Genomic DNA, 144,179 nt, shown 5'->3' on the forward strand with positions numbered 1-144,179 from the left:
CCAGGACGCAACCTTACACTCGCAAACCACGACCTGCCACGGCGGTGACTGCGTCTCCGGCAGCCTCACGTTTGTCCACTTCTCCGTTAATGACACCCAGAACTGAAGAGTACTTGGAGACGTCGATCACACCAAGAACTTCTTCGTTGATGACCTCCAAAAGAACTTCCCCAGTGGCAGGACCTTCCAATTTAGTGGCAGTGGCTGCTGCTCACAAAGTACCTTCTCCCAAAATCAAAGTTCAAGAAAGATCGGGCATGTTACAAGGTTTACAGGATTTGTCCAAGCAAGAACTGGCTCGATTTAGTCCGTTACGTACACCTGCACGACGTGTCATGCCTGTCCTCAAACTAATACGACGTCAAGACAATCAGTGGCGACGCGTTCCAGTATAAAAAAGGCCTGTGACCAAGTCGGGTATCAGTGTTTTTTGGTGCTCCTGAAGACTCAAAGATGTCACCCTCCAGAAAATCCCAAGGAAAGAAAAGGAAAGGACTGCCACCACGTTTAGCCAAACATGGGGACATGTTATCTGTCCTGTCCAAAGCTTCTCCACCCCTACGAAAAAAACTCATTCAAACGGCCTCCAAAGAGGTCATCGATACCGTGTGCGAATGTTGTTTGAACGTTTTGAAAGGCACGATCCCTTTGTCCAAACACCAGAAACAATGCTTAGGCAAACATCGTCACGTTCTTCGCCAAATGGTTCAAAAGAAAATTCCCATTCGTCAAAAAAAGAAGATGTTAGTGCAACGTGGAGGTATTTTACCTCTCTTGTTAGGCCCCATGCTGAATGGAGTCTTGGGAACCATGTTGGGAGGACTGGTGGGAGCAAGATAAAAAGGCCTCGGAAGTTCCAAGATCTCAGAATCGACCCCTGACAACCCCATGGAAGGACGAAAACTAGCTTTAGTGCCTTACAAACGATGGATGGAATACCATCGGTGGCAAGAACAACACACCCCGTATTTACCTCCCAATCCCCATTTGAGCGAGATGTCCCAGTTACAACACGAATTGCAGTCCTTGATGGATTGCCAAGATTTGTCCGAAACAGAAAAATCGCAAAAGTACGGTCAACTCTTGCAACGACTGCAACTCTTTCACCAGAAAGCTTTAGACGAAACAGCTCTACCCACTCTGAAAGATTTTAAGACCTTGATGAAAAGTCCAGCACCATCACCAGTACTAGTACCAGTACCACCAGTACCAGTGACCAAGACAGATAAAGGAAAAGAAGAAGAAGAAGAAGGGTCTAAAACTTCACCAGAAAAAGTACGCAAGTTAACAACACCACCTACCTCCAGAATTGGATGGATTAAAAAGATGATGGCCACCCCTTCTTCATCACAAGAGAAAAAGAAAGTGAAGACAGAAGTGAAGACAGAAGTGAAACAAGAACCGATATCCCCCGCTCAGACATCCTCCTCCTCTTCAACACCTATTGCCGGTCGCACACGCAAAGCATTGCAATCCAAGAAAATACCCCAAGAGAAAAAGAGTAGCATCCTCCAAGAGTGGGTGCCTTATTAACACACCAACCAACACAAAAAAATGGAAAAAGTCTTAGCCAGCATTTACTACGATCCCTCCCATCCTGCAGGTTACGCAGGAGTTCAAAAATTGTATCGTGCTGCCAAAACGCAACTGAAAAGTCTCCGTTTACCTCAAGTGCAACGATGGTTACAAGAACAAGCTACCTACACTTTACACAAACCCATTCGACGCAAGTTTGCCAGAAGTCGCACCCGAGTGGAAGGCATCGATCATCAATGGCAAGCCGATTTAGCCGATGTCTCTCATTTGGCCAGCTACAATCGTGGCTACAAATATTTGTTTTGTGTCATCGACGTCTTTGCTTCGGTCGTACCCTTGACTTCCAAATCGAGCAGCGAGTTAGTGCGAGCCCTGCAACGGGTGTTGAAAGAAAGCGGTCGTCACCCTCTTCGATGGCAAACGGACAAAGGTACCGAATTTCTGAACCAAGCTTTCCAAAAAGAATTAAAGAAACGTGAGATTCATTTTTTTACCACCGAGAATCCCGAAACCAAAGCCAGCATCGTGGAACGTTTTCAACGCACTTTGAAAGAACGCATGTGGAAATATTTTACGCATCACCACACTCTGAAGTACATCGACATCTTACCGCACCTGGTGCAAGCGTACAACCAATCTTACCATCGAAGCATCGGACGTGCCCCGCAAGACGTGACTCCCGACAACGAAGTGCTGGTGTTTGAGCGTCTGTTTGGTACGTCCCCGACGAGGGCTGTCCCCAAGAAAAGTGGAGAGTTGGCCGTAGGAGATTGGGTGCGCATTGGCAAAACCAAACGCACTTTTGACAAAGGTTACTTACCTAACTGGACGACCGAACTGTTTCGCGTCACTGGACGAGTGCATGGCCGTCATCCTGCCGTCTATAAATTGGAAGACATGAACGGAGAAGTGCTCAAAGGAACGTTTTATTTGCCCGAGTTACAACGTGTCACCAAAAAAGAAGACGACGTGTACGACATCGAAAGCATTCTCGAACGCAGAACCCGTAAAGTGGGCAAACGACGTATCAAAGAAGTCAAAGTACGTTGGAAAGGATATCCGCCCAGTTTTGATTCTTGGATCGACGCTTCGCAAGTCATCGACTATAAAAGGAAGTGACCATCATGCCTTTTCACACAGACGCAGCTACGTCGACCACTCCTCCTTCACCCAGTTCTTCTGTGCAAGATTTACAAAAACAACCCTTGTGGGTGTGGTGTGGAGAACGTGTGCCTAAAACGCAAATCGTCTTTTTCTGCCAAATCTTCGTGGTATATTGTGTCATCGGGGCAGCCATCGCCAATTTGAGTTTGCAACAAAGAGACAAACAATTGTGGACCATTTTATCGAGCAGTTGCATCGGTTACCTGCTTCCTAATCCCTCCCTGAAATTCACCTCGATCGGGGACCACGGGAACCTTGTGTCCAGTGCCAGTGCCAGTCACCACTCCAACCACAACCAGAACCCCATTTTGGGCGGAGACACGCCTCTGACGTCCACTAACCCCTCGGACAGCCACAGAACTCTGGAATTATGAGTCACCAAAACCAATTTTACTTAACCTTACCCAGTGACAGTTCCATGGAGGTGTTTCCCAAGAACACGTTGTGCTGTTTCACGGCCAAATTACCTCAAGCCATCCCCTTAGATCACGAAGCCCATTGGGAAGTGGCTTTAGTAGAAATGATTCACCCGACCCAAGTCCTCAATGTCCTTCCCAATCAAAATTTTTTTGATGTGGAAGTTCATGACGAGCAAATGCAACAGTGGATGGATAGCAATGTCAAATATGACAAGAAAACCCGTACACAAAAGTACACCACCTATCACTTGTTCATTTCCCCAGGCTATTATTTTAGTGGTCAACATTTGGTCAGCACCATAGCCTCCAGGTTTAATGTCGTGTTTCTGAAAGCTTTGGAGCATGTTAACAAAGTGTCACCATGGAGTACCACAAAACAGCTCGTCGCTTCTTGATGAAATTTGAACGGAGTAAAATCCTGTCCATTTTATTTTGTCCTGAATTGTATGACATGTTGGGCGGAGACATGAACCTGAGAATGAGCATGATGAAGAAAAGCGAATTACCCATCGTTTACGACAACGAGTCTTTTAGCAAGTTATTTCGTGCCCCGGTAGAACTGAACCAAGGACTGAATTTGATGTTTGTGTACTCCGATGTGGTGGAGTATAACGTGGTGGGACACACCTCCGTACCGTTACTGCGTGTCATTCCTTTCAAAGTGGATTCTGCCACGAACACTGACGAGGAAGGTGGAAACACTTACCACGTCCACCGCGAATTTGTACATCCTCACTATTTGCCTGTCAGTAAGTCGTATTTGGACACGGTCAACATTACTATAAAAGGAGATTTGGGACAAAATATTTCATTCACCAAAGGAAAAGTTACGGTGAAACTCCATTTTCGAAAACGGTTTTCTCACGATTCGTAAGTCATGTATCCAGTGTACCGAGGGGTTGCTCGACAGCGAGGACAAGGTTTAGGAGATATGTTAAAATCGGCCTTTCGTTCGGTGGCCCCGGTGTTGAAACCGATGGTGACACGCGGATTGCACGCCTTGAAAGATGCGGCACTGACGCAAGGCAAAGAATTTCTCCAAAATGTCATCATCGACAAACAAAACCCTAAAGAAGCTTCATGAGGGCAGGCAAAAATGTCTTGCTGCAAACGGGCAAAGACATTTTGGGTCACCGAGAAACACCTATAAATGCCCTGCACGCTACCGAGTCAGGCATTCAGCAAGGACAAGGCAGAAAGAGACGACGAAGAAAACACCCTTTCACCAGACTTCAAGCGAGAAAGGCCAAGAAAAGAAGAACCGTTCGAGACTTAGACGTTTTCGATTATTGAGAAAAGAGACTTAAAAATGATGCACCGAGAATCTTGCGCTTGTTCCAAGACGGAACTGGATCTGTTTGCCATGCCCCCCACCATGATGACGATGCAAGAATCCCAGTGGGTGGAATTTCACCCCGTCTCCTCACTGACCGATTCCGCTCCCATCGAGTTTGAAATCAAAGGACAGCCCGAAGATTACATCGATCTGAATAGCAGTTACTTGTACCTGAAAGTCAAAATTCTAGATAAGACTGGAGGTGCTATAGACGATGAAGCAGTAGCTCCCGTCAACAATTTCATGCATTCCTTGTTCAGTGGAGTGGACTTGTACTTGAATAACAAACTGGTCAGTAGCAGCATGGATACTTACCCTTATCGTGCCTACCTGGAAAATCTCTTGACGTACGGAATAGATGCCAAGAACACTCATCTCAATGCCTGTGTGGTATGGGAAGCTGACGAACCTACCAAGATTGAAATATTGGAAACTGATGAAAAGAAAGACAACAATGATGGATTTCTAGAACGAAGAAAGAGAATCACGGGAGCCGACACAAGTTTAGAACTAATGGATCGTTTGCATTTGGACATGTGGTTGCAAGAAAAGTATTTGCTGAACGGGGTGGATGTCCGCCTGAGACTGAATCGTAGCAGTGCCGCTTTCCATTTGATGGCTGATAGTGACGGTTACAAAACCAAAATCCTAGAAGCCAGACTCTACGTACGCCGTGTGGAAGTGTTACCTAAAGTGGGAAACGACATCAGTCAGACGTTGAGCAGAACGACTGCCAAGTATCCCATACGACGCGTGGAAGTGAAAACCTTCACCATTCCCAAGGGACAGCGATCTATGATCGAAGATCATCTGTTCCAAGGACAGTTACCCAAACGTTTGATCGTTGGTATCGTCGAGAATACAGCCTTCAACGGAGCTGCCGAAAAAAATCCTTTCTACTTTCAACACTTTGGCGTGTCCAAAATCGAAGTCAGTCGCGATGGCAAGACCTTGTGTACCCGACCTTTCGAACCTGACTTTACCAAGAAGAATTACTTGAGATCGTACTTGTCCCTGTACGAAGCCACCGGACAGTTAGGAACCAATACCAGTCACGGTATTACGTACGAGGATTATGCAGGAGGCTACGCTTTGTGGGCTTTCGATTTCACTCCAGACCAAGGCAGCGACGAGGGACATTTCCACCCTATAAAATCCGGCCAGATTCGTGTGGAAATTCAGTTTAAAGACCGAGACCCTGATGAAACGGTGAACGTCATCCTGTATGCAGAATTCGATAATACCATAGAAATCAACAGTTTGAGAGAAGTCATCCTAGATTACTAGAAACCATGGAAGACTGTTATCCCTCTTTACCTAGTGGAGAAACTTTTAGTGTTGGATTATTGTTAAAAAATGTTAGAGTTGTTGTTGTTTAGTGTTAAGTGATTTTTGAATAAAAAATGTTGTGTTTTGAAAAAGTTGTTTGATGTTATATTGTTGGATTATTGTTAAAAATGTTAGAGTTGTTGTTTAGTGTTAAGTGATTTTTGAATAAAAAAATGTTGTGTTTTGAAAAAAATGCCTTTGTCTTTTGTTTAGCTATAAGAATGTTGGATTGATGCTCTTTCATTTCTTACTATCCCTCTCATGACACTCACTAAACGTTGCGACTCAAAAACCGTGTGGGGGATGTTTTCCTTCACGTCCGCGCTTTGACTTTAGGAACCGGGGTTGTTTCCAGTCTAACCATCCATTGTCGACTCATCCTCCTACGATGATGTGCTCCAAACTAGCTAAACTCAACGAAGCCTACGTGAATTTGCATAGGGTCAGACACAGTCTGATACCGAAGCCAGAAGAAATAGAGAATGTGAGAATGTTAAAAATCACTGAAGACCTGATAGAAGAGCTCTTCAGAGAAGAAATGAACAGGGAAAAAGAAGAATGGACAGAGAAGTACAGACTTCAGAGACAGCAGCAACAGCAGCAACAACAACAACAGCAGCAGCAACCTGAAGCTGACAGAGGCTTTGTCGATTGTCGTATCGACACCAAAGAGTTCTTCTTCTCTTTTCGAAGAAGCAGACCTATCGCCAGAAAGTCTATCCTCAGAGGACATCGCATTCTTAGAAACTAAAAAAGAATGCCATAGCAAACAAAAAAAAACAGCCCTTTTCAGGGCTACCCAATACTCTAGAAAAGAAATAACAATCCATTTGCCAATGTGTGTAGGTAGAGTAGTGTGAAAATAAACACTAACTCTTTTTTAAAAAAATGTGAGGGTATGTGATTGTGTGTTTGTGTTTGTAAGTGCTCAAGTAAGTTGGTATGGATAGTAGATTAAAATGATGTCATTTTTGGTGTTTGAGGTGTATATTTGGGGTTAGATTGGATTGCTTTGCGTATGTGGATAGTCTATTGAAGTGATTTATAAAAAAATTTAAAATAGTGATGGGTAGCATAAAAAAGTGATTGAGTGTTTCTTTTAGGTCCGAGCGTTGTTGTTTTTGGTCATGATGTAGGTAAGATCAATTTTATGTTTTTAGGGGGATGTTTTCCTTCACGTCCGCGCTTTCACTATAAATTGAAACTCGTTCGGCAGTCCAACTACCCTTGTTGATTGATCAACACCAAAAATGAACACGAGACTGGAGAAACTGTTGGAACTTCATGTGCATCTGGAATATGCCAGGCGCATATTAAATGAACTGGCCGCGGAAGCCATTGTGGAGGAGGGAAGGATAAGAGAGGAGGAGGAAAGAAGAAACAAAGAAGAGGAGGAGAGAAGATATAAAGAAGAAGAGGAAAGAAGATACAAAGAGGAGAGAAGATACAAAGAAGAGGAGGAGGAAAAGGAGAGAAGAAGAAAAAATTTCAGAATCCCAGAAACCGAAAATTGTGATTCTGAAGCCACATATCCTGCCTCTGCTCTCTCCCCCAAAAAGGTAAAAAGTAACTGGGGGACAAGATGTGTATGTGGCGCCAGGCCTGGAAGGTGCCACCATTAACGAGGTGTCCATGAAGTTAAAAAAAAACCAGCCCTTTTCAGGGCTACCCAATACTCTAGAAAAGAAATAACGATCGATTTGCCAATGTGTGTAGGTAGAGTAGTGTGATTAGAAACACTAACTCTTTTTGAAAAAAATGTGAGGGTATGTGTTTGTGTGATGGTGTTTGTAAGAGCTCAGGTATGGTTCTGTGAATAGTAGATTATGGGTTTCTTTATTGTTTATTTTGTGTGTTTGTGTTTGTGTTTGTAACTGCTCACGTAAGTCTGTGTAAATAGTAGATTATGGGTTTGTTTATTGTTTCTTAGCGTATGTGGAGAGTATAGTTTTGGTTTTATTATATGAAATGAGAAACTAGGGGATGTTTTCCTTCACGTCCGCGCGTTGTTGTTTCTTTGGTCATGATCTAGGTAAGATCAATTTTATGTTTTAGGGGGATGTTTTCCTTCACGTCCGCGCTTTCACTATAAGAACCCACAGTATTCGTCGTTCAAATCATTCTACAAAGAAGATGGCTTCTAACCAAATGGACAAAATGCAAACATTGCAAGACGTTTTAGACAACTTAGGAATGATGGAGCAGATGTTAATAAAACTCGTTGAAGACCATTATTCCTATAGTCCCCATCGTGTAAAGATGGAAATTAATAACTTAAAAAAGGTAAAGGACAAGATTAGTGGTGTCATGAAAGAGATAAAGGAGGAGAAGGAGGATGAAGAGGAAAGAATAAGAATAAGCAAATGGAACGAAAAAATTGAAAAACAAGAAGAAAATGAGAAGAGGAAGAAAGAAGAGGAGGAAGAGAAGAAGAAAGAAGAGCAGGAGAAAAAAAAAGAAAGAGAAGAAGAGAAAGAGTGTAGGAGATAAAATAAGAACTTGGTGGAGAAAAAGAAGAAATTAGAAGCAGAAGAAGAAGAAAACCCAAAGGCCCTTTTCAGGGCCAGCCATATTTCTCGAAAAGAGATAGCCTTTCCATTGCCTACCCCTTTTTTAAATTTAAATTTAAATTTAAATTTAAAAAAAAAAACAAATCCCATATTCAATTCCCCTTGTCCCTAGACAAACCCAAACTCTATTCCCCCATGTTAATTTCCCTTGTCCCTAGACAGACCCAAACTCTATGTTAAATTCCCATTGTCCCTAAAGTGACCCACGATTTTTCTCCATGTTAAATTTCCATTGTCCCTAAAGTGACCCAGGGTGTTTTTTAATGCTAAGTCCCATTGTCCCTAAAGTGACCCCATTTACTACTCACACTGTCACCGATAAAAATACAAGATATACAGAAATGGAAACATTCTCTCACATTATTAACTGTCTGCGTCTTTTGTATCGTATGGTTTGTCACCTGTGCTATTGAACGACAGTATATTTTTCCATGATACAATTTCCTTTCGAAATACTCCTTATGTTGGATCCATTACTATGGTATCTTGATCTGGGTCATAATGGGGGCATACTATGGCATTGTCATAATCGACTTAAAGCAGGTCTAAAAAGCTGTACCATGCTGATTTAAGAACAGCATAACTGATATTTACTGAATGTCATATATGTTATCAGTGTACATCTTTCACATGACTTTATACTCTGTGAAGATTGCTGACCTGTGCAAAGTGAAATCAAGAAAACTATTAATGTATTCAATTAAAGAAAATGTTTGAAATATGTTTTGATATCATTGATAATAAAGACATCGCAAGGGACAAGATTGTAGCCAATATTTGTTCATTTATTCAGTTTGCAAATTTTATAAGTCTTCGATTGTAGTAAGAAAAATAATTCAAGTGTAGCATATATAATATTGTACACATTTTTAAATGCAAGCAAATGGCTACATTTTCCTCAAGATTGATGTGTGTGTGAGTATGTGTGGTTTGGATTTGTAACGTAGCTTCTAACAATTTTTCAGACATATCGCTACGATGTCTGCAGTGTGGCAGTTTATTGTGATGTCTAGCACTGGGGCATCATGCCACAGACATGTGGCATGATGTCCTACCAAGTCACATTATCCTGACACAGGACCTACCAGTCCTAACACTAACCTCTTAATGCTGAGCGCCAAGTGAGGCAGCTGTTATTACCATTTTTAGTAAGTCTTTCGTATGACTGCCGGGGATCGAACCCACGACCTCCCGCATCCGAGGTGGACGCTCTAACCACTAGGCCACCGGAGTGGTTTCAAGGCTGATGTTTAAACTGGATACTTCAAAATACCTTTTTTAAAGCAGCTGCTTTGAGAAATGATCACGGTATGAAAAGGATTTTTTGGCGCATTGTATAAGCGATATCTATAATTCCATGGATATGGCAACAATTAAAGGATACATTGACATAATTAACAAAGATTCTGTTGCTGGAAAAGAAAGACCTATTTCCAACGGTGAAAGAAACCTGTAAAGTGAATCTTATAAATTAATACTCAAACAATACAATGAATTTACATTCCAGTGGAGATGTAATACAAGAATCTTCTACGGACTTTATGACACATGACGTATCTATGCATATTTAGGACACTCTGCTCCAGGCTTTGGTGGAAATCATTCACCCGACGCAAGTCCGCAAAATCTTTTTAAATCAAACTTTTTTACGGTCGAAGTTTATGACGAGAAAAGGCAAAAGTACTTGAATACCCATGTAGATTATAAAATGAAAACACATAACGTACAAAGTCAAAAATGGACCTATCACTTGATAATTTCCCCAGGCTATTATTTTAGTGGTCAACATTTGGTGAGCACAATGGCTTCCAGATTTAATGTCGTGTTTCTTAAAGCTTTGGAGAGTTCAGAAAAAGTGTCACCATTGAGTACCATAAAGTAGCTCGTTGCCTACTGGTGAAAATTTAGGAGGGTAAGTGTTGTCTATTTTATTTTGTCCTGAATTCTTTGATATTTTGGGTGGTGACAAGGAGATGAGGAAGAAAGGAGAGGACAAATGCGAATTAGCAGTCATTTCCGACAACGATTCTTTTACCAAGTTATTTCTTTCCCCGGTAGAAATGAACCAAGGACTGAATTTGATCTTTATGTACTCCGATGTGGTGGAGTAAAACGTGGTGGGACACACCTCCATGCCGTTACTGAGTGTCATTCCTTTCAAAGTGGATTCTGCCACGAACGCTGACGAGGAAGGTGGGAACACCTATCACGTTCACCTCGAATATGTACATCTTCACTATTTACCCGTCAGCGAGTCATATTTTGACACTGTCAACATTGCTATAAAAGGAGATCTTTGACAAAATATTCCATTCACCAAAGGGAAAGTCACGGTGAAAACGATTCTCTAACGACTCGTAAGTCGTGTATCCAGGGTACCGAGGCGTCGCTCGACAGAGAAGACGCGGTTTAGGAGATATGTTAAAATCTGCCTTTCTTCGGTGGCTCCAGTGTTGAAACCGCTGGTGACACGAGGATTGCACGCATTGACACACGATATAGCATTTCTCCAAAGTGTCATAATCTTCAAACAAAACCCTAAAGAAGCTTTGTTGAGAGTAGGCAAAAAATGTCTTGTTGCAAACGGGCAAAGACATTTTGGGCCGACGAGAAATGCCTATACATGACGTGGGCGCTGCCGAGTCAGGCATTCCCGCTTCCCTGACGCCACAGAAACGACGAAGAAAACACCCTTTCAGAAGTATTCATACCTCTAGAGCTAGAAAGACTAAGAAAAGAAGAATGGTCCGAGACTTTGACTTTTTTGATTATTAAATCATCAAAACAAGAAAGATTCACATAGATTCTTGCGACCGTTCCAAGTCGGAACTGGATCTGTTTGCCATGCCACCCACTATGATCACGATGCAAGAATCCCAATGGGTCGAATTACATCCCGTCTCCTCTTGAGTTTGACATTAAATGACAGCCCGAATGATACATCGATCTGAATAGCAGTGACTGGTCCTTGAAAGTCAATGTAATCAAAGCGGACAACTCTCCTCCATGAGCCGTTGCTAGAGTAGCTCCTGTCAACAATTTCATACTTTCCTTGTTCAATGAAGTGGATTTGTGCTTGAATATCAAACTCTTCAGAAGAAGCATGGATACTTACCCTTACCAATCGTAACTGGGAAAATCTCTTGACGTACGGAAAAGAGACCAAGAACACTCATATGGATGCTTGCGTGGTATAGACACCTGACACAGCGGATGAAAACACGTTTAACGACACAGTCATGACAGCAGATGACGATCCTCACAATGTGGGGTTTAATGACCGTCGAAAGAACATCCTGCAAGGACGTTGTTTAGAACTGTTGAATCGTTTGCATTTGGACACGTGGTTGCAAGAAAGTATTTGTTGAATGTGGTGGATATCCGCCTGAGACTGAATCGTATCAGTGTCGCTTTCCATTTGAATACAAAATAATCATCAAGAAGCCAGGCTCTACGTCGTGTGGAAGTGTTACCCAAAGTAGGAAACGACATCAGTCACACTTTGAGCAGAACGACCGCCAAGTATCCGATACGACGCGTGGAAGTAAAAACATTCCCTATTCCCGTTGGACAGCAATCCATGATCGAAGATCATCTATTGCAAGGACAATTGCTAAAACGTTAGACCATGGTTGCTTTTGCAGTGATTGTAAGTGAAAAGATGAATGATGTGTTTAAGTCCACGCGATCAATGTTTATTGGGGTAATGATATGGGCTATGTAAGTTTTGGTGACAAGAAATGTTTTCATTCACGTCCGTGCTGACTACCCATTGTCGATTAATCAACTGTAAAGAAGATGAGCAGACTAACCAAATTGCTGGAGCTTCAATGGCATCTAGAGAATGTCAGGCGTCTCCTAGACGATTTAGCTATGGAGGAGAATGAAGAAATGAAGTTGGAAGAGGAGAAAAAGAAGAAAGAAGAGAAAGAGAAGGAGAAAGATATAATCCTCCTGATGACTCCAATTTGTCATGTCAGGCCAGTAACAAGAAAGAAACCATTGCCATTATTCACAGTACCTCGTACAGAGGATTGGGATTGGGAGTTGGAGCTCCAAGCACGCTGGCCACGGGTTTAACGTATGAGAACAAGTAGGAAACACAAGTTTTAAAAAACAGCACTTTTCAGGGCTAACCATAATCTCTAGAAAAGAGACTATTCAAGTTGCCAATATTGTAAATGTGGAGTAGTGTGAAAATAAACACTCACTCTTTAACTGATGTGTGTGTGTGTGTATGTGTGTGAGCTCGTGTACGTTTGTGTGGAGAGTAGAGTGTATGTTTGCATAAGTACGCATACGTCGTTTGTGTGGATAGATTTTGTGGGTTTGTAAGCGTTCGCGTACGTTTGTGTGGATAGTAAATCTTTTGGTTTTTGATAGTGTAATTAGGGTTTGATTTTCTCCTTCTCGTATGTGGAGAGTATATTTTGGTTTGTTTTTCACCTTCTCGTGTGTGGATAGTATATTTTGGTTTGTTTTGGTTATTTACCTCTGTCTATCGTTCCAATGATAATGACGATATATAATATAGTCCCGTCTTCCATTTTTATAATTGATTGTTCATTTTGTCATTTCTTTAATTGCTTGGTGTGTAGCAACATCTTTAATCTATTATATAGCAAAATGCCTCTACGTGGGACGAATAAGTGCGTGTGTTTACCTCAGGGTAGTACGCAAAAGTGCAACAAGTCATGTATGAGACAGTACTGCGCACAGAATTATGCTCTGATCAAGCGTGGAAGTCCAGGGACGAAATCTTGCTTGGCGTGTCAGGAAGGTTTTCTGATGTCAACTCCATGTGTATACGCTCTGTGGAGGACAAAACATCAGGGCGATTCAATATTACTACGAAAAAGCAAGAACTACTCAAAACCCCAAAACCCACCTAGCGGTGTTCAAAGTGTTTCGAGGATTAATTATGACGACCTGGAAGGTGCATCCTGTGCAAGTACAATATCATTAAAATAACATATTCTTATTTCATGCTCGTGGTATATTTATTCATATATGCCTTATTATCTCTACAGATCAAGACTTTTCTACCTTTATAACAGTATTTTCAAAGAGTGAATTCCAAATATGGCGTGCAAGCATCATTCACCCACTCGGACTGACCGCCGTATCTGTGGAATATAACCCAACTGGGGAATAGTAACATTCACTCTAGAGTTATAATATCTTCCAATATTCATTTTATGCAGCAAGTTCCTTGAACACATTCTTGCACCTTTAAGTTATATTTTAGGACTAAAATATGTCATACAAGCATCGTGCAACAACGTAGAATATCCCCATGACTTTAAATATAACTCTATGGGGCAATTGTAGCAACACTTTTAAACCTCTGGTATCGCAACAATATTCTTTTCCTTCGTGATTTTTCCTACTTTGAAGATAGCCTTTGAAATGATTAATATTATTAAATGGCAAGTATGCATCATACAGCAATTTGGGAAAAACTCGTGTAACTGTTAAAAAACAAGTCTATGTGGCGGCAGTAAAAATTCACTTCGGATAATCACTAGGATGAAATCTTTTTCTTTGTGTAATTCTGTCAAACCTCAATTTTAATTTTAACGAGGTTAAAGAAGATTAATTCTTGCTACTTCGAAAGTCGATGATTACAACGTATATTTGAAACTCAAGCCATAGCCAAGAAGATTAATTCATGAAGCTTTGGTTGAACCATGTTTCTATTTGAAGAACTACAGTGAGCCATGGACAGACTATTTTAAAACTAATGAAAAGTGACTCCGAACTAATGAAAAGTGACTCCGAACTAATGAAAAGTGACTCCGAACTAATGAAAAGTGACTCCGATACTTCTTACACTAATTCCCTACTTGCAACAAAAGTAAATGAACTCCCTCGTACCAATCTTTTATGGCATCTAAACAATATCACCTATCAAAATCTGATGAAATCTAAAGACACTTTTACTATCATATCGATCAGTAGAATTCATAAAGTGCTCAATGACAAATTCATGTATAACATATCGGAAAATTCCACACATAAAATATGACCCTTGTTAGATTGAACAAAAGTCCAAAAGTTCCCTAAAAAGGTCTTTATCTAAGAGTTTACTATGGCTTTTTGCTTTAATATTCTTCAAACGAATTCTACCTAATGTTTTAATATTTTTCAAAGGAATTCTACCTATTTTTTTAAAATAAAAAATCACAACTTCCACCACTGAAGACTAATGTTTCACTGAGATTACTTTACTAATCCTTACAATAACAATCTATGAAAGTTCAGGTTTCATCCAGACAACTACCTCTTATTCCAACTGACAACATAAACACGTGATTAGGGTAATCTGGTCATATTCCTACCACTGAGGTAGTTGACATGGGATCGGTAACTTCATTATTGAAGCCGACTGCTGTGTTCCTAACTACGTTACGGGAAGCAATCAAGGAGGCTTCTTGCAACCAGTTTCCTTATTCAAAATGCATATAATTTGAGCTTTTTAACTGAAAAGTGATTTTATTATGACTATATACGCAGGGAGTAAATCTGACTATGTTGTGGCTTATTCCGATCTCTCATTTGTGTAATTCAGACCACCATATATGGACCGTACATATACAGATTTCATCTATTAAAAAAAAAAAACAAAAAAAAAAAAAAAAAAAAAAACAAAAAAAAAAAAAAACAATTTTATATCTTGACAGGTTTTAAAGCTTTAAATTGTTTTTATATTTTTTCAGATAGGAAGCGAAAGTGTTACAAAGATGATTACGGATGTTTTTATTAAGATAATTGTGGAGATAAGTAGCATTTTATTTTATTTGTTTAGATTTATACCTTTAGTTTTTATTTTATTGTTTTTAATTAAATATTTATTTCTTCAAGGTTCAATACAAACTAATTATTACTCTACATTTTCCTCAAGCTTGTGTTCTTGGTCAAAATTTCCCTCTTATGAAAAAGAACCTGGGGTAAATCCTACCAGTATCAGATTATTGTATACTCTTCTTAATTGTCATAAAACTGGTGCAATTTTTACTTTTGTTAGCGAGACATAGCATTAATTTAAAGCTATGAAAACATAATTATTATGTTATTGAAAGCTATACAAATCTTGGATGATTGATGCCGTACTAGGGTCATGAATTAAATTTTTTATGAATGCCGCTTCTGACCTCGCGCTGAAGAGAGAATGAGGCGATTACGTCATTTTGCTACGTGATCCCCACGTCGCCTGGAAACATTACTAATTTGCATACGCATGTGCAGAAATGAAAGCAATGAACACGGCAAGCAATTTACATATCATTGTTGTAAACAACCGGGCGTACATCCACGGTCGGAATTACCCTACTGGTCTGAATATGACCATGTTACCCTAACATCTTTTTGCAAATTTTGAAAGTTTAAGGGCTAATACATCCTGGAGAAAGAAAAACATATAAGTGTTAACTTCTGTGATAAAATGTCTAATCGGAGCGGAGATTTAAAAGTACACATGAGGATTCATCCTGGAGAAAAAACATTCAAGTGTGAAGTATGTGATAAAATATTTAAACAGAGTGGAAATTTAAAACTTCACATGAGGATGCATACTGGAGAAAAACCATATAAATGTGAAATTTGTAATAAAAGTTTTAGTCAGAGCGGAAATTTAAAAGTTCACACGAGGATACATACTGGAGAAAAACCATTTAAATGTGAAGTGTGTGATAGAAAATTTAGTGTAAGTACAAGTTTAGAACTTCACATGAGGATTCATACTGGAGAAAAACCATTTAAGTGTAAAATGTGTGATGCAGAATTTTGTGTAAGTGGAAGTTTAAAACTTCACACGAGGATTCATACAGGAGAAAAACCATATAAGTGTAAAGTTTGTCATAAAGTGTTTAATCATGGTAGAAATTTAAAACTTCACACGAGGATGCATACTGGAGAAAAACCATATAAGTGTGAAATATGTAATAAAATGTTTAGCCAGAGTGGACATCTAAAACTTCACGTGCGGATGCATACTGGAGAAAAACTATTTAAATGTAAAGTATGTGATATAGAATTTAGTGATAATGAAAGTTTAAAACTTCACATAAGGATTCATCCTGGAGAAAAGTCATATATGTGTGAAGTATGTGATAAAATGTTTACTCGTAATGGACCTTTTAAACGTCATATGAGGGTGCATACTGGAGAAAAACCATATAAGTGTGAAGTATGTGATAGATTATTTAATCGAAGTGAACTTTTAAAATTTCACATGAGGATGCATACTGGAGAAAAACCGTTTAAGTGTGAGGTTTGTGATAAGATGTTCAGTCGCAATCGACAGTTAAATATTCACATGAGGATTCATACTGGGGAGAAACCATTCAAGTGTGAAGTGTGTGATAGAATGTTTAATCAGAGAGGAAATTTCAGATTGCATATGAGGATACATACTGGTGAAAAACCATTCAAGTGTGAAGTGTGTGACAAATTGTTTAGTATGAATTCATATTTAAAACTGCACATGAGAATGCATACTGGAGAAAAACCATTCAAGTGTGAAGTGTGTGATAAAATGTTTAGTCAGAGTGGAGATTTAAAACTGCACAAAAGGATACATACTGGAGAAAAACCATATCAGTGTGTAGTGTGTGATAAAATATTCAGATGGAGTGGATATTTAAAACGGCACATGAGGATTCATACAGGAAAAAAAACATTTAAGTAAAATCTTTGTCAACATGTGTTTGGTAACTCATTGTGATGTGTGTTTGTGTGATTTGGATTTTTAATGTAGTTTTAACAATTTTTCAACAAAATGAGATATACAAAGATATATATCATTTTCTTTCCACATTTTTTTTTCTTCAAATTAACACATTTTAAAATAATGTTGAACATTTCCAATACGATTTGGTCTGACATGTTTTAATCTTCAATATCATTTACAACATAAATACTGTTTTTTCAAAATATTTGTTAAAAAATTTTAACATTTTTTTATTTTATTTATCATTAATAATTTTACGTTAATGTTTGTTTTGGAGACATGCATATGTCCTGTGCTACAGTTAGTGGACTTTATAATGAGGGATGTTATGATTACACATCATCTGAGCCATGCTTGTGGCCTGTGCTATATTTGATAGGGATTTATACTGTATTTATACTGTATACTATATTCATAATATAATTCATTGGAGACTTAGAAGTTGCCTGTGGCACAATTTGAGAAGTTTATAATAAGAGATAGATTGATAACACTACTCATGGGAGACATACAATAAGAGATAGATTGATAACACTACTCATGGGAGACATACAATAAGAGATAGATTGATAACACTACTCATGGGAGACATACAAGTGGCTGCAGTTATAAATGATTTTCAGACAGTTTTAGCTGCTTCATTTGAATTGTAATTAGATTTGTATTCCCTATAAAAGCATGATATTGTATGGGTAATGTAGAGAGAGAGAATACTTTACATTCTTCATGTATATTGATATATTGGTATATTGAATAAAGCACATGAATACATTAGTTTGTTAAAATATTTTAAAGCAGATTTTATTTCTTCATCTATTTCAAGTGCTGATGCACGTGATAGCAGATGTTGAAGGCATCACCCATTTGAAGGCTGAGGTCATCATCCAGATGTGTCCAGACACAGTTAGTTCTTAACCCTTTACCTCATGCAAGCTCCTTTTGACACCTCTGCTCCATTCGCATGGAAGCACCTTTTGGTGTCTCAACTCAATTCGCATGGAAACACCTTTTGACGTCTGCTACAAACATGAGCCATTTTAAGCCGGTTTTTGCAGAGCCACCTTCAGGGAAAACCCCCTATTAAATACTACATTCATTTCAGATTATGTGGTCACTATTTATGCTCTGGTCGATATCTGCTATTTAAAGTAACTGTTTTGTAATCTCCACTCTCCAAAATGGAGGTCGCAGATTTAATTAAATACTTACAAAGTTTTCATGATTAGAAATACAACTATGAAAGCTTCAATAACTTAGGTAATTGCTCTGATATTGATGAATGCAGCAATTAGTTTTTATAAATTATAAAATTTCGATGACTTAGTGATGTCGATGCAGACAAAAACTTGTAAATTCGAGTATGAGAAATGGCAGCTACGGTTGGTCATGCAGTCTCACTGACTTGACAGTGAACGAGTTCTCTCAAGATTTTAAAGCATAAAAAAAATTCTTCCGTAAAAAATAATTACACAGCTATAACAATCTGACTTCACTCTTTAATTTTTACACAGATAATAGATGTGTACCAAAATTGTAAAATGGTTCAAATTGCAGTTAAACGTAAGATACGCTACTTTGCTCAAAAGTTAACAGGTAGGCCTGTGCATATGGAGTCGAATAGGTAACAGGTGTTCTATTTATAGCGCGCTGCACTTTGTAACTATGCTCTATGAGGTAAAGGGTTAATATGAGTGTTTCATATCTTTTTATCTTTATAAAATCTGTAAATAAGAACACAAACAAACTTTGTTCTTGTTTGTAATTGTACCACACATAATAACAGCACTTTTATTTCAATGCAAAATTTCTTTTTGACCTTTCTGAGATGTATGCCTTTGTATAAGTATGTACAGTACCATACTTTTCACTAACCGTAAAAATATTATATCCCTTTACTTATATTTTGTTTGGATGAAATTTTGTAAGTACGATATCCTTAAAATAATAAATTCTTGTGTCATTCTCTTGGTATGTTTCAAAGAGTAAATTTTGAAGATGGCATCATGCAAGTACTTGGATTGACCGCCATATCTGTGAAATATGACCCTACTGGGGAATAGTAACAGTCATTCTAGAGTTGTAATATCTTCCAAAATTCATTTTATGCAAGAACTTCCTTCGACAGATTTTATGCCTTTAAGTTCCATTTTTAGGACTAAAACATGTCATACAAGCATCGTGCAACAACAGAATAACCCCAATGACTGTTAAATATAAATGTTTGGGGCAATACTAGCAACACGTTTAGACCTCTGATATCTCAAAAATATTCTTTTCCTGCAACAACTCCCTTCATGATGTTTCCTAGATTGAATATAGTCTTTCAAATGATTAATATTTTAAATGGCAAGTATGCTTCATACAGCAGCTTGGACAGACTGATGTCACTGTTAAAAAAAGTATGTGGCAGTTGTAAATTTCTCTTCAAATATTGAATCGGCTCAATTATGTCAACAGGCTGAATTATGTCAACAGGCTGAATTTCTACAGGCTGAATTATGTCAACAGGCTGAATTAGTCAACAGGCTGAATTATCAATTTCATTTTTGACTGAGGTTAAAGAAGACTGGTTCTTGCTACTTAAAAAGATGATGATGACAATGTATATTTAAAACCCAAGCCATAGCCAAGAAAATTAATTTATGAATCTTTGGTTCAGCCAAGTTTCTCTTTTAAAAACTTAAATGGTCCAAAAACTAATTAAAAATGACTAAAACCTAGTGGTTATTAAGCTGAGGAACAGTCAATATTTTGTCAAATAGTTTGTCAAAGTTTGATGAAATACTGTCACACTTGTTAAATGGTAGGAAAACCCAATCAGAAGATATATAACTCATTCAGTCCCAATCCCGCCTGTAGGCATGATGAGGATGTACCCTACTTCCGAGCTCTGCAGCATCAAGGTCATTTAAAATACACCAAAGTGGTGGTATTACAAAAGAAGCAGACAGATTTAGCTCTACAATGATACCAAATAATATGGATGTTACAGTTGCACTACAAAATACAGAGGGAAAAACCTATTTTTTTTAACTCTTTTTTTTTTTCACCCAAAATTTGCTCCTGATCGGAATCCGATTTTGTGTCCGGATTTTAGATCATTTGGCCTCAGATCTAAGGCAGAATGATCATAACTGCACACAAACAGGTGAACCTTTGCAAAAACTAGGATAAGGTGGGCATTTGGAATAAAGAGTGGTCTCCATACAAAAATATGGGTCCATTAAGAAGAAAAAAAATAAAGAATTACAACTTTTACCCTTCTGCTCATGCGGGGGCGAAATAACCAATGGAAAACGATGTTTCTAATACAACTAGGCATTAGACCAATGGAAAATCTGATGAAAGTAGATGTATTAGGATGTATTCAGAAATAGCCCCCAAAATGTCTTTCCTACTCGCATTTCAGGCGAAAACAACAAAAACCTCCAGGGCCGAACGAGTTAAGGCTCAGTTTCTACCATTTGTTGAACCACTGCAGAACAGTGGTAGACTTTGTCAGTCCCTTACCTGAGAACAAGTAAGGAAATCAATACTTGTTGACTAGAACGGGCGGCTCCATACGATTTTCAGAAGCTATTCTTTGAAGAATATTTAAAAAAAAACCATTGTAAACTCTTTGATAAAGATGTTTTATGGAAATTTTGGCTTTTTGATCGATCTGAGTTTTTATGATTGGAATTATACTCATGAATTTGGCATCCATAACATTAAGAATTTTATGCTTATTGCAATGATATTAAATGGGGATTTAGAAAGATTAGTAGTGAAGGGGGGCTGTTTACGGACATATGGAAAATACATTACAGACCACCTTGGGGCTGTTTACAAACAAGGTTTTTCAGACCCCATCGGGGCTTTTAACAGACAATGTGAATTTAACATGGGGAATATTGGGGCTGTTTATGGACAAGGGAATGTTGGGTTTAATAGGAATGGAACAGATAAGGTGATGTCACAGTACTGGACATGGCAACAACGTTGCAAGGGTCTGACTTGAATACGACCTACTCTTGGGTAAACATAGTTATAATACATACATAGACTGACGAACATCAGTCTGTCAAAACCTAAACTATAAAATCGACTAAACAAATGTTTTAGGCAAGATTTTAAGTGTTTTAGGCAAGAAAGCTAATATTTTCGAGACACATGAGCGGCCCTAAAAAGGCCGTTGTTTTTTTTATTTTTGTTTATTATTTGCTAACACCATTCTGTTAACGTAGAGGGCATCACATAGGTCTTCTCTTCCTAAAACTTCTTCTGAATTCTGGACTGTAGATGAGGACTCTCTTTAAATGGCCTTGTCTTTCCACATAGATCCTTCTTTTCCAAATGCTCGTATCGGTGATCCGGATGATTGTCCATGATCAGGGGCGGATTAAGGCTCACTGGTGCCCTAAGCACTGACAAATCTTGTTGCCCCCCTCCTTTCCACGTACACCTGGGAAGATAACCCTAGGGTGCACCATGATCAAGAAACAGAACATTATGATCAATTTGCACTACTTTTATAAAAAATTTTTACAAATCTTCATTCGTTTTTTTTTTCTTTTCACCCTTTTCTCAACTTTGTGGTGCCCCTTTTGGCCCTGGTGCCCTAAGCACGTGCTTAGTCTGCTTAATGGTTAATACGCCCCTGTCCATAATGATTTGACATACATGGGTAAGTCCGTACAGAACAGCATTAAAGATGCAAGAGTAGATGATTCAACATTAGTCCACATCTTGTGACTAGAATAGGTGAAGTGAATGAAGTGAACAGGGGTTATTTATAGTGGAAGAGCGCATCGAAATGGATTGAGTTTTTTTTTTTTTTCTCACCAATCCCAATACGTATTACAAATTAAGTCACAGTGCAGAGTCTGTATTCCAATTCGAAGAGAGATGCCTGTGACATCACATTCCCTATATAGATGCCCTAGCGTCTGTGCACAGTGACAGAGTTTTCAAACATGACAGAAAATAAGAAGATGATGAATTTGGATGCACAGGCCGTGGAGACGAAAGGTGATGGCATAGCAGTGTCTATCAAAGTCAAAACGCTCCTTCTTCCAGAAGAGACCGATTTTAATTGGGATTTAGGGGATTTTCTCCCTTCTTCAAAAGGATTAATCGTGGTACCAGCACAATTGCCACCTTCTCCTTCCTTACCACACGTCGGGGATTTTAAACAGGACAGAAAGAAGAATTGGAGAAAATTTTACAGCAGCTTAAAAAAGCAGAATAAGCTTTTCTCTTTCAACATCAACTGCGTAAAGAAGAAGAGCAAGAGGAAGGAAACCACAGGAAGAAGAAGCAGCAGAGAAGAAACAAGGTCCAGGAAAGATGAAGGATAGTGAAAGTGAAACGGAGACGGTATCCTTAGACATTTTAGCAGAGTTAAGGAGTCTGAAACAAATGTATCAGACTTCTTTATTATGGCCCAAGAGAAAAAGACCTTACTGAGCCAAACAGCCCAACCATGTTACTACACCGGATATACCATCCCTAGTGATTTCTACCAAATCATCAACAGGAATAGGTCCAGAAGTTGGCCGCGGCAAATGCTTAAGACAAATAAAACAGATTGCTTCCCGTTCATGAATTATTTTTAAATAAAAAACAAACACCCAACGGTCCTTTTCAGGGCCACCCACTTCTCTCGAAAAGAGATAGTATTCATTTTGTCAAAATCAATTAAAACTCAAAATCTCTTTTTTGTCCATGATGAATGTGTGTGAGTCCGTGAGTGCAGGTCTTGATTCTAAAAAATAAAAACCAAAAGATACTTACGTTTTCTTTCTGTTATATCGTGGTACAAATTTTACAATCCAGTTCACAACACAACACTTTAGAAAGTTCACAGACTTCTTTTGTGTCTTATAAATTTCTCTTTCTTTGTTGAAATTCTTCACTTTCACAGGTTTTTCCTCCTCTTCTTTACTTTCTCCTCGTCTTCTTTTCTTCTCTTGTTTTCTCTTTCTGGATGTGTATGGGTTCTTCCTTTTTGGGAGGGTACCTCTTCTTCCTGTTCAGAACTCCTCTCTTCCTCTTGTTCCTGTTGTTTCTTAGGGCATTCTGAAGACCAATGTCCTTTCTCTTAAAAATGATAACATGTATATTGACTTTTGTCTCTTCTGACACGTGTTTTGCTTTTTTGATGGTATGAACATTCTGTAGCCCAATGCTCTTTCCTCTTATAGATATAGCAATTATCTCGACATATATCTAGAAAGGAGAGTGAGTAGTCCGTCGGCTTGCCTGAAGAAAACTTTCGTATGACACCTAGCAAACCTCTGATCAGAAGTTCGATATGTGTTGGCTCTTCCATAGTTCTGGTAGATTTGAGAGTGATTTGAATACTGGAAGGGAAGTCAATTACCCTTTATATAGGAAAGTCACTGGTCTGACATTGATATAGGGACCCATAGCGTTTAAAATGCAGCCATTTGACATTGTGCAGTCAAGATGAAACGATCATATCATTCCATGGAGAAAGGAGAAGAAAGTAAGAGACAAAACGTGACTTATCGCCTCGCACAGTAGCTGAAGTCTTGGCTCAAATTCATGCCAGAGATTTTGAAGATGACGTGAGCCAGAATCCAGACCTAGAGAGTCTACACTCATCCAAAGTTCACCACCATTAGCAAACCCTGAAGAGGACTACCACATAAGTTTCAGATCACCGATGGAAAAGCGACACTCTTCATGGTTCATGTTTCTCTTCACCAAGGGACAGGACGCAAAATGATGTTATTGGTGGACGAACTTTGGATCTCCGAATGTGATTCGTCCGAATTAATAACCCTCAAGACAAGATGTATTTATCCCATGCCATCGTGGTGGGACGAATGTATGCCGAAAAGAACTACACGGTAGAATAGAAAAGAGCTTGGCAAACTATTAAAAATTCGAACCGAGTCAAACAACAAAAAGAAGAAGAACTCTTACTACAGCAAGCGGGGCTATCCAAAGACACATCTTATAGAATTCCTGAAATATAAAAAATACAAGATGTCCTCGCTCCATGTTTCACCTTGAAAGTGCATCCTCAAGAAGTGCGCGGACCTCTGTTGTTTCCAGGCAAAGACTTCAAAGACGGGAAAAAAATCACGTCTATCATCACACCAAATAGTTTTATGCCATTACCAGTATCGCCCCATTCCTTGGAAACAGTTATTACTGTGAGAAATGTGACTATTATTATAATTATCGAGACCAACACAAGCATAGTGAATCGAAATGTCAGGGACGTTTTTCTTCTAAACCCTATCTAGTCGAAGGACAATAACAAATGCCTTGCTCTGCTTGTCAGCAAACTTTTGTCAGCACTGCCTGTTACCAACATCTGAAGACGCGGGGTTCACAGCGGATAGGTGCTTATCAAATGCTGAGAACATGCCCTACTTGTGGACAAGTGATATGCAGAATAATGCCATGGCTCGGATATTTTCAGGAATGAAACTATGCCACATTTGTTCTATTCAAAAAGACCATTCCAAGCATCAAGAGGAAGAAGATAAGCAGAAGAAAGGCGGTTTCATCATTTTTGATTTCGAATGCATGCCAGAGACTGTCATTAACATTCCTTATTTCTGTGTGGCTCATCGAGCGTGCGAGAAGTGCATCCAAGAGCATATCTTTAGTCATTGCCCTCACTTCAGCAAGATTCCTGGCGGACGTAAAATAATCTTTCGGGAACCGAACATGCTAGCCGATTTCGCCCAATGGATCTTATAGCCCATCGAAGAGACGTGGAGCCAAGAGGACATCGAACGTTACGGAGATTGTCATCGCTATGTCACGGTAATGGCTTATAAATTATCGAGATGCGATGGACAGTTCCTTTTGAGATACTATAGTGAACAAAGTACCCAAAGTCCTAAAGTGACTTTGAACGAAGCCAAAATCATTTCCAGATGCGACAAGTGAAGTCTAAAGATTCGATGAGTTAACTTGGCCATGCCAATGAGTTGGATGCCTAAAACGTTTGGATTGGCAGAAGTCACCAAAGGTTATTGTCCGCACTTTTTCAGTACCGAAGCCAATGAACACGCCGTTCTACCCTATTTGCCTGAGGCTTACTACTACAATCCCGAAAACTTTCGTACCGAACAACGAGAAGCTTTCTACACTTGATACCTGACTCAAGATTCGGACAACTTCGATTTTCAGGAATAAATGTTAAAGTATTGTATATCGGACGTGGACATTGCCAAAGCGTGTTCCTTAATGTACCGCCAAAGATTCATGCCCCAAAAAGCCCTGGTCAAATCCCTACGCTGGCTATATTACTTGTGCGACAAGTAAGACAAATGGATCCAACACGCCTGCAACGGAGTAGACGAAAAGACTCTCGGAACGTATTTGATGGATGGCTAGAACCCCAAGATCGTGTACGAGTTTAACAGTTGCTTATTTCACTGATGTCCCATCAGCTACCGTCAACGTGAGACTAAAAATCAATTTTTACAACGGACCATGGAAGACTTGTGCCAGGCCACCTATCAGTGGCGCATGAAGTTAGAACAGCAAGGATGCCAAGTGGTGGAAATGTGGGAACACGAGTACGATCACTGTTTGAAAATCCATCCCTTGTTTAAAGGCATTGTGGAAAGTTACACTGTGGTTAACCCAATGAACCAGCTGGACAGTTTGTGCGGACGACGGACGAATGCCACCTGTTCGCTGTACCACACCGACGAAAAGAAATGAGAAGAAATCGAATACCTGGACGTGTTGTTTGTTGTATCCTTACGTGCACACATATTTGCCCTTTCTCGCAAGGCACTCTTAATTGCTGACGAAACCCATCGACCTGGACAACATTCAACAGAACGAAGGATTCATCAAATTTAAAGTCTTGCCTCCCATACATTTGTACCATCCCGTTTAACCCGACCATTGCAAAGGAAAACATTCGTGTCATTTGTGCCGTACTTGTGCAGAGACGTTCAACCAAGACCGACCTTGTAAGCACTCCCAGGATGAACGCGCCTTGACGGGAACGTGGGTTTGGGTGGAATAGTTTAAAGCTCTGGACCTCGGATACCAACTGCTAGAAGTGTACGAAATTTACTACTTTCCCAAAACAGAAAAATACCATGAGGGTGACCAAACTCAGAAAGGCATTTTCACAGACTACGTGGATATCTTTTTGAAGTTCAAACAAGAAGGAGCGGCTCTCCTTACAGGTGCCACACTCCGGAAGAAACAAAATAAATTCAAAGAGAAATACTGGGAGCAGGAAGGCATCACTTTAGACCACGTGGAGAAAAACGAGGGAAGGCGATCGTTTGCTAAAGTGATGTTAAATTGCTTGTTGGACAAAATGGCACAACGACCGTGTGTACCCAAGACGGAGATTTAACACTACCTTCCCGCTACTTCCAGATGATTCACGACAAAACTAAATATATGAAACACGCGGATATCCTTCGTGAACATTTGATCTTATCCAATTACGAAAAAGAACTCGACTTTGTAGAAGCCGACGTATTTGGAAATGTCATCATTGCGGCTTACGTGACAGCCCATGCTCGCTTAAAATTGTTGTGCGTGTCAAACCTGATGGATGCGAAAGGGATGCCACTCGTTATCGTGGACTCTTGACTGGTTTTCACGGTGGATGTCAACCTCTATGCGAGACCGTGCGTCTACCACCCTACGGATGTCTACCAACCCTGAGTAAACTCCTACGGATTGACATGTACCATCATCGAAATGAACCTGAATAAGACGAATATTTGTTCCCTGTGCGTTTGCGTGAATAATGCGTCTTTAAATGTGGTTTTTCAATGTTCCAATGAAAGTAGCCTAAAGATCTGGGAGGATCGAACCCCCGACGAATTACCCAGAGCCGGATTTTTTTTACTTGGGCGAATGGGATAAAGTCAAGTGCTTCAGTTGTGGTGTATCATTTGACGCGTGGGAGCAGAAAGGATCGGCTTACCTGGAACATGCTTGATGGTCTCCGCATTGTCACTCACTTCCTTTAGTGGAACCCTAGTCATTGCTGTGGCATATCATGCGTTTAAGAAACCAGCTTGGCTAGGAGTCAAACGTTGGGTAACACCTAAACAAGTATTTAAAGCCCATTCAAAAGTTAGTATTCAAGGATTACCAAACGAGTTGCAAGAAAAGATCTACAAGGAAGTTTGGCATGGACTTGTCAGAGCGAAATCTCAATTGATGACTGATTAACTTTTGTGTCGGGAAATTCACAAGAAGAAATTGACAAAAGTCAACAAACTCGTCAGATTTATCTGGATCAAGTCTGCATTCATCTGATTATCCACTTTAGACCGTTTACATCAGAACATTTTATTGCCATTTTTGACCGTTACCCATGAATGTCAGTGGTAAGAAATTACTCACTATGTCCATTACTTTCTCTCTATGTCCATTGCATACGTTGGTGGGCACGATTGACAGTATTTTTAACACCCAGTTTAGCAACGTCCTGGCCACACTGGAATTGGAGTACAATTTGAGGTCTCCACATAAAATGTCAAACAATTCCCGACAAAATGTAATGGGCAAGGTTTTGGCATCCTGAAATTTTCAGCAGCAGGCGACGAGCTACTTTATGGTACTTAGTCGTGATAGGTTAACCTCACTTCACTTCGCAACATTTTCAGCCTTGTCAAAAATAATTTGTTATTTGAAAATTATTTGTTTGAAAAAATGTTATATGGTTAAATAATGGTTGTTTGTTGCTTGAATAAAAACAAATGTGTTTTGAAAACGATTGTGTCTGTCGTTTGTTTTCAGTTGTTATAAATATACATTCTCTTTGACTTCACTCTATCCCTCACTCTAAAATCAACTATCATAGCGTTCCGACCCAACAGAAATCGTAGGGATGATTTCTATCGCGTCCGCGCTTGAACCATATAACGCGAAGCACTCTCCAGTCTGACTATCCACTGTTGACTCATCCTTCTATGAAGATGCCTTCTAATTTATGTAAACTAAACGAAGCATACGTTTATCTGCATTGTGTCAGGCAAAGATTGACACCCTAGCCTGAAGAGATAGAGAATGCCAGGATACTGAAAATGGCCGAAGAAATCAAGAATTAGAATGAAGAATATAAGGAGAAATACAGGCTTAAGAAACAAAGAGAGCATGGAGAAAAGCAGCAGCAGCAGCAACAGCAGGAACCATACAGAGGATGTGTTGACTGTCATGTAGACACGAAATAGTTCTCCTCTTTCCGATGAAGCAGACCCTATTCTGTGGGAAAGTCTGCCACCAGATGTGGACGCAATCTTAGACAATGAAAGATTGCCAGAACTTCTCGTCCACAAAACAGTCCTTTACATGGCTTCACCATTACTCTTGAAACGACATGCTAGTCCAATTGCCAAACAGTTGTGCATTTGTGTCTGTATGTACGTTAAAAGTACAAGTGTCTATAAGCACTTTGTTTCTTTGTTTTAAGTCAACAACTATAAGTGTCTCCGTAGCTTGTAAAATAGTCTGTGTATTTTGTAGCCAGTGATTGTAAGCATAAAGGTGAATGTTTCTCTTATGTCCATTTGTTCCAAGTTTTTTTTGTGATAGTTAGGGCCTAGTGAGTTTTCGTATATGGGGACGTTTTCCGTCACGTAAGCGCTTAACAAATATAAAGTGAAGCATTCGTCAGTCTGGCTTCCCAGCGTTCACTCGTTAACATGAGTAGAATTGAAAATGTTATCGAACTTCACATGCACTGGAGTATGTCATGTGCATTTTAGACCAGCTCGCAATGCAAGTCATAGCTGAACAAGCTATAGAGGAGGAGGAGGAAGAGGAACAAAAGAAAATAGAAGAAGAGGAAAAGAAGAGATGGATCCTGCCTCGCCACATGCTAAGACCTCTTTGTGAAGACAGGTCAGAGTTGAGGACGCCTCCACGAACAGTAGCAGTACTACAACCAGTAGCAGCACGACAGTCACTACCAGTACCACAAAAGCTTCAGCAACAACCACAACTACTACCAATACAAGTACCAGAGATAAGGAGACCTCACCATCCTCGATTAAAAACTGGGATGAGGAGGCCACTTAACCCGCCTTTGCGCTCCCAAGAACAAATGCAAATTGGGAGGACTGGATCAGAAGATGTATATGTGGTGCCCAGCCTGAGATTAAGCTGGTGCATCTGAAGTTAAACGAACAGTCCTTCTCATTGCTACCCAGATCTGAACAAAAGGGACTATTCAAGTTGCCAATTTGTGTGAATGTGGAGTAGTGTGATTGTAAACACACACTCCTTTCCTAATGTTTGTGTGCGTGTGTGTGTGTGTGTGTGTGTATGTGTGTGTGTGTGTGCTTGTATGCGTTCATGTGCGTTTGTGTGGATACTATATTTGGTGTTTGTATGCATTTACGTACGTTTGTGTGGATAGTAGATATCGTGTTTGTATGCGTTCGCGTACGTTTGTGTGGATTTAGGGTTTGTTTTTCTCCTACCCATGTGTAGATAGTATATTCGGGGGTTCGTTATTCCTCTTCTGATGTAGGGATAGTATATAATATGTGAAGTGAGTGTAAGGGATGTTTTCCTTCACGTCTGCTCTTGAAGTATATAATTCATAGCGATCGTCAGTCTGGCTACCCACGTTGACTAGTCAACACATAGGAAGATGAATTTGTTCAACGTTTTACAAGTCAGTTGGTACTTGATGGTCGATGCAGCCTATGCAGTTGAAAGGTTTTCAGATGAATGAACGTATCAGTGTAGCCTAGACTTTGTGACCAGTCTCAAAATAGCGAGAGATCTGGTGAAAGGTATGATAGAGGACGAAGTCATAAAGTTAAGAGGCTTCATTAAGTCTAGGTGTGTTAGATCAGGAACACTGATGCAGGCCTTTGATGATGTAATCAACGTGAGGTACTCTTTAGAAGAAATATTGAATTTTACAGATTGATCTTTTGTGAAGTATGGATTAGATCAATTAGTGAAAGCAGAAGAAATGGTGCAAAAGGTACCTAAAGAAGAAAAATGATAATTGGGCAAAGGGTAGAAAGTACACAGAAAACAGAAAGGAAAAGGAGGACATTGAAAGACTGAATCAAAACTGGATCAAGGTGTAGGAAAAGTTCAGATCAATGGAACATCCTGACTGGATACCAGAGAAGGAAAAGGATAAGTGAATAATAGAGAAAGTGAGGAGACGGAGGAATAAGTGGAGAAAATAGAACTCAAAGGCCCTTTTCAGGGCTACTCATATGCCTCGAAAAGATCAGCTTTCTTGCCTAAATTTGTTTTAGTCGATTTTAAAATTTATATTTTATCTTTACCTCCAAAATCATTTAATCTCTTATCTAAAAATGTTTTGTCGACTTAATATTTAGGTGTAACAGATTGATGTTCATCAATCTATGCATTGAAACTATGTTTACCTAGAGTAGCGCGTCATCAGATCAGACCCTTGCCACATTGTTGTCAATGTCCAGTGCCGTGACGTCACCTCACCTGTTCCATTCCTATTCAACCCAATTTTCCTTTACCGTAAACAGCCCCAATATTCTCCATGTTAAATTCCCATTGTCCGTAAATATCAGTTTTAATTTTTGGCCGAACAAATATTTCAAGTTCATGTGACAAGTCGCACTGATGCCTAATTGGTCAGCCGAATGGAGCTTCTTGGGCCTGACTTAGAATTTGTCGTTGACATGACTTAGGAATAAACATTCGATATCGCCAGTTTTGCCAATAGCTTCCTGAATAAAGCAGGAGATTACTGAATTAGATTTCTGTTTGGCAATCATTGATTGACTTTTGTTTCTCTGAGTAGAATAACCAGAATGAATTTAAAATAGAGGAACACTGTGATCGATACCTCTTGATTGACAAATACCAGAAACATAATTGACCTTTTTAAATGTGCTTCAAAGGAAATGATTGCATGATGAACACCATTAGCTTTATTTGCCATAGATCTAGTAACTGCAAAAGCCAGGTATGGCTTAGAAATTACAAGAACTTTTAATCTCGTTAGGATGAATTTTAGATCCAAAGAATGCTTACAATTATATTAAACACGATCTTACCTCCAGCTATGTCATTGCCAGACAAAGCGATTCTCCAGTTTCAGTTCTACAGTTCCTAAACCTTTGTCAGTATGCTTCGGCTACAAACTTATAACACTTCAGGATACATTCCACAGCTACATCATAATTATCACTTTGTTATACTGACAATGAAGCATAATAAGTATATAATGATTGAGTCCAAAGTTCTCTTGAGCGTTTCAGCTTTTTCAGCACATTTCTCAAATGAAGGAAATAATGATCTACTTCTGTGCCTCGAAAACGGGGTAGTATCAATGTATTTCTGGTAACATCAAAACCGAAACTTGAATGTAAAGTTCTAGGGTCCACTCTGCAAGCCAGTTTTATTGCTTTGAATTTAAATTGCATTTCTCTTCTTTTTCTCTTTCTTCATTTCCACCCGTTTTCATTGGCAGTTACATCTTTATATTTTACAAATACACTTGCATCTATCTCTTTCCTCTTGCTGCAATTGCATTTGTCTCTCTTTCCTCCTGCTGCAATCGCATTTGTCTCTCTCAATCCTCTTCTTGAGATTCCATTTGTCTCTCTCTCTCTTTCATCTTGCTGCAATTGCATTTGTTTCTCTCTATCCTCTTGCCGCAATTGGATTTGTCTTTCATATTTCATCTTCCTGAAGCTAAAGACATATTAATTATACTTCCGTCTGAGTTTTGTTTGTTGCTCTTTTTACTTTTAGTATTTTACTTACTTTCATTTCAGAGACTGATACAGAATAGGCAAGGTAAATGTCCCAAAACTTAAGAAACGAAATAGTTTTATGGTGAATTTACGATACAATAAAATAAACAAATCACTTTTTGAAAATAAAATCAAAGAAACTAAATTTGCATTGCTATAATTTATTCCCTATTCTTTCCTTATTCATCATGCAAAATGTATTATAGAAAAATATATCCATATATGTAGCATATACCTGCTGGAGTATGCATCCTTACTGTAGTGCGTATCGCTTATGTCAGAAAACAAAATCGAAATTGAGACGGGAATATTACCCGGTTGCTTGAAGACACATGCCATTCATGCATGATACGTTATAAGGTGCAAAATGACCAAAATTGCAACGTATCAAGGTGATATATACAAAGGTATCTGGGAAATAAATATCATTATTTGAAAATATATTCACTGTGAGTGGAAATGATGATCATTTCCCTAGCATGGGTTACAAATATATTATTCAAGCAAGTTATTGATGTGTTTACTATTTACTAGGAGCGAAATGATGTGCGTGTGTCCTGTATCGATACGATACGCGACAGACTACCTGCGATACGATACATATCGATACATGTATCAACTTAAACATGTGATTATCTCAACACATTTGAATGATCATGTGAATGTATGTGTTGAATGGTATTTTCATGTCCAGATAGGGTAAAATATGCAATGTGTCAGCAGTGAATCATAGTTAACATGTTTCTGTATACTTATAACACAGAAACATGGAATCACAATGAAATGTCACTGCTAACATTGTTGTACTGTGTGTAATCAAATACAAGAAGGACTTAGTTGTGTTTCTTTAATCTTCATTCAATAAAACGTTACATGTTTTGTGTCTTAATAACATAATGTAACACAATATCACATTAATAAATTCATGTAACACAAAATTACCACAAAACTGTAAAATTTTTGGAATTAAAGAAATCTTAATGATGTATACATTTCTACGTTGTGCATTTTCCTCTTTTTGTTCAATTAAAAAATGATCAACGTAGAAAATACAAATGATAAACTTAAGTGAAGCCAAACACTAATTACTTTCACATATATTGCCATGTGTGTAACCAATTACCATCGATGAATGCAAGAAAATTTCATAATGATTGACGATGATATCCTCATCATCTTAAAAACGTTTTCCAGAAATGAATCCATCTTTTCAAACAACCAACTCAGTCGTATAATACCAGCTGATTATTGTTATGACTCTGTAAGATGAATAAATAAACTGAAAATAATGATCTGATTAAAAGATGCACAAGACTATTACAAGTTCTGTAACTGATTCATCATGCAGTAACATACTGAAAAAACAACAACATATTAAACAGAACGTAAAACAAAAATGTAAAAGTAATTATTTACTGTCAAGCCTGAGATTTGTTATATGAATCTATGACACAAACACCCACCTGCAGTGTTAAACATAAGATCAGTTATATCAACATGTAACAGAAACAACCACCTGCAGTGTTAAACATGAGATCTGTTATATCAATCTATAACATTTAAGTACCCAACTGCAGCGTTAAACATGAGATATGTTATATGAATCTATAACACAAACACCCAACTGCAGTGCTAAACACGATATCTGTTATATCTATAACATGCAAGCACCTAACTGCAAACAGAGTCAAATGTAGCTTCAAATAAATTGTAATGGATTTAAATTAAATGACTGAATTAAAAGGATATTCATAACAACTGAAGATGATGTCCTGAGCAACTTATATGTGATTTCCAACAAATAAAAGAATATTCTTAAATCACAAACTCAGTGTTCAAAAACTAGTTGGTAATTGTTACTTCTCTATAAAATGAAATGAACAAATGCTACTAAACAGTTGCATAAGTTTGTTATACTATGATACTTCCCATAACTATCATAGTTGCATATTCTTCTAAAAAAATCAAAATGTCAACATTCTTGCCAGTTAGGGAAACTCTTTATGCAGTTACAACATCTCCAGCACTAGAAAAGACTCTTTCGGATAGCACTGATGTTACTGGAATGCTCTATAACTAATTTTAATAATGTAAAGCCAATCTGATGTAAATAAAATGTTAGAGTATGGCCAGTGACCTTTAAGTGTGTGTTTACAGTGATGTCTAGCATTGAGTCATCAAGTTGCAGACACCAGTCCGGTGTCTGCAACTTGATGACTCAATGCTAGACATCAGGGCTGGTGTCTGCAACTTGATGACTCAATGCTAGACATCACTGTAAACACACACGTAAAGGTCACTGTCCATACTATCCTCTTAATGCTTCGTGTCAGAAAGACACAGATAAACAATATCGTGAAAGATAGAGAAACATTTCTGCAGAAATGGAAAGGAGGAATGGACGGAGAAAGGAAGGTCTTTAGAGCCATAAGATGTTTATATCCTGATTTGAATGACAAGGTTTTTAAATGGTTTTGCACTGCGCGTCCTAAGACAATTTCACTCACCGTCGAATGGTCCAAGAAAAAGAAACAATTTTGTCTGCTGAAATGGGATATGACGATTTTACCTCAAGTAACGGATGGTTGCACATATTTCAAGTCCGACACAATAATTAGTGTTATGTTCTTAGTGGAGAAACAGCTGATATTAAAAATGAAATTGTCGAAGATTGGAACAAAAGACTGAACGATATATGTAGGGGATATGACAGCAAAGATAATTTTAATTGTGGTGAGACATTATTATAAAGACAATTTTAAAACTATTTCAACGGTTATTCGCAACATTCTTTTGAAAGTGATGAAACAGTTTGGTTCACACTGATTGCACAACATGCATGTCATTTTAATGAAAATATTAAATGTTTTGGAATTAAAATGACTTTCTTCATTTGTATTTACTTTTCGCATTTGTCATCCCCCTCTAGAAAAGCCACCCTCGTTATAAGGCCTCTTCCCTGCTACAATACGGGTTGTCTTATCAGAAGAGGCCTACTGTACTTCTTTGTGATGTATGGAAAGCCTGGTGTCATCTTTAAAGATCGAAAGTATTTTGGTTTTTTTTGCCAAAGAACAATTTAAAACCTTTTCAGATGTGGCTAAAAAAACTAAAGAAGGGCTTTCATGAAGCCAAAGCCCCAATCAGCTTCCTCCAAAGTCCTTTAGAAACAATTCTGTCTCCTCTGTCATTGCAGTTTTCGAGTATAACTGTTAAGAATGTCGCCGATTCAGAAATTTGATTTTCTTCTTGAAATTTATAAGAGTTTTCGTTTCTGCTCGAAACATTCCTCTTGATGAAAAGTCAAGCAGGAAAGATCTCACTGTCCTTGACAAACTTGCACGCTCATTTGCTCTGTTCAATAAAGCATCAATAATAAATTGGCCGCATTTCTGTGATAAAATGAAGCGGAAGGGCACAGACTATTATATCAACCCGAAATGAACATTTGTCACACATCAATCAGACCAGTCGATTTAAATATATTGTACTACCACAAAAGTGACTTTGCATTTCGATTTGGCCTTCCTAATTCTCACCATAACAATGCAACATATTTTTCACAGATGGGGTGGAAGCCAGTATGTCCCTTTCAAACTGTCTGGCAGATGAATGAGCATCAAGAAATGAAAACATTCTCTCACATTATTGCCTGTCTGAGTATCTTGTGTCATATGGTTTGTCATCTATGCTTTTGGACAACAGTATAATTTGCCAAGACAGAGATACAATTTCCTTTCGGACTGCCACTGATGTTGCATCCATTACTACAGTATCTTGATCTGGGACATAATGAGAACATACAATGGCACTGGGATAGTCGACGCTGGTCTGAAAAGCTTACCATGCTAATTTAAGATCAGCAAAATTGTTTTCCATGAATATCATGTCCAGCATCTGTGTACATCTGACACGGGACTGAATACACTCTGAAGATTGTTGACCTGTGCAAAGTGCAACTGAAAGCTATTATTCGTGTATTCAATAAAGGAAGAAAATTTGAAATAGATTTTGATATCATCGATAATAAAGAAAGAACAAAGGACAAGATTTTAGCCTGTAATTTTTCTTTCATCCCGTTTGCAATTTTTACAAGTCTTCATCATATCTCGGGATGGCATTGGCTGAAAAATATTATCAAATGGGTGGAGTTATTTCGGGAAATGTCTCCATAACTGGTCAGGTGACTAGCGGTCTTTCCATGACATCTGTAGACTCTGGCGCTATGTCGAACAATCCGAGACGAGTTGGAGTCAGTACTAGACTAAGCACGAGATCGACAGTGCTCTACAATTTTGGATCATTGGATCGTTCCATAAGCGTTGAGCTAGATGCAAATGGAAATTACAGTCCGATCAACGTACATACTGAGGAAGCGTTTCACGTTAGAAATACGACTCATGAACCTCGGCTGATTGTCAGTGACGATATCATCAACCTGTACATGATCACATAGATGGTAAAAACACTCTGCATGGGCTTTCCACCACATGGGCGATGACTGATGATGCTCAGGCGATCTCGTATGCTCAGTTAAAATTTCTTGGAAACACAAAGCCATCTCAAGAAGTTGGAAGTCCCACCGAAGATCTCGCCATGGGAGGATTTATTGTCAAGGGTATTCTACGACCGGTACGCCTTCCCAGTACACCTCAATCAGAAATAGCAAGTGACAGACCATGCACTGGCACGTACGGGAGTATCCAGAACAAGCGATCTCACCATGGACTACAATAAAATTTTCATGCAATCGGCACCCATTAATGGCATCGACGTTGTCAATGAAATCTACGTGCATGCTCGACGAGTGAAGAATAACGTAGGCATGATTCCTTTGCTGATCCATAATACCGGAAGCAGGACTGAAGTTGTTGTCAGTGCCTCCTGGGAATATTCGACTTACACAGGATTATTTTGCTTTTGTCAGTAGGTACATTCCTTCAGCGGTGACAGCGAGTGGATTAATATGGGCTTATACAGTAATTTATAAATGCACATCAAACCGAGATTAATGACCGACCGAGATCTCTAATTGAATTATTTTATTTTTACCGTTTGTGTTTTCGTGTCCATTTACTTTCCCAGACACTTCGCTGTTGGTCGTCGTCCTCGCTACTGCTATGTGTGTTGATTAATTAAATCTTTATTTTATCAATAAATGGAATCTCACACAGCTAAAATAGCTAGACAGCGACTAGAGGCAATAAAAAAATATATCCTCATCCGTGATTCTGTAGAACCACAACTACATGCTCGTCAGGAGTCTCAGGTGGAATTTATTGAGGGTACAGAACTGTTATTTAAACCAATTGTCGAAACAGCCAAGAAAATCATTACAGCAACTTAAGCAGCACAAAAGCTCTTGAGACATTGCCTGTTTAGATTTTGTTGACCTCTACAAGCAGCTCATCCACAACATGGGCAACCCCCTTAACCGCAACATGAACCGCCAAAAGTTCAAGATAATATACAAATTACCACCAGATGGTATTGCCGCTATCAATGACCCAAACCAAATAATTAATATTTCCGCGTTTGGATTCGTGATAGAAATAGATATGAAAAACCCGAATATGTTAAAACTCTAAAAGCTTCCGATTGGGTAATGGATATATATCGCGTCTTTGCTAACACTCCGCAGATCAGATCTGAGGAAGATGTTAATCAGTTTAACATCTTTAACCAGAGTGTATTGCACGAGCAAGGCAATGTAGGAAACAAAACGAAGAAATGAAGTAGCAACTTGAAAAAGCAAAAGCAGAAAGGAAATCAACCGCAAAAGCAGGGAAGAATAAAGCAGACCAAACCTCAAAAGGATAGCAAGAAGGAGCAACTATATGTAGTATTGTTACTCGAGGAAGTGTCCTTATTACCTCATGCCCCAATCAATTCCTTGCCGATGTTGAAAGACTGGAAGTTCTGATTGGCGGAACACGTGCCATTAATAATTCCCCAGAAATCAACAATGAAGCAATTGCTATTGGTCAGAAATTATTTACAGGCAGAATCATGGACATTAAGGTTTATCGGTCCCTCATCGATGAAATTGTTGATGAATATCGCAGTGATTAATGGTATGCAATTGGATCAGTGAAAAGAATATAAGATGATCATACATAATGCTAAACTTGGACTTGTAATGGTCAGGGTGATAAATTCACGATTACCAACATAGGAATCGATTGATATATGGAGATGGACTCTGTGATGTTGTTCAGAGTATATTTAGAAGAATAGCCCAAAAAGTAATACCGATTGCAAAGCAACTTGGAATAAAACTGTTGACGTTGATCGTGATAAAGATATTTTTGCTGTTGGTGATGTTGCCATGAAAACAGTCTCAGGAATCAAGTACATACTAGCACGATTAATACGACGAAAACAACAGCCATTAAAATTACCCAACACTGAAGTGATGCCTGCAACTGTTAGTAAAATAATAAATCAAACTGAAAATGAACGGTTGAAAGAATTATTCAGTGAAGAAGCTCAGAATACAACTGCAAATCTGTTTGCTTGTAGTGGGCTATCTCGTCGTCGCCGACTTTAAACAATGATGATACATCATTCTAGACAGCAGTAGATATCAATAATGTTCAACGGTTTATCTGATCCAGCATTTGACATGGAAGCACAGTACTCAAGGATGAGTCTGTGCGTGATTATCAATATTATTATCATGACGCACGAGAACCAACCCAACCTAGTCGTATCGAACTACAAGTTCAGGATAAAAACCGATATGTCTTGCCCGCCGAAGCATTGTTTGAAGTTCAGGGTAGACTTGTAAAAACCGATAATAATTCTAATGGTGATGCGCAGGGTAGGCTTGTTCATAACGGAATTAGGGTATTATTTAACAGTGCTCGATATATCACTGATTATCGGGAAATTGAGGTTTTGTCGTAATACTGTTGTTGTTGTCACGACGATATTAAGGCTATCCCGATATAGTGATGATTATTTACGGTCTGCTGGTCCGTCAATGATGTTTGCAAAATATGCCACTGATCGCGCTGATTGTAGACGTTATATTTTGTCTGATACCAAATACGTTTACTGCTGTGGCTGACGACGCCGATGTTGAAGGTTTACAGTTTGCAAATGCGAACTTTAATCTGGGGTTCGCAACACGTAAAAATCAAATTGATGCTCAGGCAAGATTTAGCTGTGCAATACCACTGTCAGATATCTTTGGTTTCTGCATAAATGTTAGAAAAGGTATATTCGGGGCAAAATGTACAGTTGTTCATGTTCGAACATTCACGGATGATGATGCTATCTGGCACTCCGAAGGAGTTCATCTAGCTGAAATCGCGACACTTTCGTTATGGATGCCAATAATGTCACAAACACTTGCTGAATAACAACGGCTGCTCTCTTTTATAGACAGCGGTGGCAAATCAACGCTATCATGGTTGACAATGACTACAAACTCGATCATAAGTACAATGGTTGACACATTTGCATGGCAGATTGAATCATTACAGGGACTTTTAACACCACGACGTGTATTTATAGCTATTCAAGATATCTGACGACCGGATTCTCAAATACAACATCATATGGTATTTTGACACGCTTGGTGTTACTAAGGTTTCTTTTAAGAGTAAATGGATATCAAGAAACGTCTGATGAAGTGTTCGTGGATTTAAAAAAAAAATCTAAAAGGACGTGATTATTATCGTTTGATGACATTCTTGGGCGTGATCAGAATGTGGATTCTGGTTTGCAAATATCTCAGCGGGATTTCTCGACGTTGTTTCGGATATACTTCGTCTCGCTGAAAAAAATCTAGATTTGTTTAAACAGTTAGTCGTTGACATAAATTTTCGATCTAGAGTAGGTGCACTACCAGCCGGTGTTACTGATTGCAGAGCACTGTTGTTATACTCTCAGACAAAACAATGCTACTTGAAGGTGTTGGTGGACGAATGAGAGTCACTGATACCCCAGTATAAAACATGTAATTAAATCGCTCATGATATTATAAGTTTATATCATGTTAGTGTTACTCTGACTCCTGTTCAGATTGTGAAGATTCAAACGGAATCAGCAAAGAAATGCGGAACAAAATTAAAACTAAAACTTGACTAGATCACAGGAGGTCCCAATGAACCATCACTGACTGAACGTCAACACAGGGATTTCAATGACGCTAAGAGATCAAAGACCGGCGTATGACTTAAACTTTTTGCAGGTGCCGTTATAAACGCAGTTACGATTGTAGGTATAATTCCACTTCTTGCAGCTATACCTGTTTTGAGTGCCACTGCATCGCCAGCTAATGAAAGAGTAGCTGCACTTGGTGCGGTTGTAACTCCTGCTAGGATGGCATTAAAGAAAACAAAAGGTCACGGACTATAAACTTCCAAAACAGGAAAAAATCTAAGACTGCCAGGAACCCCTCATTCATGGTACGGTCAATCCACCGGCAAAGGTCTAAGACTCCCCGGGAAACTTCGCTTATTCTTTCTATATCCACTTGTGATTTACTTGATGCTGCTACACAATTAAACATTAAAAACTTCAGAGGTGCTTTTATGAGTGACCAATTACCAAAACAATCAAACCTTGTTGAAACTGGTATCTTTAATCTTGATGGAAGTTCTGGTCCAGGTACTTATTGGGTTGCATAAGCGATTGATCCATGTGGAGTTGTTGATTTTCATTCGCATTGGTTGGCGCCATCAAAAGAATTTTTAAAACATGTCGGCGGACTTCAAAATACTCCAATATGGTATTCAACATTACAAACACAGACAATAACCGATCCGCCAATATCTGGCTGTGAAGCAATTGCTGTACTCGACTCTGTGTAAAGGTCGCTGACATCACCTCATAAAGACGAGCACGGGTATATATCGTCGTCTTAATGTAATATGCAATGATAATTATTTACAGAAGATCTACTCTGAGTAAGACTCAGGGCCAACCTCAAGGCGACTTTCCTAAGTATGCAACCCTTGACGAGGTTAAGGATGAACTCTCTAATCTTTTGAGTCTCGCAAATGTGGACCTTAAGGAAGTCGTTGTTTTTTTAGGATCGGCAAGGACGATTAACGACGAGCAATATCCCGCTGACAGATATTGATCTTAGAGTTCCAGGTGCGACCGAAGATAAATTTGTGGTGTTTGATAAAAATGGTAAAATTAAAAACTCGGATGAATCAATTTTAACACTCATGGGAGAGAATACTGGTCGTATTGAAAGAATTGGAGACATTATGTATGGCGATCTCAACATGAGCAAAATCACAATTATTAACGTGAAAGAACCAAAATTAAACGATGATATAGCAACAACAAGATACGTTGACGGCAAAAGCATCATGAACAGAACTGAGAGCGATTATTGTTTACTATCCGAGGTGATACAGTGACTTGTTCTCTCAACATGGCAAATAATAAAATTACTTGACTTGAAGATGCGGAATCAAACGATGACGCTGCAAAGAAGAAATACGTTGATGATAGCAACATTCCGATGATGAACTTGTTAATAACAATCAATGATATATTGACCACGTTTAGATCTGAATATTCTAATCATGTAACCGCGTTTACAGATTTTCGTAGAAACACAAATAGAACCATTCATGTCTTTTATTAAATCCTTCAGTCATTTACATTAAGCTCTCTGACATTAAAAATTTTACCGATGGTGCAACATACACAGTAGCATCTGGATCAGCATTATGGTCACCACTCGATAAATCCATCAAACATGGAGCTAATGTATATACGGGATCACGGTACTCGGGGTTACAACATTTAGAATCTCTGCCACACTTTCACGGCGTTATCCACTACCTATATATTCTGGATCTTTGTTGGCAATATTGGAGTAAAACGACGAGGAAATATTTGCGGTGGAACCTGAGGAAAAATGCAACCCGTGTTGTATTATTGGTGTCTTGAATTCATCTACAGTAAACCACCTATTTAGAGTGTTCCTATTACATATAATAACGAACCAAACCCCAAACGACGTTCAGCGTTTCAGATACGACCAAGCATGCGAGTGGCATACCCAACTGAAAAATATCATCGATGATTAAACAACAAAGCAAAAACAAACGTTTATCTCAGACGTATCGTTGTTACCGACATAGTTGTATATTCGGCAGGCGTAACGGTCATCAGCTCACTGTCAACGACGTGCGTGATAGCACCAGCTATAAGAATTAGTGTTTCATGTGCAACAGGAATTACTGGTATTCTTAAAATCATCGCAAAAGAAATATCCACGTGCGTGGTTGATAAATTACACGAGTATACAATAAAGTTGAACATGGTAACACGCGGATGCTCCAAATTATTTTCATTGATATCATGAGGTATCAACGATGGAATAATATCAGATCAAGAGTTCACAGAAATAATTAAGATCTACTATGAAGCACTTCTGTGACAGAATCTATGAAAAACGATATCAGACCCACGATTTAACAAATCGGGATTTAGCAACAGGGTTTTACAAATAATAATAATAATGATAATAATAATAATATTGTCAACAATGACAATGACATCGCAAGAATTGCTTCAGCAGATCGTCGCTAATACAACACCCTTGCAAACCACGATGATATCAGCATTCTCAACCAATCCTGAGCTCAGCGTTAGCTTTCCAACTGCGATTTCAGCGAAGCAAATAGAACTAGCACAATTACGAATATATGATAGTTGGTCAAATATAAGATCAAACTCATTCGGTCGGTTGCAAGCAAATAATTCACTGGTATTTGCGTATCAAAGCAAACCCGATGGAACCCCAGACTGGAATGTTGTAAGTATAGCTACAGGCAATTATCAGATCGAACAGATCAACGATGAATTCCAGCGCAGAAACAAACGTATCACTGTTCATGTATCAATATTATCAGCCTCGATAGAAATAAATTTTCTAGATTATGCCATAGATATATACCAGTCGTCTATGAGGACTGTGCTAGGATGGCCTCAAGTTCCGCCTGATTGTCAAGGACCACCAGAGCCGAAACGAGCTGATTTTAAAACAAATTGAAAAAGAATATCTCTTAGTAACTTACATAGAATATAACCCATGTAATACTGAAATATGGCTGTTTATAAGAAAGGATCCGGCGCCTATATATATATATATATATATATATATATATATATATATATATATATATATATATATATATATAAAGAGGATGGAATTTTCAATTTGACTAAATAAGCATACATATAGTTTCGATATTATTAAAGAGTTTTTAATACAATTATTTTCTTTTATAATTTGAGTAAACGTAATCTGCACGATAGTTTTTAAAATTACGTAATATAATATCCCAGTAGAGCTTTGAATTAAATGGCAGTATCTGAGGCTGATTTACCAAAATTCAAATTTTACGGAAATCTTGACAAAGTCAACGATATCCTCTATGAATACTGTCCCAAAATTTTTGCCACATGGAGAGAAAAAAATCCACTGGAAAATACCTTAAGGCACAACAATCATCCATGCGGCGGAGGTCGTCATATATCACCAGGTGTTGTCAATATTACATCAGCGATCGCAGTCATTCTTGTATGTGACGCAAATCATGGCTGCTATCAAGTAGATCTTGAAATCTCAAGTCAGGCCCAACAAGGATACATTGTATATGCCTTCACACCTCAAAAACCCTCTGGAGGTTTGATTGTTTTTGAACCGTTTAATCCTGTTTATATGCAAGTCATAAACCGTTATTATCACGGATACATTTCAAACTTGCTGAACAACGCGGATACTTACCCGCTTGATTTACGAAATGCAGTTTTAAATGTAAATCAAAGGACTATAGATCTTCAAGCTCGTGACAGAGTTAAGGAAGGCAAACAAATTCTGTTTCTGTTTTGAAGTTGGCGGTTCACAAACAAGTATTTATGTGGCATGATATCAGTATCAACACTTGAGAGTTTTTGTATACAACAATGAGGTACTTGAATGTGCCGTCAGAACGATCTTGACACTGTCCCCCAATAACTTCGTCATCGGCAATGTCAAGGCAGAAACATTTAGTGTTAATATACTTATTGATGAATACGGCGATGACAATTTTTTGTTAACGCAAGAACAGTTAAATGTACTGCATCGAGAACACATTATTACGGCAGTATGTGAAAGAGATCAAATTCTGCTTGATGCACATTCCTGTATTAAATTTGGTGAATTTAAATATGTATTCTGTTTCAGAACATACACTTCTTTTTACTAATAATCAGAAATGAATTAATCCCCGTGTTTCACACTTTCACTTTGTTTTGCTGTTACCACAGTCCGTGACTGAGTCCAAGATATAATTAGAGGCTTTGCAATCGGACATAGTCTTTTCTAATGTATTACACGAGCATTTAGAGTTTTTTTGTTTTGTATTTGGGAGACAATTTTGATCTACTTTTCTCAGTCGCGTGTAAGAGTGAAGATAACTGTTTATCTCATGCATAAAAGGGCTGTATGATTGACTGTTGGATTAATTTAATGAACGGGTACTCGGTTGGTAATGTATATTAACCCTGGTATCTTTGTTCCTGCAGTGATGCAAAATCACAAATAATCAAGTTTGCCCGATATTGACGGCAACAATCGAAGAAATATTTGATATTTTCGAAATTCATTAAAATTATTTAATTCATAAACAACTATATTCAAAATTACTATGGTAATTTACATCTACAGGCACAACCTCCACAGGTTCAGAGGATAGTTTACACATTGCACACATAACCTCCAAGTGAATCATTGGATACCCTAGATATATACTGTAAATATTTGTTGTCTTAAATCGGCACAACATACAATCTTCACAAGTCAACCCCTAAATTACACCAAAGGACATTCTAGCAGGTCCGGAGGATAATTGAAATATTTACATATATACATATGTCATACGTATATGTATTTACTTGTATATATGCACACATACAAACGGGGACCTTCTCTAAGTTCAACTGCCGTGCACACCCTCACCGGGAGTGCAGAAGAGCACCTACCACGTGGTGGCATGGTGGGAAGATGTAATTGTCTGTTGAATATGGAGCATTGGGAGTAAAAAGGGTCATATACTATATAAGCTGACCAATACTTGGAAATCCAAAAGTAGCTTACACAACGGGTATGGATTATTCGCTGTTTGTATTTTTCTTTTTTCTTAATTATTATCCCTGACAAAATGTAGAGGAAGCAAGAACCTGACAGATGTAAGAAAAAAAAAACAAGAATAATGTTTCTTAAAAAGCAATGAAAAAATTATTCATTAGTAAATAAAAAAATTATAATATACAGTCTCTACCTTTACGTGACAGAGTTTTAAACCTTGAATTAGTCATTAACTTAGTCCAGTGACGAAGACACTGACGTTTAATTTCTCTGTCTACAATAAAGTTATACTTCAGAAGTGAGTTAATTTCTTTGAAAATATCGATTCGGGTATATTATTATCGACATGATGAGAAAATTTTCCCAAAAAAACGATTCGTTTATAAGCGAATACTATTGTAAAATACAAGTGAGATAATTCTGTAATATCTTTATCTTCTACCTGAGAGAGTTATCTCCCTTCGTCGCAAGATCGCTAGAACAATATTCAAAAGCATTCTTTTTTTGGTCTCAATATTCAGAAGTCAAATATTCTGACTTTACGTAATGACCCGCAAGTTATTAAAAGAATTATCGAGTTTTATGGGGTTGATATGATCAATCAAAATGCCGATTTCGATTACTCATTGAAAACATTCATATGTACATTTATGACAGTAATACCTTTTTCCCAGCTCCAAAACATTAGATAACCAGGATAAGTGACAAAATCGACCAGTCTATTTGTCAAAAGCTCCTTCTTACACTATCACGGGATGCCTCATAATCTTTGATGATGGGATGTTTCACAAATTTGTTTTTTTCAATTTATATAATAATATTATTTGTCTAAAAAGTTATTTTGAAAATCTGGCGGGATAGCTTATTTTATTCCGATGGCTTCGTTATTGACGCTGTTGCAGGCATTATATTTTTTTATCATAATATCGTTTTTGCTCTCTAGATTTTTACTCCCACATTGCACACACAACTGCGTTTCTCATCTAACCCCAGCAACACATCGTAAACACGGTTTTGGTCCTACACGTCTCTTCGCACGCTTTGCATGTGATATCCACAGAAGTCATTTACGCAAGGAGTTGTAAAACCACTTACTTATATTCTTTGTTTGAATCATTATATATATATATATATATATATATATATATATATATATATATATATATATATATATATATATATATATATATATAATGAGGACTTTGTATAGCACCTAATCTTTAGAAGCTCTAAGCGCTTTACAACATTATACAACACCTATAAGATAAAAAAATAAAACATATAAGGATATGATTACAAACATAAACACCATGAAATTAGAAAACAGAAAAAACATGCTAAGAATATTTAAGGTAGGAAACAGTATTAGGTCTTTAGGTTTGTTCTTGCAGTCGAAATAAGTGAGTTTTGAGAGCACTCTTGAATGTGATCACTGTGTCTTTGTGTCTAAGTTCAGTGGGTAATTCATTCCACGTTGCTGGGCCCTGGTATGCAAAAGAACTCTGTCCATATGACTTTGTTTTCATTGTGGGAATAATGAGTATACAATTGTCAGAAGAGGAGCGTAAGTATCTTGCTGGTGTAAACTCATCAGTGAGGTCGGATAGGTATGTTGGACTAGAGTCCGTCAGTGAAACATAGCAAAGAGAACAAATTTTGTGTTTGATTGTGGATCAAATGGATAGCCAGTGTAGGGTACAGAGCAGCGGGGAAGTGTGCTCTGATCGTGGTACTCTAAGTATGATCCGAGCAGCTGTGTTTTGAACATGTTGAAGTTTTTGGAGTAGATATTTAGATGAACCGGACAGAATTGAGTTATGATAGTCCAGTCTTGAAAATACTAATGAACACACAAGTGTTTTAGTACCATCAACTGAAAGATATTTGTGAATTGAGCTGATACGTCTCAGCTCAAGATATGCAGCCTTGCATATGTTCATAACATGTTGGTGCAATGTGAGAGTACTGTAGAGAGAAACACCTAGGTTTCGTACAGATTGTGCAAATTTAATGTCGGTGTTGCTGATATTTATTGTTTGAGGTAAAATGATGTGAATGAAAAAGTCTTTGTGTTGTAATCAGAATGGCCTCAGCTTTATCATCATTCATCTGATTGCTTGTTACATGTCATTCATGATTTCACATCAGAAATGCACCTTTCTACACCTTGGATGGTAGCATCCACTTTAGTTGGGTGGCTAGATTTGTATATTTGGGTGTCATCAGAGTACAATTGGTGAGACACTGAATGATGACATATGACACTTGAGAGCGGCTGAGCGTATAAAATAAAGAGAACAGGTCCAAGAACAGACCCCTGTGGAACACCACAACATAGATCAACTGGGTTGGAGTGTATTCCATTTGCAACACAATTTGTGTCCTGTTGACCAAGTAGGACTTGAACTACAGTACCATGAATGCCAAATACATGCTGGAGACAGTGAGGTAATATATCATGGTCTATTGTGTAAAATGCTGCAGACAAATCAAGGAGGATGAGGACTGTGATCTTTCCGCTATCCAAAGCAGAGAGAATAGTCATTAACTACTTTTAGAAGAGTAGTTTCAGTACTGTGGCAAGGGCGATACGCAGATTGTACATTGCTAAAAGACTGTTTGAATTCAGATGAGATATAAGCTGGGATATAACAACCTTTTCTAAGATTTTTTATATGAATGGGAGATTAGAAACTGGGCGGTAGTTCTTTAAATCGTCATGGTCTAGTGTTAGTTTCTTCTGCAGCGACTTTACAATGGCAGTTTTGAAAAATGATGGGAATTCCACTGATGAGAGAGAGGTATTGATAACATCAGTTAGTGAAGGCAATACTGGATCTAAGCACTCAAGCAGCAGTGATGTTGGAATTGGATCAAGTTCACATGACTTTGGTGCACTCTTCTTCAGGACTGTACGTACGAAATCCGTAGAGACAGGTTCAAATGCTGCTAATGGTTGCAGCTCAAATTCTGTATCCCAACTGTATGGTGACTATGAGTCAATTGAAATTGTAGTGTCAATCTTATCTCTAATGGTTTGTATATATATATATATATATATATATATATATATATATATATATATATATATATATATATATATATATAATCTTCACTTTGCAAAAATATTGTTTTAATTATAATATGGATAAATTTCCGAGCATATCTAAAATCAAGGCTTATAAAGCCAGATTCGATCTTGAGAGAATGCGCCGCTAAGTTGGCAATTTAAAAAGTTAAGGCATGATACCGTATCAGACTCTGATCGATAATATCCATGAAACCAAGAAAGAATTTCGCAGCGATTGTGCAGCTCATGTGTGGTCAACATTCACAATCATGCGCGACATTGAAGGTGCTATTGATGCTATGATGAATGACCAACGAGCAGAGACGATTTTTAACTATCTTGACGAACGAAGATACAATATTGTAATAAAATGTATCGTGGAGACAGACGATACTTGGATTATTTGTGACAAACGTGGGCCTGTTCGATTACATCACGCTGAAGATATTGTAACGTTCAGTAAAATTTCTAAACCAGTGCGTTAACTGGTATTAACAAATCATATTATGAACGACCATATCTTGTGATTGCGATTGTTTATGCCATAATTATACTGAATGATAAACCTTGCGTTCAGGATCTCAAACCTATGAAAGGTTCTAGATTAAATTGTGTAGCTGAGCGAGTTACAGGAATATTCACAAACGCGATACATGGAAATGGTTTAACGGATTTACGACGTGAAAAAAATGAATAAATTAACAGAAACAGGTAAGGATACCGGAGTGTATATTAGCGACGTTGCTGAACTGGAAAGGAAACTAAAAATTTAAAATTACGGTGAAGACACTAATAGGCGAGATTTTGTTTAAAGCATTAAAATTGGAATCAAGAGGAGCTCGGATCTCGCAATCATAACGAACACTCATGGACATCGACTGTAACTTCCGCAAGATAGAACTGTTAAGTTTCGTGATCATTATATATTTTATTTTATCAGAAATATCATCAAGAATGATCCTGTATCTGTGTGGTTATTGAGTTCAAATGTCGAATCTAAAAATTACATTGAATTTGTAGTCCCTAACGGAGATATCTTCAATCTGAAAATCTTCACGAGAAAATGAAAATCTTGCAATGAGATATACCGATGATACTGAACTATTATTAAGTAATTGGTTTTTACGGTTCCGTAGGTTGCTGCCTACTTCGCCAGGGAGAAACATTCATGGAAATCGACACGATGGGAATTTAATGAAGATGTGCAGCTACGTTGCGATAAATACGGACATAAAAGATTATGGAAGACTGATTATAATTGTAAATAAGTTTTCAGCGTTGATATGATTGCATGTTATCCTGGAAGTTTTCTTGGGATGGGAGAATGTGAGTATTTTAAGCGATTTAGACATACAACACCCGAGATGACCATAGTTGCAATAAATGAACCTTTACCAGATTTTGATTTCACTGGATATGCATGTGTTAAATCGTTTTCGTTCAAGGAAGATCTACATTCGATTGGTTATATCTGGTTCGTCAAACATTTCTCTGACAAGTGCTGGGTGTTATTATGATATACGCTTGGTAATGGAATGTTAACATCGCTGGTTATAAGTGAAGCAATAATATCATATTGTCGTCAGACTAAAGTCTGGCTACCACAACCCAACGACAAAATCGTTAACGATGCCAGGGACGACGACATCTGAACGATCCTGATGAAATTATTGAATACGAAATTAAATTAGCAAAGGATCGCGGCAGAATAATAATCGGTAACTTTACTCAGGGTTGTTCCTACGATCATAAACGACAATTTTCTAGATTAATTATGAACGATGTTGATCTAGATTGTATAATTAAGGATATAACATATAAAAGAACATTTATTAGCCGGAATAACTCGTCAAACGGAACCAATTAGGTATAATTGTGGGGAAATAGAACGGAGAATCATCGCAGTTTACTCACTTAAGATCTTTGATGCTATCGTGGGTTGCGATAAATATATTGTCAGTAATAAACATATTTGCTGATACAGAGTTAGAGTCGCTACAGATGCATTTTACATTGATAGAAAATACATTGAATTACTGAAAAAGGTTACTTAGCGCCGATGAATCATGGGCTAAATGATGAATAAAACAAGAAAAGAAATAATTGATTACTCTGAATCAGCCGACGTTGAATCTGATGTATACCACAAGAATAGTCAAATGTCGTCGTTGTCATTATCAGCATTTGTATGTGATCCCGTAGCTAGACATAAAACTATTCATCTAAACGGATGTGGTATTTCTTGTAAAACAGCGCGTGCGATTGAATTATTTCTGAACAGTTGTTCTGAAATTTTGTGCTAACTACAAATCATCGACTTGGAGTTAAATCTCAAACTTATCACAGTTTATTTAGATGGAAAGGAAATGCATGGACTCCTGAACGAATGGATGAAAAAAGCATTCCCAAGATCAATATTTGGGACGAAATATGTACAGTGTTTTTAGATGTATTCAAAACGTATCTTGATTGACTATTAGCAAACCATCAGCTGTAATGATGTGTGGTGATCATGGTCAACCACCACCTTTTCCTGGATTTTCTCCGCATGGATGGTTGAAAAGGTTTGTGGATTATTATGAAGAAATAGCTGATGATCATAGATCAAGAATTACGAGAGAGTTCAAGAAATTAATCAGACTGCAGCCAGATAGGATTCATTGTTAGGTAATGCGTGAAGTATTTCCAGAGACTACGATTAGTGATTTTTGAAATACGTTGCAGCCAGATGATTTACTGATTGTAAGTACAAAGATAGTTCGCAATAAACTTCAACAACAATTATTTCTGTTACATAAAGAAAAAAATGTCAAATCTACCTTTACCATTGTGTTATCACACAAACATATTCTAATGTGAAATATCGATGTTTTAATTCCAGGATCGTCAGAGAAACCAAACCTTGTACAAAATGATTCTTTTTAGTACATGTGAGTGCTTTTGAGGGCGCATTAACGATGGACAAAACTCCATGGACTCTACGATTTCTTCTTCACAAGGATTAACTATTTCCGAAACAAATATTTGAATTGTCGATGGTCGTTTTGAATGGTCAAATCTAGTTTATCTAGCGGTGTCGGGAGTTAGAAGAATATATCAGCTACGGATAGTTATCACGGACTACCCAATGACTCAGGAAACCAATATTAGCAATTGCTATGATATAGTTGGAAACAAAATTAGCGTGTTATCAGCGATTTGATATAAAAAGTAAGCGTATGTTTAATCTTGATATTCAATTTATCATGACACTGAAGCAACAACAAAATAATCATTGCGCGAGCTGTAACAGTAATGTTGTTGCAGTATTCGAATAATATTCCAAGATAGTTTACCGTGGATAGAATTAATGGTAGTCTCGGCCAAATACGCAAAAATGTGATGTTTACATGTCTTGGGTGTAACCGACGTAGGGGTGATGGTTTCCTGCTTTAACAAAAGTGAAGGCGGTGGTAATTGTGTATCCTTAGGAATTACTTGTAATTGTTCGCGTACAAATCCACGTTGAGGAGCAGGGGAATCTAGCCTGTGGCTTGCAGGTCTACCCGTGGATTTTACCACGCTGGAAATTTTATGTGTGGTCACACTCCAAATTGGATCCGTTGCTCTTTCTTACCAGGTTCATATAAATATCTTACAGTCACATTATGTATGTACTAGTTGTTTTGAGACGAAAACGGAATATCCGCTAGAAACTAATCCGCGATGAGCTTCAAACACAAAACAATAACGGTACATCGTAGCCCTCACTCCCTGAACAAACATACAAACTATGGAGTAGCTAGTAGTGCTAAACCTCACCACATGACTTTTTTTTTCGTACGTACGCTACGTACCTCTCCCTCCACGTTAACTTGATAACTATTAAACACAAGCTGCTCTTTCAACATGGTCACGCTTAATCTTGGACCCTCGTTGAACAACGCTGAATGAGTTTTGGGTTTCTGAATAGTTCTTACTTTTTCCTATTTATATTTAATCGTTCTGATGTTTCGACCACCGCAGCGCCGATACATCTGGAGTTGACCTCGAACCCCTTCCTGACATCCTTAACAGGGTTTCATCACATGACTTCCACGCTAGATCAGAGCATCATAATAAGATAACGAGAAATCCTTACCACGCAGCAGTACCTGAAGCAACTGCGAGACAAGTGCAAATATCTCACAGGAAAACGGCTCAGCTATCCAGACTACTTCTACTTCTGCATGAGATTGTAAGTCGATCACATCGAGCTGGTATAAAAAAAACTAAGTAAAATCGATTTACAAACACTTCATCATTACACGTCTTAGCCTCCAGGACGCGTTGAAAAAGCGTACAAAGTTGCTGTCAAAGGATTTATTTATAATTATCCACATCTTCTTCAGCGTGGAGTTGACCAAGAACTTCTGCAGCGTATTCTACACACTACAGTCAAAACAGAAATACGTACACACACGGCCATCAAACGTGGAATAGCTTTCAACGTTCATCTGGACAAGGAACATAAGAACATTGACATGTGTATCACTCATCGTGTATTGCAGTGATTATTTCAGTCACATCATTGTCATTCACTCAGCGTCTATTTTCTTTTTATATGACATCTCATTTGTGTTGTACCTCAACACCTGTGCGAAATTACTAAAGGAAATCTTTAGTTTTTGTTAATTTTTATTTTAGTTCATTCTTGGCCAATAGCCCCACTAAAATGGATTTGACTATGGGGCCAAACTAGGAGGTTGTCACACTCCCACATAGCAAGCAACCTGATAGCACCTCCTGTGGCATGTTTGGCTTAAAGGTAATAATTTATTTAATAAACGAAAAGACAAGAACGACTAGAGTTTCTTCACTTTGTTCTGGACACATATTAATAATATTGCTGCATGTTCTCTCTCTCTCTCTCTCTCTCTCTCTCTCTCTCTCTATATATATATATATATATATATATATATATATATATATATATATATATGACCATTTGATCTGTGGCTTTGTAAAGATGCAGACATGTTGCACATCATTTCATTCTTCGCAGGGGCCCAATTGGCAGAGTGGCCAAAAGCGAGATAGCTGCCAGTAGCGCATTTTAAGTCAGTTCATAATGAAGATTTTCTGGATCATTCCTCTGTCAGTTATGCTGGCTGACAAAGACAGGCTATCCTTTTGCTGAGAAATGGCGTTAAACCCTTAAACAACAAAAACATCGTTCTTTGTATGGCTGCTTGAATGCTAGCACTTTTAAGAAAAGGTCTTTCTTACATTTGTTTGTAATTGTTTTCATTACCAAACCATATTTTATAGATTTATCGTAGGGTGTTTGATATCCATAGCTGTAACATTTAGATTACATGGACTATATAAATGGAGGTGAAAACACCCATTTCACACGCATCCCATTATTCATCGTCTCAAACTTAATCAAAGAAAATTGTCACGTGCCTCCTACGTTATTATTTCTAACCCCGGAGAAAGACTGCAATTTAAACGGCAGATAGCTCCGAGCCCACAATCAACAATGCCGACAGTTTAGGTGTATAAAATATGAAAAGTACAGCAATTTAATAAATATCAACGTATTCAATCATTGCATCTACGATTTCTCAAATAATGCTTTTGACAAATACAAACAGTGACCTATTCCGTTGCTAATTAATATCCTAATATGAAATTACAGTCTTAAAAGTGTATGTTTACCTTCAATATTGATTATTTTACTCATCTGTCCTCTCGTACCCTCGACTCCATGCTCTCCTTTCAATTCCGGAACTCTCTTCCACACTTCCTTCCAGTACTACGCCTCCCTTCAACTTCTTGCCTCACGATAGACCTCCCACGTGGTCTGAACGTGTTTTCCTTCTTTCCGATTATCGTGTTTCACCTCTCGCTCCCACCTGGAATATTTCCTGTGAAATTTGAAGTACGTATAATCTGGTTTTCTTGATCTAATCTCAGGAGAATTAATCACACTCTCACAGACCTTTCATCAGAATAATGGCGAATAAATTATCAGGTCAACTCACAGACTCACGTCTAAATATTACAAACACGGTTGGTTAGATTGCATGGACTATATAATTGGAATTTCGGCATCGTCCGGGATTTGAAATTGGCATAAAGAACGTCTTTACGAGCAAAGAATTATTATTAGGAGTACTATTGAAAAAATTTAAAATATAGTTTCCATTCTGTGTATTTTGTATTTTCACATGTGAATGCTTGTTAACTTTCATTTACGTACAGTAGTAGTGAAGCAAATATCGGGCCAGATATCTTACCTGAGGAAAGTCGGGTCATTGGAAACGGGTTACGTACAGTAGTTGGTAAGAATTTATAGCATATGTTAACTCTGTAGTAAGTTGAGGGAAGTTATCACTTACTGATAGTATTACTTTACAATGGCGACGGAAAGGCAGATGATAAATGATAAGGTATTGTTGCTGTTGCCCCAAGAACACAAGAAACTACAAGTTTCATGGAGAGGACTACGTCATAGCCGAAAAGGTTGGGGGTCAAACCTACCGGATACGGCTACCAGCTAAGGAGAATCTGTAGATAACTAGAGCCCACTAGCGATTTCCTTGTTGCCAAGATCGTCTCCGAGGACACCGAAGGCGACGATGTAAACGCAAACACCGTTCCCAGCATTCCGTTGAGGAAGGCTGAGACACCCCCAGACGTAGAATTTGACCCTGTGCTGCGTAGGGAGCAGCGGAAGAAGATAGAGGCGTTGATGACAGGGTATTTGGAAGTTCTTACTTATCTAAACGGGTGAACGTCACACATCGAGTTCATTTTAAAGCTAGTGGATGACCAGCCAGTTCTGCGGAAACCTTACCCTTTACCCCAAGCGAAGCAACAAGTGGTAAGGGAAGAAACTGAGAAAATAATTCCTCTGGGATTAATCGAATCCGCCGACTATTGTATAGTTCCCCAGTTGTCCTGGCACCCATCGGTTTTGCGTTGACTATATAACATTGAATCAGATGATGTAAGACCAGGTCTCTTTGAAAACTGCCCCTGGGTAATGTCTCACTTACATGTTGTACTGAACTCCTGGTCGAGACATCTCTGCCTAAGTGCAAAGCAAACATAGGCGTCCCGTAGAATTCCTTTTGAATTAAGCCGCGAGCAGGCCGTTACGTAACGGATACACAGCATATGGGCAGTTTCTTTGTCCAGAATTGGGTCTACAGTCGAAACCTTACGTGATACGTATTATCATATTCAGGCTCTCTCACCACAAAGTAACTATTAGAAATATGTGTATACATGAACCGGAACATCAGCAAATTTTCCCCTCAACGTGACAAAAATATTGGGGTAGATATTTTAACATGTCATTAGCAATAGATATTTCGTTATAACTACCCAAATAATACTTGTTTAAAAGAAAGTTGTTTACTTTAAAATTCAAATTTTGACAGAGATCGAAATGCTGTCACAGACTTGATTAAGATCGTGAGTTTCACTTGGTTGAATGTTAGTTGCGAGGTCATATTAAGATTATGTATTGCTTGATATCGATGTTTTCGTTTACTGCTTGCAGAAAAGCTCCTCAAACAGGAGGAGCTGTTCCTTCCATCACAGCGAAATGACATCTTCCGGTATCGCCAGGATATATTGAAATGTGTAATCAAGGTATGTACATTGTTACAGTAATTGATTTGCAGTTCTTTCTCTCTGTTTCTCTCTCTTGCCTGCCCCAAATCATTTGTTAGCATTTACTATGCCTTGAGCAAGCTTGACATGACAATTCCTTTGGCATCTGTTTGTGTTTCCTCCAAATTGCTAGATTAACTTTCATGTTAAAGTTTTAAATGTTAAATGTTGACGTTTAATAATTTCCTTTTAATTCTATTTTAACCCACCCTCTTAGGACTTAATAATAATAATGAAAGAACATTAAATAACTGTCATCCTAACAAGCAACCCTGAGACATGTTTTATATACTACCAATGAAATATGAAGCACTTTTGTCACATTTACAAAAGTGGAAACAATTTACTTTTCCGTTTTCTCTATTTTCATTAGACTCTCTATCAAAGAATTGTGCAAACACTGTAGATGTAAAATGCCTCCAAGTAAAGACAAGAGAGTTCAGTGGGTAAGTTGGGACATATGTTTGTGCATTTGGCATGGGGTGAGGTGATTAAAGTTTTAAAACATTTTTTAGTTACTATTTATTCTGTTTTGAAAATGAATCAGGAATTATATGCCACTACATATAATTAAATTTAAACAATTAAGAAACAGAATATTAAAAGTCTTGAATCTTTACTCTTATGTTTCAAAATATTGGCAACATTTGGCCAGCAAGTTCCTGATTTTGTGTATGAGATTAGCCTTTATATAGTTTATTTGCTTTTGTTTTGTACCAAAAATGTTCATTGGTTCACTTAAAGATTTCACTGCCTTTCTGGTACTGTTATTGTGGTCATGCAAGCATGATCAATCCATCGTTGATACCGTCAGTTTCAAAATCTTTACATTGTACTTAAATTCCCAAGCTTCAAACATGACTGCTGAACACGTGGGCTGATTCAGATCGATATTTTTTTAAACCAGATTTCAGCGTTTTGCATCAACAAATGGGCAGTGTTTAATCGACATTTTAAAGTTTGAGGATTTATTGGAAACTTAAGCATGATATAATATCCCAGTATGGGACAATGAAATGTTCAAGTTGCAATAGCTTTGTGCTTACAGAATACATGATGTATATTGATAATTTGCCAGATCGATAAACTTATATTGATATCAACCAATTATCATGTTTTTACATTACTGTTAAAATAGTGTTTAATACACATTTGCTATTTCCTTTATTACACTGATATTTTTTCAAATGATAAAAGATTTTAAGATGTTTTCGATTATTTAAAGACGGAATGCTATCAATGCTATCAATCTTAATGTATACGAGTTAGTTGTTATTTGATCTCAATTTGTACATCGTTTTAGAGGGATTGTGATCAATGTGCATGAGAACCAATGGATCTTATAGGCTGTTTCTAAACACATATGTTTGTGTATTTTGTCAGATCAAATTTAACAGACTTAAATGTTTAATAGTGTTGTTTTTTTGTTGTTGAGTGTATTGAGATATAAACAGTCAGTAGCAGCATCACACATCAACTAATGTCCAAATGGCATTGAATAAGCCGTGTAATTTGGCAGCTGCAATGCCTTTTTAGACCGCCAGCTTTCATTTCACTGTGTGCAAGACAATTGTTCAAATTATTCATGATAGTTGTTGAACCAGCTACATGTTGAGCTTTACTTATGAAAACTGTGTGACTAATGTTGTTTCTATAAAAAGCAAGACATCATAATAAGAAGCCTTAATTTTTCTAATATGCACTGCTTGTCGATGATTGCCATTGGTTGCTTGTAAACCAGTTGTCACTGGAATGATACACATATTGATCTGAAATGTCATGTCAAAGTCCTATGGAGTTTTATTTTTTAACCATGTGTAAGCCTTTTTTATATCAATAGGAATATGTACATCATCGTTTTAAATGATTTGTGAGATCAGTGTGTTATAAATTTGAACTGTAATGTTACACTAATAACAACGTAGTCCTGTTCGTATGTATGTTACTCTGGTAACTATCATTGTGAATTTTGTCAGCCACATTCCAGACAGGCTCGACATTTAAACAGAAAAATGTAGATTTTTTAAGCTAATCATTTGCAACAGTTGTATTTATAATAAAACTATCATGATGAAAGGTACAGTACTTTCGAAATGTAAATATATTTTTATTTACTTTTTCTATATTGTTTATTTTAATCTAGTGCACAAATGAAGACTTGAGGCAAATGAAATTTAGTTCGAAGTCTTTAATTTTTCTTGATTTGTTTCATCTTGTGTTACTTGTTAAAAAGAGAAAATTTGAAACAATTGCAGTAAAGGCATAATTTGCTTTTTCTCTGCCACAAATGAACAAGGTACATACATTATTCTGTTCCATCTTGCAGTCCATTACACACTGCTAAGTGGTGTATTTTAGGTCAGCCAGTTTCTTGAGTCATGCCATTCTGTATGTCATTGTCATACAACAAAATACATGGGCCGAATCTATTTGTAAACATATATAAATATGGTTTCTTCTCTGTCATGTTGTTCTTTGGCATCTTCACTCCCAGCTTCAGTAACTAATATTCTGATGCAAACAATTTTGCTGAATATCCTTTTCGTTACAAGCAACTTATAAACTTGAAAAGTAGCAAATGAACTACTTTCCTTTCTTAAGTAAACAAATTTTGCATCTACCATTTTTCACTTTGCATTGATATACAAGCATAAAGCATGAAACACATTCCAGACTTGGTTTGGTTGGTCTGTTTAACCATATACCAATGATGCATCAAAAACACATTGTACCACCGACATTTTTACACAAAAGGTAGAAACCACAAATCGAAGCATGTCCATCAAGGCAAACGAGGGTTGGCAAAATTATTATTATATTGTTTTCTTGTATGCCAAAAGGTTCCAGATGACAAAATAATATAGCAATGTATCAAGGGTGCTAATATTCCTCAGCCCACATGACTGCTAAGAAATGATGCCTGTTTCTCCTTTTCACCATATTTGCTTTGCTTCTACTCCTAATGTACATGGAAGATTGCCACACATATTCACCACATGATCCAGTGGTCCTAGTTGAAAACGGTGCACCTCTGACATCCAGTATTGTCACCATAATAGCAATCTTGAAACTTGTATTGCCGTTCACCCTGCATTGAGAGGCTGACATGTTTGCTTTCAGCAGACGACTTCTTATGATGTCTCATTGGTCTTAAATCGTCATGGTTCTGATCAATACGTCAATATGGCTACTACTATCACTTCTTCCCCTTGTTGACTAGTCATATTGAAAATGCACTTTCAACAGAATACATTTCACACTGTGTAGCTGCTACTAAATGAAAATGGTGTCAATAGTTCTATTTGCCACATCGCTTGTTTTGGCCAACCATGCCCGAGCGACCCTATGAGTGATTATTGCTTTTCAATATCCATGCGGGCCTTAGCATATTTTTGATAATATCTGATTTTTTGTATCCATGTTTGTTTATATCAGTATAATTTAATTTTAATGAGTGGACTGGAACCAAGGTAACGTTTTCCACAACATAAAACAGTCTTGGTTTTCATACTTTTTATGAAGATCCAACTTGTGATTTGCTCTCTGAGTGTACTATTAAATGCATTTATGTCATGGATGAAATCCATGTCAGCATTTTGACATGGATTAATACCTTTTGATGCTTGATAGCCAAGATCACGTCTGTAGCAAGGAGCATCAACACGGTGTACAGGTCCATCACCAGTCTTTGGTTCTAAGAAATGCTTCTGAATGAATTCTTTGAAATTATTGCACGTGACAAATGGTAAGTAACTCCATATGATGTTTCTTTCTGTCAAGCTAATGTGTGCAGTCCGTATCAGTTACAAAGATTGCAATGGAAACTATATGAGCCCCTTGACAGCCAAACGACAGACTGAACTATTCAGTAATGTTACCAATTGATAAATGTGTCTAACTGTATTCACATCATTATTATACATTGTTCTGTTAATGCTAGAATAATTTAACTTTGCTAAAGTGGAAATTACATCTTTGCTCAACCAATTGCAAGTATATCACTCTATCTATCCAAATTTACTGCTAACTATCCAAGCTCTACATTTGTCTAAACATTTTTATTCATGCTAATCAGTGGATAAATAGTTTTTCAGATAAAAGAATCATAGGAAATATACATTTCTTATTTGCCAGCTGAGGAAAACAGCTGAAGAACACATATTTTACACATGTCATTTTATAGTATAAATTAATGTTTGCATGGGATTCTATAATTGGGGATGGTTGGATAAATAACACTATTCATAGGAGACATACTAGTTATAAGTGATGGAAATTTAAAAAAAGAGATGTCATAATAGTGTTATTCATGGGAGACATACAAGGAGCCTGTGTTACAGTTGATGGACATTATAACTGGGGATGGTTTGATAACACTGTTCATGGGAGACATACAAGTGACCTGAGTTATAACTGATGGACTTCATAATGAGAGACAAGCCATGCAATCTGCCTATGTTAAAACTGATGGATTTTTCATGAATAACGAGCCAATTAAGTTGTCTGCTTTACAATTGATGGAGTTTATGGGGGAGGTCTTGATAACACTGTTCATGGGAGTTATACAAGGGGCCTGTGTTTTATAAGTGATGACGATTAATACCGAGGAATGTTATAACACTTTTCATGGCCTGTCTTAAAAGTGACGACAGCTTATACAGAAATCAGATTTACATAAAGATCTGACAACGATCGCTTAGGGGTCATATTTTGGTAACCTATGTTATTACCATAATTGTTAATTTTATCAACCAATCAGATAAAGTCTTATATTTTCACACTCTGAGACTGATCAGTGTGGATGAAGAGCATGAATTTGTACAAACAATCCTCACCCATGCATAGGAATGAGATAACATATAGTATTCATGCAACAGTCTTATTGACTCTTCATTGTTCAGGATGGGCAAAATGGCTTTCATTATTAGGTTCATGACTTTCACTCATTCACCTTTATAACAATTCCCAAGTGAATTATACAATTTGCTTTGTTTTCATGTTAGAGCCATATGAATATTCACAGAAGAATTTACTCCAAAATCAAATTAATACAAAAATAGTTTGATCTGGTACTGTTTGTTAAGGTAGGTCAGACAAAAGAAAACAATTTTATATTTATATTTAACTTTTTTGTTACACCTACAAAATATTATTTTTACATTTAATGGAACCACTCTGATGATGTATTTTGTTAGCTACATGAACAAATTACACATTAATTTGTTTTAAAACAGTATTAGATATAATAAATTTAAAAAATGTCTTAGCTGCTTCATTTGGATTGTAATTATATTATATTCTCATTAAAAGCATAATATTGTATGGCAAAGAGAGAGAGAGATACCGACGGGGGAGGGGCACTGTGCATCTTGGCAGATATTAAATAAAGCACTTGGAAATCATGTTAGTTTTAATGCAGCTTTTATTTCTTCATCTACCTCAAGGTCCTGATACAATAGAAGATGTTGAAGGCATACCCACCTGTGGGTGGAGGTCATAATCCAGGACGGTTATCAACCCATAATTGGTTCTTGATATACATGTTTGATATTTATATAACTGTAAATAAGAACACAAACCTTTTACAATCATCATATAGTTTTTGTTTTATTATTGTACCACATATGAAAAGACAATACTTGTAATCCAGTGCAAGATTTCTTTTTGACCTTTCTCATATGTAAGCCTTTGTAGCAATGAGTCCCACACTTATCACTACAAGGAGGGCATTATGTGCCGATACTCATTTGTTTCAAAATCATTTAAGTAACATACCTTTAAAATAACAAATTCCTATTTCAATCTCTTGGAATGTATACATCCTTAAATTTGTATCTACATGGATCATAGACTCCCTTCAAGACCTTTCCTACCTGTAAATCGGTCTTTCTAAGAGTACATTCCAAAAATCGGCATGCAAGCATCATGCAAACACTTGGAATAACCACCATACCTGTGAAATATAACCCTACTGGGGAACAGTAACAGTTGCTTTAAACTCGTAATAATTTCCAAGCATTCATTTTATATGCAACAACTTCCTTCAAATTATTTCTTACATTTAATTAGTTTTTTAGGATTTAATTCCAAACATGTCATGCAAGCATCATGCAAAAACTTATAATAACCCCAATAACTGTTAAATATTACTCTATGGGTCAACAGTAGCAACTTTTGGACCTCTGATATCTCAAAAACACTCTTTTCCTGCAACAACTCCGTTGATGAGCATTCCTACTCTGAAGAGAGTCTTTCAAATGATTAATACTTTTTAAAGTATGCATCATACAACTTGGAACAAGCCATAATCATTAAAAACATGTATATGTGGCAGCAGTAAATTTCACTTCAGATCTTTAATATAGTGAAAACTTCTTTTGTAATTCTGCCATACCTCAGACTGCTACCAGACATAAAATTTGCATCTAAATACACATACGTGTGATTAAAGATATAAAATTTGCATCTAAATACACATATGCATGATTAAAGATATAACATTTGAATCTAAATACACATATGCATGTTTAAAGATTTAAAATTTGCATCTAAATACACATATGCATGTTTAAAGATATAACATTTGCATCTAAATACACATATGCATGATTAAAGATATAACATTTGAATCTAAATACACATATGCATGTTTAAAGATTTACAATTTGCATCTAAATACACATATGCATGATTAAAGATTTAAAATTTGCATCTAAATACACATATGTGTGATTAAAGATATAACATTTGCATCTAAATACACATGTGTGATTAAAGATATAAAATTTGCATCTAAATACACATATGCATGTTTAAAGATTTAAAATTTGCATCTAAATACACATATGCATGTTTAAAGATTTAAAATTTGCATCTAAATACACATATGCATGATTAAAGATTTAAAATTTGCATCTAAATACACATATGCATGATTAAAGATATAACATTTGCATCTAAATACACATGTGTGATTAAAGATATAAAATTTGCATCTAAATACACATGTGTGATTAAAGATATGTTGTTGCTGTTGTAGGGTTTAATACCATTTTTCAGCACGCGATAGGCTATACATGGCGGTCAGTATTAATGGTGGAGGAAGAACCCGGGAAAACCCCAGAAAGAACCACCGACCCACGAGAAGCTACTGGCAAGCTTTCTCACATACCCACATTGGCCGAGTCCAAGACTCAAACCCACGCAGACAGAGGTGAGATGGCAGTGATCCGTAACGGAGAGCGCTTTAGACCACTCGGCCACTCGGGGGATTAAAGATATAACATTTGCACCTAAATACACATATGCATGATTAAAGATATAACATTTGCATCTAAATACACATATGTGTGATTAAAGATTTAAAATTTGCATCTGCTTACACAAATGCATGATTAAAGATATAACATTTGCATCTAAATGTACAGATATTATGATTAAAATATAAATGATAGGTTAAAATAGAAATATTTACTCCTTATTGATTTTAAATAATAAATTATCAAGTCTGCATGGGAAAATTAGACTCCTTTGACTACAAAATAGAAATTACATTACATCATAGATCAAATAATCTGACTAGCTAAGTAAAAGAAGAATATTGTATATATAAACACTAAATAACATACTATGAATATTGTATACATAAACACCAAATAACATACTATGAATATTGTATATATAAACACTAAATAACATACTATGAATATTATATATATAAACACTAAATTATATACTATGAATATTGTATATATAAACACTAAATAACATACTATGAATATTGTATATATAAACACTAAATAACATACTATGAATAGTGTATATATAAACACTAAATTATATACTATGAATATTGTATATATGAACACTAAATTACATACTATGGTCAGATTTCATGGTATAAAATTACAGAATATAAAGCATTACAAACTAAACATGACCCCTTATCAGTAAATAAGCATGTTCAGAGCTACAGTCCATTTTTATAAAATTTACCCATTAAATAAAATATCTTGGATCTCGCTCTTTCACATTTTTGGACATGCCCATGGGCAAATGACATGAGCATGCCAAAGCAGAAATTATACTTGTCCCTGGAATTGGGCAAGTAAACTTGTAAATCCTGAACATGTACTTTCTGATGAAACAATTCATCATAATTAAAATTCACAATTGAATGGTTGTTTCTCCAGTATGAAAAATCTGGTACATTTGGAAACTTTTACCTTCACCATACATTTTATCACAAACTTCACGCTTTTTATTTTTGCTACTGTGATCCGGCATGACCCTCTGAATGGCAGCTTTCTCACATACCCACAGCTTTCTCACATACCCACAGCTTTCTCACATACCCACAGCTTTCTCACATACCCACATTGGCCAGACCAAGACTAAAATCCTTGCAGACAGATATGAGATGGCAGTGATTGGCAAAGCTGAGCACTTTGGACAACTCAGTCACCTGCAGTCCCTACACTTAAATGGTTTTTCTCCAGTATGCATCATGATGGGCAGTTTTAAATGTCCATGCTGATTAAAGATTTTAACACATACTTCACACTGGTATGTTTTTTCTCCAGGATGTATTCTCATGTGCAGTTTTAAATTTCCTTTCTCATACCTTTCATCACATACTTTTCACACTTAAATGCTTTGTTCTCCAGTATGCATCCTCATGTGCACATTTCAATCTCCAGCACTTACTGAACATGTCATCACCTATTCAAAACTTAAACGACTTTCCTCCAGTATAAAACCTAACAGTGTACATTTTATCACTTAGTTCACACTTAAATGGGTTCTATCCACAGAGGTTTTGGAAATACATAATCACACGCATTTGGGAACAATTTTTTTTACCTGGGATGCAGAAAATCACTTATACAGGAGTCACCATGTGCACACATTTGCCAGATGGCAAATTCATGGACTTGCCAGTCCTGCTTCAACCGTCTGCTCTGTTGATCAAATGATCATTTTAGCTGTGCTGATATTTACAATGAGAAAATTATGTGGCTGAAAGACCCCAAGATGTATTTGTTATCATTGTAAGTGTACATCTGAAGAACATGACCCATTAGCTTGGCGGCAAGTTCAAAGGCTTGAATAGCTGCAGAGCGGTGGGAAAATGTACTGATATTTACAATGACTGAATACAGAGATAGAAAGACCCAGTGATGTACTTTTATGTAAGAGTACATCAAAATGAACAACTTTACCTTTCATTATTGTGTTCATTTCCAAGTGAGGCCCAATAAGCAGTGCATGTGACCTTGAAACCAAGACATGTTGAGAAATAAAATGCTGTTTGCAAATTTGGATAAGTATTTTGGGGCAAATTGGTGAAGTCTGTAATGAAAAGTGTGCAAGAAGTTGCTAGAACTGATATTTTACATGGAACACTATGTGTGATGCATAGCTTAGTGCATAGAGTAAGAAATTTCCAAGGCCTGTCAAAATTCACTCTCACTTTAATGGACAAACAAGATTTATGTCAGTGGTGTAAAGAAGTTAGAAAATTAAACTCAGTGGTAACCACTCGTTATACTCATCTGGAAATTTAGCCACTTCAGGTATGCCCAATATGCTTCTGGTAGGGGACTGCAACTTTTGTTTGTTGGACTCCTGTTTTTTGCAAAACAGGAGTCTTGGACTCCTAGTTTTAAAATCCCAGTGAGACCTCTCTATCCAGTATGAATAATAACAGTGTACATTTTGTCACATACTTCACGCTTAAATGTATTCTGCCTTCAGATTATTTTATTTTATACATCACACTTGAATTGTTTTCTTCAGCATGTACCCTTGTGTAGTTTTAACCTTCAGCCTTGACTGAACATCTGATTACACACCTCACAATTAAATCGTTTTACTCCAGTATGAATATTCATGTGGAACTTATGATTTTCTCTGACTAAACCTTTCATTATATACTTCACACTTAAATTGATTTTCTCCAGAATGTATCCAGTATACTGCCTCAAGTGCATATTTTGACTTACAGGTAGATTAAACATTTCATCACATACCTCACATTTAAATGTTTTTTGTCTCAGGTATGTACCTGCATGTGCAGTTTTAAATTTCTACTGTGGCTAAACATTTTATCACACACTTCACACTTGAATGGTTTATATCCAGTATGAATTCTCGTATGCACCTTCAGATTTCCATAGTGACTAAACAGCTTATCACATACTTCACACTTGAATGGTTTCTCTCCAGTATGAATCCTCATGTGCACCTTCATATTTCCACTGTGACTAAAACCTTCATCACATACTTCACACTTGAATGGTTTCTCTCCAGTGTGCATCCTCATGTGCAGTTTCAGACTTCCACTCTGACTGAACATTTGATCACATACCTCACATGTAAATGGTTTTTCTCCAGTATGAATCCTCATGTGCCGCTTAAGATTTCCTCCGTGACACAACATTTTATTGCATACGTTACATTTGAATGGTTTTTCAGGATTATGAATCCTCATGTGAAACTTCAGATTTCCTCTCAGACTAAACATTTCATCACATACTTCACATTTGAATGGTTTCTCTACAGTATGAATTCTCGTGTGCAGTGTTAGACTGCCGCTCTGAGTGGAAGTCTGCGTTAATATTTCAACATCCTTTAATGTTTTTTCTCGACTATGAATCCTCGTGTGCAACTTCAGATTTCCACTCCGACTAAATGTTTTATTACACACTTCACACTCAAATGGTTTTTCTCCAGTATGTATTCTCATGTGCAGTTTTAAATTTCCACTCTGATGAAACATTTTATCACACACTTCACACTTAAATCTTTTTTCTCCGGTATGAATCATCATATGCCGTCTTAAATGCCAACTGTTACTAAGCATTTTATCACACACTTCACACCTAAATAGTTTCTCTCCAGTATGCATCTTTATGCGCCGTTTCAAATGTCCACTCTGATTAATGTTTCATCACAAACTTCTCACTGTGTTTTTTCTTTTCTTTTTCCAGTATGCATCCTCGTTTTCCATTTTAAATTCCCACTCTGGCTAAACACTTTTGCACACACTTCACAATCACGTGTGGGTGGGGGTGGATGTCCTTATTTGTTATTGCAGTATCTAGCATTCTGTGCTTCTGGAGTCTTTCACGTTGATTAAACTCCATTTTCACCGTAATATGTCCCCATATGCTCATTCAGCCACAGGGAATTGTATGGTTGCTTACAATTTACCTATCAGTCATGTTTATAGTGTATCTTTAAAAATTAAAAAATACAAGGGAGGACACTCTGGTCCCGTCGCGGGGGCGACCTATTTAAGAATCAACGCTGACATTTCAAGCTAATCTTCGCTTTGCGTAATAAATTTTGGTACCGATGGTACCGATGTTTAGCTCTTTCAAGCATTCGACATGGTATACCTACTGAAATTTGAATGTACTGTTGTTATGGTTTACAATCGAAACGTAACCAAGTCAAAACGTACATAAGTCAAAACGTACCCAAATCAAAACACGCCGAAACGACAAACGTACCCAAGTCAAAACGTATTCAAATCAAGACGTAACCAAGTCAAAACATACTCATAAATCAAAACTTAACCAACCAAACTTTATATGATTTCTGCGATTTATTACACAAAAAAACATTATATATTTTGCAGTTTGCCCATCAAATTAAAAAAATATTTATACTATGAAAGGCATAAAGTATGCCACAATAAGTTGGACCAATTATAGGAATTGATCCGATGATCTATGCATCTGATCAGCTTGAATCATCAGTGATAGTTTTCTTCTGCGTCTTTTTCAAAAAAAATTAAATACTATCGATTATAAGAAGTGATACAATATATTTAGCTGCATTAAAATTCACTTATTCCTTCAAATATTTACTGTAATTGGATCATCGAAACTGGAAAGATTACTCACCTGCAAATTCACCCAAATCCAAAATAACTTTGGACAACTACTTATTCTGAGCAGCGATTGCATAATGTCAGTAATTGCATGATGTTGTCAGTGTCATGAAATTTACTACGTTCAATGTTGTGATCTTTGCGAGGATGCTAATTATCTTTTTTTTTTCTTCACGACACACAGACAGACAATTTCGTTGTATTATGTGCTCTTGCATCTGTTTTGCACGGAATCCCATTAAAATGCATTTATCGCTTATCCACAAATGAACTAGAAATGTATGTTGAGTAACATGCTAAATGCCACCTAAATGCAATTTAATTTATGTCGCTTTCTCCGTTCTCAGTATTTGCTGCATTGTTTATAAAAGAAAATATCATGAGCAGTTAATTGTCGCAGTAACTGAGTCATGTATACACAGGATGTTGTCGGTATCATAACGTCTACGAGTGCAATGCTTATTAAAAAGGAGTTCTGGACAAGGTCATTTTGATACATCAGGACTTCGGCAGACCTCTGCATTCGATGATCTGAAATTCATTCGGAACATTCGATTATTTCGTACTTCAGTATAACTTTTAGAATTATTTTAGATTCAATTCATGATACTGTAAGTTCCTATTAAATTTAATTTTATAACTTTGATAATGAAATTATTTAAGTTTTACAAAACTTTGTGATTTTGCTGTTATTTAGTTTATGACAAGAGAGTCGTAAAATTCCAGATGAGTTGAATAAAATTAAGGAAATACCAGAAGAAAAAAATTATATGCAACAAAATTATAGATATTATAATAATGGGATCAGCTAAAAATTGGCACCATGACTACATAAAAAGTTTTTAGAGCTTGTGGACACTTATATGCTGCAGCGTCTGATTGTGTGTGTGTGTGGGGGGGGGACACCTGCATTATCTAGCGTAAGTTTTGTGATTCTCAATGACTTATTATTTTCAAAAAAAAAAAACAAACTAGCAGCTGAACAAATTTCGACATGAAACTTTATGGTGTTATTGTTGATAATATAGGAGTATTATTGGAAATTCTGTTTTAGTAAGTAAAATATATGTAAATTAAAATAATGTCATGCCGCTATTCACATCAGGAAATGCTTATATGGTGTACAATGTGTTAATCTGTTATATTACGTTATTCATTATGCAATTTGTGTAACTTAATGTCAGGGACGTCATTTGGGGGAGGGGCAGTGGGCATCCCCCCCCCCCCCGAATTTGCATGTGCTGTAAAATGTAAAATTTATGTTGTCTATATACGAAAATTAACAAGCCCATAACGTTCCCCCCCCCCCTCAAAAAAAAAGTGGAATTGACGTCCCTGCTTAATATTTTTTGATTTTGGTTAATTTGAAAATATTCCGGTAAATAGAACTTACCGTAAAGTGAAGTATATTTTAATGCCGTCTAACCTTGGGTATTACTGGTGTATATTGTTTCCATTCTCATGAAAATCCGAATCACCCCTATTTGTGTTATATTTTGTGTTTTTCTGTATCAACACCTCTCTTTGTTTCATACAATTAAAGTTTTTATTGGAATTTGCATTTTTCATAAGCCTCATCTAACTCACAGATAATATTTCCAAAATTCTAACTGTCTATCTATCTAATTTGTCGTGTTTTTCCCCTAGAAAGCACGGTGTTTAGTTATTCCAAATTAAATTAGTTAAAGATTCTCAATATCAATGGAAATTGTGTTGTTAAACTATTCATGTTACCTTTTCTTCAATGTTCAAACAAAGCCATCTAAGACCGTGTATGTGTGTTCACAACCTGCTAATAAATATCATATGATGATGTAATGAACATCTAACATATATAAGCGTAGATAGTAAATGCCCGAACCTGTTGAGCCTTGCTTTAATTTGGGTACGTTTTGACTTGGGTTCGTTTTGGTTTGGTTACGTATTGGCCAGTTACCTGAAGGAATGCCAGACCATTTTCCACGCAACCGGTCGACATGACATCGTATCACGCCAGGTTAATATGCAATTGCTGCAAGCTGAATGGAATACTGTCCTCTCATTGGTTGTTCGAAAATGACGTATATCACCGGGAGCTAAACTGATTTTCTTTTGACCATTAAGCTGAGAATTAGATATCAAATATCTTTTTCCCCTTGGACACTTCGAATACGCCACACTCAAAACAATAGCTGAATGATCGGTCCTATACCCTGGTAAGATAAAGTGCTGCTGTATTCATATAAATATCACCAGATAGCAGAATGTAATCGAATCTACTTTGCTCGAAAGGAGATTTTTGCATCGAGATATATATCTTTAAGTCTTGATTAGAATATCTTCAGGGGTCAATTAATTCCAGTTCTTTTTTCTAGTCTTCGATTTCTGCTCTAGACTGTTGGTGCTTATAATGTAAATATTATAGGTTTTGAACAGTATTCCATTCTCCACACATTATAACTGATTAGTTCTAAAACACCGACATTTTTTTCCTTAACGATTATAAAAGAGCTAGACTATCATGATTATATTCCTACAAATTTAATTAATGGTACTGTTGAAAATAATAAATCTCCCATAAATGTCACATCTTTCTCTTTGGATAACAAATTCAAAAGTATATTTAAGGAATACTGAGACCCAAGCACTATTACTAGAACATTGGATAAATATACGTTTTCGTTTTATCCCAAGCCAGCAGCCCAATATTTTTTTTATCGAGCTTTGTGCTTTGAGTTTCTTGTATGCATAGAGTAGATATATTGTTTTGTTTTACCCGTTGGAAAATGTTCCTTTGTTACAATTCTGAATCTAGCCGGCCTCTAACATTCATACAGTGCACAAATTCTGTATGTTGATATTCATAAACATAGCAGATATTTGTACCTGTAACATATTCCTGTGCAGGAATATATGAAGTAAGTATCGCCTGAAAAATGCCCATGATATTCACACTCGTACAAAATAGAAACATCCATTACAAAACCATCCATGGTGCGAGAGTACATAATGTAAATCTGTCAGTTAAATACGCTGTGGATTTGTCAGTTAAATACGCTGTAGATTCGTCAGTTAAATATCAATGCAGTTGGCAACATTCAACAAGTGAAATAAATCCACCTGTGGTCATTCTTATACGTTTCCAAAAGACCTTTCCAGAGTTCAATCAATTTAGCGAACCAATCAGCAAAGACAATATGAGTATTAATTACAAGTGGACGAATGAATGAAAGAAAAAAGAACAGAAGAAAGCAAATATGAATGAGTGTATACGTGGATGTGGTTAGTATGAGAATTAATGAGCTAAAAGGCGGCACTGGAAATTTGATTGTGGATGTGTATAGTAGAAAAAGATGATTAAATGATTAAGTAAATGTATATATAAATGAAATGTTACCTACTTTATTGTTAATTTTCCTAGTGTTTTTGCGAAGCTGAGTTAAATTTAAAACCTGCGTGTTTCTTAGATTGTCTAAGTCAATGCCTATCCTGGTTGCCAGGATACGGTAACAAGTGCCAAGAGATTGACACAACCAGGCTTTCTTTGGATATAACTGAACGACATACTTGTCACCCCTAAAAAATTCCACTATAAAGAACCAAGCTTGTTAGAATTTGTTTCTCTCGCGCATCGCTGCAAGTGCAAGAGCATGATGTGTAGAAGAGTGTGTTGTGTAGAAGAGCATACTGTGTAGAAGAGTGTGTTGTGTAGAAGAGTGTGTTGATTCTGGTTATATCACTGATGCATTTCTTGGAGTCTCAGCCTCGGGATTTGCTTTATTTGTCTTGTTTGCCTAATTTAAGATTTACGTTGTAATTTAATTCACGATATCTTTGATTTCGCACATATTCTGTGGTATGTGTAACTCCTCTCTGTCAATGGCTGCATACAAGTGACGTAATTTTAGCCCGTAATTTCCAACAACACAAAATCTACGTCAAAGCTAGTAAACGTACTAGTTTTACATGATGTTGGAAGTCAGACCAACGCTGTCTAGAGGTGCGTCTTTATAGTCAATGAGGGACTTTATCACTGTTTTCATTGTTCACAAATATTATTTATAACACCAAACTATGAGTAATCTTAAGCGTATTCTGTTACCCAATTTCATGCATGGTGTTTTAGGCCTTCTTTTAAATTGGTTTCAAAGTAATTATGGAACGGCGCTGACCAATGTTCGTTGTATAGACCTGTAAAATCACTGTGAAGATTTATATAGTTTCTTGACTTCATTTGAATACACTGTTTAGCGCCATGGTGTTTAAGACAGTATTTAATGTATTTTCTATATGATTCTAACAGTGTAAAAATTTGACTTGAGGTAGCTTACCCAGAATGGAGTTTTTACTAGCTTATTTGCAGTCTGTCAGAACAGAGTGGTGTTACCTTACCACCATTATATATACCTAGATAAAACCTTGGAAAGGGCAGTTGTCAAAGAACAGGAGGAGAGTCACATTGTATGGTATATATGAAACTGTCAGAGATGCTACCCCTTCTCTACCTTAAAGTTCAGTCAGTATTTAGAATAATAATGAATAAAGCGATTACACATTGTATATAAAAATATAGCTGTAATAGTACATAACAGTACAATATCCCGCATGTTTACAAAAAGCTGACAATCAACTGCCAAATTCAAATTGTTAATGTGATAGCACAAAACAAAACGCTTTTTGTGGCCTATAATGTCTACATAATGTTGGTTGTGGAAATGTGTCATTGTTTAAAATGAGTACTATAGCATCTACCACTTTTATGTTCTGTTATCAAAATTGAAATTATATTATTCCTCCTTCCATACCTTACCTTTATTGAAAAGTATGTTTTTCTCCTTAAAGCACTGATAGTTAATTTCCAGATATCACATTAATAAAAAAAAAACAATAAACTGTTGCATGTCTATTTCATTGGCAATAATTAATTTGAGTCATCTGACAAAAAAGATGCAACAAAAAATGTGTAATTCATATCATTCTCTAATTCATACATTAACAATACCTTTAAATGTGCAATTCATATGATTCTCTAATTCCATACATTAACAATACCTTTAAATGTGTAATTCATATCATTCTCTAATTCCATACATTAACAATACCTTTAAATGTGCAATTCATATCATTCTCTAATTCCATCCATTAACAATACCTTTAAATGTGTAATTCATATCATTCTCTAACTCCATACATTAACAACACCTTTAAATGTGTAATGCTTATCATTCTCTAATTCCATACATTAACAATACCTTTAAATGTGTAATTCACATCATTCTCTAATTCCATACATTAACAATACCTTTAAATGTGTAATTCATATCATTCTCTAATTCCATACATTAACAATGTTTACAACGAAGTGCCCTCGCGGTTTTATTTCGGCGTTTGGAAGTTGTGGGATTCAGCCTCTTCTGACGACGACGACAACAAAACGGCGAAAATTGCGTTTACATTGAAGCGTGGGTTTCATAAAGGGCTTATTTCGGCATTTGGAGGCTTCTAAAAGTTGTGGGATTCGCCCCCTCTGCTGCTCATATTGTTTACAAAGAATTTTATTTAACACCGTTAAAATGAGTTTAAATGCTTTACATGAAAGAAATGTAAACGATTTGAATGTCACCAATATTGGTCTCCAATGATGTTAAATTTCATTTTGATGATTAAAATGTAAGTAAAAAGCCACAAAATGAGAGCTTATTTTAATTGTTAACATGTCTCCCACCCACCCATTTTTCTCTTTTCTGGTTGTCATGTCCATCTGTCTGTATGATACTTTCCAACAAATTCAATTTGATCCAATGATCCTTTCCTACAAATGAAAATTGATCCACTGGGACTAACAAGGTCATATCCTTATGAATTTGATCCATTGGGACTAACAAGGTTATAACCGTATGATTTTGATCCATTGGGACTAACAAGGTCATATCCTTATGAATCTGATCCATTGGGACTAACAAGGTTATAACCTTACGAATTTGATCCATTGGGACTAACAAGGTCATATCCTTATGAATTTGATCCACTGAGACTAACAAGGTCATATTCTTATGAATTTGACCCATTGAGACTAACAAGGTCATATCCTTATGAATTTGATCCAGTGGGACTAGCAATGTCATATCCTTATGAATTTGACCTATTGAGACTAACAAGGTCATATCCTTATGAATTTGATCCAGTGGGACTAGCAATGTCATATCCTTAAGAATTTGCATGCAGATGGTCTCTAGATTCACTTCTTGTCATTAACCTCCATAACTGGAAAATAAGCTACTTCCATGGTTAAAGATATTAAAATCTTATATGCTTCTCATTACATATTTACACACATCCCAAATGGACATTTACTACACATTTCCCACACATCCCAAATGGACCTTTACTACACATTTCCCACACATCCCAAATGGACCTTTACTACACATTTCCCATACATCTCAAATGGACCTTTACTACACATTTCCCACACATCCCAAATGGACATTTACTACACATTTCCCATTATCCCAAATGGACCTTTACTACACATTTCCCACACATCCCAAATGGACCTTTACTACACATTTCCCATTATCCCAAATGGACCTTTACTACACATTTCCCACACATCCCAAATGGACCTTTACTACACCTTTCCCACACATCCCAAATGGACCTTTACTACACATTTCCCATTATCCCAAATGGACCTTTACTACACATTTCCCACACATCCCAAATGGACCTTTACTACACCTTTCCCACACATCCCAAATGGACCTTTTCTACACATTTCCCATTATCCCAAATGGACCTTTACTACACATTTCCCACACATCCCAAATGGACATTTACTACACATTTCCCATTATCCCAAATGGACCTTTACTACACATTTCCATTATCCCAAATGGACAGTGACATTCTTTTGACTTTAATCCCATCTCCATTACAAACATCATGTGTCATCATGTTGTACTAATATATGTGAAATTTTGGGGGTTAGAATTATGCTCTGATACTGCAATATGCCCCACTTAAGCACATGAATAACTGCTGGAAAACTTAAGCATGCGGTCAATGTATGTGCAACTCCGAATTGTTCCTGACTGCTCGCATGTGTTATTCTCAGACCATTGGGAAAATATATTCATAGAAAGCAAAGTCTAATATTATGTTATTGAAGATTACCAGTGCTATTGCCCATGGTTTACCAGTGCTATTATCAGTCAAAGCTGATTTTTTATATGTAGCAGCATACAGTTAACCTGTATAAGGAGGAATTAAGATGACAGAACTAAAAAATGTAATACAATCCTTCTTTAATTATCTGAAACACAAATCAGAATCTTTTTAAAGGCCAAACTTCAGTTGTTATTGTTTGAAACAGTTTAGAGCAGACCTATGGTGAGTGAATGAAATTTAGTTAATGGAAAGCTCAGTACTTTGATATCCATATATTATGCATAATAGATTGCTTGTTAACTATACGTCAACGTGGAACAACTTTATTAATGTGACATAATGTCATTTTTGGATAGGAAGCATATTGTTATTTAGGACAGTTCTTGATTAAACAGATATCATTAAATCAAAAGAAGAGCATTTACATTTTGTGCACTCTTACACATTCAGACAGTGATGCTCCAATAACTGCAATCTCTCTCTTTCTCTCTTATCACATAAGCGATTAGAAAAGAACTATTTCCACATATGCAAAAGCCTCAGAAAGCCAAAATATTTCAAAACTGAAACAAATATTGGATCACTAACATCTCACCTTTATCTGCATTGATTGGAATCTCTGACTAGGTCAATTCTGGGTTTACTATTTTTTTAACTTTCGAAAATGAAGTCACTCCAGAGAGTATTAGTATCTATCAAATGAAACTATTAATGCATTCTATAGTAAAGAAGGATATGTGTGAGAAAAAACAAGGAAATGTGAGAAATCTTGTCAGTTCCTTCGTATGGGTCAGCGGTTCTTCATGGGTTTTCTTTTGGGTTCTTCCTCCATTAAAATTTTTTATCAGCAGTAAACTGAATGTTATGTTTAAGCATTATTCACATCAATTTATGAAATTTATTTAACCCTACTACAATACTATAATCAGAAAATATTGCACAACAAAAAATAATGCACAACAATAAAACTGTCAGAAATTAGTTTCAATCCCAAGAATGATCATTGTGAATGGTGAAGCATCTCTTTTTCCACCAAAGAAACTCATAAGACTGGACACCTGGCATTAGTTTACCGTATATAAAAACATTAATTACCATCATTAAATTAAAAGAAGGAATGAGGAAACATACCATACAGCTTATGTGCCCTGAAAAATCTAATTCAGAATAAATGTTATTTAGTATACAGTGTCAAATGCCTTCGAGCTGAGAATAAGGAAATAAGGTGGGATATAAAATGTGGGGGAAATGGTTGCCACAAGTACGGTAGCTTGGGACAGAATTTATTTGCGAATCAAATACATAACACACGCTACAGAAATATGGTTTCTTTGAGTTATCCTGGTGGGCCAGTTTTTTTTTATAAGGTAACTGCAGTGATAAGGATTAAATGTTTATTAGTCACTCTCTCTTGATTGTTTACTAAAGATTAACCTTTAGTATTTCTGCAGTTTGGCCACAGCTAACCAGAATATTAAAAGAGGGTATGTCCTGAGGGAAAATAATGCATGTCACAGGAAGAAATGGTTGGTCCATTGAGAATTTCACATATATTGGACCTGGAAGATAAGTCAATATTTAGTGAAAACATGGCTTACTTTTGCCATGAAAAGCCTCCAGATTTAGGTCCCAATCTCCTTATTTTTTTTCCCTCAATCTACCTATTTGGCTTTGAAAGGTTGACAGGTATGACATCATCATTTCTTACCCTTGCTTATGTGCATACTAGAATGTAACAGTGTACCAGTGTTACCTACATTACAATCCCATGGCACAAAATAATGCCCCACAGATCATGTACATGGCAGCCATGCAAATAGCCTTTGCCTTTATTTTTACACATTTTTTTTTTATATCAACATTCAATATTTCCAGTAGTGTTAGCTGATATAATCTTTTCATATCTTTGCATGACCTTTACCCTATTTGCAAGAGCCTGTTTTTGACCATCTTTGTTGTATTGTTTAGACTGACATTACACGTTTATTCTCCAGCATGTCTCATGTGTATCTTCAGCTGTTCAAGGCACTGAAACCTTTTATCACATACTTTACACTTAAATGGTTTCTCAACAGTATGTATCCTGGCGTGTTTCTTCAGAGTTGAATTATCTGTAAACCTTACATCACATACGTCACACTTAAATGGTTTTTCTCCAGTATGTATCCTAATGTGGCTTTTCAGACTTCCACTTTGACTAAACCTTTTATCGCACACCTTGCATTTATATGGCTGTTCTCCAGTATGAATCCTTGTGTGTTTATTCAGACTTGTGATGTGACTAAACCTTTCATCACATACTTCACACTTAAATGGTTTTTCTCCAGTATGAATCCTTATGTGGCTCTTCAGACTATAACTGCGACTAAACATTTCATTACATACTTCACACTTAAATGGTTTTTCACCAGTATGTATCCTCATGTGCGTCTTCAGACTTCCACTATGACTAAACCATTCATTACATACGTCACACTTAAATGGTTTTTCTCCAGTATGTATCCTTATGTGCGACTTCAGACTTCCGCTGTAACTAAAACTTTGATCACATACCTCACATTTAAATGGCTTTTCTCCTGTATGTGTCCTTTTGTGTCCCTGCAAATGCCCACTCTGACTAAATCTTTCATCGCATACTTCACACTTGTATGGTTTTTCTCCAGTATGTACCCTCAGGTGTCTGTTCAGACTTTCATGGTGACTAAACGTTTTATCGCATACTTCACATTTAAATATTCTTTCTCCAGTATGCATCTTCAGATTTTCCATCTGATGAGACATTTCATAATATACTTCACACTTAATGTCATTTCCCCAGTAAGTATATCTGATTTTTCAGAGTTTCACTGGGAATGAAACTTTCATGCTATTACATAGTGGTCTGTGATTCAACATTGCCGATGATAATTGTATGGGCTACAACTGGATAAAACGAAACATTTCGGAAGCCAGAGTTATTGCGGTCTTTCTAGAGAAATTGCGTGACCGTGCAAAATAAAGAGACCGAGCGATATAAATAGACCGAGTGTCTGGTTTTTGCGTCAGAGTATCAACAATGGAGGATATTGCTAGGGGATTTTTATCTTTTTTTCTATTTTTGCAGGGAGATTAAAAAAATAAATAAATAATAAGACAACAAATAAATCCCTGACATGGGATTTTGTCAGTAATGTGTGTTTTTTTTTAAATACATTCTGGACGGACGGCTGCAAGATGTTTAAGGTTTCTGGAACAATTCTTCAGGGAAGTAATCGAAAGTAAGCCACAAGGTAAATAATTTGTTGAAGAGAATAGAAACAACCCAAAGAAATTTGCCATTAACGCATAAAACTAATGCTTGTAAATCTGCATTAGTTTTGCTTAATATTTAGGTCATCTAATTTTATATGGTTGAAAATCCACATTATCAGACGTATAATCGATATATATCATAGTTGGACCGGCTGATATCCTAAAATTATAACGGTATCTGGCATGTCCAATAATTGTTATAGTAACATCTACGTCGTCAACAATTGATATATAAATGCATGAACATGTGGATGCCTGTGTTCTCTCTTCATTAATTTGCTTTCCTTTCCATACGTGGAAAAACGTGTACTGTTCAACAACAACACGATTCCGTTCTTTAAAAAATCCAACTCTAAAATTCACATGATAATCGATACCGCCAGCATCAATCTGTTTTCCCTCAATTTCTAAAAGTATCTGACAAGGAACAAGAAAAACTAGACATGTCTTCAGTTACAATGTTATTTTTGTTATCGTGGTATTTTGCCCTGTATGAGTAATACTGGAAATCTTGTTTACTTCGAACCACCAACACTGGTGCCGCTTTGACGCAAGGAAAATGTCACCATAGACAAATAAAAACCCAAAGAAGCCTTATTGAGATCATGCAAAAATGTGCTGGCTCAAACTGGAAAAGGTTCTTTGGCTCGCCGAGAGAACCCTATAAATGCGCTGAACGTTGTTGACCATGGGATTCATTTCCCATCATGTGACAGCAAGGACAAGACAGAAATAGACGCCGACAAGCCTACAGAGCTCATAAACGCGTTGCGAGAGATTCAAAGTAAAGAACAGGCAGATAATTAGACGCCTTTGATTATTTGACAGAAAATGATGCACTGAAATTCTCGAGAATGTTCCCAGTCAGAACTGGATGTGTTTGCCATAACACCCACAATGATGACGATGCAATGGGTGTAATTTCACCCTGTCTCGTCTATTACAGCCTGCTACTCTAAGACCCCATCGATTTGGAAATCAAAGGACAGACCGAAGATTACTTCTGTCTGAATAGTAGGTACTTGTCAAAGTCAAAGTTCTCAAAACGGACGATACCGCTCCAGGTGCCGATGCCATGGTAGCTCAAAGCAACAATTTCATGCATTCCTTGTTCAGCAAGGCGGATTTGTACTTGAAAGACAAAGTAGTTAGCATTATGGATACTTACCGTTACCGAGTGTACTTTGAAAATCTCTTGACATACGGAGAAGAATCCAAGAACACACATCTGATTGTTTGCGTGGTATGGAATCCGGTCACTCCAGGCGTGGGTAAGTTCAACGGTAAAGTCCTGACAAAGACAACAATACTCACAATGTGGGATTTAACAACTGGACATGTGGTTGAAAGACAAATATTTTCTTGACGAAGGGGATGTGCGCCGGAGATTGAATTGGAACAGTACTGCCTTCCATTTGATGACCCATGCTAACGAATATAAAACCATTATCCAAGAAGCCAGTGTTGAAGTGTTACCTAAAGTGGGAAACAAAATCAGTCACACTTTGAGCAGAAGGACCGTCAGATATCCGACATGACGAGTGAATGTGAAATTTTTCACCAATGCCCCTGGGGTCTGATCCGAAATCGAATATTTTCCAAAGACAGTTACACAAACGTTTAATCACTGGCATCGTCAACAATGTAGCCCTCAAATGAGACATCACTCAAAAGTGTATGCACTACAAAGTGTCCAAAATAGAAGCCAGTCGAGATGGCTATGCCTTATGTAGCAGATCCTTCGAACCTAACTTTGATAAGAAGAATTTCTTGAGATCATAACTGTCCCTTTATGAAGCCATCAGGCAGTTATTATGCAAGACCTTACGTTTTGCGGGCTTTGATTTCACTACTGACCAAGACAAGGACGAGGTACATTTCCAACCTATAAACGCAAGCCAAACTCGTGTGGAACGTCAGTTATTACAAGATATAACCGAGATGGTGGACGTCATCTTTTATGCTGAATTCAACAATACTCTAGAAATCCACAGCTTGAGGGAAGTGATTCTAGACTATTAGAAGCTAGGGATGAATCTATCTCTCTTTGGAATAGGGAGCCATAGTGAGTCTCTTTGCACTTGTGGTGGGAGGGCGCGATGTCATTAAACCAAACAAAGAAACGAAAATACCACACAAGAAAAGAGACCATCATGATGTCGAGACATTTAGTCGCCTGTTTCGCTAAGTACATGGCTGAAACAAATTTCAGCGTCGATCCACGAACATTGTTCTGGATGTCAAAAGGATGATCCCAGTCAAATTCAGCTTGACAAATGCAGAAGAAAAATTGGAAGAGTATCTGGATGACGCTTGCGATCTCATCTCGGAAGAGAAGGTGTTGTGTCAGTGGTATAACGACTTGTGTGACTAATCCTCCCCTTCATTAAATTCCCCGTGGATCCAATGCATCAAAGATATAACGAATGTTATGATAGCAATTTCTGAGAAAACAAATCATATTCCTATCGAATATGAGCAGGTATATTTGATGAAAGGTCGTTCAAGTTTTCTGCATTTTGAGTGTCATGTAACGAAATTGCATCATATTCTGGAAACCTAAACAGACCGTAATGAATATGGTATGCATTGAATAAGGTATTGTATAATATCCATATATGGCATAGTAAGCCTTATTTGGAGAACAAACTACATCGGTAATCTCAAGTTATCTGTAATGGTTGACAAAGTGCGGTTAGCGTAAACATAACAATATGATTTAACTGATATGAGCTTAAGTGCTTTATTATTAGCAAAATGTCCTGAAAATGCTAAATCAAAGAAAGTAGTAGAATTTAATTACAATCATCATTTCGTCTTTGACAAAAGTTATATTTATTTCATTGTTATGTATATGATCATACCGTAACCTTACCCATGTTGAAGCTACTATCATAGCTAGGTAGAACTGTACCAATGACTGATTTTCACATATCATCTAAAACTGCGGATTGGTTACAAAAATCGAAGATTATTTGCGGTTTAATTAGTGCCTGGAGCATCATGGAAAACGGATACTATTCCAATAACAATGAAAATTAAGTCCTGGCTGATAAAATCATCAGTGTAATTGCTATACAACACATAGCAGTTGCAACTCTTGCAAAGGAGAGTGAATTAACGTCATCTCGTGAAAGCTATTAGACGAGTCCAATAATGTGTAACTGAAGAGATTTTCAAAATTCAACGATGCATCTGATCCCGTATGGAACATGAGCACCACTATGATGGTAGATCGCAACACCAAAGATTTTCAGGATTACTCCTATAGGGCTGGGGACATCAGAGCATATAAAGAATTACAAGTGCACATATCTGCATTTTATTCCATGTGAGTCTTTTTCTTAGAAATTGTAGGAAAACGTGAATGTTCCAACAATGGTAATATTTATCCAGATAATAAACAAGCATAAGGCCGACAATATATCTGACAAAAAAACAACAAAACAGTTATCAACCAATTGTCATCGTCATTGTGTTATCCAAGTTTTATAACTGAATTTGCTTTGAAGATATAACAAAGGACGCTAAGGCAATCAGCTTGGATTTAAGTGAAATCTCTCCACTGTTGCCTGTCCGTTTGTCTTCAGAGAAGTCATTAATTACTATCTCGATAATGGTAGACCAGTTGATGTACAATTCTTAGACGATAAGAAGGCCGAAAATGAGTAACTGGATAATATTCATGAAGCTAGTTCATATAAACAGTTCACTGTTTGGTGTTAGCTAACTTTTGAACTGGTAAGACAAACTACACTTCGTGCAAACAACTACAGTTTCCGTGCTTGAAATGGTATGCAGCACGAATGTCTACCTTCCTATCTCTGTTTAATGCCTACTGACGATCTTGATCGTGATTGGAACAGCTCTTCTACTGCATGTAACATCAATAGTTTATGTATCAATAACTTCTGTTTGGCTGATAACTTCGGTTTGGCTGATGATTTGTCGGTACTAAGTCAATATTTTGGTGGATTACGAAAGCTATTAAGAATATAATGAATTCGCTTTAGCAATCAATGAGTACAAGACAAAAATACCACAAATATGTGCTTCAGGCCTTAAAATCTGAAAAGGTGTTCAAACCCTCTTTTTATATGAGTAAATATGCTTTCAAATTCAGAAACACAAATTGTTTTCTTTTCTCGATGTGTATTGTCTATATGTCCGCTACGTGATGCCTTGTATGTGCTCGGACTTGTAGTCGATTTTCCATTTGCGCTAACACTGTCACCGAATACAGTTCGCTTATCGTGTTGAGACTACTTTGTGCCGCTACATGCATCATTGTATAAATATGTACACGTGAATGCTGTCGTTTCGAAATTAATTTGCTAACACCACCAGAAACACTAGCTACTATTAATATCGACAATTAGTTTGAATGGTGCACCTATAATGTGTGCCATGGTTACAAATTTATGTAGCACCAAGACCAACAGTTGTTCCTGCGGCTAGTAGCAAATATCATATACAACGAAACAAGGGTTTCTTTATTATTATAACACAGTTCTTCTGGTGATCTAGTTTTGCAAATTTTGCTCCGTTTGGATAATTTTATCATGTCAGTAAAACTGCGAGTCCATCATGGCTGTTCTATTATAATACAATCGCGATGTACAATGGCAGACATTGTCAGGACTCATCACCCGCAGGTGTAATACGCAGGTTCACTTCAAGCCAATTAATGCTTCTGTACGCACAAATCTGTCACACAATAATACAACATCTCTAATTGAACAATATTCATGTTTTCCACAATTCTACGCCACGGAGCTAGCGCACGTTTTATTTCACAATATACCAGTTGCAGCGATGGCTGGTGTACTAAACGATCATTCTTGTCGTCGTCCCAAACCTGTTACACGAACAAGTGTATCTTTACTAAATAACACTCGAGATCGTTTTGTATCACTTTGATAAACCTATGAGTGAAATATTCATTGGTAAGCGTAACTGGGATGAACACAGTGATGCGCCCACTTCGTCATTGTAGAAAAAAACACTTACTCCTACACCTAATGGTATGGATAACTTTGGGCCAACTTTGGGCGTGTTATTGTGGTTGACATCACTAAGCTGAGCGAGTATTATCATTGTCAACCACAAGGGCTTTTTTATTTTCTGCCGCTGATGTTTAATGAGGCCGACCTTAACTTCATGATATAACATTATTATTTAACAATCTTACACGTTTAATTATGTATTTTCCACAGGCTCACAAAGGACCCTCATTCGTCCACCAGCACCCCCAAAACAGGGTCTTGTCAGAAATTATCATGACATATCATCGATAACTATCACCAGCATCATTGACACTTGTATGGAAATGCATGTGAACAACATAATAACTAATAAGTTTCAGACGTTAAAATAAAAAATTATAAATCTGGTATTTTGTCACGAAACAACCTTGCTAAATTCACTAACTTGGCTTCGAAGTCAAATCGAATTTATTCAAAACTTTCCTGATGACCTAAACGGAACTTATACGAAACGAAACTTAAGCTCTATGGCGCTAAATATCATTTTGCTATTCGGACATTGCTTCAATCTTTAAGTTGAAGCACCACAAGTACGTGTTTGGTGCGGTAATACCATGTTTGGTTCTAATTTGCCATGTAAATTGTTCCGTAATAACACTGAGTGAGTGTGAATTTGTTGCTTGTGTAAGAAATGGCAGCGTTGATGTGGTTCCCGATTGCACAAACGACAGCAGACATGGTTATGTAGTCAGTGAAGGAGAGAACACAGGCATCCCTATGTTAATGTTTTTAATATAACTCTAATATCAGCGGCAGCTGCACCACGCCAAATTGCATCGATGGATTTTTTTATCACGGGTTTAAGTTATATTTAGAACCCCAAACAACCCCGCGAACATCTCTGCAGAACTAAAATATGTGACGCAGAGGAGTAGCAAATAAAAATCGTCATGAGCCTCCTTGTTGTAAGCACATCCACCACTGAACATGCAATTGACGCCTTAAACTATATCTTGTGCATCTACATCAACATTTTTGTAAATACTGAGGTCGTCCAATTCAATCCGGCTGAAAATTATCACATCTATCAGTGATAAACCTCATAGTTGGATCAGTTGATCTCGCATAATCATCGCTGTAATTGACAAGTCCAATTAGTGGCGTGGCATCATCTACTTTGTCAGGAATTGATTTTATATTTTTTTTTCTTCACGAAATAACTTGCACTGTTGAGCGTCACTACAATGCCGTTGTTAACAAATCAAAATCTAGTATTGGCATGATAGTCGATACCGCCAGCAGCATTTTGTACAAGTTTCTTCCTAGCTTCTATTAATGCCTCACATGAAAGAAAAGACCATGAAGTGTCCTGCACTTGCTGTATTACTTTTAATTGATTGCGATATTTGGCCGTGTATGAGGAGTAATGAAGATCTATTTTACTTCGATCCACCAATACTGGATATATGGTTGAATTGGGCCACGGTAAAACTGCAGTGTCCACGTACGCATTATTGATTTTGTCTGTAAATTTTGCATGATGGCTTTCGAGGTTTTACCACTCACGTTCTCAACGGGAAGTCAGTTCATATTGCAAGATTTGCAAACAATAAACATGAATTTCATTGTCGAGAGGCTTTATTATTGACATTACCAACTTCAGTAGATGGCAGTATAATTGGTCTGGATAGTACACGAACCATTAATCATTGTAGTCAATATCGAAAGGATTCAGCCGCTGAAAGTCCCAGTGTTTTCATCCCCTGCAACGTTTTCTGATACTATCAACGACCCGCATTGTAGCATGTTTAACGATCGGTACAGCGCGTGAAAATAACACATCAACTATCGTTGGTGAGCTTCTGAACAATCGATTAAAAACATCACCAAAGCCTAAACATATTTTATTCGGTTAATAAGGCGAACGGGTCTCACAAGTTTACGTAAGAATGTCACGACTGGAATTTCATATCATTCGACAAGTATGACAAGATCTACAGTATTTAGAAATATCACATTTGATTTTCGGCCAGCACAAATGATTCAAGATCTTGTGAACAGTCTTACTGACTCTTAAATGACAAGTCAACTGACTTGCATAGGCTTTGCTGTTGATATGATTTAGGAACATCTATTTGATATCTCGCTGACAACTTGTCAGAGCGGTCACCTAATGTAGTCTCCGGTATCCTTTATGTCATAAGTTGTGACAAAATAATAAACAAGTACTTTTGTGGTTTCAGTTTGGTTATAGCGTTCTAAGACAAAAGGAAACAATTCCCGATCTTTTTTCTCTTTGATAATGAGTGTTTGGGTCATGAGTATCGATGTGTTGACAAACTTACACAAAGTCGCACATCAGAATAAGAACTCTTTCGCAAGAGAACTTGTCAGAATATATCAAAGTACCTGATAATGAAAGGATGAAAACCTCATGTGTTCCTTAATATTCCTGGCAAAATCATCAAGAGATGCAGAATCCTTTGACAGTAAAGGTTCATAATGCTCCATAAAAAGATCAAACTAAACTTTGACCCGACAAATGCATTGATTTCAATGCATCACTGTGATCTCTTAGAAATATGTGTATTTAGAAATAATAAATATTTATTCGTTGCCTATTTTTAAATCATCAACAATCAGAAATGACATGTCCTTTCTCCTTGCAGTCTGTGCAGGTAGGAAGAGATAAGGACATCTGATCTGATCAGTCTTCTCAGACGTTTTGTTCAAAAGGCATATGTATGAGACTGATATATATATATATATATATATATATATATATATATATATATATATATATATATATAATGACACTTCAATTAAAATTTATATTTGCCTTATTTATAATATGGAGGAGTTTGAAACATTATATACAGTCAAGCTTCTAAAGCTAGATTCGATACTGACAGAAGAACCATTGACTAGCCGAGGCGAGTTCTGATTGATCCCACGAATAAAACTCTAATTAAAAGTAGTCATGGCTCCACGAAAGAATTTCGCAGAGATGGTACAGCTCATGTGTGGTCAACATTCAGAATCAGGCAAGACACTGAAGATGTTATTGATGCTACAACGATTGACCAACGAGAATCGACGATTATTATCTCGACAATCAAAGATATTTTAGAGTAAATGGTGTTACGGAAATAAATGATACATGGATTATCAGTGACAAACGCTACCCTGCTCGATTACATCAAACTAGCAATTTTTTAAAAATTAAATACAAATTCCAAACCATGAATGTATTGACAAACCACATTATGAACGATCAAATCCTGTGACTGCATTTGTTTAGCGATATATCTGCTAAATGATAAACATAGCTTTGACGATCTCAAACCGATGAAACTGTCATGGCTGAATTGTGTGTGTGCGTTTATGTGTGTGCGTGCGTGGGTGCGTGCGTGCGTGTGTGCGTACGTGTGTGTGTTTGTGTGATTTGGATTTTAACGTAGACTTAACAATGTTTCAGTCACATATCTACGATGTCTGCAGTGTGACAGCTGATAGGAAGCCCCGAGTGACCGAGTGGTCTAAAGCGCCTTTCGTTATGTATCACTGCCATCTCACCTCTGTCTGCGGAGGTTCGAGTCTAAGATTCAGCCAATGTGGGTATGTGAGAAAGCTTGCCAGTAGCTTCTCGTGGGTCGGTGGTTCTTTCCGGGGTTTTCCCGGGTTCTTCCTCCACCATTAATACTGGCCGCCATGTATGGCTTATCGTGTGCTAAAAATGGCGTTAAACCCCACAACAACAACAACAACGACAGTTGATAGTGATGTCTAGCACTGGGCCATCATACCGCAGACATGTAGCATGGTGTGCCACCCAGTCACATTATCGCCACACCAGGCCGACCAGTCCTAACACTAACTTCTTAATGCTGAGCGCCAAGCGAGGCAGCTGTCAGTACCATTTTTGGAAGTCTTTGGTATGACCACGACCTCACGACCTTCCGCATCCGAGGTGGACGCTCTAACCACTAGGCCACCGGAGCGGTCAAGGCTGAATTGTGTAGCAGAGCCAGTTACAGAACTCTTCACAAACGCGATACGTGGAAATGGTGTAAGGATCTAAGAGCTAAAAAATAAATCATTGGGCAGAAATAGTTAAAAAATACCGGAGCGTCTATGAAAAACGTTGTTGAATTAGAACAAATATTTAGATTTCCAGTAAAAGTGAAGACTTTAACCGAAGAGATTTTGTAAGAATCGAGAAATAAAAGAATGGAGCTTCGATTGAGATTACTGATCACAACGCATTCGCGTGGACTTTGGATATAACACCATTTTCACGAAATCGAACTGTTAAATTCTATGGTGGTGATATGTTCGATTTTATTAGAAATATAAACAAAAACGATCCTGTATCCGTGCGGCTGTTTCAAGGTTCCGATGATGGAAACTATGTTCAATTTGTACGACCTAATGAAGATATTTATCTTACTGAATCTCTCCATAAATAAATAAAACTTTGCCCCGAAAGATACCATTGACGACGTCAGGTCTGAACAACTACTAAGTAATTGTTTTACCATTCCGCCATTTGCATCACATTTTGCTTAGAAGGAAAATTCATGGAAACCATCATGGTTCAATTTCTTGAATATATACAACGAAGTACGCAGGTTAGTACGGCAGTGCGCTAATGAATACTGGCTTCAGCTCTGTCAGATCATCCATTCAGCTGCCGATATCGGAAACATCAGAGGCATGTACGATGGCATAAATAAAACAATGGGTCCCACGAAGAAAGAGGCAGAACCACTGAAGTCTGTCGCAGGCGATACCATCCACAAATAAGGGCAAATAAACGGAGCGTTGGGTGGAGTACTACTCTGAATTGTACCACAGAGAGAACCATGTGACCAACGATGCCCTCAAAACCTCCATGTCATGGCCGAACCGGTCTAGAAACCTACTGTAGCCGAACTAAAGAAAACCTTAAACAAACTGTCCTTAGGTAAAGCCACAGGGAAGGATAGCATCTGAGCAGAAGTCATCACGTGCGGATGAAGACTGCTGATCACACACCTACACGACCTCCTCTGCCAGTGCTGGGATGAGGGTGGAGTGCTTCAGGACATGAGAGACGCCAACATCGTAACCCTGTACAAGCCCAGCGGCGACAGAAGCAACTGCAACGACTACAGGGCCATATCCCTTCTCAGCATTGTGGGTAAAGTCTACGCACGCGTCATCCCGAACAGACAACAGACACTTGCTGCCAGAGCGTATCCAGATTCGCAGTGCGGGTTCCGCGCAGAGAGGTCCACAATCGACATGAAATCCTCCGTCAGGCAACTGCAGGAGAAATGCAGAAAACAACACAGGCCCCTCTTTCTGGCCTTTATAGATTTCACCAAGGCGTTCGTATCCGGTCAGCAGAGACGGAGTCTTCACAATCCTGGCAAAGATTGGATGCCCTCCAATGCTGCTACGCATGATCCAGTCCTTCCAGGATGACATAAAAGGCACAGTTCAGTACGATGGTGCAACGTCCGACCACCTTGACATCCGCAGCGGAGTGAAACAGGTCTGCCTCCATGCTCCCACGCTCTTCGGCACCTTATTCGGTGTCCTGCTCAAGTATGCCTTTGGGATGTCCATAGAATGGATCTACCTGCACACGCGATCAGATGGTAGATTGTTCAACCTGGCACGACTGAAGGCAAAGAGCAAAATTGTGTGAAGCTACCATTATTGGACATGCTCTTCGCCGACGATGCTGCTCTAGCCACTAACACAGAAGTGCTCAACTTCTGTGTCAGTGGCTAGGGTAGCATCATCGGCGAAGAGCAAGTCCATGATGGTTGCTTCACGCACTTTGCACTAGGTACCTTGAATGTACTGTTCACGCTGAATGGGCCTTCGGATGATCTCCAGACAATCAGCCATGTTCGAAAAACTTCAGTCATCAACGACGAACTTGCAAGACTCCAGGGCGACGTGGCCTCACTATATTAGACTACAGCGCCTGATGGACCACTTTGCTAAATAATTAGATTAGTTTGGGCTGACTATCAGCCTAAAGACAATAAACGTGAAGGCTCAGGACGCGGACCCACCAAGCATCATCATCAACAACTACGAACCTGAGGTTACGCTATATCATGAACGTGACACGCTGGATCAATCGCATTTTTTGGATATTCTCCAGATTCTGGTTGATCCCGTTCGTCATGTCGGATATCAAGTCGGGTTCCAGGACCACAATAATTATATCAGGAAGGTGTTTTTCTCATGGCTACTTGGCATATGGAGAACCTGGTAATTGACCTAACGAAGCAGCGATATCACCACCTCTATTCGTACAAGATGAATTAAATATATATTTTTGTACCACATTTCACACACTTGCCTGTAAGTGCACACTTTTTATTTCTTTGGTTATTATCGTTATCAATCCACTGGTTGGGATGGGTGTTCGAACACAATATAAATCCATATTATTTATTATATTTCTACAACATGGGTATCATTGATTTTCAGCGACGCGAAACCATTAGCCAGTCAAACATCATCCAGCGCGACGAAATTCTATCAGAGCAATTATCATAGGCTCACCTGGGTCTGGTAAGGCGCATTTATTACAGAATCTGATAATGAGATGGCTCAGATGGGATATTTTATATTTAGTGACACCATCCGTAAAAGATCAGCGATGATACGATGTGCTTAAAGATTTTAATGAAAATGCAAAATTGTTGGACGAGGATGGTAATGCTATTATTGATTTTATCGCCGATATTGATTAAGCCTCGTCTGGTGATGACCTCAGTGGATTTAATAACAATCTCGTAGTATAAGATGATGTGATGATGAACAAACAATCAATTCCAGCTCGGATTTTTCTCGGGCCAGACACAAAAAAAACCGATGTTATATATCTTACACAGCGATATACACAAATATCTAATCAGAGATAACTGCAATATTTTAGTTTTGTTTAATTGAGTCGATACATATACTCTGTTAAACATTCATCAGACTTGGTGTTCAGTAGTACTAATATTAGTACCCTTGTTCGTATCTCGTGGACAGGACAAATCAAGTTGAGGCTGTTCAGGGGATATGGATATTATTAGGTTCAAAAACTTCTCTTCAGGTGCTCAATCTACCTCACACGGATTTATCACAATACATTTACATTATCCTCGGTCGTGATATCGCGTATGTCTTGACACAATTTTCGGTTAAGAGACAGCAGCAGGGACAGTGACGACAAATAGTGAGTGGGCGGGTGGGTAAACAAACACGCATGAAAAACGAAAACACATGCGTCAAAAATAAAGTAACAAAATGAACTAACCCAATTAGAGAAGTCTCGGTCGGTTAGACTCTTCGGTATCTTCATTTTCATAGGAAGGTTTATTTTCGCGAACGGACCCTCCTAACTTTTGTAGGGTTCACCTAGCTACGATGTCGTAGCCTCAACTTGATTTGTTGTGGGGCAAAAAAAAAAATCATCGCTAAAGTCAGAAAAACAAACAGTGTAGAAATCAACTACATAAGTATAATCATATAGTGAAAGAAGTTTGGCTTATTTTGAATTTATTAAGCCCTTACACGATAAAATAAATTGGCATGGTTACTCTAACCTTATCCTGTCCGTCATGACAGATAACGCGAGACTCTCGCCGTGACCCCTTTTCTTCGTAAGGCTTGCCAGACTATATTTTGGATATTCTTCGCTATATTATTATCAATCAAGTGCGAATAATCGCTTCTTGGTGGAAATTCAAAGTTGCCGATAAACCGTATTTACTTTTAATGCGCAGAATTTCTGACCCAAACGGCGCCAAATTTTTACTACGATTTGTTTACATTTCCAAATAAGGCGTCAATGTCCTTATATGGCACACAAACAAACGAGGCTGAGAACGAAAGTAATCATTATTTGAAATAATATGGCGGACGATCTAAACGAAAATATCGGCTAAAAAAGGTAAACGAGATTTTAAAACTATTTCTACAATGATTTTCGATACTTGCGGTATTAAATAAGAGGACTACTCAATTTATTGGATTACAAGCAAGGAATATGTTTAAAGAGTTATTATTAGGCTAAAAGAGCGCCAGGTGTGAATCACACCCGGCTTGCTCCTTTAACACGTATATGCTCATGTTAGTACCCTGTCCACGAGGTACGAGTAAGGGTACCAATATTAGTACTAGGGTTCACCGTCTCTGCTGCCATATGGAATTCTAAGCTGTTGCGCGCAATTTCTGGAGAAACGTCATATTCCAAGTTGGATCCCAATATATACAAATCACGTTAACAGTTAATACCAGATAAAGTGGGAGCTTGAAATGATCGCATTCGTCATTTAACGATTACAAACTGGTTTAAATTTAATATACACCAAAATACGCATTTACTGTGTATATTTACGTGTACTTGAGGGAAAAAAAATTAGCGCACGGAAAACCATATAGGTGTGAAGTGTGTGATGAAATGTTTAGCCTAATGATAGTGGAAATTTAAAAGGGCATGAGAATCCATAGGCCTACTATGGAAAAACCGTATCAGTGTGAAATATGTGATAAAATGTTTAATGAGAGTGGAGACTTAAAATTGCACATGACAATACATACAGGAGAAAAACCATACCAGTGTAATATTTGTGGTAAAATGTGTAATCGGAGCGGAGATTTAAAAGTGCACATGAGGATTCATACTGGAGAAAAACCATTCAAGTGTGAAGTGTGTGGTAAAATGTTTAACCAGAGTGGAAATTTAAAATTTCACATGAGGAAGCATACTGGAGAAAAACCATATAAGTGTGAAATGTGTGATAAAATGTTTAAACTTAAAGGACATTTAGAAATTCACATGAAGATTCATACTAGAGAGAAACCATTTAAATGTGATGTGTGTGACACAAAATTTAGTTTAAGTAGAAATTTAAAACTTCATATGAGGATTCATACTGGAGAAAAACCATACAAGTGTGAAGTCTGTCATAAAATGTTTAATCAAAATGGAAATTTAAAACTTCATATGAGGATCCATACTGGAGAAAAACCATATAAGTGTGAAATATGCGGTAAAATGTTTAGTCAGAAAGGAAATGTAAAACTTCACATCAAGATGCATACTGGAGAAAAACCGTTTAAATGTGATGTATGTGATACAAAATTTAGAGACAGTGGAAGTTTAAAAATTCACATGAGAATACATACTGGAGAAAAACCATTCAAGTGTGAAGTATGTGATAAAATGTTTAGTAGGAGTGGACATGTAAAACGGCACATGAGAATACATACTGGAGATAAACAGTATAAGTGTAAACTTTGTGATAAAATGTTTAAGCAGAGTGGAAATTTAAAATTGCACATAAGGATACATACTGGAGCAAAACCATATCAATGTGTAGTGTGTGAAAAAACGTTCAGCCAGAGTGGACATTTAAAGCTGCACATGAGGATTCATACTGGAGAAAAGTCATATAAGTGTGAAGTATGTGATAAAATGTTTAATCAGCGTGAAAATTTAAAGCTTCACATGAGGACGCACACTGGAGAAAAACCATATAAGTGTGAAGTATGTGATAAAATGTTTACTCAGAGAGGAAATGTAAAAGTTCACATGAGAATGCATACTGGAGAAAAAACATTGAAGTGTGAGGTTTGTGATAAAATGTTCAGTAGGTATGAACATTTAAAACTGCACATGAGGATACATACTGGAGAAAAACCATTCAAGTGTGAAGTGTGTGATAAAATGTTTAGTACGAGTGGACATTTAAAACGGCACATGAGAATACATTCTGGAGATAAACGATACAAGTGTAAACTTTGTGATAAATTGTTTAAGCAGAGTGGAAATTTAAAACGGCACACGAGGATACATACTGGCGAAAAACCATATCAGTGTCTAGTGTGTAATCAAATTTTCAGTCAGAGTGGAAATTTAAGACTGCACATGAGGATTCATACTGGAGAAAAACCATTTAAGTAAAATTGTTGTCAACATATGCTTGGTAACTCAATGAGAATACAAAGATATCTATCATTTTCCTTCCACGTTTTGTCAAATATAATTTTGTCAGACTTTCTTTCCTTCAATATTATTGACAGTATAAATACTGGTTTTTAAAAATAAATATTTGTTAAAAAAAGTTTTAAAAGAACCAGATTCGATACATATCATTATCATTATTACTTTTATGTTAATGTTTGCATTGGAGACATACAAGTGACCTGTGCTACAATAGGTGGACTTTATAATGAGGGATGTTATGATAACTGTTTGTCAGAACCATACATGTGGCTTGTGCTATAAGTGATGTGAATTTATAGTGAGGGATGTTATAAAAGCATTATTCATGGGAGATATACAAGCAGCCTGTGTTACATTTGAGAGAGCTTAGAGTGAGGGATGGTTTCATAACACTGTCCATGGGACATATACAAGTGTTTCAGTTGACAGAGTTTAGAGTGAGGGATGGTTACATAACACTGCCTATAGGAGATATACATGTGGCCTGTGTTTCAGTTGACAGAGCTTAGAGTGAGGGATGGTTTCATAACACTGCCATAGGAGATATACAAGTGGCCTGTGTTTCAGTTGACAGAGTTTAGAGTGAGGGATGGTTTCATAACACTGCCCATAGGAGATATACAAGTGGCCTGTGTTTCAGTTGACAGAGATTAGAGTGAGGGATGGTTCCAGAACACTGTCCATGGGACATATACAAGTGGCCTGTGTTACAATTGACAGAGCTTAGAGTGAGGGATGGTTTCATAACACTGCCATAGGAGATATACAAGTGGCCTGTGTTTCAGTTGACAGAGCTTAGAGTGAGGGATGGTTTCATAACACTGCCATAGGAGATATACAAGTGGCCTGTGTTACAGTTGACAGAGCTTAGAGTGAGGGATGGTTTCATAACACTGCCCATGGGAGACATGTATGTAGCCTGTGTTTCAGTTGACAGAGATTAGAGTGAGGGATGGTTCCAGAACACTGTCCATGGGACATATACAAGTGGCCTGTGTTACAATTGACAGAGCTTAGAGTGAGGGATGGTTTCATAACACTGCCATAGGAGATATACAAGTGGCCTGTGTTTCAGTTGACAGAGCTTAGAGTGAGGGATGGTTTCATAACACTGCCCATAGGAGATATACAAGTGGCCTGTGTTTCAGTTGACAGAGATTAGAGTGAGGGATGGTTCCAGAACAAAGTGGCCTGTGTTTCAGTTGACAGAGCTTAGAGTGAGGGATGGTTTCATAACACTGCCATAGGAGATATACAAGTGGCCTGTGTTACAGTTGACAGAGCTTAGAGTGAGGGATGGTTTCATAACACTGCCATAGGAGATATACAAGTGGCCTGTGTTTCAGTTGGCAGAGTTTAGAGTGAGGGATGGTTTCATAACACTGCCCATGGGAGACATGCATGTGGCCTGTGTTTCAGTTGATAGAGATTAGAGTGAGGGATGGTTCCAGAACACTGTCTTTGGGACATATGCAAGTGGCCTGTGTTACAATTGACAGAGCTTAGAGTGAGGGATGGTTTCATAACACTGCCATAGGAGATATACAAGTGGCCTGTGTTTCAGTTGACAGAGCTTAGAGTGAGGGATGGTTTCATAACACTGCCATAGGAGATCTACAAGTGGCCTGTGTTTCAGTTGACAGAGCTTAGAGTGAGGGATGGTTTCATAACACTGCCATGGGACATATACAAGTGGCCTGTGTTTCAGTTGACAGAGCTTAGAGTGAGGGATGGTTTCATAACACTGCCCATAGGAGATATACAAGTGGCCTGTGTTTCAGTTGACAGAGCTTAGAGTGAGGGATGGTTTCATAACACTGCCATAGGAGATATACAAGTGGCCTGTGTTTCAGTTGGCAGAGTTTAGAGTGAGGGATGGTTTCATAACACTGCCCATGGGAGACATGCATGTGGCCTGTGTTTCAGTTGACAGAGATTAGAGTGAGGGATGGTTCCAGAACACTGTCTTTGGGACATATACAAGTGGCCTGTGTTACAATTGACAGAGCTTAGAGTGAGGGATGGTTTCATAACACTGCCATAGGAGATATACAAGTGGCCTGTGTTTCAGTTGACAGAGCTTAGAGTGAGGGATGGTTTCATAACACTGCCATGGGACATATACAAGTGGCCTGTGTTTCAGTTGACAGAGCTTAGAGTGAGGGATGGTTTCATAACACTGCCCATAGGAGATATACAAGTGGCCTGTGTTTCAGTTAACAGAGCTTAGAGTGAGGGATGGTTTCATAACACTGCCATAGGAGATCTACAAGTGGCCTGTGTTTCAGTTGGCAGAGTTTAGAGTGAGGGATGGTTTCATAACACTGCCATAGGAGATATACAAATGGCCTGTGTTTCAGTTGGCAGAGTTTAGAGTGAGGGATGGTTCCAGAACACTGTCTATAGGAGATATACAAGTCACCTGCATTTCAGTTGACAGAGATTAGAGTGAGGGATGTTTCAAGAACACTGTCCATGGGACATATACAAGTGGCCTGTGTTACAGTTGACAGAGCTTAGAGTGAGGGATGGTTCCAGAACACTGTCCATGGGACATATACAAGTGGCCTGTGTTACAGTTGACAGAGCTTAGAGTGAGGGATGGTTCCAGAACACTGTCCACGAGACATATACAAGTGGCCTGTGTTTCAGTTGACAGAGTTTAGAGTGAGGGATGGTTTAATAACACTGCCCATGGGAGACATGCATGTGGCCTATGTTCATTAAGCTCTCTGAGGATATGTGGTAAAAACTGTTTGTCCTACTTTGAAGAGAACAACAGGTCTTGGCATGTGAAAAAGAGACTGAACATGAAGTTTGGCTTGAATATTCTAAATGAAAATAAGATAAATATGCATAATGTAATTAATATAACTATGAAAATGACAGTAGATGACTGGAATTTGTGTTTGTAAAACTTCTATTTCCCCACTGGTGTAATGTTGCTAATATTGTGTTGTGAATAGTGTAAATCTCCAATGATTAGCGCAAGCCCTGCATGACAATATTTAGTAAAGGTTTTGGATGAAAAAGTTATTTTCAAAGAAAAGGTGTATTTGAGCATTGGATTGATATAAAATATATTATTAATACAGCTTTATTGACTGTTCATTAACCAAGTATAGGAATGATATCATATGTGTAATTAAGACAGGCATATTGACTGTTAATTTTTCAGGATTGGCAAAATGGGTTTCATAATTAGTTTCATGACTTTCACTCATTTGCATGTTTAACAATTCCCCTGTGAATGATAGAATTTTATTTGTTTTCAGGATTAACTCATGAATTTTCATAGAAGACAATGTTTCCCTTTATGCACATTTGTGCATCAGGGATGCATGCTGGAGAAAATTGATGCACACATTTTGTTGTCGTGATTTATTTTGACACAGGATTTGCATAATGTGATCAGGATTTATTTAATATCCTATGCACTGGATGAGAGATGGCATGGTTTATACTTTGAGAATAGGCATTGACTGTCTCCCCACTTTGCTTGCTCCCTGCATTGCACTTCCCTATTCGTATAGCCAAGGGCAACACAGGGATCATACGAAACAAGGAACCAGACTAGCATATGTAATGTTATGACAGAGTAGCTTCCCCTAATCTCAGGAGCTCTCACGCAATTTCCATCGAGCTCAGCAAGAAGTCAACTAGATGTTTAACCTCAATGCTTGTTGCACTAGAAAGTGATCTCTGGATTAAAATGTGCACTTAGAATCATTAGGAAAGAAAGTGAAAGAAGCAGAACACAAAAAAGTAACTGTGGATCTAACTTTAATGAAAAATAGAGAAAATAATACGACTGACTGGAATATGGCACATCCACTGATCACTTGATTGCAAAGACTCCAAAAAGTGAATAATCTTTCATTAAAGGGTTTAATAATTTTTTAAAAATCTGCCCTTGTTTGCCACAAGATAACTGGAGAACACATTATAACCCAAGACATTCTTTCACAACAAAGAAATCGGTAAACTTACTGAGACAAAGACGTTTTTTGTTGGTTTTAACTTTGCTGCAATAAAAGAAAGATCTTAAAGTTCAAGTGTAACTTACTAGAAAGAAGACGAATCAGTAGCCTCCTTGATTTTTGGATAAATGTGTTCTAGGACAAAGTACAATGAAACTGATGATAGTACATATTTTATGACAGGCAGTAAATTAACTGCCACTTGGTTAAAGATTTATTTGGCATTTTGTATTGGCTTACATGTAATGTGTTGGTCTATAATATTGCTACAAAAAGATTATAAGGAGACTGTTAAAAGTACGACTTTAAACTACAAGAAAAATGAACTAATAAAATTATTCTTTGAATGAACAATGCATTTGTTAATTGTGCATGTTGGTTTATTTGTATGTTGAGAGAGAGTGAGAGAGAGAATGTTGTCAAAGTTGCAATATCCTATTTCAAGCTGAATAAGTACGAGTCATATGAAAATTTGACCCCCACGTTTTTTATTTGACCCAAAGTTCTGACACCAAGGTTGTTTTTTTTAACCCTCAATTTTACACCCCTGGGGGATACACTTAGAGGAGTTTGATTCCGTATCAAAAATATGAATCTGATGCTGTCATAGACTCCCTTCAAGACCTTTCCTACCTTCCCACTATTTTGTCATAAAATTAGTTTGAAACTGTAAGTAAACCAGTAGGTCTAATGGCAAATAATGGCGGACCTCGCTAAGTCTGGAATGTACCAGTTTATTAGATTGTCTGTTTTCTTAAATCATGGGGCAAATATATTATACAACAACTTCGAAAAACTCATGTAACTGTTAAACAAAAATTATGTGTGCAAGCTGTAAAATTCACTTCAGATATTTACTAGGCTGAGAACTTTTTTCTTTTGTAATTCTGTCATACTCAATTTCTTTTTTGACTGAATTGAATGAAGATTAATTCTTGCTACCGGTACATCAAAAGTTGATGATGACAATTTTGAGACCTGTGCCATAGCCAAGATTATTAATTTATGAATCTTTTGATGAATCAAGTTTCTCATTTAAGAACTTCAATGGTCCATGGATAGCATATCCAAAAACTTATTGTTGTTTTTATATTCTTCAAAGGAATTGTGTCTGAAAACTTATGGACCCGCCTATTCTAATCAAGAAGTATTCTTTGTCTGTCTTGGGTAAGGGATTGATAAAGTCTGCCATTATTCTGTTAATAGTTCGTCAAATTGTAGGGAATGGTTGCAAATGAGTCTTAAATATGTTCTGATTGTGTTTCTTACCATCTAGCAAGTGAGACTAGATATGCAGAATTTCGAAACATCAGTTTTTGTTTTGGGCTAATAAACATGTGTCAGGTTTATGTGGTAACTGTCTTATTGATGCCTAAGTGGACAGCCACATGGTGCTTTATGAGCTAGACTAAGAATTTGCCATTGACACCACTTAGGAATAAACATTTGATATTACTTGTCACCACTGGGTACATAAGATGGCCTCACATTTCTCATAAGGATCCCAATTGTAACAAGATAAACAGGCATCTGTGTGGTTTCAAATTTGCTAATAGCTTGCTGAAACAAACAGGAGATTTCAGGATTTATTTTCTGTTTGACAATGAGAGATTGTCTTTTGTTACCCTATGTAGAATAACCACAATGAATTGTAAAGAGAGGATCACTGTGATAAAAACCTCTTGATAGTCAAGTACCAGAAACAGAATTGACCTGAATAAAAAAACTGACCAATAAACGTATCATCTAAGGGAATATTTAATGACAAGCACCATTCTCAATAGCTCTTTCTGCCATAGCTCTACTAACTGCAAAAGCCAAGTATAATTCAGAAATTTCAATCTCGTTAGGATCAGTTTTCAGATCCAAAGAAGACTTGACATTTACAAGTGGATTAACCATGACCTTATCTCCACCTATGTCATTGCAAAGTAATAAATGAATACTCTCAATGTGTAAATACGTCATTGTTCCAACTGTTGCAGGGACGGGGAATGTGTCTGATGACATATGTACAAAATGGAGAGGAACATTACCAATGCCACACTCTACTTCCCAAAAAAGAACTTTAACTAACAGAAAACTTTTTGATAGAGGCAAAGTACCAGATATCAAAAGACTGAAATGTTTTCCTTGATATTCCTGGCAAAATGACCAACAAGTGGTGGAAAACCTATTAGTATGAATGGTTTATGATTCTCCATAATAAAGTCGGTCAGAATTTTTTTGACCCAACAAATGTATTGCTTTCAATACATGATCATGACATGGACCTCTTAGATATTATGCAAATGATTATATTTCAATCTGTAGCAATCAGAAGGTATACACCCTTTCATTCAGTAAATGCATATCGGAAGAGATAAGGATTTGTGATCTGTTTTCTTCAGACGTTTGATTCCTAAACATGTGCCAGATATATGTTTATATGAATAAACTCTGGCTTTCTTTTACCAAGGTGAAAGCGTATTGACCAATCAAACAGTTTGTGAGCCAAGGAATAGTCATCAGCCCTCGACATCGATTACATTCAAGACTGGTCAACATCACAGTTTAGCATGTGTATTCGAGACCACTATTAATTCTATAAACGGCAAACATTCGTATGTGCTAGGGGAATACTGACACATCATTGCTGTGTTGCAGCTGGCACAGTGATTATTTTGTCATTGTTTTAGTGTCATCAGAAACTTAACTTCAAGATCGAAGTGGTGATAAATTTTTAAAATTTCTCTGATAACCAGCCAACTTTTTTATTTATTTGATTATTATCTACAATATACAGTTATCCTGAATAACTTAAGGAATAATTCTCCTGAATATCGAAACTGCTAGATAAATTAGGTTCGACGATTCAATACAATCATGAACAATCCAAATATTTGCTGATTTGTTAATCCTTGGTATGGATTAATCGCTATGGCATATCCTCAAGTCTAGCATGATGGCTCGGCACTAGAACTGGGTGTGAAGGCTTTCTCAATAGCATAAATTGAACTAAAACAATACCATTTAATTCATGTTTTTGTTGTTTTATTGACTCTGTCAGGGGTCTTGGAATGTCAACATCACTATTTTATTTACGTGTATCTGCTGGGCGATTACATAATGGCACAGGTAAATCTGATTTTTTTCCTTATGTAACATAAATAATTGCTGCTGAAGTGTATCAATAACTATCTTTCTACTTGTAACCATCAAATCAGTTGGTCTCCACGTATTCCCAAAATCATTCTTCATGCATTATTTCACATTGAATTTTATCTCGTTGTAGCCTCATTAACTTTTTAAAATCTTTCAGCATTGAATAAAGCGCCAAGTGATCATCAAATATCTCCTCATAATAATCTACGAACATTTTCAGCCATTCATGCAGAGATGATCCAACAGAAGGTGGTGGTTGACCATGATCACCACACATGATAACATCAGTATTTTGAGTCAATAACCAGCCAAGAAACATTTTTAATATCTCCACGGATAACGTGGATATTTCATCCCAAATAATGGTCTTAGGGATATATTTATCACCCATTAATTCAGATGTCCACGCATCTCCTTTCACACAAAGAAGCTGTGATAAGTATGAGATTTAAATTCTCGCCTTTTGATGTCTCTGTTGATGTAATGTATGGGCATCAAAGCAACCATGTCTAGATTATCTGAACCATGGTTCAGGAATAATTCAAGCGCACGTGTTGTTTTACCAGAACCTCTGGACTCGTTAAGATAAACCATTTTATTTCTGGATACGGGATCATATACCTATGGGTTGCTGATGGTTTTGACATTCGAATATTTTTATGATATATATCCTTCGGTTCAATCAACGTCGGCGGGTTCAGAATAACTGAGTATGTTTTCTTTTGTTATTCTCCATTCGTCCCATGATGCATCGGTACCAATCTTTAACAAAGCAGGCTTTTTTACCCATATAAAATGAATCTGTGGTAGTTCTATCCGTGGTATCAGGAAACCTGTATGACATCAGTAATAAATTTATAGAGACGTATGCGATCATCGAAGATCTTAAATGAGTAAGCTGGTGATTCACCATCAATATAACTAACAATTGTTGCAAGTTTAGGTCCATCCGATAAGTAGGTATTATTCCGAATTAACAGATGTGCCTCTCTGTATCAGCAGTTATGAAATCAAGTTCAGCATCATCCATGATTAATCTTGTGCAGTGTCGTTTATGATCACATGAACCTCCTTGTGTAAACGTCCCAATTGATTTCTTCCAAGATCTTTTGCAAGTTTAGTTTCGTATTCTACAGCATCGAGATTGTGCTCAAAGATCTTGTCGAGACCAGATCTCTCAAAGATAGGCAGCCGAACTTGTTTATGTGGACGATATGATATTATTGCATCACTTACGATTAACGATGTAAAAATTTCCGCATTGAGCATGTATCGTAATAGCACTATTGGAGCCCAACCGCGTTTGTTAAAATGACAACCGAGCCAAACAGCGACAATCGGATGAAGGTTTTTCGGTGCAAGTTCGAATGATTTAGTTAAATCGAGATCTGGCAAGGGTCCATTCATTGCAACCCGAATCAGCTCGTGTGTTGGATGTCGAAATCTCTTAAAATACTCAGAACACTCTCCCAATCCAAATAAAACCTTCCAGGATAACATGCAACCATATCGACTGTGATAACATCTTTATAATAATACTTAGTATTCCACAATTACCCATGTCCGTATTCGACACAGCTGGGTTGTATATCATCAAGAAATTCCGATCTTGTCGGTTTCCATGAATTTTTCTCCTGATCAAAGCGAGCAGCAGCTGACGGAACGGTAAAACAATTACCGGTAAATCATTCAACATCATTGGTATATTTCAACGCACGATATTTCATTTTGTCTTGAAGATATTCTGCATGATAATTATCACCATTAGATCATATAAATTGATCATAATCATCATATTTGGAACTTTCAAATAACCACACCGATAGAGATTCACTCTTCCTGATAGTTTTGATAAAAGTCGAACATATCACCGTCATAAAATTAAACAGTTCAGTTTCATGGAAATATTGTTATGTCCGAAATCCACACGTGTACGTCATGATCAACAATCTCTATCAAAGCTGCTTTTGATTTATATTTTGATTCGCACAAAATCTCTCCAGTTAATGTATTCACCCTTATAGGAAATTTTAATTTCTTTTCCAACTCAGCAATGTCTCTGATCGTAGATCCATTTTCACGGACACCCTCGGCCTACTCATTTATATTTTTGCTTATCAGATCCGTTATACCATTTCCACATATCGCATTTGTGAAATATTCTGTAACTCGCTCAGTTACACAATTTAAGCGAGAAACTCTCACTGGTCGAAGATCATCAACGCTAGGATTATCATTCAGCATATATATAACAGCAGAGAGTGCGAACAGACCAATCTTTTGGAAGGGTCCAAAGGCCGAAATAAACTCTTGTAATAAAAACCCAATGATTAAATGGCATAAATAACATCAAAATCAAAATCTTCTAACCACTCTGAGATTTCTTTAATTGGGTTAGTTCATTTAATTATATTTTTCCCGAAATAAAAATTTAAATGCATACTCGTATATTGCGAAATTGAACCAACTTGGTGGTCGCGCCCTCTCTGCTGCTATAATTAAATCATTATCATATCAAGAATGACAACAGCTAAAGAATCTTACACAGCTAGATTAGCTCGAGAACGTCTAGAAGCAATAAAGAAATTTCCTGTTCATGATTCTGTCAGGCAAAACCTACAGCAACGACAAGAAGCACAAGGTAAATATGCAGAAGTGTAATGGGGGGAGAATTGTCCCTGGTGGGTGTCCCGCCAAATTTGGTTTTCGAAATCTAGGGGTTGACCGCCCTCGATGTTATTGCCCGGTTCGAGTAAATATAAATATAAGTGGTGAAACTTATATGTGAAATAGAGATCTGAGCAGGTATATAGAACAAACCAACACGAGCCTCCGTACATGTAAACAAACAATTTAATCAATTACATAAAAAAACACTGTGAAAATTCATTACATCAGGAATATACTCTGCTTTTAGAAATTTAAACTTTCACCGAAATACAAAGAAAACGCAAATAGATTTAAATAAAATAGCCGATCTGTTTACTGATAGATTTAGTTCATCAAAGGATCGAGTGAACAATCGAAGTCAACGTCTTGTACGATTGCATAACCTGTTCGTCCTCGGTTGTTTGCTTCCACTGTAGCTGTTCAGACGCTTGGATCTCGGGATGATACTTTCCACCCTCCGTCTCAGGATACTCTCAGAATACGTTTCAGAAATTAATACGTCGCAGGATTGCGTCACAGGATTATACGTCTCATGATAACACGTCTCAGGATTATACGTCTCAGGAGCTATTTTCCCCCTATTAAATAAATATAAATAGAGACAACCTAAATTTCCCGTTATTTATGAAACAGTTAATTCTTCATTATTTTCCCTCGTTATCATTTTACTATCAGGGCTAAACAGATGCTAAGGCTATCAATCGACTCCACATGTCCTATAATGACCCTGTTAGTCGAATGGCTAATTCGTTACGCCTTGATCTTCCACATTAACACATACGCGAGGCCTGGGGATCTGAGCCAGCCTCAATTTACACAGCGAATGAATAGGATGCATCACATCAATCAATTACTAAATCATTTCAGTCAATACACACTTATTCTTAATCATACGTGAAATCTTCTAAATTCGGTGAATTCACACAGATTCTCGTAATCCTATTAACTAATGTAATGTATTAAATTCTTAGAACATAATTCTCATGTAAACAAGACGACAAATTCAAACAATTCGTCAAACTTATCTAAAGAAGATTAATGTACGACTTCCTATGCATAAACTCATCACAGTTATACTTCATAATGCAAATTATTACACGAATGTAGAAAAAAGATTCATGTAAATACAAGTAAATAACTTCAGCAAAGCATTATATATGGTATCAACAAATTACATGGAATTGTCACACTGCCTTTGCTTTCAACGTTCCTCCCTCTAATCGGCAAATTATTTCGTCGGTTCCTTTCGACAATAGTCCCCTTTGGACAACAGTTCTTTAATGAGAAATTTCTTGCAAATCCCTCGGAGCCTACTCAGGTTTCTCACGTAGAAAAGCTTAGACTGATTAAAATTTCCGATGTGGTAATTTTTAAAACCTAGAAAATTTTGTGTGGGAAACACGCCCTCTTATTTAACGTAACCAATCAGAATCAAATATCTCTGCCACCTTTTTCCAGAGGCGCCAAAGTCAGGGTCAGCTTGACCTGGTAGTTTGAGTAACAGAGTTTCTGCGATTCCTCAATTGTGACAACTTGACCATGAAAATGAAGTTTTCCGTGTCCCTAATAGTCCGTCTGGCTGCTGTATAAACAAATGTTTAATTAGGAACAAAATTCTCCCTCTAAAGGACATTACCGTACATGGTAGTATGGCGATATGATACGCGCTTGTCTCCATAAATCTAATTAATGGTTCTCTGGTCTCAACAAATGTTTTCTTGTTAGATCAACAGAAATTTGCCCTTCACAAGAAGGTACAGAACAATTATTTAAGCCTGTTACAAAAGTTTGTGAAAGAGTTGCAGAAGGCACTGAAGGTCTTCTTCCGTCATTTAAACAGACTGCTGAGCAAACTGAAAAGATAGCGAGAAGACCTAAACAAACAAGAAGGATTTTACGAGATCTTCCCGTGGAGATAGATGCCGTACGACCTGTTGCTCAACTACAACCAGAGGATGAAGATGAGGAAGAAGAAATAATATCGTCAAAGAAGGATAGGAAGGGAGTTAGTTTTAAGGAAACACTTACTGAGGATGGTATGCAAACAATAAAACAAAATATGATGTAAATGATTTAGGTGGATTTGTGGCAGAAAGTTTTTCTCGGATGCGTGAATTTTTAAAACTAAAATATGTTCAGTGCGTAAGTCGTGAAACATGGTATAAATGGCTTTTTTTGTGTGTGTAAACCAGGATATTAATCAAGTAGATACGAGTGGTCCGGTGTATCAGATTTATGGCGGTAGAATAGAACAATATTTTGAAATGTTAGAGAAACAAGAAAAATAGAAACATACCAAAATTGCCAAATAAGTTAGAACCTTCTCAACCAAAACCTCCTGAGCAAGAACCTTCATATTAACTCCCTCCACCGCAGCAACAGGAAAACCGACGATCTCCTTCACAAAATATCTCAGCCACATTCTTCTGTATAGTCTCCAGAATTAGTTAATATTAAGACTAAATTACAATAGAGGTATTGAATCTCTCAAAACAAGTTTTTAATGATGCAGTATTGATTACCGCACGGGGATATAGTGAAGTATCAAAATATGTAAAACCTAAATTTGTTGACTCCTGGAAAAATGAAGATGATTGGGTTAAAGACGTATAATATGTGCACAAAAATAAACCTTTTACAAGTGACAATGATTATCTTAAATTTTTCCATGATGTCAAAAGCAAAGAGAATCCGATGAGAAAAGAGATCCTGAAGAAGAATTTTATGATGATCCTCCAGGTGCCACAGGAATTTGTCTTCCTTCCTTGATTAAATCAAGGGGAAGTGGTTTTGTTTGCTTGTCATAATAATGTTCTTTCCGACGCAGAACGACTAGAAATTCTGATTGGAGGAAAACGTGCTGGTAATAATTATCCAGAAATCATAAATTAAATATCTAATATTTATCGAAGATTATTTACCGGCGTCATCGTGGATATTAATGTTTATCGATCTCTCATTGATGAAATTGTTGATGAATATTAAAGTGATTAAGATCGCTGATTAGATAAATAAATAATAAATAAAATGATCAAACATAATGCACAAAGTGGACCGATCATGGCCAGGGTAGTAAACACAAGTTTACCAAGTTACAAGCAACTTACGGAGATGGACTCGGTGATGTTGTTCGTGATAAAGGTGCTGTTGGTAATGTTGACGGTAAAGCATTTTCGGCGATTACAGTCACATTATCCTGACACTAGACTGACCAGTGCTAACACTAACCTTTTAATGCAGAGTGCCTAGTTAATATCCATGTTATGTCTTTGGTATGACTCAGCCGGGGTTCGAACCCGCGTTCTTCCGCATCAGAGGCGGACGTTTAACCACTAGGCCACCGGAGCCGTCCCATTGATGCAATAAAAGTCACTGACCCATTAATAAAGTCCTGCAACACCAAGTTAGCACATTAAAGATGTAAGAGACGCACTCCCGGTAATATGAATGCATATCCACTTTATATATTTCTAACCAGTTCTTAATCCGGGTGGCCGAGTGGTCTAACGCGCTCTCCGTTACGGATTACTGCCATCTCACCTCTGTCTGCGTTGGTTAAAGTCTAGGATTCGGTCAATGTGGGTATGTGAGAAAGCTTGCCAGTAGCTTCTTTTGGGTCGGTGGTTCTATCCGGGGCTTTCCCGGGTTCTTCCTCCACCATTAATAATGGCCGCCATGTATAGCCTATCGTGTGCTGAAAAACGGCGTTAAACCCAACAACAGCTATCAATAACAGCTAACAGTTCTTAATCCAACAGTGCTGGACGTCAGTGCTGATAAACACGAATGGTTGGTTGGGGGGATAGGAGTCGACGACGTGAGACCCGTTCCTGACCAAGAAGATCACGTTTCTGTGTCAATCAAGCAATGAGAACGTTGCGCTCCGCGATCAACGCCATCGAATTAGTAGAACGCACTATAATATGTCGGCTCTGAACGACGCCGAGGTCATACTGCCAATCTGTGAGGAGCTCCTCGCGATAGAGGGAAAAGAAACTGACTTAGTGAATAACTTTGACGATATTTTTTTGCTTGGTATATTAGCTCGGCGAGATCATGTGGTCAAAGTGAAAGGTTTTTCTGAGGAAATTGTATATAATATTGATAACCATGAGTTTCAGGACTGGGAAAACTATCTATAACTTGCTAGTGGCAGAGTTTGAAGATGCTTTGTTCAGGAAAGACGGGTGACGGGACGCAATTTCTCCCGCTAAACAGCTACTAGTATTTTTATGGCATGTCAGTAACTTAGGAGGTTTTGGAGAGACTGCGAACCTCTTTGATATTTTCCCTCGTGTTGTTCATTAAGTTACCTAGTTTATAGCAGACAGTGATTAAAATTTATCAAATAACCTGATCATGACCGCCTTCAACAAATATATCAAATAACCTGATCATGACCGCCTTCAACAGAGCCGACATATTATAGTGCGTTCTACTAATTCGGCTTCTTTCAGGATGTCAATGGTATTCCCTACGTTGCATGGGTGATTGATGACACACATATCAGATCAGTCAATCTTATGTCTCGAAAAGAGATCATATTAACAGAAAACGCTTTGCATTAGTATACATACAAATAGTTGTAGACGACAGACTGCTTACAAGAGATGCATTTGTTGGATGGCTGGGGTCAACACATGATTATAGGGTTCTCAGAAATTCCCCTTTGTATGAGAACGCAGAAAACAATCATATCTTGAGGCAAGAGTTTCTAGTCAGAGATAGTGCTTATCCTCTAAAGATATTGCTACGAGCACCTTTCCGAGACACTGAGGTCAAATAATCGACAACTCCCACCCCAATATCCACCTATTCTAATGTGTATGCTAGATGTATGAAAGTTGCAAAACGTGTTTATAAATTAAATATTTCCATGAATATTACTAAATATAAAAAAATATCAAAATGAAATGTTGCCATAGAATTTCATAAACATAGTTACTAAATGCAATGATCACGATGGATCCTTCTGGGAAAAGTAATCTATCTGTTGAACATTCAGATTATGCATGTTATTACAAGTCGTCTATTCGTAGTCATTATATTTGGCTAGTACGCATATATGGGAATATGAGGTCTTAAATGCTTTAATTTTCATTGTTTATTTCCTTAACGCTTTTAACGAGTATTATTTAACTTTCAGCAGCTTTATTGTTAAACTGATAATGGTACAGAAGTTGTAATTAATTTCTTTCTATTTTGTTATTGTTATGGTTGTTCTTTCTTCTTCAGGAAAGTGACACAGTTGCAAAAAAGCAATTGGTGGTAAAAAGGAAATGTCAGCCCTTCAGATGATTGTATTAACTACACGCTTAATATAGTTTGTATTAAGCATGACAAGAAATAGTTTCCTTCTGTGGTTCTAACCAAGCAGTCAGAACTAGGACAGGTCAGCTCAGAGCTGTTGTCGCTTCCTGCATGTAAAGGTTCTGTTACTGGTAGATTTAAATTCCAAGTTAAAAAAAAATTAAAATACTTTTGAGGGTGTGGATGGGTAAGCCTTTCAAGCCTGTTATAGCTTATAAAGTGTTGATATGTCACCTGTCTTTTGTTGAATCACATCATTATAATTCAGTGTTTGAATTCAGTATAAATTCCAGTTAATGTCTATATCCAAGAATTGTATCTGAGCACTTTTGTCTTTCCGAAATAAATAATCGCTTGAGCTCAATAATTTGAAGTCAAAAATTCATCCCAAAGCTCCTGGTGAGAACATACAACTTGAAAGTGCTATATCCAAACGCATGAATGACCAAGACCTCACAATTACACAATTATATAGTTCTCCACTTAACCTCAGGTCACAATTAGCATCTTCAAAAATAAAAAAGATAACCTAATGGAAAATATCCTTATACTATGATCTTGATGTTTATAAAACCAATAACCTGAATAATGTATAATTCAGATAAGAAAATCCAAAACTTTGACCCAGATAAACATATTTACCTTTTCTATTAATAATGATACTGATATTAAGCCCATACACAGGAAGAGCAATTTAGCTATGTATTAGTTATTTACAATGAATGAAATAATAGAAGTAAATGAGGTCAAGTAGAAATGAACTCAATTTTGGACAAGATCAAGTCCAACATACAATATTACACTAAAATATCATGTAATGAAAGGAAACGAAAAATAAACAAACGCACACAATTTTAAATATACATCACACTAACCATTTTAAAGAAAAAGAAAGATTTACGCAATAAAGCTTTACTTTTAACTACAAGTCAAATATACATGTGGTAAGAAAAAACTAGATGAAATCTTATGAATAACACAAAGTATGTATGGAACAATATAAGTAGTAAAGTGGGGCACCCTAGCGACAATGCGAGTTAGCATTACAGAGACCCCTGGGTCACTCTAGCGACAATGGAAATTTAACACGGAGAAAAATCGTGGGTCACTCTGGCGACAAGGGAAATTTAACATGGGGAATAGACTTTGGGATTGTCTAGCGACAAGGAAAATTTAACATGGGATTTTTTGTTTGCTTTTTTTTTTTTAAAAAAAATTTTAAAAAAATTTTTAAAAAAGGGGTAGGCAATTCAAAGGCTATCTCTTTTCGAGAAATATGGGGGCCCTGAAAAGGGCCTTTTGGTTTATGTTAATATTAATATTAACATAGATGGCATCTGTCACATCTTCTTCTTCTTCTTAAACTCCTTCTAACTGCCGGTCCATACACAAGTACCCTCTTGAGACATCCTTGTCGTTCTATATAAACTCTCCTCATCCATAGACTAGTATCTGTCCTATCAACAACAGTCCACTTGGACCGGACATACATGAGCATGTCCGTCCTGAACATCATTGTTGACACAAGGGTTGAAGATTGAACGTCGGTCCACATCTTGAGGCTCCGAGAACAGGTGAATCAATGCAGTGAACTGCGCTTATTTATAGGGACAGAAAGGATTGAAACGGATTGAGTTCATTCACCAATCCGATCACGCGTTACAAAATTCAGTCAGCCCGCATCCAATCCGAAGAGAGCAGTCTGTGACGTCTGTTGGTCTATATAGATTCGCTAGCGCTTGTGTGCAGTCAATCTATGCGACAGTGATTCAACATGACGGAAACTCAGAAAACGATCCATTGGGCTGCACCAACAGGGGAGACCACCCAAGGGAACCCGGACTTACTTTCAGAAGAGGTGAATTGGGATTTTGTGGATTTTCTCTCCTCGCAAGAATTTGTTCCGGAACCTGCGTTACCTTCTTCATTACCGCAAGTGGAGAATTTTAGACAGAGACAGAAAGAAGAATTGGAGAAATTTATACAACGACAAAAGGAAGCGGAACAAGCTTTTCTCCTACAGCAACAGCAAGAAGAAGAGGTAAGAAAAAAACAACAGCAGCAACAGCAAGAAGAAGTAGCAGCAAAGAAACAAGAGGGTAAAAATCAAACGGTCACGGTACTGTTGGACATTTTAGCGGAGTTAAGAAGTCTGAAACAAATGTATCAGACTTCTTTATTACGACCGAAGAGAATACGACCTTCCCGAGCTAAACACGTCAACCCTGTGACTAAGCCTACCGTACCACCCTTAGTGATTTCAACCCAATCATTATCATCATCATCAACATTACGAAGTCCAGAAGTAGGCCTTGGCCGTGGCAAAGGCTTAAGGCAGTTAAAGTTGATTGCTTAAACTCACCCCTTCACCATGAAGAGAAAGGCCCTTTTCAGGGCCACCCACATTTCTCGAAAAGAAATACAATTTCAATTTGCCAATAACTCAAAACAACCCACCCATTTTACCCTTATAGTACGTGTCTGTGTATGAGTGCGTGAGTGTACGTTCTTATTTTAAAATCAAAACTCAAAGACACTTACCTTATATCATTCATTTATTCTTTTATCCATTTTTACAATCCAATTCACAATTCACAACACAACACTTTAATAAAAAGTTCATTGACTTCTTCTTTCTCCTTGTTTAGTCTCTCTGTTTTTTAAATTTCTTCACCGTCTTTTCCTCATTATCTTCCCTTCTTATTTTCTTCTTCTCCTGTTTCTTTGCCTCTTGTAAATAGAATTGTCTTCTTTCTTCCTCTTCTTCCTCTGAAGAATTCCTCTCTTCTTCCGAAGAATCCCTCTCTTCTTCTGAAGAATCCCTCTTTTCTTCTGACTCCTCTTGTTTCTTTTTTGGGCAATCTGGAGACCAATTTCATTTTTCTTTACAATAATAACAGGTATCTTGACTTTTGTCTTTTTTAGTCCCTGTTTTTGTTCTTTTTTGACGGTCTGGACACTCTGAAGACCAATGCCCTTTCTTCTGACAGATATAGCAAGTATCTTGACTTTTATCTCGAAAGGAAGGAGAGTAGTCCGTAGGCTGGTCTGAAGAGAATTTTCTAATGACCCCTCGCAAAGCTCTGACGAAACGTTCCATCTGGTTAGTCTCTTCCATCGTTGTGCTCGGCTTGAGAGTGAAATGAATAGTGAAAGGACAAGACACACACCCTTTTAAATACGCTGGTCTGCCATGACTATAAAGTAGCTCATGGTGTTTGAACTTGAGTCATTTGACTTTTTGCTTTCAAGATGAAACGATCTAATTCATTCGAGAAGAAAGAAGAAGAAGAAAGCAAGAGGCAGAAACGTGATCTATCACCTCGTACCAGAGCTGAAATCTTGGCACAAATTCATGCCAGTGATTTTGAAGAGGACATGAGTGAACCAGAATTTGATACCTCTAAACCAAGTTCACCACCCTTAGTCAACCCTGAAAAGTACTATTCCATTCGAGAGACGGAAAAGCGCTCCTCTAGAAAATTTAGAACCACGGCTTACACCTACACGGTGAAGTTTAAAGATTTCAAGGCCGACGTACCGTTGGAGAAAGCAGAAGGGTTCATCACCGAGATGTGGGATTCTTTGCTCACCTCACTCAAGCGACAATGTCAACCCAAAGAAGACGATCGCTTGACACTATCCATAGATCACGACGGTTTGAAATCCCCTGTTTGGATCGAGTTTAGCAGACCTGCAGAACTAACCCCTTCCAAAATCATGGACAAGATTCAACACGTACAACAATCTAATGACCAGTTTGACATCACCGATGGTAAAGCCACACTGAAAATGGCCCACGTCTCTCTTCCTCAAGGGACAGGACGCAAAAAGATGTTATTGGTGGACGACCTTCGCAACACCAAAACAAGTCTCGTCCGAATTAACAACCCTCAAGACCAGATGTGTTTAGCCCGAGCCATCGTGGTGGGACGAACCTATGCCAACAAGAACGACACGGTAGAATGGAAAAGAACCTGGAAAACTATTCAACGAACCGATCGAGCCAAACAACGAAACGAAGCAGAACTCCTGTTGCAACAAGCCGGCCTGTCCAAAGACACACCCTGTGGCATTCCTGAGATGCAAAAATTGCAAGATGCCCCAGCTCCACGCTACACCTTGAAAGTGCACCCTCAAGAAATGCGCGGGCCTCTGTTGTTTCGAGGCCAACATTTTAAGGACGGAAAATACATTCACCTTTATCATCACGATGAACATTTCGATACCATTACCAGTATCACTGGATTCCTGCGATATGTTTATTATTGTGAGAAATGTGACTATGGTTATAATAATCGAGAGCAACACAAACATTGTGGATGGAAATGCCCAGGATGTTTGGCCTCTCCACCCTGTCTGAGCGAAGAACCAGTGCCTTGTTCGACTTGTCTGCGCACGTTTGTCAGCCCTACCTGTTACCAACAACATCTGAAGACACAAGGTTCACAGAAGAAATGTGCTTGTCAACTCCTGAGATTGTGCCCTACCTGTGGACAAGGCATACTTACCAACAATGCCAAGGCACACGTATGTCGAGGAAAGAAAAAATGTCACATTTGTCACCACATCGTGGACTTGGAACACCAATGCTACGTGCAAAAATACCAACCCCCACCAGAGAAAGAGGACGGTCACAAGAAGAAAGGCAATTTCATCTTTTTCGATTTCGAATGCATGCAAGAGACCGGCATTCACATTCCTAATTTCTGCGTGGCTCATCAAGCGTGCGAAAAGTGCATTCAAGAACCTATCTTCAGTCATTGCCCTCACTGCAGCAAGATTCCTGGAGGGCGTGAAAAAATCTTTCGGGGGCCGAACACGCTAGCCGAATTCGCCCAATGGGTCTTAGACCCCATCGACAAGACGTGGAGCCAAGAGGACATCGAACGTTACGGAGATTGTCATCGTCATGCCACAGTGATGGCTCACAATTTCTCCGGATACGATGGACAGTTTCTTTTGAGATACTATACGGAACAAGGCACCGAACATCCTAAAGTGACTTTGAACGGAGCCAAAATCATTTTCATGCAAGTGGGACAAGTACAGTTTAAAGATTCGATGAGCTATTTGGCCATGCCTTTGAGCCGAATGCCTAAAACGTTTGGAATGACAGAAATGGCTAAAGGGTACTTTCCACACTTTTTCAATACGGAAGCCAATCAACATGCCGTTCAACCCCGTTTGCCTGAGGCTCACTATTACGACCCCGACAACATGCGTACCGAACAACGAGAAGCTTTCTACGCTTGGTACCAGGCTCACGCCTCGGACCCTTTCGACTTTCAGGAAGAAATGTTAAAGTATTGTCGTTCCGACGTGGACATTTTACGACGTTGCTGTGGAAAATTTCGAGAACTGTTCATGGAACACGGAGGGGTCGATCATTTGAAAGAAGCTTGCACCATTGCCAAAGCGTGTTCCTTAGTGTATCGACAACGATTCATGCCTGAAAACACCGTGGCTGTCATCAGTCCTCAAACGACCCACTATGTCAAGCGTCAATACTCGGTCAAAGCCCTACGTTGGTTACATTACTTGTGCGACAAGGAAGATAAATGGATTCAGCATGCCCGCAACGGAGGAGGCGAAAAGACCATCGGAACGTATTCGGTCGATGGCTGGGACTTAGAAAACCCCAAGATCGTGTACGAGTTTAACGGCTGCTTATTTCACGGATGTCCCGTCTGCTACCCTGACCGTGACACTAAAAATCAGTTTTTACAACGGACCATGGAAGACTTGTACCAGGACACTTGTCAGCGTCGCCTAAAGTTAGAACAGGAAGGATACCAAGTGGTGGAAATGTGGGAACACGAGTACGATCACCGTATGAAAACCGATCCCGAGTTTAAACGCCTCGTGGAAAGTTACCAGTTCATGGACCCGCTGAACCCGAGGGATAGTTTGTACGGAGGAAGGACCAATGCCACCTGTTTGCTGTACCAAGCCGACGAAGAGAACGGAGAAGAAATCAAATACTTGGACGTGTGTTCGCTGTATCCCTACGTGTGCAAATATTGTCGCTTTCCCGTAGGGCACCCGCAATTGCTGACGGAACACATCGACCTGAAAAACATTCGACAATACGAAGGCTTGATCAAGTGTAAAGTTTTGCCTCCCACGAACCTATACCATCCCGTCTTACCTCACCATTGTCAAGGCAAACTGATGTTTCCATTGTGCCGTACTTGTGCCGAAACGTGCAACCAAGACCAGCCTTGCCATGACACCCAGGAAGAACGGGCCTTGACGGGAACCTTGGTCAGCGTGGAATTGTTCAAAGCTCTGGACATGGGATACCAACTATTAGAAGTGTACGAAACTTGCCACTTTCCCAAGACACAACAATACCACAAGGGTGACCCTACTCAGAAAGGCATTTTCGCCGACTACGTGGATGCCTTTTTGAAACTGAAGCAAGAAGCTAGCGGCTATCCTTCCTGGTGTCACACTCCCGAAGACCAAATACAATTCAAAGAGAAATACTACGAACAAGAAGGCATCTCTTTAGACCACATCGAGAAAAACGAAGGCAGGCGATCGTTTGCCAAAGTGATGTTAAATTGCTTGTGGGGTAAAATGGCACAACGACCGTGTTTACCCAAGACGGAATATTTGACAGAACCTTCCCGCTACTTCCAGATGATTCACGACAAAACCAAATACATGAAACACGTGGACGTCGTTCGAGAGGATTTGATCTTGGTCAATTACGAAGAAGATCTGGACTTTGTACAAGACGACCCTTTTGGAAATGTCATCATTGCGGCTTACGTGACAGCTCATGCTCGCTTAAAATTGTACGAAGCTTTAGAACTGTTAGAGGAACGCGTCCTGTTCTTTGACACGGACAGTTGCATTTACATCCATCACCCGATTCAACAGCACCCTGACATCGAAGGAGACCGTTTAGGAGCCTGGACAGACGAGCATCCCGACGACAAGATTCTAAGTTTCGTCAGTGGTGGTCCCAAAAATTACGGCTACGAATACCGTGACAAACAAGGAGAAGTGCACACGACGTGCAAAGTGAAAGGACTGACTCTGAATCATCGTACCAGTCGAGTGGTCAACTTTGGGGTATTAAAAGAAGCCTTGCAATCGGGAGAGGATGGAAACTTTAAAGTGATCACCTATCAACCGAACAAGATTGTACGTTTACCCACTCACCACATCGTCAGTCGACCCTTGGAAAAAGTCTATCAAATTGTATACCAGAAGCGAGTGCGACTTCCCAATCATTTCACCTTACCGTATGGACACGTCGGTATTGGTCTGTATATAAAAAAGGAACCCTAGGCAAGATCGATAGTTCATTGTGACTACCAAGACCGAGCGAACAAGATGAACACTTTGAAAGAGACATCGTTCCAGTTTGGGGATTGTAAAAAAGTTGTATCTTCCTCTAGTGTTACTAATACTGGATGGATAAGACCCATGCATTGCGACGGAAAATGTCCGGAAGGAAACTGCAATTGTCCATGTGGTTACCATTGTAATTGCGTGACGGAGTTTGCAGACGAGTGCGATTGTGAGCCTTGCGATGGGACCGATGCTGTACGTTGTGACCTGAGCGATGCCGTAAAGCATCATGGGAACTTTAGTGTCCCTACCCCTATCATGGAAAGTGATGCTGTGCGTGTCAAACCTGTGGGATGCGAAAGTGATGCCGCTCGTCCTCTTGGACATTTTACTGGGTTTCGTTTTAAAGGGGAATGTTCACCTTCACGTCTACCCCACTACGGATGTCATCCAGCCCTGAGCAAACTCCTGCCCATGTCACCCAACCCTCATCGAAACTAACCTGTGAAAGACGAATATTCGTTCCCTGTGCGTTTGTCGGAATACTGCGACTTTGAAAATCGTCTTCAATCGTTCAAAGGAAAATGGCCAAAGTATCTGGGAGGACCGACCCCCGAAGAATTAGCCAGAGCCGGATTTTTCTACTTGGGCGAAGGAGATAAAGTCAAGTGCTTCAGTTGCGGTGTGTCACTTCACCACTGGGAACCGCAAGATTCGGCCTACGTAGAACATGCTCGATGGTCACCGAATTGTCATTACTTACCTTTAGTGGGACCGAGACATTGAAGTAACTTCTTACCATAATAATCTGTTCATGGATACTTTACAAGAGAACATTCGTGCTTTGCCTGTGGAGTTGAGAGAAAGGATTTACCGAGAGCTGGTCAAAATACAAGTGAAACGTAAAGAACAATTGCATCCGTTACGTCACCAGATCTTTAACCACTGGTACCTGAATGGTATAAGAGAACTGATTCGTCAGAAATTCTTTCAATGGTCAGACATTGTTCAACACTTTGAGGTCGCTAATGATCGACATGTTCATAATTATGGTTACTTCGAGATTCACCTACAGCAATACATTGAGGAAGACAAGGTAAAGGATTACCAACATTTGTTACCTGGAATCTACTTAGCGGAAGAGGAAACTTCTAAACGAACTCTGACGTTTCGGTTACAGTATGCAAGATTTAGATTCTCTACTGGAGAACGAAGATCTCTGGCTAGAAAGTACGTGTATTGCATCCAAAAAAAAGAGAATATAAAAACAGGCTGCCATGCCACTGTTTATGTCACATGTCATCCAACAGATTCCGTGGAAGGAACTCAATGACCATATTCAAACCGTGGATCATTACCATCAATTATTACAAGAACTGTATCCATTCAATTTGGGACGACAAGTGGTGTGTGTCTTAGTGACTTGTTTTTTGGGATTTCGTTTACCAGCCGATTCTTTGTGGACTCTTTACGATCAGTACTTACCACCTCCATGGCCTTAAATGGTCACGAAAAACTCCTTTTGCTCAAAGCCTTGCGTTTTCATCTGGATACTTCTCGACCTCAACAGGAAAAAAAGATTCGTCAACTTTTAGCTACCCAAGACGTGTATGACGATGTGTGTGTAGCTTGTGACTTACATTCCCATTGGACAGATGTCCGTGCCTGGAAAGAATGGGGTTTTGAGGCTTGGACCCAAGAAGTGGCCCAGTATGCACGAGAGTTGTTCAAGGAAAAAAGTTACTTTTCAACCCGTGTTAGTGACGGTGCCAGAAGAACCCGTCACCCAGGACAGGACTGTCGTGGACAGACCTGAAAGACCCTTTCGGGAGGACACTTGTGTGACCTTACCCCCTACTATAGAACTGGTTAGAACATTACCCAAAACATGTTGTACAGACACTTGTGTTTATTCCACGTTCATCGTTATCATGTGCCTTTTATCCTTGTACTTAAGCCTTTGGCTTTTATGTATTTTTGTCTTTCGTATTTATGTTTGAAAAAAAAAAAAAAAAAACATTCAATAAACGTGTTCTGAAAAAGTATATAAACTCTTGTCTTGTTTGTTTTCGTGTCACAAGTGACATTTCTCACACCATGGCTACCTCTGCTGTCTCTGCTCGCTCTTCCTCTACTGTCAAAGTCATCGACGAACACTTAGATCGTGCCAGTTGGGAGGCTTTGTATCTTCGCCATCCCTTTAACATGCTCATTGCTGGACCTAGCGGTTCTGGCAAAACCGAATTCGTCAAACGTTTGATCGAACATAAACATCATTTGATCGATCGGCCCCCTCAACGGATCGTGTGGTGTTACAAAGAGTGGCAATCGGCGTACAGCCTCTTGCGAGAAAGTCAAGGCGAATCCATCGTGTTTGTGGAAGGCATTCCTAAAGAAGACGACGGCATCGTCTCTGACTCCCGTCAAACCCATTTGGTCATTTTCGACGACATGTTAGGAGAAGACGAAGAAGAAACTAAATTGTGGTTCACGCGCAAAGGGCATCACCGTAATGCCAGTGTCATTTACATCACCCAAAATTTGTTTCAACAAAGTAAAGCCCATCGCACCATCAGTCTCAATGCGCATTACGTGGTCTTGTTTAAAAGCCCTCGAGATAAATCGCAAGTGCAAGTCTTAGCCAAACAGTTAGGAACGCCTTGGCTGACTCAGGCGTACGACGATGCCACTCAAACGCCACACGCCTATTTACTCGTCGATTTGAAACCTACGACCCCCGAGGATTTGCGATTTCGTACCCACTTGTTTCACCACTGGTGCCAAGACGGAGGGCCTGTCCTGTACACGTCTCCGTCCTCGACTTCATTTCACTCCCCATGAAAAAATCTATAAAAACCTCAGACCCTTTTTCGTCTGACTCACACACATTTTGAACATGACGTCCCTTCAGTCGCATCTTCCCGTCAAATTGATTCGTGCCTTGTATGGCATCAGTCGAGAAAAAAATCCACAAACACGAGCTCGTGTCTTAGAAGCTAGTCTCAAAGAAGTCTTACGATGGTTCACGGTGACGGCACGTCAATTACTCCAAGGAATCATTCAGATTCCTCATCAAACCCAACGCTTTTTCGATCGAAACAAAGTCGCTTTGGTCCAACTGGCCGATCCCCGCATCGATACTCAAACCAAAATACAAATCATTTTGAAACCTGGAGGGAGCGGTACTCTAGGAGGGGTCATCATTCGCTCTCTCTTAAGATGGGATCCTAATGCCCCCAAAGTTATACCCAAGACAAAAGTCCAACGAAGCCCCAAGAAGAAAAAGAAAAAGACCAGGTCCCCAAGAAGAATAACTTCTCCAGTGGCAGGACCCTCCTCTGACCAGACACCACCACCACCCCGGAAAAAGAAAAGAAGCCCCCAGAAAAAGAAACAGAGAAAAAGTCCTCAGAAAAAGAAAAGTCCACAGAAGAAAACTAGTCGCAAGAGAGGCACCTCGGCCAGGACGCAACCTTACACTCGCAAACCACGACCTGCCACGGCAGTGACTGCGTCTCCGACAGCCGCACGTTTGTCCACTTCTCCGTTGATGTCACCAGGAACTGAAGAGTACTTGGAGACGTTGATCACACCAAGAACTTCTCCGTTGATGACCCCCAAAAGAACTTCCCCAGTGGCAGGACCTTACCATTTAGCGGCAGTGGCTGCTGCTCACAAAGTACCTTCTCCCAAAATCAAAGTCCATGAAAGATCGGGTATGTTACAAAGTTTACTGGATTTGTCCAAGCAAGAACTGGCTCGATTTAGTCCGTTGCGTACCCCTGCACGACGTGTCATGCCTGTCCTCAAACTGATACGCCGTAAAGGCAATCAATGGCGACGCGTTCCAGTATAAAAAAGGCCTGTGACCGAGTAGGGTATCAGTGTTTTTAGGTGCTCCTAAAGACTCAAAGATGTCACCCTCCAGAAAACTCCAAGGAAAGAAAAGGAAAGGACTGCCACCACGTTTAGCCAAACATGGGGACATGTTATCTGTCCTGTCCAAAGCTTCTCCACCCCTACGAAAAAAACTCATTCAAACGGCCTCCAAAGAGGTCATCGATACCGTGTGCGAATGTTGTTTGAACGTTTTGAAAGGCACGATCCCTTTGTCCAAACACCAGAAACAATGCTTAAGCAAACATCGTCACGTTCTTCGGAAAATGGTTCAAAAGTAAATTCCCATTCGTCAAAAAAAGAAGATGTTGGTCCAGCGTGGAGGCATTTTACCTCTCTTGTTAGGCCCCATACTGAAAGGAGTCTTGGGAACCATGTTGGGAGGACTGGTGGGAGCGAGATAAAAAGGCCCTCGGAAGACCCAAGATCTCAGAATTCACCCCTGACAACCCCATGGAAGGACGAAAACTAGCTTTAGTGCCTTACAAACGATGGATGGAATACCATCGGTGGCAAGAACAACGCACCCCGCATTTACCTCCCAATCCCAATTTGAGCGAGATGTCCCAGTTACAACACGAATTGCAATCCTTGATGGATCGCCAAGATTTGTCCGAAACAGAAAAATCGCAAAAGTACGGTCAACTCTTGCAAAGACTGCAACTCTTTCACCAGAAAGCTTTAGACGAAACAGCTTTACCCACTCTAAAAGATTTTAAGACCTTGATGAAAAGTCCAGTACCATCATCATCATTACCACCACCACCACCACCACCACTACCATCCCCAAGGGTCACCAGAGATGCTACCCCACAAAGACCTGAGGAAGAAGAGATGCGCGAAGTGTTTCAAACACCGCCAGGAGCTCCCATTTCGAGTAAGATTGCAGCATCCTTGTTGACCCCGTCCCCCACACCCCAACGAGAAGAAATGAAAGCTTGGGTTAAAAAGATGATGTCCACGCCTCCTTCGACAGAAGTGAAAAAGAAAGAAGGGAAACCAGAAGCGAAAAAAGAAAAGAAAACCAAAACCATTCCATTACCACCTCCACCTCCACCACCACTACCTTCGACTTCTACTCCCGTAGCCCATCGGACACGTAAATCCGTTTCCAAACCACCCTTTCGTCCCACCCAAAGTAGCATCACCGAAGAGTGGGTGACTTATTAACAAACCAACAAAATGGAAAAAGTCTTAGCAGAGCATTTACTACGATCCCTCGCATCCTGCAGGTTACGCAGGAGTTCAAAAATTGTATCGTGCTGCCAAAACTCGACTGAAAAGTCTCCGTTTACCTCAAGTGCAACGATGGTTACAAGAACAAGCTACCTACACTTTACACAAACCCATTCGACGCAAGTTTGCCAGAAGTCGCACCCGAGTGGAAGGCATCGATCATCAATGGCAAGCCGATTTAGCCGATGTCTCTCATTTGGCCAGCTACAATCGTGGTTACAAATATTTGTTTTGTGTCATCGACGTCTTTTCCAAATTTGCCTGGGTCGTGCCCTTGACTTCCAAATCCAGCAGCGAGTTAGTGCGAGCCCTGCAACGGGTGTTGAAACAAAGCGGTCGTCGCCCTCTTCGATGGCAAACGGACAAAGGCACCGAATTTCTGAACCAAGCTTTCCAAAAAGAATTAAAGAAACGTGACATTCATTTTTTTACCACCGAGAATCCCGAAACCAAAGCCAGCATCGTGGAACGTTTTCAACGCACTTTGAAAGAACGCATGTGGAAATATTTTACGCATCACCACACTTTGAAGTACATCGACATCTTACCGCACCTGGTGCAAGCGTACAACCAATCTTACCATCGAAGCATCGGACGTTCCCCGCAAGACGTGACTCCCGACAACGAAGTGCTGGTGTTTGAGCGCCTGTTTGGTACGTCCCCGACGAGGGCTGTCCCCAAGAAAAGTGGAGAGTTGGCCGTAGGAGATTGGGTGCGCATTGGCAAAACCAAACGCACTTTCGACAAAGGTTACTTACCTAACTGGACGACCGAACTGTTTCGCGTCACTGGACGAGTGCATGGCCGTCATCCTGCCGTCTATAAATTGGAAGACATGAACGGAGAAGTACTCAAAGGAACGTTTTATTTACCCGAGTTACAACGTGTCACCAAAAAAGAAGACGACGTGTACGACATCGAAAGCATTCTCGAACGCAGATCCCGTAAAGTGGGCAAACGACGTGTCAAAGAAGTCAAAGTACGTTGGAAAGGATATCCACCCAGTTTTGATTCTTGGATCGACGCTTCGCAAGTCATCAACTATAAAAAGAAGTGACCATCATGCCCTTTCACACAGCAGACGCAGCTACGTCGACCACTCCTTCTTCACCCAGTTCTTCTGTGCAAGATTTACAAAAACAACCCTTGTGGGTGTGGTGTGGAGAACGTGTGCCTAAAACGCAAATCGTCTTTTTCTGCCAAATCTTCGTGGTGTATTGTGTCATCGGGGCAGCCATCGCCAATTTGAGTTTGCAACAAGGAGACAAACAATTGTGGACCATTTTATTGAGCAGTTGCATCGGTTACCTGCTTCCCAATCCCTCCCTGAAATTCTCCTCGAACGGGAACCACGGGAACCTTGTGTCCAGTGCCAGTGTCAGTCACCAGTCCAACCACAATCAGAACCCCATTTTAGACGGAGACACGCCTCTGACGTCCAGTAACCCCTCGGAGAGCCACAGAACTCTGGAATTATGAGTCACGAAAACCAATTTTACTTAACTTTACCCAGTGACAGTTCCATGGAAGTGTTTCCCAACAACACGTTGTGCTGTTACACGGCCAAATTACCTCAGGCCATCCCCTTAGATCACGAAGCCCATTGGGAAGTGGCTTTAGTAGAAATGATTCACCCGACCCAAGTCCTCAATGTCCTTCCCAATCAAAATAAATTTGATGTGGAAGTTCATGATGAACAATTGCAACAGTGGATGGATAACCATGGCAAATATGACAAGAAAACCCCTGGCACAAAAAATCAAAAGTACACCACCTATCACTTGTTCATTCCCCCAGGCTATTATTTTAGTGGTCAACATTTGGTCAGCACCATAGCCACCAGGTTTAATGGCGTGTTTCTGAAAGCTTTGGAGGATGTCAAAAAAGGTGTCGTCACCCTGGAGTACCACAAAACAGCTCGTCGCTTCCTGATGAAATTTCCTGAGGGGCGTAAAATGATGTCTTTCTTATTTTGTCCTGAATTGTTTGATATGTTGGGCGGAGACATGGAGATGAGAAAGAAATTTGAGCAAAAAGGTGAGCTAGCAGTGATTTACGACAACGAGTCTTTTAGCAAGTTCTTTCGTACCCCAGTAGAACTGAATCAAGGACTGAATTTGATGTTCGTGTATTCCGATGTGGTGGAGTACAACGTGGTGGGACACACCTCTGTACCGTTACTGCGTGTCATTCCTTTCAAAGTGGATTCTGCCGCGAACGCTGACGAGGAAGGTGGAAACACTTACCACGTCCACCGCGAATTTGTCCATCCTCACTATTTGCCGGTCAGTAAGTCGTATTTGGACACGGTCAACATTACTATAAAAGGAGATTTGGGACAAAATATTCCATTCACCAAAGGAAAAGTCACGGTGAAACTCCATTTTCGAAAACGGTTCTCTCACGACTCGTAAGTAAGTCATGTATCCAGTGTACCGAGGGGTTGCTCGACAGCGAGGACACGGTTTAGGAGATATGTTAAAATCGGCCTTTCGTTCGGTGGCCCCGGTGTTGAAACCGATGGTGACACGCGGATTGCACGCCTTGAAAGATGCGGCACTGACGCAAGGCAAAGAATTTCTCCAAAATGTCATCATCGACAAACAAAACCCTAAAGAAGCCTTCATGAGGGCAGGCAAAAATGTCTTGCTGCAAATGGGCAAAGACATTTTAGGCCGACGAGAAACACCTATAAATGCCCTGCACGCTACCGAGTCAGGCATTCAGCAAGGACAAGGCAGAAAGAGACGACGAAGAAGAAAACACCCTTTCACCAGACTTCAAGCTAGAAAGGCCAAGAAAAGAAGAACCGTTCGAGACTTAGACGTTTTCGATTATTGAGAAAAGAGACAAAAAAAATGATGCACCGAGAGTCTTGCGCTTGTTCCAAGACGGAACTGGATCTGTTTGCCATGCCCCCCACCATGATGACGATGCAAGAATCCCAATGGGTGGAATTTCACCCCGTCTCCTCATTGACAGCCTCAGCTCCCATCGAGTTTGAAATCAAAGGACAGCCCGAAGATTACATCGATCTGAATAGCAGTTACTTGTACTTGAAAGTCAAAGTTGTCGATGAGGACAATTCAACCCTAGATGGCGATGAGGTAATAGCTCCCGTCAACAATTTGATGCATTCCTTGTTTAGCGGAGTGGACTTGTACTTGAACAACAAACTGGTCAGCAGCAGCATGGATACTTACCCTTATCGAGCGTACCTGGAAAATCTCTTGACGTACGGAATAGACGCCAAGAACACTCATCTCAATGCCTGTGTGGTATGGGAAGCTGACGAAGCTGAAAAGTTTGAAAATTTCGAAACTGATGAAAAGAAAGGAAACAATGACGGATTTGTAGAACGAAGAGACAAAATCAAAAACGGACAAAGTTTAGAACTAATGGATCGTTTGCATTTGGACATGTGGTTGCAAGAGAAATATTTGCTGAACGGGGTGAATGTCCGCCTGAGACTGAATCGTAGCAGTGCCGCTTTCCATTTGATAGGTAATACTGCTTGCAAAACTGTCATCGAGGAAGCCAGGCTCTACGTACGACGCGTAGAAGTGTTACCTAAAGTGGGTAACGACATCAGTCAGACGTTGAGCAGAACGACCGCCAAGTATCCGATCCGACGCGTGGAAGTGAAAACCTTCACCATTCCCAAGGGACAGCGATCCATGATCGAAGATCATCTGTTCCAAGGACAGTTACCCAAACGTTTGATCGTTGGTATCGTCGAGAATACAGCCTTCAACGGAGCTGCCGAAAAAAATCCTTTCTACTTTCAACACTTTGGCGTGTCCAAAATCGAAGTCAGTCGCGATGGCAAGACCTTGTGTACCCGACCTTTCGAACCTGACTTTGAGAAGAAGAATTACTTGAGATCGTACTTGTCCCTGTACGAAGCCACCGGCCAGTTAGGAACCAACACCAGTCACGGCATTACGTACGAGGATTACGCAGGAGGTTATGCTCTGTGGGCTTTCGATTTCACTCCAGACCAAGGCAGCGACGAGGGACATTTCCACCCTAGAAAATCCGGCCAAATTCGTGTGGAAATTCAGTTTGCAAACCGAGACCCTGATGTAACGGTGAACGTCATCCTGTATGCCGAATTTGATAATACCATAGAAATCAATAGTTTGAGAGAAGTCATTCTAGATTACTAGAAGCCATGGAAGACTGTTATCCCTCTTTACCTAGTGGAGAAACTTTGGACATGGAATGTAAGGAGACCGTGGAAAAAGAAGAAGTGATCATGATGAAGTCCCGATGGCCAGAACAAGAAGCGCATTTAGTCTCCTGTTTTGCCAAACACTTGGTCGATAAAATGACGGAATTGATCAAGAAAAATTGTTATGGATGTCAAAACGATCATCCCAGTCAAATTCAACACGATAAATGCCTGATGTTGAGTCAAGAAGAAAAATTGGACGAGTATCTGGACGAAGCTTGGAGTCTCATCTCGAACAAAGACGTGTTGCACCAGTGGTATAAAGACTTGCGTGAACATTCTTGTCCACCATTAACCACTCAAGAGATCCATCGTATCGAAGCTCTCCTGAATCAGAGTGAGGAAACAGAACGAATAACCGTTTATTCGTCAGACATTTTCAAGCAAAAAGTCAGGATCGAATTGACGACTTATTATTACCTGTGAAGAAGAAAACAACACAAATGGATACCTGGGAACTTTATTACCTTTTGAACCACAGTTCGTATACGGCTTCTTGGAATCCTGTCGTCTGTGCTAAAGATGAACTCCCTCATCGCAAACCTAAAGACCATCAAGCTTACGTGATCAACACGGACGACAGTCATATCCCAGGAACCCACTGGGTAGCCGTTTACTTTTTTTAAGAAGGATGTGTGGAATATTTCTATTCGTACGGATTGCCCCCTTTGGAAGACGATATCATCGACTTTATGAGAAGAAATGCTCAAACCACCCGATTCAATAATGTGAAATTACAAGGCACAGATTCCTTGGTGTGTGGACAATATTGTGTGTATTTTCTGCATCATCGCAGCCTGGGCTATTCCTTAGAACATTTAGTGACTCATTTCGATCCTCGTTCTTCTGCTAGAAATGATGTGAAAGTAGATCGATGGTTTTGTGACCATTATGCTTATCTTTTGTCTCAAGCTAGGAAACGTAGTGTCCATCAATGGCCTAATGATTTCCAACAGTGGAAATCACAATTTCATTCACAACGTTGTCAGCCCTGTTTAAAGTAGATTGTCTATTGAGAAAAAAATGTTTGTGATTTGAAAAAAATTGTTTGATGTTATAGTGTTGGATTATTGTTAAAAATGTTAGAGTTGTTGTTTAGTGTTAAGTGATTTTTGAATAAAAAATGTTGTGTTTTGAAAAAAATGTCTTTGTCTTTTGTTTAGCTATAAGAATGTTGGATTGATGCTCTTTCATTTCTTACTATCCCTCTCATGACACTCACTAAACGTTGCGGCTCGAAAACCGTGTGGGGGATGTTTTCCTTCACGTCCGCGCTTTGACTTTAAGAACCGGTTTGTTTCCAGTCTAACCATCCATTGTCGACTCATCCTCCTACGAAGATGTGCTCCAAACTAGCTAAGCTCAACGAAGCCTACGTGAATTTGCATAGGGTCAGACACAGTCTGATACCGAAGCCAGAAGAAATAGAGAATGTGAGAATGTTAAAAATCACTGAAGACCTGATAGAAGAGCTCTTCAGAGAAGAAATGAACAGGGAAAAAGAAGAATGGACAGAGAAGTACAGACTTCAGAGACAGCAGCAACAGCAGCAACAACAGCAGCAGCAACCTGAAGCTGACAGAGGCTTTGTCGATTGTCGTATCGACACTAAAGAGTTCTTCTTCTCTTTTCGAAGAAGCAGACCTATTGCCAGAAAGTCTATCCTCAGAGGACATCGCATTCTTAGAAACTGAAAAAGAATGCCATAGCAAACAAAAAAAAAAAAAAAACAGCCCTTTTCAGGGCTACCCAATACTCTAGAAAAGAAATAACGATCAATTTGCCAATGTGTGTAGGTAGAGTAGTGTGAATATAAACACTAACTCTTTTTTTTTAAAAATGTGAGGGTATGTGTTTGTGTTTGTAAGTGGTTAAGTAAGTTGGTATGGATAGTAGATTAAAAATGATGTCTTTTTTGGTGTTTGAGGTGTATATTTGGGGTTAGATTGGATTGCTTTGCGTATGTGGATAGTCTATTGAAGTGATTTATGAAAAAATTTTAAAATAGTGATGGGTAGCATAAAAAGTGAGTGAGTGTTTCTTTTAGGTCCGCGCGTTGTTGTTGTTTTTGGTCATGATCTAGGTAAGATCAATTTTATGTTATTAGGGGGATGTTTTCCTTCACGTCCGCGCTTTCACTATAAATTGAAACTCGCTGGGCAGTCTAGCTACCCTTGTTGATTGATCAACACAGCCAGAAGAATGAATAGCAGAATAGTGAAACTGTTAGAACTCCAGATGCACCTGGAATATGCCAGGCGCATAGTAAACGAACTATCAGCGGAGGCTATCGTAGAAGAAGCAAGAATGAAGAAAGAAGAGGAGGAGAGAAGAGAGAGTGAAGAAGAGGAAAAGAAAAGAGAAGAGAGGATGTCGTTCAATATTCCCGAGACGGAGGATTGGGGTGTTGAAGCGAATCATCCTCCCTCTGCGCTCCCCAGAAGAAAGGTGAAAGAAGACTGGGGAAGAAGATGCGTGTGTGGCGCCAGGCCAGGACGGTGCAACCATTAGATAGGTGCATCAGGAGTTCAAAAAAAAAAAACCAACAGCCCTTTTCAGGGCTACCCAATACTCTAGAAAAGAAATAACGATCGATTTGCCAATGTGCGTAGGTAGAGTAGTGTGTATATAAACACTAACTCTTTTTTAAAAAATGTGAGAGTATGTGTTTGTGTGTTTGTGTTTGTAAGAGTAAAGGTATGTTTGTGAGAATAGTAGATTATGGGTTTCTTTATTGATTCTTAGCGTATGTAGAGAGTATAGTTAGGGTTATATTATATGAAATGAGAAAGTAGGGGGATGTTTTCTTTCACGTACGCGCGTTGATGGGTCATGATCTAGGTAAGATTAATTTTATGTTTTTAGGGGATGTTTTCCATCACGTCCGCGCTTTCACTATAATAACCCACCACGTTCGTCGTTCGAACCATTCTACGGAATAATAAAAACGAAGATGGTGGTTGCAAGTGACTTGTTCAACAATTTGGTACATATATACAACTGGATAATAGATGGTATCTATGTAGTGGAGAGACTGGAAAAAGAATGGAAGATAGCAGAGTACCTGGACTACGCTAAATGTCTAAACATAGCAAAAGAAGTGATAGCAGGAATGATTGAAGAGGAGGAAAAAAGATTGAGAGGTATGATAAATCCCACCTATGTCAGAGTGGGAAGCCTAAAGGAAGCACTTGAAAATGCAAGCAAAGTCAGGTGCTTTCTTGAAAAAATGTCACATGGGACAGAGTGCTCTTATGTGGAGAGAGGCCAGGAAAGACTGAGGAAAGGAGAGGAGTTGATGAGAAAAGTGATGGAGGTAGAAGTCAAGAAGATTAAAGAGAGATGGTATAAAGAAAGAAAAGAAGAAGAAAATAGAAAAAAAAGGGATGAATTTGAAAAACTGAACACAAACTGGATGAAAATCCAAGAGAAGTTCCGGGCCATGGGCCACCCGGACTGGCTGCCGGAAACAGAAAAGAAAAAGAAGAAAGGAATGATGGACAAAATAAGAGGATGGTGGAAGAAGTTAAGAAGTTAAAAGAAGAAGAAGAAAAACCCAAAGGCCCTTTTCAGGGCCAGCCATATTTCTCGAAAAGAGATAGCCTTTGAATTGCCTACCCCTTTTTTAAAAATTTTTTAAAATTTTTTTTAAAAAAAAAAAAAAGCAAACAAAAAATCCCATGTTAAATTTCCCTTGTCGCTAGACAAGCCCAAAGTCTATTCCCAATGTTAAATTTCCCTTGTCGCCAGAGTGACCCACGATTTTTCTCCATGTTAAATTTCCATTGTCGCTAGAGTGACCCAGGGGTCTCTGTAATGCTAATTCCCATTGTCGCTAGGGTGCCCCACTTTACTACTAATATATTTTTATACACGTGAAAATGTATCTGCTATTAAATTGTCGTTTCCCTTAACGTTCCAATATTATATTCCTGCAACAACAAAATCCACTTTAATAAATTTTAAACTAACAAACAAACAATGAAATTGAATATAATATAGCAACACTCACATCTGCAGAGGTTAAATATGCGCAGATAAGGAAAGAGTTCTTTGCATGTGTGTGGGCCAGGGAGAAGTTTTCACAATATCATATTTGACTAGATTTTTTCTGATTGCATACGGATCACAAGCTTTTAGTCCATTGATCAACACATATGACTTAGATAAAGCTACTTTGAGGTGTCAACGACTGTTGATGCGCTTTAGACGCCTCAGTGCAAAGGCAGAATGCGTAGCTGGGAAGCTTTTGGTTTTTCGAGACACACTTTCACGGAGGCCTCTACATGGTCATTAATCCACATGGGAATAAGAAGTGGGAGTCTTTATAGAGTCGTGGAGGCATGCAGATCTATTTCCGTTAGGAAGTTAGAACAATTAGAAATAGGTTGACCACAGTCTGCAGACTGCAATGGCTTTCACCAGAAATGGATATCCAGCAAAGATAAATAGCTGTCTCCTATATGTACGTCCATACTTTGTTGTACGCAGTGATATCTGTATTTAGAAGAACCTGTTTCTCCTCATAGACTGTTATCATATCTAAAGTCCTACGGTCAAAAATTCTTGATAACAACAACGAAGGTCATCAGTGATTATCCAAGTGCCGTAAAAGAGCCCAAAGAGATGGATCCGAAAACCAGCCAGATTTAGTAATTATGTCTGAGATAGTGACTTTCGTAAATGTGCTAACACTTAGATAGTTTAGAACTGTTTTGGAGTTAGTTCATTAGAATGGGACTTTAAAACTGTTTAGTACAGAATTCAGTTCTTTCAAGTTCTTAATTGGCTAATAAAGATTCAATGACAGTAAATTTGTGCTTAACCAGTTCATATTTTTATGTTGGAGGACTTGATAAGTTCTTTTAAGTATTATCTAGGCATAAGCAGAATGGGATGTTCGCTTAATCTCAAAAGAGGGAAGATGTGTGGTATAATAGTTTTATGTGCTATTTCTAGCTAACAAATGCTCCCCATAATAACTGCACTATTAGAGAGGAACTCCTCCCCAGACGAGGGGCTCCGCGATCCATCATGGAAGCTAGTTGATGTGTACTTAGAACGTATGTGAATAAATACTTTAGTATAACAGCTGGAATTTCTCTTGTTTTGATGAAATGTTGTTGTTGTTGTTGTTTTTAGTAGTAGTAGGAGTAGTAGTAGTAGTCTTATAACAATAACAACGTAACCAGGGGCGCTTCCGTCGAGCCGAGTGCCACCGTCTTGCTATTTTTGTACAGAGAGGGTACCCCTCTTTACAGGACTCCTTTTTTTAAAAACTCTGATTGAACACATTTCATGGATAGCGGTAACATATTACGTCATAACGTACGTAAAGGAAACCCCTTTGGGTTTTCTTTTAAACTATAAATTATTAATAGGAATTTGATACGGCTTGGAGAAAAATTTCCTAAACAATACACAGAAATGTCTGGATCGAAGAGGGTTTCACGCGGAAGAGGTTTTATTTATGTATCTAACTTTGGAACGTGTCCAGAACTTTGTAACACTTATCTTCATTTCCTGGGGATAGAATTGTATTATAACATTACCACCCACCCACCCCAAAAAAACTTTAACGGAAGTACGTGTCAGTTGTCTCCCTTGAGCAGCTCGTAGCGTAGCAACCACAAGGGTCTATAATTTTACCAATAATGTACAAGGAAATCTGTGACAACACGATATCACCTTATCTGTAATATAACTATACATATACTTATAGTACAGATAAGATGATTTATTGTAAGGTACTTTATTGATAACGCGTCAGACTCATGTACCTGCCACAGCAATTGTATACTCACTGCCTGTAAAGATTGTTGTTACTGCTACCAGCTCAGTTTGTTTTTATTGATGCAATACTGTGTCAAACCCGCTTGATTCATTTTGGTATGAAATTAATGTGGTTGTAAAAATATTAATACAAATATTTACCGTATTTTATTTAGATATGTTTTTTTTTTTTTTTTTTTTTTTTTTTTTTTTTTTTTTTATTGCTAGAAGAATAAGACTCCCCACTATCTGTATTTGGTTAATTTTGTTAATTGTTGTTTAGGATACCCACAGCTTAGGCTTTTGTAGCATCAATCCTCTGCAAAGCATCTTCATTTTTCTATGATTTTATCATCCTTTTACCTATCCGCTCTGGTGACTAGTTGTTAGAGCGTCCGCATCTGATGCGCTAGGTCGCGGGTTTGAACCCCGGCCGAGTCATGCCAAGCACTTATCTAAAAAATGGTACTAACAACTGCCTCGCTAGGCGCACATCATTAAGGGGTTAGTGTTATGACTGGTCTGCTGGTGTCAGAATAATGTTACTGGGTCAGTACCGGATTAAACCCAGTCGAGGCCCTTAGGCAGTCGAAATCTTGCCCCCATCCCCGGCAAATTATCTCCTATTACGTTTTATCAATATTATTTTGATCCGTTGTCGTGGGGTCCATAGACCGGTGGATACTCTGCCTATTTGGTAATCCAGTACTAGAATTGGTGGCACATCATGCTACATGTCTGCGAGATAATGTCACAGTGCTAAACATCACTATAAATTGCCTTACGGCAGATATGGTAGCGATATGACTGAACGATTGTTAAAGCTATTTTAAAAATCTATAACACACACACACACACACATACACACACAGAATTTTACCCCGTTTAGAAAATAAGTTAATATTGTTATGGTACAAAAATATCAGCACAGTACAAATGTGCATTAAAACTATCCAAATAAGAGGTAAATATTTTTCTTAGGAAATATTAGAGATATTTTATATAAGCCTGCAATCATTATAGCAATATCTTTAGATGAATTAGTCTAAAAATGTATCGTACAGATAGGCATTTATAAAAAAAAAATACATGTATTGTCTTGTTACATTGTCTTGCTAGATTTATTTGAAAAGTAAGAAGGTTTATGTTCCCAATCCATTTTGATTTTCACTTTTAAATGACCGAAACACGAATAAGGACAAGCCTTTAACATATTGTTTCGTTTGGATCGGACATACTATCATAAATACAAATGCTCTGTAATTAAAAGTTAAAATTCTTGATTGACCGGACCACATTTTCCCCAAAATGTTCTTTTTTACACCACAAACATTTGTAAATTAGACATCAAGAAAAGTCTGGTTACATTAACTACTGACTGCCTGAGGAATTATCCCCCACCCCCACCCCAGCAAAAAAACATTTCATTACCTGATTTGTCTTCATTTTGTAAAAGAAATGCTCACCATTTTGAGAAAAAGAAAAAAAATTGCAGCCAATAAATTAACTTGTTTGCACTTGTTCTGATCATAAACCAAGAAAAGTATTATAATTTATTTATTAATTTGTTATTTCTGATGCTTTGCCCTTCACAAAATTACCATATTTATGAACGTGAGATGAAAATTTAAATTTGGCCCGTTATACTTCTTCCTCTATTCTGCATTTCTTTTTATTCATAAAATATCAATAATCTTTAGGTAGTTGTAGTTGACAAAGACATGTTAAATGTATGTAGGATGATAATTAAAGACGAGGCAGGTAATGTTTGTTGACAGATGCAATGCAACGATCTCGACAAGGGTCAGTACTTCTGTATCGAAAATGGACTCTTCCGGAACTCGGGACGAACATTGCAGAATGCATGTACAGAGTGAAGTCATGTTAGTTGTTGTTGTTTTTGTTGTTATGGGGTTTAACGCCATTTTTCAGCACAAGATAGGCTATACATGGCGGCCAGTATTAATGGTGGAGGGAGAACCCGGGAAAACTCCGGAAAGAACCACCGACCCACGAGAAGCTACCGACAAGCTTTCTCACATATGCACACTGACCGAGCCCGAGACTCGAACCCACGTAGACAGGTGAGATGGCAGTGATCCGTGACGGAGAGTGCTTTAGACCACTCGGCCACTCGGGGCCCCCATGTTAGTTGAAATAACAGCTGAACAAGTACATGGTGAGAAATGTTGATCATTTGAAAATAGTGTAATGAAAAATGAGTTCAATCGACGTAGAAGACTACAAAAACATCGACTGATAGATACTGGAGAAATATCATTTAAGTGTGAAGTGTGTGTGTTAAAATGTTTAATCAAAGTGAAAATTCAAAACTTAACATGGGGATTCATGCTGGAGAAAAACCATTTAAGTGTGAAGTGTGTGCTAAAATGTTTAATCAGAGTGGAAATTTAAAACAGCACACGAGAATACATACTGGAGAAAAACCATTTAAGTGTGAAGTATGCCATGAAAGGTTTAGTCAGAGTGGAAACTTAAAGCAGCACATGAGGATTCATTCGGGAGAAAAACCATATAAATGTGAACTGTGTGATAAAATGTTTAATCAGAGTGGACATTTAAAAATGCATATGAGAATGCATAGGCCTACTGGAGAAAAAACATTTAAGTGTGAAGTGTGTGATAAGATGTTTAATCAGAGTGGGGACTTAAAACTGCACACGAGGATTCATACTGGAGAAAAACCATATAAATGTGAACTGTGTGATAAAATGTTCAGTCTCAGAGGATATTTAAAACAGCACACGAGGATACATACTGGAGAAAAACCATTTAAGTGTGATGTATGTCATGAAAGGTTTAGTCAGAGTGGAAACTTAAAGCAGCACAAGAGAATTCATTCGGGAGAAAAACCATATAAATGTGAAGTGTGTGATAAAATGTTTAATCAGAGTGGACATTTAAAACAGCACATGAGGATTCATGCTGGAAAGAAACCATTCAAGTGTGAAGTGTGTGATAAAACGTTTAATGAGAGTGGACACTTAAAACTGCACATGAGGATTCATACTGGAGAGAAACCATTCAAGTGTGAAGTGTGTGATAAAATGTTTAATCAGAGTGGACATTTAAAAATGCACTTAAGGATACATACGGGAGAAAAACCATAAAAAGGTAAATTGTGTAATAAAATGTTTAATCACAGTGGACATTTCAAACTGCACATGGGGATACATATTGGGAAAAAACAATATAAGTGTGAAATGTGTGATAAAATGTTCAGTTGCAGTGCATATTTAAAGCAGCACACAATGATACATACTGAAAAGAAACCATAAAAGTGTGATGTGATGTTTTAAACTGATTAGTCGCCATGAAAATTTAAAATTTCACAAGAACATTCATACTGGAGAGAAACCATTCATCTGAAATATGTGATGGGAGGATTAATCAGTTTACATATTTTAAAATGTACATGAGAATACATATTGGAGAAAAGCCATATAAATGTGAATTGTGTCATAAAATGTTTGAGCACAGTCAGCAGGTAAACTGCACATTCAGAAACATTCTGGAGAAAAAACCATACAAGTGTGAAATGAGTGACTAAATGTTAAGTTGCAGCAGATATTGAACACAGCACTCAAGGATACATGCTGGAGAAAAACTATATAAGTGTGAAGTATGTGATCAAATGTTTAGTCGGGGTGTACGTTTAAGATGGCACATGGGCATTCATGATGGAGTAAAACCATGTAAGTGAAAAGTGATAAAATGTTTAATCAAAGTGGACATTTGACACTGCATATGAGCATTCTTACTGGAGAAAAAGCATTCAAGTCAAATTTTTGTCAACATATGTCTAGTAACCAAATAGGATGTACTTGGGGATACATTACTTTTTTTCCACATTTAAAAATATAACTCAGTTTCAAATCAAAATGAACCGTTTCAATATGATTTTGTCAGAGTTTTGTTCATTAATATATTTTGCAATACAAATGAACCTTTCTATGTTGTCTTCACATGATTCAGTAAGGCTTTGTGTGACTTTATTTGGCTTTTTATGGCTTAGTCAGCATTAGCAGTGTTTGCTAGGACCCAGGAGAAACCATTTAAGGGGGAAGTGTAAGATGAAATGTTATGATGTAGTGGAAAACTGATGGTGTACATGAGGATAAATATTTTAGAAAAATCATTTAAGAGTGAGGTATGTGATAAAATGTTTAATCAGTGTGGAGCTATAGGACTGTGCATGAAGATACATGATGGAGAAAAACCTTGTAAGTTGGAAATATGTCATTGCTCAAAGAAATTTGTTTTAGACATAGGCCCGAGGCTGGTGACTTAAATAAACCCAGAAGCCTTTACTGAAATTCCATAAGCCTGGATGCCAATTTCTACAAACCCCAAATTTTGCCTTTTTTAATATAGTGTCATCATTGCAATATATCATTCTGAATATGAATTCAGCAGGGTTTAAAATGGTTTATTGCTACTGCAGATGTTATTAGTGTGCATCACTACACTCAGTAGGGACTGGATGGTCCTGTTGTTCAAACTTCACTGCTGGATTCCAAGTGAATACTGGTCAGGACCAAGTTAATATATGTCGATGTGTTGTTTGCAGTATATGCAAATGATTAAACGCCTCCGGGCCCCGAGTGGCCAAGTGGTCTAATGCGCTCTCCAACACGGATCACTGCCATCTCACCTCTGTCTGCGTGGGTTCGAGTCTCGGGCTCAGCCAGTGTGGATATGTGAGAAAGCTTGCCGGTAGCTTCTCGTGGGTTGGTTGTTCTTTCCGGGGTTTTCCCGGGTTCTTCCTCCACCATTAATACTGGCCGCTAGCCTATCATGTGCTGAAAAATGGCGTTAAACCCTATAACAGCAACAGCATTAATAGCCTCCCCTTTATTTCTTTTTTGCTTTATGCTGGTGTGTTTCAAAAAGTGAAACTCCATCAACCAAGGGTTTTGAAATTGATTTTTGTTTTTTTGATGGCCAATTGCTTCCTGAGTCAGCTGCAGAAATGGATTACACTTGAACTTTATTCAGACAGCTGAAATGATCATGCAGTACATTCTGTATTATGCAGTAAAATCCAGCTTCCAATAAACAATGCTGCTGTTGCATATTGGAAAAAAAACATTTGAGTGTGAAGTATGTGAAAAAGATTTTCTCTTTAGAGACATCTAAAATTGTACATGATGATACATGCTAGAGAGAAAACATATGTATGAAGCATGGACCTGTAATGGAGACAAACATTTAAGCAGGAAGTGAGGACCATTACTGGAGAAAAACATTTAAACATTTATATGGTAGCCAATAATAAGTTGTAATGTATTCCAAAATTATTCCAAGATTCATTGTGAGAAATTATGTTATGTTCAGGCTCTTAATAATCGCAACAAGAAAAGAGTGAAGACAAAAAGCTTTGTAAAATTTAAGAAATAATGTATCTCCCAAAAAAACAAGGTAAAAATGAGGAAAAGAACTTACTTTTCTAAGAATCAAATGCAAAAATAAACCAGAATAATCCCAATCCTAGTAATAAAATTAATTCAGAGGTCTCGGAAATGCGTATTTGGATGCCAATTTTTTATCTGGTATGCAGAAAATCACTGAGGCGGGAGTCCTCCACATGCATGTAATAGGTGTGCGGCAAAATTCAAAGACTTGCCAGTCCTGCTTCAGCCTCCTGCTTTGTGGGAAAATGTGTTGATCAATTAGCTGTGCTGATATTTACAATGACTGAATTCAGTGACTGAAAAGACCCCTTAATGTACATACATTTTGCCATTATAAGAGTACATAAAAAAAGAACATGATGCAATATCTGGGCAGCAAGTTCAAAGGCTTTGACTGGTGGCTGGGTGGGAAATTTACTGATATTTCCAGTGATTTAATTTAGAGGCAGAAAGACCCAGAGATGTACATGTGGTCATTTATAAAAGTACATGAAATAAACAACTTTAGCTTTCGTTATTGTGTTCATTTCCGAATGTAGCGGAATAAGCAGTGCACGTGACCTCAGAATAAAGACATTCTGAGACTTAGACAAAATGCCATTCGTAAATTTGGATAAGTATTTTGGGGTTAAATGGCATACTTACAAAGATTGTAACGAGATTCAGAAGAGTGCTAAAGCTGCTAGAATAGATAGTTCAGATGGGACAGTAGCTAAGTGTAAGAAAGTGTGTGATGCCTAGCTTAGTGTTTGGAATAAGTCCTTACTTGGATTGACAAAATTCAGCCGCACTCTGAGGGGCGAACAAGAGCTATGTGTGTGTTATAAAAAATGTTGAAATTAAACTCAATGGCAACCAATAGTTCTTCTAAGTTTCATAGTTTTTGGGGTGGGCCAGGGTTCACGCTACCAGGCGAATTGGGTGACTACGTCGCCTAAAAATGTAAACTTCGCCTTCTTCTGTTAGGAAAGCGAAAACGACTTCGCCCTGTGATTATTTAAGAGGTACATTGACTGACCATTCTTTTGAAAAATGCCCCTCGCCTTAACCCTGTTAGTTTAAGTGTTGTAGCGAAATGTATTCATCAAGACATCAGTAGCTAAGCCTAGTTTTGATATCAGTTATGTTGACAAACAAACTCTTGCCCATTCACTAGCATAGGTTTTGATAGCTGATTGATCATGAACCCTTTTCTGAGTAAGGTAGCGACTGTCAATTTCCTGCATGATATCCTTTGATGATAAAACATGCAAACATGTGTTTTAAGATCAGAATCGGTGATCTGGATATATCTTAACTGCCCCTTGTACACTATTTCATCATAAAATTAGCTTGAAACTGTAAGTGAACCTTTAAGCCTAACGGGAAATAATGGCGGACTTCGCTAAGTCTGAGATGTACCAGTTTATTACATTGTATATTTTCGTAAATCATCGGGCAAATATATTCAGAAAAATATACAAAGCATTGAAAGCAAAGCCTTGGTATTATTTTATGAAAGATTTAACTTTAAAATGAAAATTATGTAGGTCAGAAACGTATTGGACAATGCTATGTTGTGGAATTCGCGAGATAAGCTGTTTTCTGACTTAAGACGTATTTGCGAAAATACGGAAAAAAAACAGCAATCAAATAATATTTAACTTTTGCCTAAAATTACTACAAGTACGTAGACAAATAAATAAACCATACATTTGCAATCCTGTCAATGCACTGTTGTAATGAAGCTATATTAAAGTGAGTGATTACATTACGAAAACCTCTCCATCTAAAAATAGATGCATTCACATCTGTGTTGATTATATAGGAAAGAAGGGACTGCAAACTTTGATAGTAGGACAACTATTTTTACCAAAATGAGAGTCTTAGACTCATAGTTTTAAAATCCTAGCGAGACCACTTAAAATGTTTTAATGAATTTTATTTTGAGTCCTGGCGAATATCCAAAATGGAAGGCAATGACATATACTGTAGTCAGTATAGCACTGATGTGTCAACAGTTCTTTGTTGATCCACAGAAAATAATTACTGAATAAAATTTCAATAAATGTCTTTGGCCAAGAATTCTGTATGAGCACTTAAATATTCCCAGGGAAAAGAATTAATCTGTTAGAATCCAAATAATTTGAAGAAAAAAATTAAAGTATTAAATTCCAACTGGTCAAAACAGAAAAACACCACCTTGACGTTGAAGTGTTTAAGCCCAACTGAAATTATATCTCAAAACATCACTATTAAATGTTGGTACTGCGCAAAACCGATGCCCATATGAGGGTCAACCTACCGGTAAAACCAGAATTTCGAGAACGTTGTAGAAGCTTTGTACGTCTAAAGTCACTTAGTCCCAGAACAGCCTCGATTCCACCCTATAAATCCCACAATAAAAATAATATAAAAAGTTGTTTATTTAAGCTTTTACTAAATCTGAATCAAGGTCATGAACTAGGTCAGCATTAAGATACAAAGTTCTAAAATTAGGTGCTTATGAAAAAACAGGTCAGAGTAATTTCAGGGAAATGTCAAATTCCAGTATAAAAGATTAAATTACTATAACATGCTATGGAATAAAAAAAAATTAAATCTAACAAAACAAACAATTAGATTAAATCAAATATAAATTATCAAATATACATAACACTATGATGATAAAATTAGACTCTTGTAAGGATAAGACATGGGTATAACAAATGTCCTTACTTACCAGTTATGTGCAGCAAGTCTGTTGTAGACCGTATGTAATCCATGTAATAGATAGCTTTTACGTATGTTACTTATATAGGTCATATGTCTGAGGCTATATTTTTGTACTATAAATGATTTACAGGAATTAAATGTGAAATACCTAATTCCTGAACTTATTCATTCTGATCATTATGTATCAAACTAAGGCACCAAACAACATGAACAAATGCAGATCCTGTTTTATCATGGACTAAATTCACATTGTGAAATACTCTAAAGTAACTTGTCAACAGAACATGTCAGTTTTTAGTTCCTCCTGGTTTTACACTTTGCAACAATCATTACTCCATCAATGGAACTTTACTCTTTACAAACTTAACAACAGCCTTCACTGTATCAAAGAAGGTGCTGTGTATATATATAACATTCTGAGAGAGTGATTTCTGTTAGGTGAAGTTGTTTCAATTTGCAGCATGCAACATGGAGAGATTGGTGGCATGCTTGTACACAAATTCATGTTAATTTGTCCTTGTATTTCACAGGTGGGAATCATTGGACAAAAATTTGTTATTGGAAAGGCTCTTTCAGTGTTGTTAATGTCAGTGTTACCAAGGACAGAAAAAGGAGTAACTTCAAAAAACAAAGAAACCACTGGAACCAAAATTACAGTTACAAAGAGAATAATGGAGATGGCATAATGATGTGATCTTAGTTGTAATTTCAAACAATATTCAAAGGAAACAAGATCAGTCAGGTGTCATTAGTTGAACTTTCAGTTCACATTATATTTGCATCCACACATTATATTGATTGATTTGCTTTTGGGTTGCAGTGTTCATGTTTGAAGGCTGATGAATGTTTGTAATGCAAACAGGTTATAATTGCAGATGATGTGTACATTTTAGTGATGTTATGCTAATTATGTTGACACAAAGTACATCGATCGGTTGTCATAAAGATGATACTGATCCAAACCAAATATTTCCCGTTCAAGCAAACATATTGTGCGCTCATTAAATGGTATGTCCTTGCATTGCTCTAGGCACGAACATTGCATTAAGGTGATGTTTTTCCTAACATTCTACACATGAATTTCAACTCTGTTCACATTATGTTCGTATCTGACAATATATTTTCAGGTAACATATAGATCCTTGTTTTCACAGGCTATTTGACAAAACGGTTGAAAGACGAGTGAATTCCTGAAAAAATCTATAAATACAATGCTACATGTGTAGACAAAATTCATTTCCGCCCACTGTGTCCTAAATATATCCATTGTGAAACAGAGAAAGAGAATTTTGTAGCAGACTAAATGATTATTTTGCGTTATTCTGCAACAATTATTTGAGCAAAAGAATACAATTAGCATAAAATTGTTTTCAACATTTTCACAAGCACAAGACATAATATCATTATTTAAAAACCTTTGTGCATTTATATATGAAATAAGATTATAAATAAGACATCACTTACAAAAGCAGAAAAGTATTCTGTGGTGGTGCTTGGTCTGAGAATTAAAAAAATATCCCTCTTGAATCCTTTCATAATAATGACAGTCTGCATCCCATGTGCCCCAAGTACAACGTTCAACACCTTTTTCTATTAAATTTTTGGTGATTTTCTGCGTAGTGTTTCACATCCAGTGCAATTTAATACGAAATTAATCAAGTAAGGTTTCATGTTTGTGAGTAAATACAGTGGATAACAACCCGTAACTAAGCATTGTAATCGATATCTACTTTTGATTGGTCATTGTGCCCAGTTTAATTGACATGTCAGAACTATCCTTTGCATCCCATACCACCCACAGACTGGAGCTCAAACTGACAGATACAACAAAATATTGTGTGGCATGATCACTTTGTGTGTAAATGACTGATCCAACAACTAGGATTAGTTCCGTGGTTCCTATTTTGTTTGCCGATTGAACAGCGTAAGTAGTAATAGGGGGCACCCAGATGCAATGGGGCTTCTGTTAAAGTAGGTCCTGGTACTCTGGGGACAAAGGGCATTTAACATGGGGAGTTTAACATAGGGAATGTTTAGCGACAATGGACTATGCTTGTTTAGGTACAATATGGGTGGAACATATGGGGTACCGTCACATTACTGAATAATGGCAAAAATGTTGCAAGTGGGTGACCTCAATCAAGCCAAATAGTGACGGGGTGGGGGTGGGGATTGAGCTCTAACACTTGTTTGGGCGGGAACTAACGGTACTGACCAGCACACACAAACATTGTCTGGCGGGGCGGAGACTCTTCCCGTTCATACAAAAATACAAACATCGCCTGGTGGAGCGGGATATATCACTTGATAGGCATATATAAATAAACAAAGACACAAATAGCGCAAGATAGCAACTTTTTTTGAGACAATGGGGTGGCCCTGAATAGGGTCTTTGGGTTTCTTCTTAGTTTTCTAATTTCTGTCATCTCATCTACACCTCCACTGGCCTCTAATTTTAATCACTACAGTCTTTTCTTCTCGTGTTTTTTTCTCCACTTATTTTTTTGCCTCCCTTTTTGCCCCATGATGGATGCACGCGCGCGAGTGTGCGTGCGTGCGTGCGTGCGTGTGTGTGTGTGCGTGTGTGAGTGCATGAGTGTAGGTCCTTTTTTTTAAAACATCAAAACCAAGAGACACTTACTTTTTCTTTCTGGTATGTTCTGGTTTAAATTTACAATCCAGTTCACAACACATCACTTAATAAAGTTCATTAGCCTCTTCTTTGTCATTGTTCAGTCTCTATTGTTTTAAAAATGCTTCACTCTCACAGGTATTTCCTCCTCTTCCTCATTTATTGATGTGTTTCTGTTCTTCCCTTTTGAATGGTACATTTTCTTCCTGTTCGGAATCCGTCTCTCCCTACTGTTCCTGTTGTTTCTTAGGGCAGTCTGAAGACCAATAACCTTTGTCTTGCCAACGATAACAGGTATATTGACTTTTGTCTCTTTTTGACGCTTGTCTTGTTTGTTTCACGTTGTGTTTGTTTGACGTTGTGTACATACTGAAGACCAGTACCCTTTCTTCCGATAGATATAGCAATTATCTTGACTTTCATCTTGAAAAGAGGGGAAGTAGTCCGTCTGTTTCTATGAAGAAAATCTTCGTATGATGCATCGCAACGCTCTGATAAAAATCTGGATCTTTGTTGGCTCTTCAATCTTTCTGATCGGTTTCAGAGTGAATTGAATACTTGGAGGGAAGACACTGGCCCTTTTTATAGTGAAGTCAATGTCCTGATATTGATATAAAGGGGGCCATGTCATTTAAGATGCAATCGTTTGACTTTTTGCAATCAAGATGGAACGATCACTTCGTGGACAAAGGAGAAGAAAGTAAGTGGCAGAAACGTGACTTATCGCCTCGATCAGTAGCTGAAATCTTGCCTCAGATTTATGACAGCGAATTTGGAGATGACATGAGTGCGCCGAAAAATCATACCCAGAGAGTCTTCGTCAAACTAAAGTCCACCACCACTAGTAAACCTTGCAAAGTGCTACCACATTTGAGAGACAGACAAACGCTACTCTATAAATTTAGAACAACAGACTACACGTGCACGGTGAAGGTTAAAGATTTCAAGTCCGACGTACCACTGGAGAAAGCAGAAGAGGTCATCACCGATGTTTGGGATTCTTTGTTAGCCGAACAGAAATAGCAATGTCAAACCAAGGAAGACCATCACTTGAGACTTTTCGTTTCTCACGACAGCCTGAAGTCCCTTTTTTGGATCGAGTTTAGCAACTCAGCAGAATTGACACGTTCCAAAGTCATCGACAGGATTCAACATGTGCATCGATTTACCGGCAAGTTTCACATCACCGATGGAAAAGCGACACTGTTCATGACACACGTTTCTCTTCCCAAAGGGACTAGATGCAAAAAAGGTGTTATTGGTAGACGATCTTCTCAGCACCAATACGAGTCACGTCGTAATTAACAACCATCAAGACAAGATGAGTTTAGCCCGTGTCATCGTGGGAAGACTAACGTATGCAGACTAGAATGACACAGCAGAGTGGAAACGAGCCTGGGAGAACGTTCGAAAATCGACCCAAGTCAAACAATAAAGAGAGGAAGAACTCCTGTTACAGAGAATGGGGCCATCCAATGATACAATCTTTGGCATTCCTGAAATGCAAAAATTGCAAGGCGCCTTAGCTCTTTGCTACACCTTGTAAGTACACAGTCAAGAAGTGCGCGGACCTCTGTTGTTTCGAGGCAAACATTTCAAAGATGGAAAACATTCATGTCTGTCATCATGATGAACATTTCGTTGTCATTACCAGTATCTCATGATTCCTGTGATACAGTTATCACTGTGAGAAACGTGACTATGGGTATAACAAACGAGAGCAACACAAGCATTGTGTATATAATTGTGAGAGATGTTTTCACTCAAAAACTGTCTTTGAAGGACAGCAACGAGTGCATTGCCCAACTTTTCAACGCAATTTGTCATCCCTCTCTGTTACCAACAACATATTAGCAAGTGCCAGCTTCGGTGACCTAGTGGTTAGAGTGTCCACCTCGGATGTGGGAGGTCGTGGATTCGATATCCGGCTGAGTCATACCAAAGAATTACAAAAATGGTACTAACATCTGCCTCGATTAGCACTTAGCATTAAGAGGTTAGTGTTAGGAATGGTCGGCCTGGTGTCAGGATAATGTGACTGGGTGGGACATTATGCTACATGTCTGAAACACGACGCCTCAGTGCTAGGCATCATAAAAAACTCCCACACTGCAGACATCGTAGCGATATGAGTGAAAAAATGTGAAAGCTACGGTAAAAATCCAAATCACACACATTCTCACCAACAACATCTGAAGGCAAAGGTTCACAGCAGACAAGTGCTTGCCAATTTCTGAGATTGTGCCCTAGTTGTGGACAAGGCATATGTACCAATAGTACCAAGTTACACGTATGTCGAGGAAAGAAGCGATGTCACATTTGTTACCGAATCGTGTACTTGGAACACGAATGCTACATTCAAAATACCATTCCAAACATCAAGAGGAATATGATCAGAAGAAAGGCAATGTCATCCTTTCGATTTAGAATGTATGCTTGAGACTGACATTCACATTCCAAACTTCTGATATGCTCATCGAGCGTGCGAGATGTTCACCCAAGAACCTAACTTTAGTTATTGCCCTCACTGCAGTAAGATTCATGGATAGCGTGAACAAATCTTTCGAGGACCTAACACGCTGGCGGATGTTGCCCAATGGATCTTAGACCCCATCGACGAGACGTGAAGCCAAGAGGACATCGAACGATACAGAGATTGTCATCGTCATGCCACAGTGATGGCTCACAATTTCTCGGGATACGATGAATAATTTCTTCTCAAATATTTTTCAAAGCAAAACACCGAACGTCCTAAAGTAACTTTGAACAGCGCCAAAGTAATTTCCATACAAAGTGGGGAAAGTGCAGTTTTAAAGATTCGATGAGTTACTTGGCATGCCATTGATGGGAATGTCTAAAACATTTGGAATGACAGTAATGGCCAAAGGCTATTTC

The 144,179-nt window shown here is 38.2% G+C and overlaps 4 protein-coding genes across 4 annotated transcripts; 2 read left to right on the plus strand and 2 right to left on the minus strand.

The window, feature by feature from the left end:
• The first annotated feature begins 15,610 nt into the window (after positions 1–15,610).
• On the plus strand, positions 15,611–98,338 carry LOC149789780 (uncharacterized). The gene is made up of 4 exons (XM_089973121.1): positions 15,611–17,039; positions 54,221–54,300; positions 55,527–55,618; positions 91,458–98,338. The coding sequence occupies exons 1-4, from the start codon at positions 15,799–15,801 to the stop codon at positions 92,928–92,930; spliced, it is 2,886 nt and encodes a 961-aa protein (XP_089829247.1). The 5' UTR covers positions 15,611–15,798; the 3' UTR covers positions 92,931–98,338.
• LOC149789781 (uncharacterized) lies at positions 63,529–67,000 on the minus strand. The gene has a single exon (XM_089971782.1). It carries the CDS (start codon positions 66,546–66,548, stop codon positions 65,694–65,696), a length of 855 nt encoding a protein of 284 aa, XP_089827908.1. The 5' UTR covers positions 66,549–67,000; the 3' UTR covers positions 63,529–65,693.
• LOC149789782 (uncharacterized) lies at positions 74,808–77,581 on the minus strand. Its single transcript, XM_089971784.1, has one exon. The coding sequence runs from the start codon at positions 77,466–77,468 to the stop codon at positions 76,671–76,673; it is 798 nt and encodes a 265-aa protein (XP_089827910.1). The 5' UTR covers positions 77,469–77,581; the 3' UTR covers positions 74,808–76,670.
• A 34,075-nt stretch (positions 98,339–132,413) lies between the features above and the next one.
• Positions 132,414–138,891, plus strand: LOC149789783 (uncharacterized). Its single transcript, XM_089971783.1, has one exon. The coding sequence runs from the start codon at positions 132,830–132,832 to the stop codon at positions 133,652–133,654; it is 825 nt and encodes a 274-aa protein (XP_089827909.1). The 5' UTR covers positions 132,414–132,829; the 3' UTR covers positions 133,655–138,891.
• The last annotated feature ends 5,288 nt before the right edge of the window (positions 138,892–144,179 follow it).

Source organism: Sinohyriopsis cumingii, chromosome 10 (assembly GCF_028554795.1).
Source record: "Sinohyriopsis cumingii isolate HCF-2022 chromosome 10, ASM2855479v2, whole genome shotgun sequence".
Classification (NCBI taxonomy): Eukaryota; Metazoa; Mollusca; class Bivalvia; order Unionida; family Unionidae; genus Sinohyriopsis; species Sinohyriopsis cumingii.

Excerpts from the sequence above, each read along its gene's own strand:
- LOC149789780 (XM_089973121.1), top strand. The coding sequence starts at position 15,799 with ATGTCTAATCGGAGCGGAGATTTAAAAGTACACATGAGGATTCATCCT. Across the intron at positions 17,040-54,220 it reads ACAGGAAAAAAAACATTTAA|TAGTAGTGAAGCAAATATCG; the intron begins GTAAAATCTTTG and ends ATTTACGTACAG. Across the intron at positions 55,619-91,457 it reads TATTGAAATGTGTAATCAAG|GGCATGAGAATCCATAGGCC; the intron begins GTATGTACATTG and ends GAAATTTAAAAG.
- LOC149789781 (XM_089971782.1), bottom strand. The coding sequence starts at position 66,548 with ATGCATACTGGAGAGAAACTATTTAGGTGTGAAGTGTGTGATAAAATG.
- LOC149789782 (XM_089971784.1), bottom strand. The coding sequence starts at position 77,468 with ATGTCTCATCAGATGGAAAATCTGAAGATGCATACTGGAGAAAGAATA.
- LOC149789783 (XM_089971783.1), top strand. The coding sequence starts at position 132,830 with ATGTTTAATCAAAGTGAAAATTCAAAACTTAACATGGGGATTCATGCT.